Source organism: Schistocerca piceifrons, chromosome 6 (assembly GCF_021461385.2).
Source record: "Schistocerca piceifrons isolate TAMUIC-IGC-003096 chromosome 6, iqSchPice1.1, whole genome shotgun sequence".
In the NCBI taxonomy this organism is placed as follows: Eukaryota; Metazoa; Arthropoda; class Insecta; order Orthoptera; family Acrididae; genus Schistocerca; species Schistocerca piceifrons.
In genome coordinates, this window is record NC_060143.1 from 307,443,143 (window position 1) to 307,587,321 (window position 144,179).

General features: G+C 40.3%; 1 protein-coding gene across 3 annotated transcripts; it reads left to right on the forward strand.

The window, feature by feature from the left end:
* The first annotated feature begins 17,910 nt into the window (after positions 1-17,910).
* On the forward strand, positions 17,911-104,348 carry LOC124802569 (striatin-3). Of its 3 annotated transcripts, none has more exons than XM_047263440.1 (13): positions 17,911-18,391; positions 18,625-18,728; positions 18,826-18,990; positions 35,391-35,616; positions 66,185-66,364; positions 81,114-81,246; positions 82,286-82,434; positions 85,527-85,702; positions 86,382-86,551; positions 89,520-89,687; positions 94,488-94,618; positions 97,174-97,378; positions 101,585-104,348. In XM_047263440.1, exons 1-13 carry the CDS (start codon positions 18,155-18,157, stop codon positions 101,752-101,754), a joined length of 2,214 nt encoding a protein of 737 aa, XP_047119396.1. In that variant the 5' UTR covers positions 17,911-18,154; the 3' UTR covers positions 101,755-104,348. The 3 variants fall into 3 exon arrangements, with proteins under 3 accessions (XP_047119396.1, XP_047119397.1, XP_047119398.1); XM_047263441.1 differs by having other exon boundaries at positions 81,114-81,240; XM_047263442.1 differs by having other exon boundaries at positions 17,912-18,391; positions 35,391-35,589.
* The last annotated feature ends 39,831 nt before the right edge of the window (positions 104,349-144,179 follow it).

A 144,179-nucleotide genomic window follows, 5' to 3' on the forward strand; every position in this document is an offset into this window, starting at 1 on the left:
GTGCCAAGCCATGTTGTATGCCTTATGTAGGTCAAAGAAGATCGTAACAAGGTGCTGACAGTAAAAGGCAGTCAGATTGCAGTTTCGAATCTGAGTAAATGGGTAGTTTCGAATCGAGCAAATGGTCAGTTGGAGATAGTCCTTCCTGGCAGTCACACTGATACAGGATAAAAGGCCCCGAGATTCGAATACCCAACGTAATCAGAAGCTAACCGTCCTCTCAAGCAGTTTACAAAGTATGTTTGTCAGGCTAACTGGGCAGTAGCTGTCGAGAGACGTTGGGTTCTTCTCAGGCTTAAGGACCGGGATGACTACAGTAAAACTTCATTTATACGTTTTTCACTTAAACTTTGTCATGTCCCGGCGAAATATCCACGGTGTGCAGAAGTTATGACGCAGTGCTTCAGAGTGGTTTCCCAGGAAGTGGACTGGTAAGGCTGATGTTACACTATAACAACATTTGATGTTGTAATAACGAAATTTGTCAAAGTTAGGCATTGCTCAATTTTTCTTCAATAAAATCTAGCACCTCGCCCTTAGATTTGATCAAAGGAAGCGTTAGTCTTACGTTTACTGCTAGGAAAAATCAACCGCTTGGAGTGCTAGCATCACTGGAGCTGTCTGAGACACAATGTTTATCAATATGATTGCCAAATTTACATGGTACATTGCATATAAAAGGAAATTGATATTCACGGAAGATGAACCACTGTGTAGCTTATAACATCCCGAATACAAAAACAAAATAAAAAGTGAGAGCTTTCAAAAAAATTGCAGATGCTATTAGCCGTGAAGTATGGCCGGGATATACCCCCAAGAATATAAAGGAGAAAATCTACAACTTCTGTGGAAATAAAGATTTTTCATGACTGCAGTATGTATTAAATTTATTTGCCTTCACGTATTCCTCCTTCAGTGCATTATAAATAGCTTCAAACATTTCTGGTATTATTTTTATCAACGTGCACTGCAGCATTAAATTGCTATACCGGTACTGTAAACTAGAGTAGTTAGAAATCACAGCATTACAGTAAGTTTGTCTTTTGCGGATGTAGCATTTCTGAGGAGAGTGTTCAGCTTCATAATATGAGGAGTCACTTTCTTGAGCACATATTGAAATGTTCTCCTCCATTTCCAAAGGGATTTTCAAGCGTCTTTACGTCCTCGACTCGCAGCTCCCGTAGCAAATTTTGATGTGTATCTTTCGCGTCTCACAGTGAAGTCCACGGCCTCACCCAAGTATGTTTCCTTTTGTTCTGCTTCTCTTGCAAATGCAATGACAATGCAATTGCAGTGCACGCAACTGCAGACCAGGTATAATTTTACTTACGGCATTGGTGGCGTAGTGTGTTGATGTTGTCAACGACCATTCATTGCTGGGAATTCATTTCACCACAAAGTAAATAATTAAATCTGTTCTTGCTCTATTGTTGACAAATTCTTGTATGTACCCTTGTCAACTCACTAAATTAGTCGTACTTGAAAAACGAACAGTTCATAACAAAACATTTGCATTGTATGAAGATGGTATTGCCAACATCAGCACACTACACCACCGAAGCCATAAGTAAAATTGAACTGCAGAGATTAGTATTAAGTCATTGTCGGCCATTATGAAGGAACTTCGATGAAATATTAAATGGCAGTGTAATACTCCCTTTTGTGCCACGTCAAAGATCGCTGTCAAAGAAAATTTGATAGTATAATACCGGCCTAAGCTCCATCTATTAACACAGCACTGCGGTTGCCAACTAGAAAATCACTTTGTTGCGAGCATTCGAATCCAGCAAACACTTACTTTTTAATGTGACACACTTGAGATTGTTTTATAGATTGGCAGATACGCAACAACAATATAAACTGCAATAATAGAGTTGTCACAAAAACCAGATGTTATACAGAGACTGGACAGTATTGGAAAGTACAGTATAACATACGAAATTAACTCTTACGGCAGTGGTGATAGCCATAGGGAAGGTGGGCAGTACTTGTAGCACTCATTTGTTTTCCGGAAATTACACGACTTCTGCCGAACTAGGGCACAACTGGACGAAATGTTGCATGTCACTCGGGAATCCCGAAACCCATCACACCTCATACTGTATAGGCTATACTACCGTATTACTGTATTTCTAATTATTTTGAGAACTGGTAACATGAGTGGAAGAAAACAGAAAAGCATTACTATTGTTGAAAAAGATACGGATTTTTAGAGATGTGAAGGAAAACAGTAATCGAAAGTGAGAGGATATTGCCAAGGAATTAGGAATTTCTGCGTCTACTTTAAATTCTGTAGTAGCAAAGGCAAAGGAAATTGTTGACTCAGTGTGGAAAATTTCAGTGCTTCATCAGGTTGGCTGCACAAATTTAAGGTACGACATGGCATCAGCTGTCAGAATGTATGTGACAAAAGCAAAAGTGTATCCCAAAACAGTGCAAGATTGGATGGCAATCTGTTTGAAAGAACTGACATCTCAATACGCTCCTAAAAACGTTTTCAATGCAGATGATACGGGCTTGTTTTACAATGTAATGCCTGATTGTACAATGGCATTCAAAGGTGAGAACTGCCACGGAGGTAAGCAAAGTAAACAATGAGTAACAATGCTGTTATGTGCTAACAGTGATGGGAGTGAGAAGCTCCCCCCCCCCCCCCCCCCCCCCACGTAACAATCGGGAAATTTGCCAAGCCCCGTTGTTTTAAGAACACTGTCACGTTTCCCACAAAATATACTAGTAACAAGAAATCGTGGATTATTACAAAAGTTTTTGAAAGCTGGCTTCAAACTGTCAATGCGAAAATGGGTGCAGCTGGCCAGATTTTATTGACCGTAGACTTGTTTGCAGCACATCATCCCCTTACTTTATTTGAGAAACGTGACTGTGGAATTCTTTCCAGAGAATTACACGAGTGAGCTCCAGCCACTTGACCTTGGAGTAATACATAATTTCATGATGCATTATCGCAAAATGCTTGTGCTGCATGCCATCAGGTGTGTTAACATCAGAAAGAAGACGAAGGAAAAAACAACAACAACAAAAAAACTTACATGTAAGATTTTTACTTCCATTTATTTCATTTTGTGCTTCCGGAGCCAAAGAACACTTCGAGAAATTATTAATGAATTTGTTTCTTCTGATAGGCAATGCACTACATTGCAGCTTCATGGCACAGAGTTTCAGACGATACCATTCGGAACTGTTTCTGAAAAGCCGGATTTGGAAATGAAGTCCATGATCGTGGTGGAAATGATCATACAATATTTCATCTAATGCTGAAGAATGGAATCGACTTGAAGAACAGGCATCATTTGAGGATTATGTGAACGTTGATGAAAACCTCGTCACTAAAGAACCCATGACTATCGCTGAGATAGCTCAATTTGCATAACGAGACCTGGATGAGGAAGAAACTGACGATGAGGATGATACGGAAAAGCCTCAGTATTCCTCCATGACATTTAACAATGCAATAAATGCGTTAGAAATAATCAAACAATTTGTGACGCACCACACTGTTTCTGACGAAATAATGACAGAATTATCCCATTTTGAGAGTACAGTGTACCCTATTGCTGCCAAAGAAAAAACAAGGTAAAATTACGGATCTTTTTATGAAAAGACGTTTTCTTCTGTGTAGACGTTTACATTTTTCTTTATATCTTTGTTAAGTATGGTACCTAGTAAGCATATATAATTTTTTGCAGAATGTAACTTTTTATTTACTGAATTTTTCATTTGTGTTTACCAATTAATTTGATAGTATGGTGCTATATTTCATATATGCATTTTCACACTTATACTTTTTTTCTGCAGTCCACTGAAAAATGTATAAACAAAGTTTTATTGTATACTGTTTCGCCACTGTGAGGGAAAGGCACCCGTGAGCCAAATGTGGTTGAAGACCCTGAGTAGATATTGTCTCTGTGTAATGTCCAAGTGATGGGTCATTTGGTTGTGGATGGAATCTGGGCCTGGGGCCGTGTCATTTGAAGAGGTAAGAGCCTGCAAGAACTCCCACTCAGTGAAGGGTTCATTATAGGGTTCTGCTTGAAACAGAAGGAGTGGGGGGGGGGGGGGGGGGGGGCTGTTCAACTCTGTGTTTCTGCTGGTAAAAGATGGCAGGATAGGAAGAGGACGTTGATGCTGTTGCAAAGTGTGTCATGAAGAGTTCTGCAAAGACCAATGGATCAGTGGATCAGTAGACAGAGCACCTTGGAGGAAAAGCCCCAGGACAGTTGACTGTAACTGGTGACCCAGAAGGCTACAGAGTTGGACGAAACGTGATGAAGAGCCATACGTCGCCAGGGAGGAAGCACAGCACTCCCAGCATGCCTTTTTAGTCCACCTAATAAGGCAACGAGCCTTAGCATGGAGATGCTTAAAGTGAGGTGGCTGGTCTGTGAAGGGTATTGTTTAAATTGTTGCAGCTCCCATCGGGGGTCCTGCACAGTGACTGCTACGTCCTTGGTCCTCCATGGTACTAGTCGACGACAAGGGGGACCTGTGGATATGGGGACAGCAGTGCCAGCAGCTTGAAGAATAGTGGCAGAAATACCCTCCACAACTGCATCAATGCAGTTAGAGAGAGAGGTATCAACATGCACAGCAGACGTATATAGAGTACAAATTGGCACTGTCGAATGCCCAACATGGGTGTCTGTCTGTCTGGTGGCGGCAGGGGAATGACAGAATCACTGGAAAGTGGGCACTGTCACAAAGATCATCACAGAGTGACCAATGTAGGCAAGCCATGAGAGCAGGGGAGGAGATTGTGAGATCGAGAGCAGTAAAGGTTCTATGAGCATCACTTAAGTGGGTAGGGGAGGAGAGACAAATCAAAGTCTGTAGCAAGTTGGTCAAGTAGAAGACCCCTACCCAATGAAGTGGCACTCTCAAACAGGGGTGGTGTGCACTGCAATCCCCAAGGAGGAGATAAGGAGGCGGGAATTGCTGTATTAAGGCAGGCAGCTCAACATAAGGAAGTGGCCTACCTGAAGGGAAGTAAACACTGCAAAGCCGAAGTCGTCTGCACACTAACTGCTATCGCTTCCAGGTTGGTATGAAAGGGGATCCAGTCACTAATGACGTCAGTGCGAAACCAAAGTGCAGACCCCTCCAGAAGCTATCCCAGGGCTGGCACGGTTCCGACAGAACACTCAATAACACGAAACTTTAGAGATTAGTCATCACAAAAGTGAGTTTCTTGAAGAGCAGGACAGAATGAAGAGTATGAGGAAACAAGGCATTGTATTTCCGGGAGGTGGCGATAATATACGTTGCAATTCCACTGGATTATCACGTGGTGAGAGTCCAGGTGAGACATAAAGAAGCCAAGAAGACGTCAAGTCACTTGGTCGAAGGCCTTCGCCAATGAGGATGGGGTGACATCCATAAAAACTGGGCCTGATTTGGGATGAGGCGCAGGGTCGAAGCCCTCTGAGTAGCCAGGGAAGCCTCATCCTTTGACTTCCGCTGCTTCTTCTTCTCCCTCAGAGGGAGGGAGAAGGTGTTATGAGTAAGAGAATACATGGCAGTGACTGAGTGGCTTTTAGGCCCTCGGAGTGCGCGTCTTTCCTTCGGCCTGAGGGTGCAATCTTCCTGTCCTGAAAATGCCGGGGAGGGGTGTTCTGAGATGGAGCCCCATCCCTAGCAGGAGCAAGAAAAGAGGACTTTTCCCTGGCTGAGGAGGTGGAAGATGAGGAGAAGCAGTTCCTGGAAAGGAAGGGATGGGAGCCACCGAGGGTGAGGAAACGGAAGGGGGCAGGATGTTGGTAAGAGTGAGGGGTGAGGAGTGGAAGGTGTAACTGAGGAATAGGTAGAGGATAAATTTACATGGTGAAGTCTGCCAAACTTGTGGGCTTCAAAGTAACTGAGACAGTCAAGGGTCTTTATTTCCTGAATTCTTTTTTCCTTCATGTACACAGGACACTCCGGTGAGTGGGGAGAATGGAGACCAGATTAGTTTACACAGTTAGGCAGTGGTGTGCAAGGGCTCCCCACATGAAGAGGGCACCTACAGTCACCACAGATGGGAGTGGAATCACATCGCGAGGACATGTGGCCAAACTTGAGGCAATGGAAGCATGGGAGGTGGAATGTACAGTTTCACATAGCATCTGTACACCATTATCCTGACCTTCTCAGGCAGTGTATCCCCCTCAAATGTCACGATGAAAGCGCCAGTGTCTACACAATGGTCCTTAGGGCTTTTCTGGACACGCCGGACGAAATGAACGCCATGTTGTTCCAGACTAGCCACAAGTTCATTGAACTCAAGGAGAAGGTCTCTATGGAAAATTACATCCTGTGTCATACTGAGTGACCTGTGAGGAGCAATAGCCATGGGGTTGCCTCCTGAACAGATGCAGACACAGAGGGAGATTGGATGACTGGTAGAAATTGTCTGTATAGGGAGAGAGCTCGAGCTCATCTTGCTTAATGACTCAACTTCACCTAACTTGTCCTCAGTGTGTTCCACAAAGAAAAGAGGTTTGATGGTGGCAAAAGTCTCCCTGTCTGTCCTGGTACAGACTAGGAGCTGTGGAAAGGGTCTCGCCCCAAGCTGGCACACCTGGCCCTCCTCCCAGGCCATATTCAAGTAGGGTAAGGCTGGAAAGACACAAACATGAACTGAGACAGAACTACATTAAGGAAGAGACGCAGCCGCAGCAGAGTGGCCAGAGAATTTACACATTTCTTCTGCCAAACATCCACCCTGGTACCACTGGTCTGATGCCCTGAAAAGATGGGCAACCACTCCTAGGCCTCCACAAGGCATTCACAGCACAGGTACCAGGTACTGCCTCCAAGAACGAGACACAAAGGAGATCCCCCTTCATCACCCAGTTCCACCCTGGTCTCTAACAACTGAACGGCATCCTTCGCCAGGGCTTTGATTACCTACCATCATGCCCTGAAATGAGGGACATCCCTCCTACCACTCCCAAAGTGATGTTCTGTCACCCACCCAACCTCCATAAAATCCTAGTCCATCCCTATGCCACTCCCAATCCCGTGCCACAAGGATCATATCCCAATGCACGACTTGTCCAATCCCCCCACCAAGCACTTCCTATTCCAGTCATGTCACAAGTATATCCTCCCCATCAGGGGCCAGGCCATCTGTGAAAGCAGCCATGTCATTTACCAGCTCTGCTGCAACCACTGCACAGCTTTTTATATTGGTATGACTATTAACCGCTGTCCACCAGGTTGAACAGCCACCAGCAAAATGTGGCCAAGAGCAAAGTAGACCACACTGTGGCACAACATTCTTGATTTCAATGAGTGCTTCACTACCTGAGCCATCTGGATCCTCCCCTCCACCACCAACTTTTCAGAATTCTGCGGATGGGTGTTATCCTTACAACAAATTCTCCTCTCCCGTAATTATCCCAACCTCAACCTGCAGTAACTTACTGTCCCTCCACCCTATAGTTTCCTCCCCTCTGTCCTATCACCTACTCCTCATTCTAGTCTCTCAGCCTCTTTGTTTGCCACCCTCTGCCAGAGCCCCTGCCAGTCTTTCCACGCTCCTCTCCTTTTTCCGACCACCTCGTTGCCCCACAACCTCCTGATGCTACACCTGCTGCCATTCTACTTCCAGCATCCTCCGTCAGACAGTGTTCTTCTGTCCACCCCCCACCCGTATACCACTACCCCTTCCCCTTCCCCACCCCTTCCAGATCACTGCTGCCTTCCGACATGATAGTTGCATTCTGGCCTGAGCTGCCCGGAGTTGGCAGGCATGTGTGTGAGGTACACTTGCTTGTGTATCTCTTTCGCTGATGAAAGCTGTGGCAGAAAGCTCTGTGTAAGTGTCTTTTTAATTGTGTCTTCCTGGAACTTAAAGTGTCTTCTTTACAGTGAGCAATCTATCTTTTCTTATTTTGTTGTTTGATCGAGTTTCGATATTGACGTGAGCTATTCCATTCTGGAATACTTGGCCTTGACATGGGGAGGGGGATCTGCCAACAAAAGTGGCTGAGGAACGATAATGGCACCATAAACTGGATGCTGGTCTCCAAGTTCTGATCATTAAAAGTCAACAACATTCAGAACACTTTGTGTCAACTATTATATGTTTCAGATTGCTGCTACCCTCGGCAACCCCAATGTTGTGACATAGTAATTGCCTGATGAAGCAATGTTGTATTGTCTATGTGAGTAGTTGACTAATTGATTAGCAGCAGTAGGTGTACATATATTTAAATGCATTACGAGATACAACCACAATGTTTCTAATGTCATTTTTCTGCTACCGTTGAATTATAACAGACTTAATTTGATGTCCCTTGTTACAAATATGTGCTACATTTGAAGATGAGTATTCAGTAACCCATGTTACTTTGATCTGAAACGCTGCTTGGTATGAGCGACACACGCACACGAGTTGCCAACTCTGGAACATAAACGATAAAAAATTACCTCTCTCACATCTACTACTAACCCCGCAGTGGCAGCACTACTTACCCCTCTGCTCATGAGGCAAGCAGCCAACTTTATTTAGCTCATGGCCGCACTACTTACCCGGCTGCTCATGAGGATAGCAGCAACTTTACTTAGCCCACGTCCCAATGTGCCAACTTCAATTAAAATTAAACACATACTACTACGTTACTGGCTTCGCAATTATTTTTGCTTGTTACTAAGTAGGAAAACTACACTCTTAAGAAGTTGGTAACATCAGCTGATGTTTTGGGATTTGGCTCTTAGTTGCTAGATGCATGTTATTATAAAATATTGCTCTGAATGGCAGGCACCATTACTTGATATGGGCCACATGCAACCCTCGGGCTGCAGTTTCACAACCACTCTCCTGGACAATAGTAAACATACGGAAATAAGAAGCTCTATCTATCATGTGTCTATTCCACTAGTTTTTCTTGTCAAGAAAATGTTGCACTGTAGCTCTGTATCATTTCTTTAGGTTAACTTTTAGAAAAGGTAGGTGCACCAGTGTTTGACTGTATATATTTCTTATAGGGTTCTCAACGGACTGCTTATAAATATGTTTTATAACCTAGAGTTCCACTAGAGTTTTATGGCACACCCAGAGTAACTCTTCGCCTAAAACTGTTTGCACTATTAAACGTTTTGTTTTCCTAACACAGTTCAGTAGCACCAGTCTTTGAATGAAAAAATTTCATGTGTACCAGTCACTGAAACTCTGACACTCACGTGTCCCACTCATTGGCAGTTCTCTCAACTGAGATTTAAAGGATTCTAAACCATTAAATGGTAATCAGAAAATGGAAAATTGTATAAAACAGAATATTAGACCACTAGTTTATTAATGTAATAAACTGTTATGAATGTTTTAATTAGGAAGCACGAACAGAAAAAAATAAACATAAAATATAATGGAAATCAGACATCTGCTAAATAAAGCTAGGGTGAAAATTTTTAACAACTAAGCCTATGCCATTATTTCAAGCCTTTTCAAATACTTCCACACGTTTAGGCAACTGATATTTCAGCATTGCTCCTGTGGACAAGAGAGAAGGAGCCGATAACTTGCTAATGATGGAGTCTTGTTTCATCATACTAACATCCACTGGCAGTACAATTTATGTTGTGTTAGCGAACAATGCAATAAGGACTACTCCATTCTCAGAACAGACCTCAGACAAATGTAGTCATGTGACATACATTAGCATCAATGAAAATCATTGTATGCCATTGGATTTCTTATTCCATTACCCAAGGCACGAACACATTTGTAATATATTCACAGAACATGAGACTACACATCAACCACTTTCAGAACGTCCATTCCCCAACATTCTGGGTCTGCTGTTGGTTATTACACCACGGTTTTCTGCGACAACTATCCTGTCTACTACGGGGTCTGTTTTTTCAGAATTTGGCACAATTTATTTCATTATCTACCTTTGCAGCTGGGTGCCCTAACATTCATATAGGTAACCTAAGGGAGAAAAGTGGTGTGCGCCATCAGCACATGAATCGCATAAACATTGCTTTGTGTACAGTCATATTTCAGCTGTTTGTATACTGTAATCTCTGAGGTGGAATTTGGGGACCAGCACATTTGCCTCACATGGATTTGATGCGGCTCTAGCTCATCTTCTTGTTTTGTAAGCTAATGTTCAGCACGTTGTGCTATATGAGAATGTATGCCACGAGTTACTTCATATGGAAAAAACAATCTTAGGAGGTGCATGCATACAAATGGAATTTTCTGTTACAAGTGCTGTCAGATTTTCTTTCTCATCATTTCCAGTACCATATAACACTTTATTTGCCTTACATGGCAGGTTTTCTCTCTCATTAATACCAACACTGTACATAACTTTTCCCCTTACATGTGATCAATTTTCTCCCTGCAGGCTGAAAAAAATACACTTTCACTGGAATTGAAAACTGAAGCAACATGGCATGTTCCTAGCTCGCTAGAAATATGCTGGAGGGCATGCTCTGCTACTGGGTATTGGACATCTCCTAGGCAGACAGTTTGTGTGAGCCCGTTCATGCGCTCAGCCAGTTTAGTTGTCATACAAATGTAAAAGGCAGTGCAGTGCAGGCATGTCAGCTGATAAATGCCATGTGTTGTTTCACATGTGGCCCTGCCTTGAATTGTGTATGTTTTACCAGTAGCGGGGCTGGAGTAGGTGGTTGTGGGGGGATTCATGGGGCAGGTTTTGCAGCGGGGTCGGTTACAGGGGTAGGAACCGTTGGGTTGAGAAGGTGGTCTGGGAATATTGTAGGGTTTGACAAGGATGTTACGGAGGTTAGGGGGGCGATGAAAGGCAACTCTGGGTGGTGTGGGGAGAATATTGTCAAGGGATGATTTCATTTCAAGGCTTGACATGAGAAAGTCATATCCCTGGCGGAGTAATTTGTTGATGTATTCTAGGCCAGGATAATATTGGGTGACAAGGGGGATGCTTCTGTGTGGTCGGGAGGTAGTAACATTGTTGTTGGACGGGGAGGAATGTATTGCTCGGGAGATCTGTTTGTGGACAAGGTCTGCAGGATAGTTGTGGGAGAGGAAAGCACTGGTCAGGTTTTTGGTGTAATTGTTGAGGGATTTGTCACTGGATCAGATACGATTACCACGAATACCTAGGTTGTAGGGAAGGGAGCGTCTGATGTGGAATGGATGGCAGCTACCACCCAGAGTTGCCTTTCATCGCCCCCTTCCCTCTGTAACATCCTTGTCAAACCCTACAATATTCCCAGACCACCTTCTCTACCCAGCGGTTCCTACCCTTGTAACCGACCCCGCTGCAAAACCTGCCCCATGCATTCCCCCCACAGCCACCTACTCCATCCCCGCTACTGGTAAAACATACACAATTCAAGGCAGAGCCACATGTGAAACAACACATGGCATTTATCAGCTGACATGCCTGCACTACACAGCCTTTTACATTTGTATGACAACTAAACTGGCTGAGCGCATACTATATACCTCTTTACTTGTGTATGCATCCTCTTTGGTATGAAGCTGGCACAGTACTTACAGTAGAATATCTTTGGCTTCCCTCTGACACCCATGCCACCATCTTTGCTACCCTCCCTGTTTACCTTTCCCCTGTTGCTTCATAACCTGAGTCATGAGTAACTGAATCCACTTTCCCTTCTTCCCCTTTTTTCCCCCTCTCTCCTCCCTGATGAAGGAACAAAGTTCCGAAAGCTAGGATACGTAAATTTTCTGTTCTGTTTTGTGTATCTATCGGCTGTACTGAGCTGAGGTAAGTACTGGCCAGCCCCTCTATCTCTTTGTTAGTATTTGTTTCGGAACTACTCTTCAACAAACAATACTTAGCAGCCCTCTTCCAGTGCTCACAGGAAACAATGAACAAATGTAGAGAGCAGCTCTGTTGGCAACCCTGTTTTGTTTTCTTCGTCTCTTCAGTTGCACATCAGGTGGGCACAGTGTGTGTGTGTTGTTAAACTCTTTGTTTTGTGCAGTCCTCTGTGTTTTAATTAATGAGACCAAAACGGGTGATAAATGAAAAAACTTGTAGTGACTACGGATCAGAAACTATGTGCTATAATGTGACTAGATTCTGGGATAACAGTTAAATTACTGCTTTGGAGTTAGGTGTGGGAAAAAGTACTTCTGGAGACCGAGAGGGGGGGGGGGGGGGGGGGGGGGGGGAAGAATCAAGCATAAATTGAAAAGTGGTGTGCTTCCTAAGCTAGTGGAAGTGGAATAAAAGTAAATAAGTAATGTTGGAAGGTAAGCATAAAGACATTGAGGAAGCACAAATATTTAAGAGGAAAAGGTTCAAGTTGCTGGGTCGATAATGCAGGGAAAAAACATTGCAGTTTCAGCAGCAAATGGAAGGAGAAGATTCAGAATTTACTGCCAGTGATGGTTGGATCAGTGGAAAAATGAATTGGTCAGTATTTGCCACATTACCATTAGTGGAGAGTGTTTATCCACTGACAAAGAGGCTAAGCCATTGTTTAAAGACTATCTTTCAAAGTTAATTGATGAGGGGGGAATTTCTGGCAAACAGTTGTGATGAGCATGGTTTAAATTACAAGATGTTCCATATAAAAATACTTGCTTAAAAAAACGAAGCTGCGGCACCCAGATACAAGAAAAACAAGGAATGAGTTGTTATAACTAGCAAACACAAGCTTCAGTTTACATTAACATGGAAATCAAGAAAATTGGAGCTTTCAAAAACCTAAAAAAATCAGGAATCACTCCCTTACATTACACTCATCAAAAGAATGAATGGACAGATTTAGAAAACTTTAAAATCTGGTTACAAAATGAATTTTTACCAGCAGCAGAAGACAACAATTTACTGGGAGAGCTCTGGTGCTTTTTGATAATGCGCCTCCACATCCTGCCAGTGATGAACTCACAGATGAGGATATCAAAGCATTATTTTTGCCACAAAAAGTGACGTATTTTTCAGCCAATGGACCAGGGCATACTTGAAATGCTAAAGACGAAGTATTGCTGCCATCTTCCCAGCTTGTTGATATCAGCTATTGACTATAATGAAGGCTATGTAATGATTCTGAAGAGGGTTGACTTGCTTGAAGTCATAAGGTGGTCTGTTGATGTGTGGGAAGAGATTGCGATACATCATTTGTAATGCCTTGGAAAATTCTTTTAGACCATGAAGGAGGACATTTCATAATTGAATCCATGTCTGAAATTGAAGTCAAGGATGGACTGTGAGGATGTTGATGCAGAGGATGGCACAGAATAGATGGCAAATGATGAAGCTGATGAAATAAATGACAACAATATTGTGAAGGAGAAATCTCATCCCACATTCAGGAGGGTTCAAGGCTGAGGCAGCACTGCAGTACATTAATGAGCTTAAGGAAGCGATTAGATTAGACTACATCCAGTTTTTGTTTCACAGATAAAAATGAGGTGATTCTCGTGGATGTGGAACGTGCCAGAAACTACAATATAAGAAATTTAGCACATCTGAATATAATACTCACTTCACTTACTATTTGTCAGGAGATTGTCAAAATACAAATCTATATGTTTCATCTTCTCTCTTAGACCTGTATTTTCATGCACGTAATCATACATCATACTTTACCGTGCACATTGTTGTATGTTTCTTGTAATAATTTTTTTGTGTGAGCAATAGGTACACAACAAACACTTACAGCTGGCATGTATTATGTAAGTCAGAAAAATTAATAAAATTGGGTTTTGGTATATAAAAGTGTGTTCTGAATGGTATGGCTGTGGTCATAAGACAGAATTTATAGACCTCTGGCCTATCTGGCTTGACTTTCCACTATATTACACCTGGTCTTTCATTAATAAACAGGTTTTGTCTTTTTATCTCACTTCAGCAATATTTCTTTTGTCACTGGGCAGCACACTTCTGCATTGTTTTGTTTTAGGAGGCAAGAAACAACTAGGGCCGTAAGTGTACATGTCAGAACATTAGAATGCGAAGACAAAAAAAAAAATGCTAATCAAAATCAGTGGAAGGAAAGACAGCTAAAAACAGGGACTTGAAGACTGGTCCACAAAATATGCTATAGAGACAACAGAGGTAATGAACTAAAGATTAAATGTCCTTCGCCATATTGCTACAGCATATAAAAAGTACCGAGCGGGGTGGCGCAGTGGTTAGACACTGGACTCGCATTCGGGAGGACGACAGTTCAATCCCGCGTTCGGCCATCCTGATTTAGGTTTTCCGTGATTTCCCTAAATCACTCCAGGCAAATGCCGGGATGGTTCCTCTGAAAGGGCACGGCCGACTTCCTTCCCAATCCTTCCCTAATCCGATGAGATCGATGACCACACTGTCTGGTCTCCTTCCCCAAACCAACCAACCAACCATATAAAAAGTAAAATGTGGTTGACAGCCCACGTCATTCGCTAAACCGGCTGATAACTCAGACAGCAAACCTAAATGAAACGTAAGTGGTTAAAAAAGTGTATTCAGCCACGAAATGATGAATCGTCAAAGGTAATGAGCACAAAGTGCTGAAAGTTCACCACTTAACAAATGGTGATGGCTAAAAAGACAGTGCAGAATATGCAAGCTAGCTAAAATGATCTCACAGCGAGAGAGCTGAGAGGAGATTGTCTGAGCCACTGGGAGAGGTCTAATTCCCCGGAGCTTGTTTCCATGAAGGAAAGACCAGTGATGATGCCAAAGTGACACCACCTGCTGACAGGCAACAACACGGATGTCATCGGAGGAAATGGAAGACCTAGTGGTCTGAGGCACGAGGATTGCAGCTTTGGCAGCAGCATCAGCAGCCTCATTTCCTGTTAGACCGAAGTGACCAAGGACCCATGTAAACATCACAGTGGCTCCATCAAGAGTGAGCAAGGGAAATTTTTCCTGGACCCATTGCACTAAGGGGTGGATGATGTATGGTACACAGAGGAACAAAGACATTATTCCTCCTGTGATAGTCCCCAGGAGTCAGGGAATAAAGAGATAACCAGTGCACTATCCGACACCGACACGTGGCATCAGCCTATTCGCCGTCATGCTCTCGAAAATCCGGTAGCTGATGCAGCAGCTCTGCAGAACTCGGGCACTTAAAACCGCCAGCTCTCGGGGTCGGAACCCCAAGTTGATGAGGTCCCTCGCCGACGCAAGAGACCACGCCCCTCTCCAGTTCAACATCGCGGTGGACACTGTCACCTCCTGGATGTCTCGTTGCAGGTTGGAGACTGCACGCCGGATGGACGGCGTGTCATAGTAGGTCATCATCTGTGTATGACACCAGTCGAGCCAGAGATGGTCGCCGACTATCTGGGTGTCTATCACACGGGCGATGCCATCTTTTACCGCCACCGCATCAGGCTTGCATAGTCCCTCTGGCGTTCGAAGGTGGGGCTCCACGGAGACGTTGAAGCCCCTCTGCACGAGACCATGAGCGACATACTGCACGATAGTGTCATGCCGCTTGACTCGGGACCCACGCATTCTGTAGCAAGCCTGTAGGACATGGTTGGCGGTCTTGACGGCCTGGCAGCCCACGTGACACCTGGTGTCCTGGGGACCGAGAGTTAGAGCAAATGACACAACTGAAAAGCCTTGTCGCTGGATGTAATGCATGGTCTGACACAGGGTGAAGAGCTGTAAATACTGCTCTGCTGTAAATACTGAGCAGTGTTCCAGAAGCTGATACTGAAAAATGTTGGTGCCAATGATGAAGGCACACAATGGTCAGTCCAAGAGCCATCAGTGAACACAAAGGTACTATTGCAATGTTCCATGGGAAGGTTGAGAAACATACGATGATGGAGTGAGGCTGGAGTAGTGTCCTTAGGAAGCCAAAGTGGAAATGGTTCATACCCACTGGGAAAGTGGCAGATAGTGTGAAGTTATACCTGTCGGAGCAATAGCTGAAAGCAAACTCCAGGAGGTAATAGAGAAGAGTGACATGCCACATGCTGGTGATCAAATGAGTCATCAAAGATGAAGGCATAGGATGGGTGGTCAGGCATGGCAGGGAAATAGCATGCTTATCTGCTGAGAAGAAAATCAGTCACATGAGAGCAGTAGTTCAGCAGCTTCTGCATACAGGCTCTCATCTGGGCTAGTGTAAAAGGTGCCAGTGGCCTAACGGATGTAATAATGGTGGATTCTATTGAGATGGCATTAAGATGGATGGGCATGCAGCTGCATTAAATGAAACATCAATAGTCTAGTTTCGAATGGACAAGGGGCCAGTACAAACGGAGGAGGGTGGTTCACTCCGCTCCCCTGGAAGTACAGCTGAGAACACACAGGACATTGAGAGAACGCATTCAGCGGGTGGCCATGTAAGACACATGAGAGGACCAAGAGTCAGTCTTTTACGACGATTCCGTACTTATACCCTATTATATGTTTTTAATCATTATACTGTGACCATGTTACAGAATATATACCATTCTTTCTTTTAAATTCTAAAGAAGATACTCCTAGCAGTGTTGAAACCACGTTAATTTGTTAAAAATAGTGACCGAGGGCTGTTTTTCTTTCAATTGTACTTTTAACAAGTTATTTCACTTCCAACAATATCATGAATCAATCCAATATAACACTATTTTTTAAGTTGTAAATACTACATATAATGGACTGCAGAAGTGCCTTAGGCCTACCTTAACAAATGTCATCACGAAAATAGTTAAAATTGCTCTCAGAACATCAACTACTTCACAATTTCTTTTACCTCCAAAAGAACTTAGTCTTCCGGATATGCTAACCTATAATGTTGCCACGTGACACACAAAATTCTCCAGATCCATACCAAAGAGAAAGGTTTTACTTCCATTACTATTTGACAAAACTGAGGAAAGTCTCAGCAACGGAGTAGTGCCAAAGACTGGCGCTTTCTCATTACCCAAATGCATTGATACTTCCTTCTATTTCTAGGACACAATTGTGTACTTTAAAGTATTACCTGTGCACGTTTGTTAATCACAATATACGATAAAAATACATGAACCAAAGAAGGTAACACATTTATAAATAAATTAGGTTGTTCATTCTCAGCCAATACATGTAACATAAAAGAATACGTAGACAATAGTTATTAAAGAGATACTTTCGACAGAACATCTTCGCCAATTTAAATACATAAGCAGGAAGATGCAAATGGTCTCTACTGATTTTTTCCGATGCTGTTTCTCTCTTCTCGTTCCCGTCACTCAGACAGCTAAAGGAAGCCAAGCAAACAAATTGTAAAGAATAGTGGTGGGAAGACTGCGTACAACTTTGCGTTTTTCTTCTGTGTGTACGACATCTCTATATTTCTTTATAAGTTGAAGAGTAAAATGTTTTGTGTAGGGACTCGCGAAAAATACACTACTCACTCACACTGCGCGGGGGAGAGGGGAAGGGGTAAGCAACGAAATGATCAATTGTAACAATACGTAGCTAATTTAAATACTAGCCAAATATATCTATGAATAATAACTTTATGGACAATGAATCTCACATAATTTCCAACTTTTTAAGATGCGGTTGTGTATGTTCTTATGTGACGATTATGGGCAGCTACCCTCGTAAACATGGCCACAACTGTTACCTATACCACGCTTGTTTAAAATTCAGATCTTTGTTATTGTATTGTCGCATAAGTTCTTAGTGAGCGTGATTCTCTTACCACATATACAACAAACAACAACCAGTTGACAATGAAATCACACTTCGTTCACTAATTTCTACTCCGCTGTTTACTCAGTACGATACTCACTCTTTTTGCTAGAATCTTTGACATGACCGCGAGAGGCGCAAAGAGTCAATCACCTCAGAAATAAAATATGAAAAACAAATAAATTTGTAGGGATCCAGACAAACGAGCACTTTTCAGAGATGAACGGTGCAAGTATGAGCTAATTATTCAATTCATATAATTACTTACAGTCACGACCATGTCACAGACACTAGAAGAAAATCTTTGACGTGACCGTGACGGAAAGAGCCGAGTGGAGCAGAAATTCCGAGGGGAGCCGAAAGGCAGTCTGTATTCTCCTCCATGAATGCGGTTGACAGTAGTCAGTTGAGTGTCACAATACGTAATTGTCGTAATAATTTGGAAATACTGACGAAAAGCGTGTGTAAATAATGTGAGAGAATGACATCTTAGCAGTGGATTTTAGTTAAAGTATTAGATTCCATCTGTAAGTATTAATTAGAGCTCATGAAGTTGCTTTAATGGCGGCCATGTCATGAAGATATCCAGCCAGTGCGGTGGATCTACAATGGAAGATAGTTCTCCGTCACAAAACCACAATGGACAGTTGGGACCTTCTGGTGGTGCAGTCAACGTAGGAAACAAACAAAATGAAGAAGGGAGTCAAATAACGCAATATTCTATACCAGGAATACTGCATTTCATTCAACATGAGTGGGCAAGGTTCGAAATGGAGAGATCGCAGTGGGAAGTGGATAGAGCCGAATTGCAGGTAAATGTCTACTTAATAGATGGTTTAGAACATGAAGCTTCAGTTTTTAATCTGCGTACAGCACTGCCATCTCCAGGACATAACATCTTAGTGTCTAGTGTTTTATTCATGACACGTTTGGTTTGGCCTACTATTAGGCAAAACAACTTAGTTGATTCCCAAGTGTCAAGTTTACAATGTACTACTAAAATGACGCACTTGTTTGGTGACTGACTGTATCACTGTTTACACAGGCCAGGATAGCGTTTCTTCAGGGCGAAAGGAAAGGTCAAGAAAATTTGAAAAATGATTTGGTCCGAAGAATAAAAATGTTGGAATATGCTCTCAAACAAGAAAGGTACATTCGTAATTTGTTAGTTGTGTACTTTCGCTCTTATCTTCGTGTAGGATAAATGCTTGAGGTTTTGGTACTAATAGTAAGTCTCTTGTTGCAGGGCAAAGTATCATAAATTAAAATATGGTACAGAATTACAGCAAGGTGATGTTAAACCTCCAATTTTTGATGAACCAGGTGGGCCTGAAGCACCGGTTGATGGAGAGGCCCCTTTCACTACAGTAAGCAATGTTAGTTGGAGGCAAGGCAGGCAGCTTCTAAGACAGTGAGTAGCAGTATCTGTTGCGTTTGTCTTAACACTTAAACAGTGAAGTAGGACTGTAGGTTTAAAAAGTTCTATCCATAAATTGAAAAAATAGGAATATTAGATCTCTCTTCATCTATACATTAAGTAAATATTATCATTTGGCATTACAAATGAATGTGTCAGAAATGAGAATTTGGGATTGTTGTTGTCAAAAAAATTATCTCCATAGATACCAGTTGAAACAATAAAGGGTGCTTCCAATTTAAAAGCACACCATTTTAACAGCACAAGCTGTTTACATAAAAATTTTATTTAAGTTGCCACTTCCAGGTACTGTTGCTGATAAACGAAGTAAATTTGTTGGCTTTTTTAAAGCAAGATAGCTTCTGCCCTCCCCGTCCAAACAATGCTGTTACTTCCATGGTCTGTGTGTTATGTTTGTTTGCCCAATTTTAGCATACACAATAGGTTGTAACAAAAGTGTCATTAGAATTGTCAAAATAACATAATGTTTAGTATAAACCAAATCAGGAAAACAGGGAAACATCATTAAACTATCCTACATGTACATCTTTGCAGATACTCTGCAATCCACTGTGCATAGTTGTTTCAATCTACAGTAGACGAAAAATAGTTCTTGCGCATTTAGAAATTATTGTACAGAATTAAAGCTGGGAATGTGTTTAGTTTTCTCACAAGTACTGGTTCTGGAGCAATTTTTATTTCATCTAATGATGTGTTATTGTATAATGTTATGCTACAGTGGAGTACAGTTTTCTGGTAGGATGATCAGGAAAAAGTTAATGGAGATTTGGTATCCTCTTGTTTACAAGATTTTCTTTTTTTTGTAAAAAAACACACAAATAATTATCGATGCTCGTCTTTTGCATTCTAAACAAGTTCATGATCCAAGTAGTGTAACGTCAGAAAATGATCCCATAGTGAATGGAATTGCGCTTAGAGTTGCTAGTGCCACTGTTTGTTTTCATTTTGTATTTTAGTATCATCAGATCGTATCTTACTGGTGAGTTTTGTGTGACACATGACGTATATGTGTATCCCATTTAAAGTCATACTGAACCTGCAGAACGGACATTTTGTCATCACTGACTTTTTCTGTAATTTTCTCATTTAATCTTGCTTGGCTACTTTTGATTAGATTCAAGACAAGTTTTATCAGTGTTTACAATCTGTGTTGAACAAATCCAAAAGCATTTACATATTTTTCTGCTGTTTATTGCACACCTTTTATGATAGATAGAAATATAGTAGTGTCATTAGGAAATGGATTTCACATGTTAGAGAGCAAACTTATAAAAGTCACATCATATTTGTTTTTAGATATAAAACAATTTTGTTACGTATACATACAATAAATCTAACAATTACCCCTTGCTTGAACTATCATTTCATTCTCTATGAACTCTTCTCTTGAATAGTAGCATTTTTCCCACAGAATTTGCTGTAGCCTCATTTTTAAAATTTGTGGCTTCATATTAAATATGTTTTTGCTCATTAACTTGTTATACATTGTCATCCCCATATAATGCGGAGTCCGTGCACATAATTTCAACTGGTGTGTGGATAGCATAAAATTATTTTTATTTCTTGTGTTATATGTCTGGTTAAAATGATTCTCCTCAAATACTTTTTGTCTGCTGTGTAGGAAGATTATAATTTCATAAATTTATATGGAGGGAACAGTTAGGATTTGAAGTTTCTGAAATAATGGGTGATAAGATTGTTTGCTGTGCAGTACATATGTATCAGACAATTTTCTTTTGCAGTTTCAGTATTTGCGATAGACTGCTTCGACTTCCCCAGAAAATGATCCCATATCTAATGACATTCACAATCAGTATGATAAGCAATTTTTCGTGTACTCAAGTTAGTGGAGTTTGCTAGAATTTGTATTGCAAATGCAAAAGTGCTTAGTTTATGTGATAGGAAGTGAATATGTGTATTCCAGCTTAAGTTCTTGGCCACATTTAGTCCCAGAATTTTAACCTAGTCAACTTCTTTCATAGGTTGATTGTTATGTTGGATTTTAAGTTCCACACATTTTGAATGTTTGGTTCTAAAATGTACCATATGGGTTTTAGCAATGTTCAGTTTCACCCCCCTTAACTTGAACCGGTTTTCTAAGGTATCCAGTGTGCTTGCGATGGCGCTTGGAATTTTTTTTCTTCTTAGTCATCTTCAATTAAAACAGAAGTGTCGTCTGCAAACAGAAATGATGCGGAATTTATATTTTTGGGTAAGTCATGTACATAGAATAGGAACAGGATTGGCCCCAAAATGAAGCCTTGAGGCACACCTTGCAGTACTGTACTCCATTTAGACTAATAATTTACTGCATCTGAGATAGTAGTTACTCTTTCTTTGTTTTCTGTTATGTAAATATAATGTTAGCCAATTTAGAGCATTGTCCTTACTCCCATGTTTATCTAATTTGTATGTCTGCAAATCATGGTTCATGGAATCAAATGCTTTTGTGAGATCACAGAATATACCTGCAACTTTACTTCTCTGATTCAATGATTTGCCCGTCTTTTCAGTAAAGTTATTAACTGCATGCAGAGTGTTTTTTCCTCGTTGAAATCCAAATCTGGTTACTTATAGTATCCTTTTTTACGTTAATGTTTTTTGATCTTGTTTGCAGCTACTTTCTCTACACTCTTGATAGGACTGGAAGAGTAGAAATAGGCTGATAATTTCCCATGTCTTCCCTCGACCTTTTCTTGAACAGGGGTCTGACTTCAGCATACTTCAAAACATTGGGAAAGCATCCCTGTTCAAAACACTATTTGAATGTTTTAGTTAGTAGAGGTGCCATTAAGCCGCATCGTTTTTCACTTTAGTTGATGTCCCATCCCTCCCATCAGAGTTTTAATTTTTTAATGATAGTTACAACATTTTCCAAGTCCTTTATTGTGACTTTTTTAAAATCCATAAGATTGGATTCCAAAGAGATTTACTATACTCTGATAAATCGACATCTGACTTTGCCATACTTATGAAGAATTTAAATGTATTCATTCTGATATTTGAGAGGAGTTTACAATGAAGCTATCATCTATTTTATCCTAGACATTTCAGTACTACTAACTCAGACAGTCAACTCTGATTTGACAACAGACCACACTGCTTTTGTCCTGCTTTCATGTTGTACAACGAACTTCTTGTTTGCCATTTGTTTGGCTGCCTTCACAACTTCTTTAAATGTAGCTTTTTAATGACAAACATACTCAGTAAAATGTCTGTTTTTTTAGTATATTTCTGTTCGTTGTGGAGTTTCCTATTTCTGGCACTAGAAATTTTTGTACACTGGGTTATCCATTTAAGTTTGTTAGTAGTTTTGTTGCATGTGGTTCTAGGTGAAGAAGTTTCATTAAATATTTCAAGAAAGCTACTTTTAAATGGTTAAAGTTACTATTACTCGAAATAACTGTTGTAAGGCCATTCAACCTCTCTTAACGTACTTATAAATGTAATTGACTTATTTTCATTGAAATTACTTTTCATTTGGCTTTTGTTTTATGTGGAATTTCATTCTTAATTTTTGGTTGTTAAATGAATAATACAAAATGGTCAGATTCCTAAATCTATGCAGAATATGAACACCTTCAAACACATAATTTTTAGAATATTATCAATATAGGTAGCAGACTGTGCATTTACCCTAGTGAGTTGCATGGTATTCATTTTGAAGCAAGTGTTTTTTTTTTTATTAATAAGTCTGTGAATTTGGACACATTGTTGTTTTCAACTGTGATATCAGTATTGAAGTTGGCAGCTATTCTTTTCTTTTTTCTTTACTGAATTTTTCAAGCAGGCAATGAAATTTCACCAGAAAAGCTTCAATTTTAGCTTTCTCTGGTACTCTGTAAATAGAAACATCATCATTTAGTTCCCTTAAGTCTGTGCAGCAGCTTTCATATGTACACTGTTCATTTAAATGATTAAAATCATTCCTTATTTAATATTTTATAGCAGAATGAGTAAGTATGCAAGAGCCTCAATGTGATTTCTCTAGTCTACAAAAGCTGTTGGCTAATTCAAAATTTTCCATTTTATTAAGAACTTTAATATGGCCAGGTATAAGCCAATGTCCATTGAGGCAAATAACTTGGATATTCCTACGTTCAGATATAATAATTTGTAATTTGTCCGCTTCGTGAGTTTTGTTTGAAAAGTCATTATGTAGGGACATTCTTTTGTACTTATGGTCTCAAACATATGCTTTCTTGGGAACGAGTTTGTTTTGCTGTTTTCATTACCAAATACTGTTTCTCATACCCATTATTAAAGTGTCCACTATATTACAGAATTTTACATGTATCTGTAAACATTTTACTGAAAATTTTGAATCCTAACCTATTTAAATGTAGACTGTCTTCACCCAAACTTTTATTGCTTTAGCATTTACTCGGATTTATGAACACAGCTCCTAGATTATTACAATTTTTGTTTAAATCGTTCTTTATTCTCTCAGTATATCGATCACTGATAGATCTGCTGTAGATAATACCACTCACCATGATTCTAGACGTTTTGTAGAGGTTACTGGCAGATAGAATTAAATTTCGTGTTTCACTTACCATTTCATCTTCAGTGCTGCTTCTAATAGAATTTGTACCTACTTTGATGAAGACTCCTTTGTAATTCTTCGGAGGTGCCTCTGCTGAACCATCCTGCAAGCTATGTATGTTGCTAACGTGTTTCTTCAACTGGTGGGTCTCGATTCCTGGACGAACATTTATTGTGGAATTCGGTACCAGAAAATTTTTCAGCAGAGACTCATATATAACAAGGAATTCATTTTTTTCACTCTGTCGTTAACTGAGACATATTGAATTCTTTTAACTGTAAGTTATGCTTGTCTACTTCTATTTATTTTCGGTTCTTGAGACTTCTGCACAAATTTCTTCCTTAGGTCCAGCAGCCTTGTTGTTTGAGCCAGTAACTGTATCATTACACCTGTTGTTGAGGTTAATTCAGTCTTTTGACTACTGTTTTGCAAAAAAAAAAAAAAAATTCCGCGTTCCAGGTCAGTGCTCTTGCTTTTGTGATGATAATCCTGCTTTTAAAGTGTCAATGTTGCTACGAAGCATGTTTTCAATTATTTTCCTGTGAATTTGCTGTAGATTCTAGTTTTGTGTTTTCGTCCTGCAAACAGTCAAGGCACGACCAGTGAATATCGTTGTTAATAAGTTTTAGGTGCATTTTTGCACACCTTTCATGCAGCCACATGTTGCATTTCTTACACCGAATTCCTTTTATAACCTGTTTCTAACACTTTTTACATAATGCACTATTTAACTTTTGCCTACTTAAGAGCACTGTGTCACTGTACTTTTCAGTGGGTGCCATCTTCTAAAGATCATCTTTACATAGGCAGATATAAATTCAGTGTATTGTCAACATTGTGACTAGTAACAGTAAATTTTGTTTCAACTGATATCAATATGTCATGGTGAAGCGACTAAAAATCTTTGCATTTAGAGGCATACACTTCCTGAAGCCTGAAGCTATGCTGCTGGATGGTGGGAGGTGAAAGTTCGTTTCATGTTCTGTGTATCATTTGCACAGTACCTTGTAAGGATGCAGAATGAGTGTTTTACACTCATATCACAGATAAATATGGCTACATACTGAGCATTTAAGTTTGTTTCCTTCTGAAAGATATACAGATGCGAGTTAGTAATTCCTATAGACTATCTTTTACCCTTTGCAATAACAGAAATTCTTCTATAGAATACAGGGAGTTCTCAAGAAGCAGCTTTCTCAGTTTGTTTTCAAATTTTACTTTGCTGTCTGTCAGACATTTTATATCACTGGTTAAGTGATCAAAATTTTTGGTTGCAACGTTGTTCACTTCATTTTGTACTAGACAGTCTTAATGTGGAGTAATGAATGCCATTTTTGTTCTGATATTGCAATTATGTAAATCGTATGCTGTGAAACAATAGTCAAAATGCCTAACTCTTTAAACAGATGGCTACAAAATGTTCGTGGGTGAGCACCATATATTATTCTTACAACACATTTTTTAGTAATGAAGCCCTTCTTTGTTGAAGATGAGCTACTGCAGATCATTATTTCATAGGACATTTTTGAATGAAAATATGCAGAATATGTCAACTTATTGATCTCTCTCTCTCTCTCTCTCTCTCTCTCTCTCTCTCTCTCTCTCTCTCGGATTTACTTTGATTCTAAGTGTAAATGTGGTTGAACTAAGTTGTTCTAAGAGTTCCAAACTGTGCGCTTTCCACTTTATTCATCAATATAGTGCGTGTATTTGGTGAGATTTTTATATGATTATGACAGTATATTTTACGAAGAGGAGTGATTGAAGTGATTTAGTTCTGCATGGTGATGGCATCCAGTGGAGCATATCTCGTGGATTAATTGACAAAGAATGAAAGCGTATCAGATGAGGTGGAGAAACGGGGCGGAAAGAGTCAAAGGTTTCTTTGGATCGAATCTTCTTGAAGTGTAGCAAAAGCTGTCAATTTTCGAAGTTTTCTATGTAAAGGAATTCATGATATTTCTGGAAGCAGATTGAAAATTTTTACCATTCTACATTTACATATTTGTTGGTTTGTGCCGAGAAGTATGTGCCGAGAAGTTGACTCAACCAAGCTTATTGTCATCGATTGGAGACAGTTTTGTAGAGCATTTTATGTGGAAGTATGTGTGTAATGGAACAAGAAACTTCGTGGTGAAGGGCTAATTGTTGAGAGCGATGAATTTTAGAGTAGTAGTAGTTTAAGGGAGAGGCCAGAAACCAGGAAGATCGGCTTTTTGGGGGTGTCCAAAGAGGCACAATCAAATTTTTTTTAGCATTGTGACAAAGCATTTGAAAGCTCCTGAAAATTATTAGAGAGAGTATTTTGTCAGAGACAACATTCTTTCTGCTATAAATGTTCCAGAGACGAAGTATTCAAGCATATTGCTGTGATCCAATGAAGAACAACGTGTTTTTCATAGGATAATTTAGTCTACATTACAGAGATTCTCAACAAGCTCCAGTGGCAGCCATTACAAGAGAGGCTTTGTGCATCACGGAGAGGTTTAACATTGAAATTTTGAGACAATGCTTTCTGTGAAGATCCATACAACATATTACTGCCTCCCACATATACTTTGTGAAATGGCCACAGTGAAAAAATTCAAGAAATTACAGCTAATACAGAGGCTTACCAACAGTCATTCTTCTCACATGCCATTAACCGGGGAAGGGGATATCAGTTAGTGGTACCAAAAGTACCCTTCGCCACACAGAAGCCAGGTGGCTTGTGGAGTATTGATGTAGATGCAGACTTTCAAGGATGTGGCAACAGATACCCATACGCATAGTACAGAAGGCACGGTGGCTGCAATTGGATGGTCCCTGCATGGAACAAGATGGTGAAAGACGTTTTTTGACAGGTGACGCTTTGAATATATGTGGAGCAAACAAAATCGAAATGATACATTTTTATGGGCTGCTGGATTGGCGTATAATGCAAGTGAATGAAATTTGTAAATTTAATTTTGCCTCCTCTTCATTGCTGTGAATATTTTTGGTTGCCACAAATATTTGACTATTTTTTCTGATTGTCACTTAGGTTGTTAAGTTTGGTGTGAACATTTACTTGTGAGTTAGTGAAGCCAACACATCTGATAGCTGAAAAACCTTCTTGTGGCGACACTGATCTGTAGCTTGCCCTGAGGTCTACATTATGTTGGACTGTGACACTACTTGCGAACGTGTAACATAAAAAAACCTAGCGACAGTGTGACCTGCAGCTTATCTTGAGGTCTACGCAAGGGATGTGACAGTTTGATTCACAGAAACTTAATATTTCTCCTCAAAACTATTTCAGTTGTTTTTTTTTCCCACTGAACACGTGACAGATTGACAGTTTGCTGAGTTTGGGAGCTAGTAATGCAGCTTGCATAGCTTACTGCTAATAAACAAGGAGAATTACATTAATGTTCATTATAACAATTTTTTTAATTTTTTTTTATTTTAACCATGTTAGGTAGTAGCAAGTTCTACTTAGGTAGGGAGCTAGTAGCACATCTTAATTTGCTGCTAAAGAAACATCAAGCAGTTTCATTAATTACCTTTGTTGTGATGAATAATTTTTTCCAAACATGTCACAAATTATGAAGTTGTGGATAGGTTGCATTATGAAACAAGCAGGAGTTATTTTAATAATATTCATTGTCACAGGTATTTCATTGGGTTTTTTTCTGAGTATGTTACAAATTATGAAATTGATTAATTTTGGGGCTGAAAGCACAGTTTAACCCTTTTAGTGCCAAATATGATCTGATCGTGATCCAGATTTTCGGCGAAAAATGCCAGTAACGATCTGATCATGATGCCTTTCTCATTCGCTAGGAAATACTAACAACTTTGCCTTCAAGTGCGGAAAAAATGAATGAGAAAGGCATCACGATCAGATCGTTACTGGCATTTTTCGCCGAAAATCTGGATCACGATCAGATCGTATTTGGCACTAAAAGGGTTAAATGGCTGCCAGCTAGATGAGCAATTAAATTTATTGTCTTGATCATCAAAAAATTTTCACTCCCCCTCTCTGAGTGTATCATGGATTGCTAGTGTGTCTTTTGGTTACCAGCAGCTAGCACAGTTTAAGTAGCAGTGAATCAGAGAGGGAATAATTAAATTTATAACCCTTATTAACTGCAGTGTTTCACTTTTTCTTTCGGAAAGTATTATTACCTCTGACATTGTGGTACATTAACGTGAGTATGTGATATTTATTTGCATCTTTCTTCGAAATATGTTTACCTGCTGTTCTCTCATTAGTTGCATAGAACAAACAGCTGACACATACTGTTTAATTCCCGTCATGTCTCATGGCAGGCACTGACAATATTCCTGCGTGAAACATGTAAGTATGCCACTGGCCCAACTCGAGACTTGCACCCTAACTGAATGTTTTTTTGACCTGAGTGAGAATGTTCACAGAAAACAAGACAATTACACATAGTTTACTATTTCTTCTTTTGCTGTGTGTATGTATGAATTAATTGGAACATTGTCATACACGGCGAGTACTAATTCTGCTTGTTGGGTATTCGATGGAAGGTCATGTACATTTGGGAGACAGTAGTGCACCCATGATTGAGCCTTAGAGAACTACATAGGTAACTTTCCCCACCCCATGCTACTCTATCCTGTGCAAGCCTCTTCATCATTGAATAACTGCTGCAACCTACATCCTTATGAATCTGCTTACTGTACTCATGTCGTGGTTTCCCTTCAAATTTTTTACTCCCCCACTTCCCTCCAATACTAAATTGGTGATCCCTTGATATCTCAGAGTGTGCCTTATCAAGTGATCCTTTTTTGGTCAAGTTGTGCCACAGACTTCTTGTCTTCTCAGTTCTGTTCAGTACCTTCTCATTATTTAAGTGATCTACCCATCTAATCTTCAGCATACTTCTGTTGTACCACATTTTGAAAGCTCCTATTCTGTTTTTGTCTAAACTTCGTATCGTCCTTGTTTCACTCCCATACGTGGCTACACTTGAGACAAATACCTTAAGAAAGGACTTCCTAACACAAATCTATATTCTATGTTCACAAATTTCTCTTCTTCAGAAACGCTTTTCTTGCATTGTCAGTCTACATTTCATATGCTCTTTACTTTGGCCATCAACAGATATTTTGCTCTCCAAATAGCAAAATCATTTACTACTTTTAGTGTCTCATTTTGTAACCTAATTCCATCAGTATCACTTGATTTAATTTACTAGATTCTGTTATCCTTGTTTTGCATTTGTCGTGCATCTTAAATCATCCTTTCAAGGTGCTGTCCATTCCATTCAACTGCTCTTCCGAGTCTCTTACTGTCTCTGAATCAAAACTTTTCTCTGGTTTCCTTTACTGCTTGCTCAATGTACAGATAGAATAACATTGTGGATAAGTTACAACTCTCTTATTCCCTTCTCAGCCAAGACTTCCCTTTCATGCCCTTCCACCTTTACAAGAGTCGGGAAGCTGTGCTGAAAGCTCCCACTCCAGCACTGCCCACACTTTCTAGTCCAGTAGCCCAGCTACTAAGTTTTTTCAGTTTTCCCTCTTCTCTGTCTCTTCTCTTCCTTTCCCCTCCCCCTCAGGACATCTTCCATAGCAGCACTGCTACCCTTCTCCCTCCCCCCCCCCCCACCCCCCCCACCCATTCACCATCATACGTCAGACACAAGTGCAGCCTGCAGGCAGGCAATAATCTTTTCGTTGTGTGTGTTTGCAGATCAATGCTTCTTTAGCATGGTGTAGCAGTCCATCATTCTCATTTTGTTATCCATTCTAGACTTTCCACTGTTCAATTAATTTTTTTTAATTATTTTTTCCCAGTCTCATACTATTAGACAACTGTGATTGTAAGGGTCAAGTTTAGATCAAATTTGAAATGTATGAGGGTTGGAACTTAAATAGTGGCAACTATTTATTCACAACTGATACAAAAGAGTTGCATGTTTGCACCTGTTACTTTCCTTCAAAGTAGTCACCATCGTTGTTGTGTAGAACCCAATGCCATCTATTTGGAAGGCGTAGTATACCATTAGCAGAGCCTGTTCTGCTGATGGTGCAATTGGAGTTGTCTACTGCCTGTTGAATCTCTGGAACAGTTCTGAAGTGAATTCTACAAAGTGGTTCCTTTATCTTCGGAATCAGATCAGTCACAAGGATTTAAGTCCGGGGTGTATGGTGGATGGTACAGTCCTTCCCAGTCCCATCGACCAAATAGAGCAGCCACAGCTTGCGCTGTATGCGCCCATGCATTGTTGTGCAAAATGATGGGTGGGATGGGCAGAAAGTGTCGCCACTTCTTTTGCAAAGCTGGTCACAGGTGATGCTCAAAAAATGAACAGTAATACTGTGCATTGACGGTCTGCTGTTGAGGAACGTAATGCATGAGGCTAATGCCATCACAGTTGTACATGAGAACCACTATAACTTTAGACAGGATCACCATAACTTTAGACCGCTCCATTTGCACCATCAACAGAACAGGCTCTGCTAGCAGTATACTACACCTTCCACATTGTTGGCAATGTGTTCTACAGAACGCTGGTGACTACTTTCGGAGTACAGTAACTGGTGCAAATATGTAACTCTTTTGTATCAGTTGTGAAGAAATAGTTACCACTATTTAAGTTCCAACCCTTGTAATTTGTTTTTCCATAATGTGTTCAAAAGTATTTTTTTCTTTGATTATTGTAGGATGTGTTAACTTAATGATATTAATGAAAGCTGTTGTCCTAAGACAGTGAGAAGATAACTCAGCACATCACATGGTGTACATGTGCTGTAGCTTATGTTGATATTATAGGCCGATTTCAGGGTGTTTCCTGGCCTGATAACCTACAAGGATCTTACATAAAATAGTACATCACACCCCCTCCCCCCTCTCCTCCCGTGTCACAATAACACATTGTAAGCCGGCCGCAGTGGCTGAACAGTTCTAGGCGCTTCAGTCCGGAACCGCGCGACTGCTACGGTCGCAGGTTCGAATCCTGCCTCGGGCATGGATGTGTGTGATGTCCTTTGGTTAGTTAGGTTTATGTAGTTCTAAGTTCTAGGGGACTGATGACCTTAGATGTTAAGTCCCATAGCGCTCAGAGCCATTTGAACCAACACATTGGAAACAGTTACTATTTACACCTTGTCATGTTGGATTAATGATTCGTGGGCAGAGGACCATAACAATTTCTGAACCTTTGTGAGACTGCACAATAGAAACAATCACACATTCAGGAAATGCAACTCTTTGTAGAGAACCTGTTGTTTTCACTCTGTTAAGGGTTTAGAAAGCAGGTGTTAAGGAGACCACACTGTGGTTCAGGTTGAAAAAAAATTGATTTTCAGTTTTCATATTTCGATAGATTAAGGTTTTATTTAAGTACTCTGAAAAGGATTTACTGGATATTTTTTTTTTTTTTTTTTTTAAGAGCATTTTCCTACCACGTGTGTTTGCGTGCCATGCCCACTTTCGTCGCCCACTTTTCTGCATGTATTTTAGATCTTTATATCCCCTACATTGCACGTTACGGATTTTTTCTTTTTTTTTTTCTCTCCAGAGTGTGTTGGCTATCCTTGGAATGCAACGGTCGGTATTCTTTTGTTTCTGCCGTTTGTAAACAACATGCTTTCAAACACACGGTTAGTTTTGTTCAAGTATGATTGCTGATTGCGAGCAGTTGTTACACTTAAGTTTGCAGTGCTTGTTTACGTGTGTTTTGTTGTGTTTATTGAAAATGATGAAATGTAAAGGCATTTTCAAGAAATGACAATTTGGAGGAAATAAGTTTAGAAAGCTTTCTGTACAAGAGGTTATGTCGCCTGGCAATGATGTTTCTAATTGTAATTCTTCAACACGTGCATCATCAAAGAAGCTCTCACCATTTCAAGAGAGTTACATCGAATTTACTGTAAGTGATGAGGGGTGCAGCAACATTATTGTAAATTTGAGAATATTGTCAGATGTAATTTCTAAATTTGTACAATGTAGACAGTGTGGTGAGTCACAGAGAGTGAAAATTTGTGAGAGTGCCAGTGGGAGAAAAGGCCTAGCAATTTCTTTGGATTTAATTTGCACCAAATGCTCAGCTGTGATTTCATTAATGAGTTCTACAAAACCAGATGCAAGTGGCCCATATGAAATAAATACTAGATTAGTTTATGCCTTATGATCCATTGGCAAGGGCATGGCTGCAAGTAGAACATTTTGTTCAGTGATGAACTTACATCAACCACCAAATAAATTTGAAAAACTGACTGCAAAATTAGAGAAAGCTATATATGAGGTCAGTGAGGAAAGCATGAAACTGGCTGCTAGGGAAGCAGTGGAAGAAAATGATGGATGTTCGGATATTGCAGTTGCACTTGATGGAAGTTTGCAGAAAAGAGGACGTACTTCTCTGAATGGAATAGTGACTGCCATGAGTGTAGACACCAGTAAAGTTTTAGCTGTGGAGATAATGTCTAAATATTGCAAATGTTGTAAAGTCAATGAACATAAAGAACACAACTGTGGGGCTAATTTTAGAGGAACAAGTGGTGGTATGGAAGTTCATGGAGTACAACAAATATTTCATCGCTCCATAGAAACAAGAGGCGTACGGTACACCAAATATTTGGGCGGTGGTCACAGTAAGGCATACAACAATGTGGTGAACTCTAAGCCATATGGAGGTGCAATTATTAGCAAAATAGAATGTGTAGGCCATGTTCAAAAATGTTTGGAAACGAGGCTGAGAAAACTAACTGTTGATATGAGAGGAAAAAAATTAGATGATGGAAAATTGTTGACTGGACAGGATCGGTTAACTAAAACTGAAATAGAAAACTTGCAGGTATTCTATGGGCAGGCAATTAGGAGAAATAAAGAAAATCTGTAGGCAGTGAAGAGAGATGTTTGGGCCATGTTCTTCCATAAGTCCTCTACTGATTATAAGCCATGTCATGGATTGTGTCCATCAGGAGAAAATTCATAGTGCAAATACAATAGGGCTTAGGCAACTGGAGAATCTTATTCTCACCAGCATTCTCTTCCTGCTGCTGTTATTACAGCAATTAAACCTATTTTCAGAGACTTGGCTCATACTGACCTTCTAAGGAAATGTCTGCATGGGCAGACACAGAACGCAAATGAATGTTTCAACAGCATAATTTGGAACCGCCTTCCTAAAACTGTATTTGTAGGCATGCATACAATGAAACAAGGAGTTCATGATGCTGTTGTTATATTAAATTGTGGCAATATTGGAAAGTGTTGGGTACTGAAAAAGCTGGGAATTAATCCTGGTGAAAATATGATCATTGGGCTGCAACATTCCGATGAAATGAGGATAGCCGATGCAGACAGATCTGCATCTAATATGGCCAAGAAAGCAAGACAAACACCCAGGAAGGTGAAAAAGAAGCTGGAAGACCTGCTAGAGGCCAAAGAAGGGCCATCATATGAAGCAGGACAGTTTTAATTCACTGTAATTAACAAATTTCAAAAGTTTTTTCCTTAAATTCAATTTCCTGCAAACTAAAATTTTCAGTACATATGCCCCATTATATAAGAAACTATCATAGATAAATGAGTGAAATTTTCAGAGACTCCGCATAACATAAAAAGCCACCTCTGCTACTACGTTAATTAATATTCCCCCATTAGGAAGTTCACAAAAAATATTTTCCGTAGAAACAACTTAATATTTTTTGTTAATAAATTTAAAAAAGTATTTCTTAAAAACTATAAAATGGATAAGTAGATTTTCGGTTGACTCTCTTAGCATCATGTAACATATAGTAAAAATATTAAGGTCCTGCATCAAATAGTTTTTTCAGAAATGGGTCAAATACTTGCCTAAATGAACATGGGTTAGATAGGCAGGGTGTGGTCCCCTTAATGTCTGCAGCATGACGGCAGTGTGGAAGACTTCACTTTGCAATCTTTGGTGGTAACTGCTGGCAAATCTTTGACCTCTTCCTCTACCTCCTCTAACTTCTTTCACGTCTTGTTAGAAAGTACCAAATGTTTTTAAGACTCTTCTCTGTACGTATGTTTGCACCTTTTGATAATGCACAGCTTAAAGACCACCAAGAATATTAAAGATATTACAGAATTATCTTGGAACACATGCAGTTTCTTGTAGCAAGCAATGTACTGTCTTTTCTGCAAAGAACCGCATAACTGTAAGATACAAATCATTATAAATTTATGAATTGTGTGTAGAAAAGGTAGGTTGCTACTTATCGTAAAGGTGATGACACATTAAGTTGCAGACACACACACACACACACACACACACACACACACACACACACACGAAGCAAGCACATCTTGTGCCTACATGGCCATCATCTCCGGCAGCTCAGGCCACTATGAACGTGTGTGTGTGTGTGTGTGTGTGTGTGTGTGTGTGTGTGTGTGTGTGTTCCCCCCCTCTTTCTTTTTCTGACTAATGCTGTGGCCAAACGTTAATGTGTCTTTTAACTGTGCCTGTCTGCAATGGAATGTCACCTTTATGTTGTTGATATTCCAACCTGGAGTTTCCAGTGTTTGATCATAAATTTACTGGAATAAGTTTATCAACAAATGATGGTGAAGACTCGCACGAGGGTTCCATTGCACCAAACCACCACAACCACGTTTCTGATGGAGAACGGATCACCGAATGAACAAAGAGAATAAGATTGAAGATACTCCGCCATTCCTATGTCTTCTTAATACTGATAATTGAAGTCATTGATAAATTTATGACTTGGTTTGTGACTAATTTGTTACGTGAGTAAGTAGCAAGTATTGTTTCAGAAGAGAGTTGCTAATGTAAAATGAGCTTAATAAATGAAAAGTACCAGTTTGCTTTTGTTCCGCAGTATTACTTTTATTGTTTTAATTGGTTTTCAGCTTCCTAGGCCATCTGCAGACATTTACTGAGTATTGTCACCAAAGAAGCTACAATGTTTGCAAACAACATTGGAAGAGAAGTAACACGTCTTGTAAGCCAAAAACCGGGTAACACAATACAAGTAATACTGTGGAGCAAAAGCAAACTGGTGTTTTTCATTTATTGTAATGTTGTTCTACCAAGAACCAACGGAAGATTCTGTTAACGTGATATAATCAACTTGATGAAAAATTGTTTCTATTGGCATAGTTATTCAGATAACTTTCTGGGTTTTGTGCGTGAACTGCTTGTTCCGTATGAGCAAAAGTAGTTGTTTATTTAACATCTCTATGAAATGTTAGTTTAATTCCTTATATATTTCAAGTAACGGTTTTTTTCCTTTTTGTTTTCTTTATTTTTGTGACCTAAATTTTGGCTTCTTTTGTAGAGCACATTGTGCGCTGTAAACTGTATTTATTAAAAAACAGGATTCTATTGACTGAAATATGAAACAAAAGTGCTACTGTGGATTAAAAGATTCCTTGTACACCTCCCCCCACTATCATCCTAATAAATGAACAGTGAGATTTGTAATTGTAACTTCAATCTGACTACACCAGCTCCTTGAGGAGTTTCTGTGCATATCAACTTCATTGTGTCCATTTGTGATATGGAGTTACAGAATGTTAAACAGTGGCACTATGCAGACAGTGTTTCTCAGTGTACCTCTCAGTGTACCTGTATTGCTATGCTCTTTTCAAAAGCACCGAATCACATTATTTGATTTGTGTATTAATCTAAATGTTAATTGTTTAGACTTTGTGCCTAACTGTATAGTTAATTGGTAAAACGACAGTTGAGACAATTTTGAGTTCTGTTTATTGTAACTATTAATGAAAAATAAAGTGACCATTTTGAAAATTAGATTTTCCCATTATTCATACCAGTTGTTAGGATGCGTGGCATTACTGCAACAATTAATACAGATACTTACTTCTATCTTCCAGGTACCTTCAAGAAATTGGCTATACAGATACTATAATAGATGTAAGATCAAATAGGGTCAGAGCACTACTAGGTATCAATAACAATGCTGAAAATGAAGAAAACCAGAACAATGCTGCAGTTGTTACAAACGTTAATGGGAATGAATCTTCTAACAAACGTGCTAGTGAAAGCCAGGGACGTCGGACTCCAGCGAAGAAGGTAGCTGTGACTTTTTCTTCTCAAAGTGTATGTAGTTTCCTTCTGGATTGCTATTCTTAATGTGACAAATAAAAGCTTGTACTTAAATAAAATTGTTGGAGCAAGATGTGAATTTAATCAGTATTGGAGTGTAATGTAACTAAAACCAGAACTACATCAGTCATTATCAAAATTAAAATGAACTCTTGTTAAAAATTGTCTTCAGGTTATTTTGAATGAGATTATATTAATTGATTTATTATTTTTTTGATCATGCGCGATCCGTTTCGAAGCTGGGAAAGGGGGGGGGGGGAGACAAATGTCTGGTTGTGTTGAATCATAGAGGTAGGGAGTAAAGTATTTCGAATAGCTCTTGACTAGTGACAATTTTGGCTACCAATTGGAAGAGCAGACGGACTGTAGTTATGGGTGCATGAGCCAGTTGCACTAAATGTTCAGCAAATGTCGAACCACGTGTGCAATCTCCAGTTTTAGTCGGAATATGCTCCTTATAACTTTACTAGTAAATTCAAGGTCAGGAGTTAGGTTAGAGTCTTGTCCCAACAAGTACCCATCACACAGTTTATGTGCAGGCACAAGGTATTGTGTCTGTCTAGGCGGTCCTCATGACGCTAGGTCGGTTCCAGTACAGCACTCGTGGCTGCTGCATCCCGGTCGCAAAGTGGGACGAGGCAGTCTCAGATAAGTTTTTACAGTATGACGATAATTCATCAATTTGTAGTTTTAGCTTGACGATGTCCACTATGGACAAACGATAGTTACTTTTATTCTGAAGAAGGTTGGGTTATCCCAACTGAAACCTAGGTAAAGCTAGGTAAACTTGCAACTGAGGTTGTTGGTTTTTAAAATTAATATTTATACAGTTGCTGACAGGGCCGTAAAATGTTGAAAATATTTAAGATCTCGAGGAACCTTGAAACCTTTTTCAGTGTCGTCCGTTACTGAGATCCAGGTTCGAAGTTGCTGTAGTTACGTGAGTAATGTAGGGTTTGAGGTGTAAATGTTGTTTTAATTGACACAGTGAACACATGACACAGGCTCTGGGGTCACGAAACTAAGATTTTAGTCATCATTTTTTCACCAATAAATCTTTGGAACACTCTCTCTGTATAAGGGTCACTTCATGCGTAACAGGTCCTCAAGACCTAGAAATTATTTGATGTTGCTACCTGTTGATGTAAAGACTTTAGCAAAAATTAATCCTACAAAATTTTTTGTACTTACAAATAAAACACTAAAAATGTTGTGAATTATATGTAGAGTAGTGCAAAATAAACTTGCTTTGGATGGGAGACGATTTTGTGTTAACCTTATATTATGCATTCTTATTTTTTGTTTTTTGTGTCAGAGTATATAAGTAAATGGTCAAAACATTACGGACCTTCATAATTCGTTTTATATAAGCAGTATACCCTGCTGTAACATGGGGGGGAAAAAGGGAACCAGCTGAAAAATACTTTTGTCAGAGCAATAAAAAAGGTGAATATGCATTTCTTAAAAAATTTGACAGAAAAGTGGGGAACCAGCTGCCTCAATTCGTATTCTGCCTTCCTTGCCAAGAATTTTTGCGCATGAACATTTGTGCATTTTAGTGCTGAAAGAGTGCAACAGAGACAATGATGATGGAAGAGAGGAGACAATGTTAATGGGTGAGAGACAGTGACAGAGAGAGAGAGAGAGAGAGAGAGAGAGAGAGAGAGAGAGAGAGAGAGAGAGAGAGACAGTGGAAAAGAAAGAGATATGGGTGGACACCGATCTGCAGGCTTCGGGTGTCTGGACATCACAGAGCAGTGAACTTTACTGTGAAAAAATTTGCTGACGTCCCCCATCCATCATACCCACGTGTTAGTTTCCTGTTCTAGGGCTCAAAACCCAAACAAACCATCCTCAGAAAAATGTGTGAAGAGAAGACAATGGTAGGTGAAGAAAAAGGCAGCAGACTGTAAACTATAAAGAAAGAACAGTGGCAGTGGAGGGGGGGGGGGGGGGGGGGGGAGAGAGAATGGAACAAAGACTAAGGCAGTGGGACAGAGGCAGTGAAAGTGGCAGAAAAGGAGACAGTTGTAAGGAATAGTGAGAGAAAGGGATGAAGACAGTGACAGTAGTAGAGACAGACAGGAACCAGTGCCATTGGGAGAAAATGGAGGCAATGGGGAGAGACATTTATAGACCATGGTAGTGAGAGGGAGATGCTGATTGTGAAGGCTTCATTACAAAGAAAGGGCAAAAGAATTTCGAATGTTTTGTGGTAAGAATGCAAATATGTTTGTGCCAGAATGTTTGATGATGATTGAGGCACTAGATCCCCACTTTTGTCAGACCTTTAAACAGGAGCATATTTGCATTTTTTGTGCTCAGACAAAAGCATTTTTCAGTTAGTATGTAGATACACTACTGGTTTAGGATTTTATAGGAAGCATAATGATATCAACTGATGTCAACTTCATAAGTAAACGTGATTCAGCACACAACTGAACTATAATTTTTTACAGTGTTCATTACAGATAAAGTGTCAACATGTCGGAAGTCTGTAACTGATTTGTGAAGATTGACGTACAAAAAGAACTGTAAACGGTCATCATACCACTATGCTTATAAATTATAGTTTTAATTCAACAAACTTATTATGTGTGCGTAATAGCCACATCTCCTTCTCACCATTGCTAAGCTGCAGTGGTCACAACAAAGAAATGGCAATTTCTTAATGAAAGTATTGACCATATTTTTGGTGCTATATTACCCTGAGGATTATGAATCCTCACTTATTTACCTATGTTTGTTTGTTGATGCACATGGAAAGTACAGCTATTTAGTTCCTGTCACAGGCATAAAAAAATTAGCACAGTCCAAATATTGCAGGTATGATGGGGCTACAACTACATGAAAATGTTGCTAAAAGTTGATGTGCTAGTGAACTACTCTAAAGAGTAATGGAAGTGTTGGAGGGGTAGTGTACTCTCCCACTTGCAGCCTCGCCGTAATATTGGACTGCAGAAAACTCAGATCTTTATATTTACACTAGTTTGTGCTGAGCTGAAGGTCTTATTTGCTGAGATGACACTCTAGTACAGCCCATCAGTGGGACACTACCTTTCACATATAAGTAAAGAAAACCCGAAAATTACAGCTATCCAAAACGGACATGAAATAAGAGTACCCAGCCTGCCAATTTTTGTAATAAAAACATTATTGTAGCAATCATAAATCAGTTGTTGAAACATTCAATTTTGTGATATTCTTGTAAGTTTTGAGATACATTACCACATGCTACATTGTTGTTATTGCTAGGGATCAGAAAACAGCATCTACTTTTGGCAAAATTCACATGTTATTTTTATTGTTGTTGTTTGCATTGGATTGCAATTTTATTACAAGTACAAATTTAAAACGCTGTCATGGTACATGCCTGGAGACAAAGCTTTAGTGTGTTGAAATTGACTGTTAAACTTTTTGGTTGGAATGTTAGTTTTGCAAAAGTTTAAACAGTATTTTCCAAAATGGTCTTCCCTTATTTGCTTCTTTTGGCTCAAATAGCTTCCAACACATGGTTGTTGAGAACCAGCAACACTTTCCTACTGAGAACAGTTTGTTTCTCTGATTTAAGGTGTTTCTCAACATTTTTCTTTTCCGACCTAATTCAATAATTACAAAATCAGCAGTATATTGATTTAGATGCTTTGTGACCTTTGATAGCAATCCAATGCATACCTAAAAATACTGCAGGTAGAACTGACAAGGTACTTTATGTAGATGTGGAGCCAAAAATAACTATTCACATATTAAGAGGATACTTTGGACATGGTCGCAATACCTTGACAGTTTTCTTGTCGTTACAGTGGTGAGTGCAGACACTATAAACTGACAGTAGGCCATGATTGTAAATAAACTAAATTAAGACTGCCAGACGGATGGTTATAGGGATTGGTGATACCTTCCGGGATTTTGAGCATCGTCATAAAAAACCCAGCATGGACCACAATTAACTTCTCACTCAGTTCAAAATAAGAAAACCCCCTGCGGGTTTGGGGATAAGAAAAGGCCCGCGGTATTCCTGCCTGTCATAAGAGGCGACTAAAAGGAGTCGCAAATATTTGGGCCGTTATGTGATGGTCCCATCATGGGTTTGACCATCATATTTCAAAATTATTCCGAAGAGCGAGCCAATTGGGAAAGGGCGCCTTACTTGGTGCATTGTGTCTATCGTGCATTGAGACCTTTAGTCAGCTTATTTGTCATTGCAGTGCAGTCCTGCTCACTCTCCATCTCTTGGGCGAGGATACATTCCTGGGTGCGATTTCCGCCATGCACTCTGCAGTGTCGCTTTCTGCGCTGACGACGATCATGGACCACTTGCTACCTAATATCCAGCATGGTAGCCAGTCCGTTGTGGTGGGGCCGCCATGTACTCTGTTGGTTGTAGCCCCCTGACAACACAGGGACTGCTCTACTGATGCCTTCGCCGTTAACTCCTCATATATACCAAGGAGTAGATGCCCATCTCCCTGGGGCATCGGGACTCCCGGCAATGGCCATCCTGCTAGGTGGCCCTTGTTGTGGCTGTGTGGCGCCCGATGGGAGGGCCCTTGGTCGGAGTACGTGGCATCAGGGTGGATGACACGCAATGAAGCATGGCACATCATCTCTTGCTGGTGCCCAACTACCAGCAGTCTTCAAGTGTTCGAGGGATCACTTTAATGCAAACATCTATGACCCCAAATAATTCTCCTCCCTGGCCACACCATGGGAGGAACGGAAGACTATGAATGACAGCGAGACGTATTCGCCCCGCTATCTAGTCTGTACGAGAGCTGATGGGGAATCATTTGTGTCTATGAAGCCTCAGTTCTTCGTAGAGGATTTAGAGGACAAATTTGGGGAGGTGGAGGGCTTATCAAAAATGCGATGAAAATGGCATCCTCTGCCCAGTCACAGGCATTACTCGCTTGTAAGAAGCTGGGGGATGTTTATGTTACTATCATGCCCCATAAAAGCTTAAATATGGTCCAGGGCATTATCTTCCACAGGGACCTTCTTTTACAGTCCGATGACGAGCTGCGCGCCAACTTAGAGCAACGAGGTGTCCATTTCGTCTGGCGTGCCCACCGGGGTCCGAGGGATAACCAGGTTGCCACTGTTGCCTTCATCTTGGCTTTCAAGGGTGCCACATTACCCTAGAAGGTGAAGGTGATGGTCAACCGCTGTGATGTCAAGCCATATATCCCTCCCCCGATGCGGTGCTTAGAGTGTTGGAAGTTCGGCTGTATGTCTTCCTGCTGTGCTTCCAGCCTCATACGTCATGATTATGGTCGTCTATCCCATCCTGATACCCCCCCCAGGGGGTCCACAACTCTTTTGTGGACACGTGCGTAGCGAGCACGGGACCCTGAGCTAATGTGGCCCTCCTTCCTTTCCGGGCTGCATACCTTCCCTTCCCTTTCCGCATCCTTCCCAGTCCCCCATCTTCGCCCCCCCCCCCCCCCCCTCACCTCTGGCTCTTTCCTTCCCTTTCTCCCCCTCTGGGAGTATGGTTTGTGCCTACGTCCGGAGACGGACGCTCGAAACTGTTCCAAATTCCTTGCTTTCTACACTTGCAAGTCCTCGTCCTTCCTCTGTCCTTCTTTTTTCCTTCCCTCTTCTCTTTACCTTTTCTCCGCTGCGGCGTTTCAGACCCCCCTCTTCTTTCCTTTCCCTTTCTCTTTTTTCCTCCCTATGCGTGTCTGAAGGCCGACCCACGCACTTCCATGTGTAGCCGGTGACGGGGTAACGCGTAATTCCCCGCCCCGGGTAGACAGGTAGGACACGTACGTACCCCCTGGTAACGGCCAGGCCCAGGGAGGGGTGATTACCCGAGCTGATACCTTCCGAAAGTGCCGATTGGTCCCTCCATCCGTTTGTCGGGAGGTGTGACCTGAGGTGTGAACAATCGCCTAAGGCAGGTGTGCCCTCAGTGAGGGCCCCCACAAGGGAGGAGCGCGCCATCGGAGACGCCGGTAATCATGGGGGATTCTTCCGCAATGGTTTCCTCACCTTCCACTATGTCTGCTCACAAATGTAAGTTCACTGAGTCTCAGCCACAGTCAGTTCTTCCATCGTTGCCACAGTTCCTTGTTGTTTCTCGGTCTGACGAAGGTCACGACTTCTCCACGGTCAACCCTTTCATTATTCAGAAAGGTGTCGACGCAATTGCAGGTCCTGTAAAGTCTTGTTCCAGATTACGGAATGGCACCCTGTTGTTAGAAACACACAGTGCCCTCCAGGCACAAAAATTGCTGCGTACTTCTCTGCTCCACACCTTCCCTGTCCGGGTGGAACCGCACCGTACCTTAAATTCCTCGCGTGGAGTCGTTTATACACGCTCCCTCGATGGATTGTCTGACGAAGAAATTCAGCACTACCTGTCTGACCAGGGCGTAACGGCTGTTCATAGGGTTACGAAAAGGGTTGACACGAACATCATTCCAACCCGCACTGTCTTCTTGACATTTGACAAAGTTCAACTCCCATCGAAAATCAAAGCAGGCTATGAGATAATTTCCGTTCGCCCTTACGTCCCAAACCCTACGCGGTGCTATCGATGTCAGCGGTTCAATCACACCAGCCAGTCCTGTTCCAATCCGGCCAAATGTGTTAAGTGTGGCAAGGATGCCCATGAGGGTGCTTGTCCACCTCCATCCCCTCGCTGCATCAACTGTATGGGTGACCACGCTGCTTCCTCTCGAGATTGTCCCATTTTTAAGGACGAAAAGCTCGTCCAGGAAATTAGAGTCAAGGAAAAGGTGTCGACCTTTGCTGCTTGAAAATTATTCGCCAGTCGACAGCCCACCGTGCCTCAGAAAGGAACATACAGCACTGTCCTTGCTTCTCCTCGGCCAACGAAGGAGGCGGCCACGCAGACTTGCGACCTCACCTTTAGTGCCACGGTCGTCCGATCGGCCAGCGCAAAGATCGCCCGTTCAACCTCACCACTTTCGCCTGCCCACTCTATGGCTCACCCTTCGTCGGGTTCTGCTAAATCTCGAGCCCAAAAGTCAGACGCCAAGTCTTTGAAAAAAGAGCATACTCGTGAAGAGTTTTTACGTACCGCAACTTCACAACCATCGGTTCCTCCTTCATCTAAACATCATATTTCCAAGAAGGCTAATAAGAAACCCAGTTCATCTCCTTCTTCGCCAAGGCGTGTCCCATCTACAGCACCACCTGGCGGAAATCGCCCTCGGCCGTCTTCTGTGTCGCCGAGGCGCACTGCTGGTGGCCGGTCAACCGGCCGATCGCTGGTGGCAGGAGCTGCTCCTGACCAACCTATGGATCAGGATCTTCTGCCTTCGACTGAATGCCATTCCATGCTGTCGGTCGCAAGCTCTGAGCAGTCGTTGAGTTGACAGCGACCATGGTAATGTTCCTCCATTTTCTGTTCACCCTATGTCCATTATCCACTGGAATATCCGCGGCATTCGAGCCAATCGGGATGAATTGTCGATCCTCTTACGATCCTACTCGCCGGTCCTCTTCTGTCTTCAGGAAACAAAGCTGCGTCCCCATGACCGCTTTGTTCTTCCTCATTTTCAGTCCGTTCGATATGATCTCCCCTCTGTTGAAGGCACTCCAGCACATGGAGGACTCATGATTCTTCTCCATGAAACTCTCCATTATCACCCAATCCATTTAAACACTTCCTTCCAAGCTGTCGCCGTCCGTCTTTCCCTTTCTGGATACACGTTCTCTCTTTGTACGGTATACATTCCATCGTCCACACCAATGGCACGAGCTGATCTCCTTCATCTTCTTGGTCAGCTTCCACCCCCCTATTTGCTGGTTGGGGACTTTAATGCCCACCACCCGCTTTGGGGATCTCCACATCCTTGTCCATGTGGCTCACTATTGCTAGACGTCTTCCACCAAGCGTATCTAGTTTGCCTCAACACTGGGGTCCCCACATTTTTGTCTGCCTCCACGACCAATTTATCTCATTTGGACCTTGCGGTCGGTACTGTTCCGCTAGCTCGGCGCTTCGAATGGTTCGCTCTTGATGATACACACTCGAGTGACCACTTTCCATGTGTCCTTAGACTGCAGCCTCAACTGCCATATATGCGCTCGCGACGCTGGAAGTTTGCCCAAGCCGATTGGACACTTTTTTCGTCTCTAGCGACATTCGATGACCGTCGCTTTCCCAGCGTCGACGATGAGGTCACACATTTTACCAACGTTACTCTTACAGCTGCGGAACGTTCAATACCACGCACCTCCGAATTGCCCCGGCGCCCCCCAGTTCCTTGGTGGAACGAGGCATACCGTGACGCAATACGTGAGCGGCGACGTGCTCTTCGCATTTTCCGTCACCATCCAACTTTGGCCAACTGTATCCGATATAAGCAGCTCCGTGCGCGATGCCGTCGCGTCATCCGCGATAGCAAGAAGGCAAGCTGGAAATTCTTTATTAGCTCATTTAACACCTTCACTCCCTCCTCGGAAGTTTGGAGTCGGCTTCGACGGTTCTCAGGCGCGCCTAGTTTCTCCCCGGTCTCTGGGCTCACTGTCGCGCATGATACCTTAGTGGACCCCGTCGCAATTTCTAACTCATTGGGTCAGCACTTTGCTGAGATTTCGAGCTCTTCAAATTACCCGCCAGCGTTTCTCCCGAAGAAGCGTGCAGCGGAAGTGCGACATCTTGATTTCTCCTCTCAAAATCACGAAAGCTACAATACTGTTTTCTCCATGCGGGAACTCCAACATGCCCTCTCTTCTTCTCGATCCTCCGCCCCAGGACCGGAAGGTATCCATGTCCAAATGTTGCTGCATTTATCAACCCATAGTCTGCGTTACCTCCTTCGCCTTTATAATCGAATTTGGACCGACAGTACCTTTCCCAGACGATGGCGGGAAGCTATTGTCGTTCCCGTTCCGAAACCTGTAAAGGACAAACATCTCCCCTCTAGCTATCGCCCCATTTCTCTCACGAGTAGTGACTGTAAGGTTTTGGAGCGTATGGTGAATTACCGTTTAGCTTGGTGGCTGGAATCCCGCAGTCTTTTAACACCAGCCCAATGCGGATTCCGAAAGCATCGTTCTGCAGTTGACCATCTTGTTGCTCTCTCCACTTACATCATGAACAATTTTCTCCGGAAACGCCAAACGGTAGCAATATTTTTTGATCTGGAGAGAGCATACGATACCTGTCGGAGGACAGGCATCCTCCGCACACTGTTCTGTTGGGGCTTTCGAGGCCGGCTGCCCCTTTTTCTTCGCGAATTTATGGCAGAGCGCATATTTAGGGTGCGGGTGAACACTACTCTCTCCCGTACTTTCTCCCAAGAAAACGGGGTACCCCAGGGCTCCGTGCTGAGTGTTGTACTGTTTGCCATCGCCATAAATCCAATTATGGATTGTCTCCTTCCTGATGTCTCGGGCTCCCTCTTTGTGGACGATTTTGCGATCTACTACAGCTCTCAACGGACCCGCCTTCTTGAAAGACGTCTTCAAGGATGTCTCGATCGCCTCCACTCGTGGAGCATCGAAACCGGTCTCCGTTTCTCACCCAGTAAGACCGTTTGTGTCAATTTTTGGTGACGTAAGGAGTTTCTTCCGCCCTCCTTACATCTAGGTCCTGTCACCCTTCCGTTTTCAGACGTCGCTAAATTCTTGGGTCTTATGTTTGACAGAAAACTGTGCTGGTCCTCTCACGTTTCCTATCTTTCGGCTCGCTGTCTGCGATCCCTTTACACCCTCCGTGTCCTGAATGGTACCTCCTGGGGAGCGGACCGAGTGGTCCTTCTCCGCCTCTATCGCGCCTTAGTGCGCTCGAAATTGGACTATGGAAGCATAGTCTACTCCTCTGCTCGGCCGTCTATTCTTCGGCGTCTCGACTCTATCCACCACCGTGGATTACGTTTAGTGTCTGGAGCTTTTTACACCAGCCCTGTGGAAAGCCTTTATGCTGAGACTGCTGAACCTCCGCTGTCCAATCGGCGTGCAGTCCTTCTGAGTCGTTATGCTAGCCATCTGTCTTCCATGCCTGCTAATCCAGCCCATGACCTTTTTTTCGACGCCTCCTTTGATGTAGGGTATGCAGGCCGCTCCTCCTCCCTACTACCCCCTGGAGTCCGCTTCCGTCAGCTGCTCCATTCTCTTTCCTTCCGCTTTCCTAAAACCTTCTTGACAACTTGGGGTACAGCACCGCCTTGGCTCCGTCCCCGGATCTGCTTGCTCCGTGACCTTTGTCAGTATCTTAAGGATGGTACCCCTACACTTGTTTATCGTCGGCCATTTGCTGCTCTATGTGCACAAATGACGGACGCCACATTTATTTACAAAGACGGCTCGAAAACATCGTTAGGTGTAGGGAGTGCCTATATTGTTGGCGACACCCCAAATCACTTTCGGCTTCCTGACCAGTGTTCGGTTTATACTGCGGAGCTTTACGCTGTTCTCCAGGCTGTCCACTACATCCGCCGCCATCAGCGGATACAGTACGTAATCTGCTCAGATTCTCTCAGCTCTCTCCTCAGTCTCCAAGCTCTTTACCCTGTGCACCCTCTGGTCCACCGGATTCAGGACTGTCTGCGCTTGCTCCACCTGGGGGGCGTCTCGGTGGCGTTCCTCTGGCTCCCGGGACACGCTGGTATCTGTGGGAATGAGGCGGCCGATATAGCGGCCAAGGCTGCAGTCTCTATTCCTCGGCCAGCTATTCAGTCGCTTCCCTTCATCGATCTACGGAGCGGTTTATGTCGCAAAGTTGCTCATTTATGGCATGCGCATTGGTCAACACTTCCCCATAATAAATTGCGGGAAGTGAAAGCCCTTCCTTGCGCTTGGACCTCTTCCTCCCGAACGCGTCGTCGGGAGGAGGTAATTTTAGCTAGACTCCGGATAGGGCACAGTCTTTTTAGCCATTGACATCTTTTAAGCGGCGATCCTCCCCCACTCTGTCCCCACTGCTCTCAGCTGTGGACGGTAAGACACCTTTTAATTGAATGCCCCTATTTTAATCCGTTACGCTCCCGTCTACAGCTATCGCCTGATCTATCGTTGATTTTAGCAGATGACACGCGCTCAGCCGACCGCGTTCTCCAGTTTATTCGTGACAGTGAAATGACGTCAGTCATTTGAAGCTTTTTTTGGGGACAACCAACCCCTTTCTGTAGTAGATTTTTAAGCATTCCTTCTGTTTTTAGTTTCTCCAGTTTTATGACTTTGTTCCCATTGCTGCTGGTTTTCAATTTCGGTTTTTTACTGTTTCCTAAGTCATGGGCTGGGCGCTAATGACCATAGAAGTTTTGCGCCTTAAAACCACAAAAAAAAAAAAAACCATCCTGATACTCCATGTGCATGTGCCCTGCCTCCCATCTATGTCAGCTGCGGAGAGCACCATCCCCCATGCTCGCCAGACTGTAAGATTCTACAGAAGGAACGGAAAATAATGGAATACAAGACCTTAGACCTACTGACGTACTGAGGCTAAATGGAAATTTGAACGGCTTCATCCCATGTGTATGATGTCATCTTATGCCTCCACTGTCACTCCTGTTACAGCTCCATTCGTTGCGCCACATGCAGTGAGCTCTCAGAGCCGAAGAACCACACCTGCCCCATTGATGGTGGGGATTGGGTACTTCCCTCCCTGTTGCTCCCGCACCACCTACCTTGGGAGCAGCACCTCCCCCTCCACCCCACCCCCCCAACCATTGGGGACACCAGTCCCCACTTCTAAGCCGGAGAAGCATAAGTCGTCTTCGGCTTCTCTCATTAGGAAGGAATCCCCTGGGTCACTCTCTTCCCAGGTTCCTACCAGTGGAAAACCAGACACCCGCCAGGGGCTGAAGGAGCCCCAAGTAGCTGGTCGTAGGGCTTCACAGTCCTCTTCAGTCGCGGAGACTGAATCAAAAAAGCCCTCCCAGCAAGGACAACCAAAGGAACAGCGGGAGAAATGGAAATTGAAGACCCCAAAGACCAAGGAAATTGCGGTGGCACCCACTCCACCGTTACCTACAAGCTCTGCGTCTGAGGATGCGGTGGAGACTGTGGCATCCGCCGAGGACCTAGATCTCGCCAGTCCCTCAGACATGATGGATGTCGCTCCCGTCGGTACTCAATTGGTGGCAGCATGCGACCCAGCGGCGTAATCTGCCTCCACTGTCCATTCATGCCTTTCTCGGCCATGGACAATGTTATCCTCCAGTGGAACTGCAGCGGTTTTTTCCACCATCTTGCTGAGTTCCGACAACTTCTCAGCCTTCACCCTTTCCTCTGCATTGCTCTTCAGGAAACGTGGTTTCCGGTGATGCGAACCTCCACCCTCCGTGGCTTTTGGGGTTATTATAAGAACCGGGCAGCCTATGAGAGGGTATCTGGTGGTGTCTACATCTACGTCCTTCACTCTGTTTATAGCAAGTCTGTCCCTTTACAAACACCTTTAGAGGTTGTCGCTGTTCGGGTGTGGATGCCTGAGGCTGTTACTGGCTGCAGTCTCTATCTTCCACCAGATGGTGATGTCCCGTAGCATGTCCTGGCTGCACTAATAACCAATTGCGGCCACCTTTTCTGTTACTAGGCGACTTCAACCCCCATAACCCTCTGTGGGGTGGATCAGTGGCAAGGGGCTGAGGCAGCATCATTGAGCAAGTATTGGCACAGCTCGACCTTTCTCTTTTAAATACTGGTGCCTTCACACATTTCAGTGTGGCGCATGGCATGTACTCAGCCATCGACCTTTCAATCTGCAGCCTTAGCCTATTACCATCTGTCCGATGGAGTGTGCATGACGACTTGGGCGGTAGTGACCACTTTCTGATCTTTCTGTCACTGCCACAGCATCACTCTTTTGGGCACCCCTGCAGATGGGCTATGAATAAGGCTGACTGGGACTTGTTCACCTCCATTGCCACTATTGAGCCTCTTTCCAATGACGCCATTGATGTGGTGATTCACTCGGTCACCACCGGCATCGTTACTGCCGCATAATCTGCCATTCCATGTTCTTCTGGGTCCCCTCGGTGGAGGACTGTGCCTTGGTGGTCGCCCTTTTTCTGGGCTCCTCTGCATACACCCCCATGGTGTGTGCCCCGCCCAAAGGACTCCCTCCCTTCTGAGGCCCTCCGCCGCTGCTTTCTTTCAATCCTTGCTGCATTTCAAGGCTCAGACACTGTTTGTACTGATGGTTTGGTGATTGCTCGTGGCCGAGGTGGTCACCATCTCTCGGGCCGTAGTGTGTATCCGCTCGTGCCCAGGTGAGTCCTTCATTATCTGTAGTGACTCCCTGAGCGGTCTATGAGCTATCGACAGTGTTTCCCTTGCTCTCGTCTGGTGATGGCTATCCAGGAGTCCCACCATACTCTTGTCCGTTGCGGCTGTTCTGTGGTGTTCGTGTGGACCCCAGGTCATGTTGGCATCCCGGGAAATGAACGTGTTGACATGCTAGCCAAACAGGCTGTCGGTGCACCAGCCTTGGAGATTGGCCTTTCGGAGAGTTTGTGGCAGAAGGTACTTTGCACCTGGGATGAAGAATGGCACACCCTTCTTTCACCCATTAAACTTCAGGCCATCAAGGAGGTTACAGGTGCGTGGCGTTCCTCCTTGCAGGTCTCTCGCAAGGACTCTGTAGTCCTCTGCCGGCTCTGCATTGGCCACACCTAGATAACACACAGCTATTTATTGTGCCGCGAGAGCCCACCTTTATGTCACTGCAGGTCAGCTTTGACGGTGGTCTACATCTAGTTGGACTGCCCGCTTTTAACTCCGCTCAGGCAGACGTTTGTGCTGCCTGATATGCTTCCTGCACTTTTATCAGATGACGTTACAATGGCAGATTTAGTTTTGAGTTTTATTTGTGCAGGGGGTTTTTATCACTTGATATAAGTGCTTGTCCTTTTTTAGTGTTGAGTCTGGCCTTTGGCCTACGATTTTAGACTGGGGTTTTTAGTGCGTTTCTTGGTGGTTGGCTTTTCCTTTTGTTTCTATGGTCGGCCAACCACTGTCGCACTCAGTGTGGTTTTAATTCCTTTTTTCTGGTCTTTGTCTGTGTATTTCTTGTCCTGTGTTGTCTCTTGTCATCTCCATTGTTTATTCTTATTCTTTGTGGTTGTATAAAGTTCCTGAAAAAGGGACCGATGGCCCTAGTAGTCTGGTCCCTTTAATCCCACAAACCAACCAACCAAAATAAGAAAAGAAAACAACAGGCAACACACAACATAAATTATTCAGAAACATCTACCACACTGTTGCATGCATAGCTTTGTCATAAATAAGGTGGTTCAGGTCCATCCTTTACTGGTCTCTGATGTGACCACAGTTGAAAACACTAGAATCTGAAACAGCTGTTTTAAAATGTCCACAATCACTGTGTTCATTTGGGGCTCCCAAAGCCAGATTTCTTAAACCAGGTTTCCTAATTCCGCGTTTGGTTGGTCATGTAAACACTTCAGTATTTATTCTGGAACAGCAGTTCCAGATGCTGGATGCAAACTTCCATGACTGATTTTCGGTGCCAAGTACATGCACAACCTGCTTTGGCTGTCAGTTGACCTTTCGCGATCCATTTCAAAGCACTAAGACTTCCTTTTTAAGCACGCAACATGGTAATGCATATTTTACATTTTCGCAAGTGTTTAAGGTTACCATAATGCAGCACCATCTGGTGTGGTTACAGGCAGTTACATCATAGCCATACCAGATGATACTATCTTGTGGTAACCTTATGTACTTGTGAATATACAAAGCTTCTATTACTGTGTTAGTCACTTGAAGATGAAGCCTTACTGCTTCAAAATGGATTGCAGATGGTAAAAAGTAATAAACTGAGCTGACTGGAGATGACGGTGTTTTGTTATTCTTGTGAAAGAATATAAAGTTCTTATTCACCATAGTAAAATGTTAGCATCAGCTGATCAGCACACCTGTGTTAGTTTTCCACTATAAGTAGCGAGCTCCATTTAATTTTACCTTCTCATCCAGAAAAACGTGAAGACAATTCTTAACAAGCACTTGTCTTGGAACAAAGAAAGCATATGTTTGTCTGCTAACCAAAATTTGAAAGTTGGCTTATTAGCTACATACACAGATAACTCCCGAAAGACGAAAAAAAAGTTCATGAATTGTTTTCCACCGTTGTGTTTAAATGTTAAGGGCAGAAGCAATTTTGCTAGAGCGGTCAGATATTGCGTCTGAAAATCAGCTGTTTCTGATATTGTCAGCACAATGGCTGATTCTATTCAGTTTAATGTGAGGTAGACAGCTTCCAGCTGTGAATTGTGGACAGAGAGAAGGAATGGTGTTCAGAAGTATTTGGCAAAAGAAAAGTATCTTTGTCTTCTTCTCAAGAACTATAGGGAGTCTCTGAAAATTCAGTATCAGAGCAACAATATTATGAAAAGAAAATGGGGAAAAATCCAGGGTGGATTATATCAATGTTATGAAAAGGATAGTTGCTACTCACCATATAACGGAGATGCTGAGTTGCAGATAAAAACAACATAAAGACTGTTGGAGAATGAGCTATCGGCCAACAAGGCATTTGTCAAAAATAAGCACGCACGCACACACTCTGTGGCAGCTGTGGGTGGAGGGCAACATTGAGGAAGTTTGCTTGTTGTGTTGAGTGGGACCAGGTGAAGTAAATGTGGAGAAGGTGTTGAGGTTCTGGAGCAATGTGGGTAGGGTGTCCTCACCCTTGATTCGATCAAGAATTTGTCATCAGTGAATCTGAACCAGGTGAGGGGTTTGGGATTCTGGGTATTTAGGAAGGATTCCTCTAGATAGCCCACAAATAGGTTGGCATAAGTTGGTGCCATGCAGGTGCCCATAGTCGTACCCCGGATTTGTTTGTTGGTAATGCCTTCAAAGGAGAACTAATTGTGGGTGAGGATGTAGTTAGTCATGGCGATTGGGAAGGAGGTTGTTGGTTTGGGAAAGGTGAGAAGCAGGGTACTGTTTGTTAAAGAAACAGGAACTGTGGAGAGTTGGAGGAAATGATTGGTATTTTCTATGTAGTAGGGTAGATTGCAGATAATAGGCTGAAGGTGTATCTCTAAAAGAGCAGAGATTCTCAGAGAGAGCACAGTAACTGGCCACAATAGGGTGTCCTGGGTGGTTGGGTTTATAAACTTTAGGAAGGATGTAGAATGTAGGAGTGTGGGGAGAGGTAGGGATTAGGAGAGAGATGGACTCCAGGAAGAGGTTCTGAGATGGGCGTAGGGATTTGAGGAGAGACTAGATTTCTGGAATGGGGTCAGTGTGGCGGGGTTTGTAAGTGGATGAATCTGACAGCTGGCAGAGTCCTTCTCTCAGGTAATCCTTGTGGTTCAGTGCAACAGCTGTGGAGTCTTTGTCAGCAGGTAGGATTATAAGGTCAGGATCAGGTTTTAGATGGTGAATTGTGGTTCTTTCTGTGGATGTAAGGTTAGTTTGCATGTCGAGGGATTTGGGGAATGATGGTGAGGCAGCGTTTGAGGTTAAGAAATTCTGGAAAGTTAACGCAGGGTGATTTGGGGACACTGGGGTGGATCACGGTTTGATGGAGGAGTAAACTGTCTGGTAGGGTTCAACATTAGTCTGTGGCTGAGCCTGATTGGTAGTGCTGGTGGCAAAAAAGTGAAATTACACTGTAGGGAATGGGAGAAGGAGAGAAGTTGTTTAAAAAGTTCTGCATGATTGAATTCGGAGTGGAGCAAAAGGTGAGACCTTTGGAAAGGACTGATACTTCTGAGGCTAAAGCTTTTGGAGGAAAGGTTCATGACTTTTGGTCTGTTTAGGTTCTGTATTGTGTGTGGAGTGGTGTGTGGGAGTTTTGGAGGGGGGGGGGGGGGGGGAATGTAGTAGGTCTGCAAGACAGGATTTTTCAGCTATGAGCGGACTTGAGAAGGTTTCGAGGTTGTTGTAGAGGTGGTGGACAGTGGTAGTCCAAGGTGGGAGTAGGAAGTGAGCAGGTGGAGAGTTTTTCGGGGTGTTGTGCATGTTGCTTTAGTTCCTGGAGGACAATTTCATTGTGTGTGTTGTGGGGGCCAGGAATGTGGGATTACATAGCAGGAGAATTTTACAGATGGAGAGAAGGTGCTGCAAGGTGGTTTGGGTGTGATTGATATGATTTTGCAGGATTGTGTTGACGAGGGCTAAGGATTGGTGGAAATTGAACAGGTGGAGGTCATTGTGGAACGAAGGGTGGCAGCCGGAGGTGGGTAATTTGATGGTATGGCCATTTGGGGGAATTCCTTGTGCTAAGCAACAAGGCAGGAACAGTATGTGGGAGTCGGTTCTGGCTAGGAATAAAGACACTTTTCTGTATTGATGCAGATGGAAGGAGCAAGGATCCATGGTGGTAAAAAAAAGTGTAAAAATATGTCAATAATGTAGAATTATGTCTGAAAATTTTTTCAGAAACACACCCAAACACCTGGGAAAAATCATGAATCATGGAAAGAATGAGATGGATGAAATAAGGGGAAATAAGATAATATCTGAGGGAGTAGGCTAATACTGAAAGGCGAAACCCAAATGAAATTGACGTGAAGTCGTAATGAGATAAAAAATAAGATAATACATTACTGTACTCAGTTTCTGACCTTCTTTCTCTTTCCTGCATTTCCCTGAATGCTCTCACTAGCAGCAATTTACCGTCCCCCAACCCCACCCCCATCCTTACCCTGCTATATCTCCCTCTCTCCCACTCCAGCCCCTCCTTACCCCACTCAGTTGCCTCTCCCATCTAATGCTGCAGTCTGGCTCCAGCTGCCAGAGACTATGATTGTGTGTGTGTGTGTGTGTGTGTGTGTGTGTGTGTGTGTGTGTGTGTGTGTGTGGTCTATTTTTGACAAATGCTTTGTTGGCCGAAGGCTCACTCTCAAACAGTTTTTTTTTATTGTGCCTATCTGCAACTCAGCGTGTCTGCTATATGATAACTATCCGTTTCATAATGTTGTATTATTATGAAAAGGATAGATTGCTGCTCACAATACAGATGACACATTGAGTTGCAGACAGGCAAAACAAAAAGACTGGTACACACTGAGCTTTCACCCAAAGCCTTCCTCAGAAAATGTGTCTAAGGTCATCAGCTTTAAGCTTCATCTGAACTATTTCTGAGTCAAACATATGTCAATATCCTACAGTCAGCTCTTAACATGGACCGATTTAACAGTCAATCACAAGTGAGCGTGGAAGCCTACGTAAATGCCTACAGAACAGTATCTTTTATTAACACTATGCTCACTGTACTCTGTACCTGATGTGGCGGTATTAATTATTATGCAGACCCCAATGAAAGTACAACCTGCATGAGGTATGCATCATCGCATTGTCCTGCACAGATGCCAAACACCAGGAGCATTAGTGACCATGCTAATAGTATAGGTGCTGAGGCTACTGTTTTGTGATGCTGTGCATTTTGTCATACAGAATAAAACAGTAATGTGATGGGGTATATAATGCAACGTGTTGAGAATCTGATGTGTACAAAAGGTGGATATGACAATGATGAATGAAGAATGTTGTTGTTTTGGTCTTCAGTCCTGAGACTAGTTTGATGCAGCTCTCCATGATACTCTATCCTGTGCAAGCTCCTTCATCTCCCAGTACCTACTGAAACCTACATCCTTCTGAATCTTCTTAGTGTATTCATCTCTTGGTCTCCCTCTACAATTTTTACCCTCCACGCTGCCCTCCAATTCTAAATTTGTGATCCCTTGATGCCTCAGAACATGCCCTACCAACCAGTCCCTTCTTCTTGTCAAGCTGTGCCACAAACTCCTCCTCTATTCTATTCAACACCTCCTCATTAGTTACGTGATCTACCCATCTAATCTTCAGCACTCTTCTGTAGCACCACATTTCGAAAGTTTCTATTCTCTTCTTGTCCAAACTATTTATCGTCCATGTTCCACTTCCATACATTGCTACACTCCATACAAATACTTTCAGAAACGACTTACTGACACTTAAATCTATACTCGATGTTAACAAATTTCTCTTCTTCAGAAACGCTTTCCTTGCTGTGCCAGTCTACATTTTATATCCTCTCTACTTCGACCATCATCAGTTATTTTGCTCCCCAAATAGCGAAACTCCTTTACTACTTTAAGTGTCTCATTTCCTAATCTAATTCCCTCAGCATCACCTGACTTAATTCGACTACATTCCATTATCCTTGTTTTGCTTTTGTTAATGTTCATCTTATATCCTCCTTTCAAGACACTGTCCATTCCATTCGACTGCTCTTTCAAGCCCTTTGCTGTCTCTGACAGAATTACAATGTCGTTGGCGAACCTCAAAGTTTTTATTTCTTCTCCATGGATTTTAATACCTACTCTGAATTTATCTTTTGTTTCCTTTATTGCTTGCTCAATATACAGATTGAATAACCCTGTCTCATTCCCTTCCCCACCGCTGCTTCCCTTTCATGCCCCTCGACTCTTATAACTGCCATCTGGTTTCTGTACAACTTGTAAATAGCCTTTCGCTCCCTGTATTTTATCCCTGCCACCTTTAGAATTTGAAAGAGAGTATTCCAGTCAACATTGTCAAAAGCTTTCTCTAAGTATACAAATGCTTGAAACGTGGGTTTGCCTTTTCTTAATCTTTCTTCTAAGATAAGGGGTAAGGTCAATAGTGCCTCACGTGTTCCAACATTTCAATGGAATGCAAACTGATCTTCCCCCGAGGTCGGCTTCTACCAGTCTTTCCATTTGTCTGTAAAGAATTCGCGTTAGTATTTTGCAGCTGTGACTTATTAAACTGATAGTTCGGTAATTTTCACATTTGTCAACATCTGCTTCCTTTGGGATTGGAATTGTTATATTCTTCTTGAAGTCTGAGGGTATTTCTCCTGTCTCATACATCTTGCTCACCAGATGGTAGAGTTTCGTATGACTGGCTCTCCCAAGGCCATCAGTAGTTCTAATGGAATGTTGACTACTCCCGGGCCCTTGTTTCGACTCAGGTCTTTCAGTGCTCTGTCAAACTCCCATTTCATCTTCATCTACAACCTCTTCCATTTCCATAATATTGTCCTCAAGTACATTGCCCTTGTATAGACCCTCTATATACTCCTTCCACTTTTCTGCTTTCTCTTCTTTGCTTAGAACTGGGTTTCCATCTGAGCTCTTGATATTCATACAAGTGGTTCTCTTTTCTCCAAAGGTCTCTATAATTTTCCTGTAGGTAGTATCTATCTTACCCCTCGTGGGATAAGCCTCTACATCCTTACATTTGTCCTCTAGCCATCCCTGCTTAGCCATTTTGCACTTCCTGTCGATCTCATTTTGAGAAGTTTGTATTCCTTTTTGCCTGCGTCATTTACTGCATTTTTATATTTTCTCCTTTCATCTGTTAAATTCAATATTTCTTCTGTTACCCAAGGATTTCTATTAGCCCTCGTATTTTTACGTACTTGATCGGCTGCTGCCTTCACTACTTCATCCCTCAGCTACCCATTCTTCTTCTTCTGTACTTCTTTCCCCCACTGCTGTCAATTGTTCCCTTATGCTCTCCCTCAAACTCTCTACAACCTCTGGTTTAGTCAGTTTATCAAGGTCCCATCTCCTTAATTTCCCACCTTTTTGCAGTTTCTACAGTTCATAACCAATAGATTGTGGTCAGTCCACATCTGCCCCTGGAAATGTTTTACAATTTAAAACCTGGTTCCTAAATCTCTGTCTTACTATTATATAATCTATCTGACACCTTTTAGTATCTCCAGGGCTCTTCCATGTATACAACCTTCTTTCATGATTCTTGAACCAAGTGTTAGCTATGATTAATTTATGCTCTGTGGAAAATTCTACCAGACGGCTTCCCCAATCCATATTCACCTACTAAGTTTCCTTCTCTCCCTTTTCCTACTCTCGAATTCCAGTCACCCATGACTATTAAATGTTAATTAAGGGGAATGTACAGATTATTTGTTAATAACATCATTGTACAGTATCGTGTACAACCACTTCAGCATTGACTTACAGTGAGGGGTCCAAACTGAGGGACAATTTTGGCTCCCTCATATTCTTCCAAATTTTGTTCTCAAGAGCCACGTACTACATGAATTAAATGTCTTATGCAGAAGGGCATGCCATCTTATGGGGACTGGAACAAATTAAACAATTAAAGTTAAGAAAATCACTTGTTCTGTATCAGAGGGTTATCAGCAATAATTCTTCCCATGAATCATCACAACTGGAACAGAAAAGGCGAAGTGACGGTGGCTCACAAAGTGCCCTCCACCACGCATGGCGAGGTGGCTTGCAGAGTGTAGATGTAGATGAAGATGAAAGTAATTTTGTGCAGGTTTCCAGCAGAAATACTTAACTAGGGGTAGGACACCTCCATTCACCTATAACAATTTAGTAAGGTGGTGTTCTGCATGGTACCCAAGTATTCAGGAATTACAGCCAATGGATGAAGCAGCACAAAGGAATGCAGCGAACAGTACTTATTGTACCTCAGTTTGTCATAAGTGTGTGGTTGATGTCAGGAGGAGGAAGAGGAGGGCAAGTAAGTGATAGACTAAAAGCTGTAGGTCACTGAAACAGTAGACTGTTGTGTTGTAGCTCCTACCAGATACTGATAGTCTCCGCATAGTACACAGCAGGGTGACCCACCAGTGTGCAATTCTTGTAGTATACAAATGTCTCATAGCTGCATTTTGGAAGGTTGAACTCGATTTATCAGGAAGAAGGTATAATTCTTGTTAAAATTGTTTCTACTCTCTGCTTTTATACAGTGTGTTGGGTAGGAATATTCATATGTGTGTAAACTGATTTTAACCAACAGAAACTTGGCATTTCATAAATGTGGACCACTCCTTCCTTTTGCAGTTTTACCAAATTTTTCTTGTTCTTTATGATGATTTTTTACTTTCTTAGGATCATAAATTTAACTAGCTTTGAACATTAATGACCAAATTTGGTCACTCAGTTTCCATCGACATTATAAAGCAGCAATAGTTTTTTAAGGCTCTATCCTTCAGCAGTGATAAATTGCTGAATCACCAACTTCAGTTGCTGCTTTCATTATTGGCAATTTTCACTGTCAGTCTTCTGTGTAGTGTAATCTTTGGTGCTGACACTGTACAGTCGTAGGTTGAGTATTGAGTGTTTGAGTAATCAATAATCATTGTTGTAGCTGAAGGTAAGCACTAAAACAATATGTTCTTATGGCCTGATTTGTATAGTTTATGTACAAGCAAGACTGGATCTTCTGTGCTTCAAACCTGAATATTCACGAGCTTCCAAAATTGATTGTTATAGGTTAATAAATTATTGTATAAAATGAACCAAAATATCCCTTCACCCAGCTATTGCAGTGGATCAGATGGAGCCGATTGTCATAAGTCATCACCATTCTATTATGACAAAAGTCAACTACAATCAGTTAAGGAAATGTCATGAATGGACAAGGAGCTTCTGCGATGTAGGTCTGGGCTTGATTTTACTCAAGATGCCCAAATTTGTTCATACCATAATGCCATATTGATGACAAAATTTCAGTTCCTGCAGAAGACTTGCTGCAACCCATTTGGGAAAGAGAAACATGTAACCAAGAAGGCTTCAACAGCAGTAACCATTGCAGAGTCTGAAAAATTTCTACCAAACGTAGACACGAAGTGGCCCAAAAAGAATCATCCTGCCAGGATAAGCAAGAATCACCATCCACGAAAGACATTGATGTTGTTGATGGTTGCTTTACTGCTACTACTTAATCACAATCACAATCATTTGAAGAGTCACCATTAAATCAACGGATCAGCAAAAGGGATTCAATGAAATACATAAAGTGCAAAGTTCTGAAAGCCCGAGGCAGCATTACTAAGGTAATTGCCACAGCTGCTGGAGTGAGCCAAGTAGATACTGCTAAAATATGAATGGGAGAGTACCAAAAATTTAAAGATATGGATACCTTAATTAAAGAACTTAATCTTAAGCTCCAGGCTTCAGGAAATTGCAGTAAAGTTCAAATTTTGTCCCTGGTCCCAAGTTTCAGGACTATTGGGAGGGAAAAAAAAGTAAAGAATTTGCTGTTTCGACTAAAATGGAGAAGTAATCTGGGAAACTAAAGATGGAAGGTGGGATTTTGGCAACACCTACTAACCGAACAGGGAAAAATCTCTATGACAAAGTAAAACAAGAAGGCCTTACTTTCTTTTTGGAGATGAGTTTTCTTGTTTATGCTCAGGCTAAAAGGATTGTGTTGCAGTAAGAATAAATGGGGAAAAAGATTCACAAGCAGAACTTTGTAACAACACTGAAGTTTATACCTTAAGCAGTTAAAAAGAAATATTTCAGAAAATGAATTAATTGTATTGATGGATTTTGCTGAGAATTATTCATTTGTTGTTACATGTGCTGCACAAGATTTCAGTGGGAGAATAGTCAGTTTATCTATTTTGGTGGCAAAGAATGTTAGAGAATTAGCATTTGTATGATCAGTGACTATCCATCATGATACCATTGCTGTCCGTGCATTTCAAATAAAGTTAATAGCACATTTGAAGACAGATTGAACACATTAAGGATATTTATTTCTTTATTGATGGTTCAGCTGCTCAAGCAAGAATTTAAAAAAAAAAAAAAAAAAAAAAAAAAAAATTCATCAATTCATGTCTGCATGAAAAGGATTTTGGCATCACTGCCGAATGGAATTTTTTTGGAACAAGCCCGGGTAAATCGCCTTGTTGTGACATTGGGAGAACACGAAAAAGACTAGCAGCCCGTGCTAGTTTGCAGAGGCCCTTACATAACCAGATATTGACTCCATATGATTTGTTCAAATTGTGTGATGATTGTATTCCAAGCATAAAGAGTTTTTATGTAAAAAAAGATTTTGAAAAAAATTAACTTGATCAAGAAACAAGGTTTCCCATAGGATTTACAATATCTGGAAGAATAGGAAAAACATCAGTTTAAGCCAATTAATTGTAATTGGCTCAGAGTGAGCAGAGTGAGCATCGCTCAGAAGGCTGCAACTTGCCGGTGACATAAGAGAGCTTCAAGATAGCATCAATTCATGTTAGACAGTGTTAGCTTAGTGACCCTTCACCATTTAATAGAGTGTGACGTAGGAAAGATTGCCATTCCTTCTATCAGTAATTTGTTTGATCCAACAAACATAATGAAAGGTGATTTACACAGTTTTGAAGTCTCTCAGCTAATGAAGTGAATTCCCATTTTACTAGAACCTTCAGCATCAGAATTTCCTGAACCAGGAATTTAGTTGGGGATTTAGTTGCTATTTCTTATAGGGAAGGTGAAGATGTTGATGTGATTGCTATTCTTCTTTCCCTGAAATCAGAGTATGGGCATTTTGTGGAAGCTGCAGTGAAGGCTTTTTGGATCCCAGTCAGTAATGCTGATGAGGAGAGGTCATTTTCAACATATTGTAATATCGACAGGAGAACTGCTGTAATTGCGGTAATATGGAATTTATAGTATCTCTTTCAGACTGATTTGTAGATTATGTACATAGGCTAGGTCCTACTTTTTAAAGTGGAAGGATAAATATTTTTAAGCATTTATAGTTTAATGTAAATATTCTCACTGGACACATGATTTTCATGCTTCTTGAATTTACGTAAATTTTCCTGTAGCTTTCTTTGGTGAAAAGTGGAAATAAAGTTTAGTGAAATAATTGATAAAATGATATTAAAACAGCAAAAAATATACTGAAATAGCTTTTAAAAACCTAGAAATCGGGCAAAAGCTTTCGCCATGACAGTGCTCTACTTACTCTGAGGTGACGAGTCATGGGATAGCGATATGCTCATATACAGATGGTGATAGTACCACATACACAAGGTGTAAAAGTCCAGTGCATTGACCAAGCTACCTTTTGTACTCGGGTGATTCATGGGACAAGTTTCCTGATGTGATTATTGGTACATGACGAGAATTAACAGACATTGAACATGGAATGGTAGTTGGAGCTAGAAGCATGGGACAGTCCTTTTCAGGAATCGTTAGGGAAATCAATATTTCAAGATCCGCAGTGTCAAGTGTGTCCTAATAATACCAGATTTCAGGCATTACCTCTGACTAACCACGGACGAAGCAAGGGCCGATGGCTTTCACTTAACGAGGTTGTCGTCGGCAATGGACAAGCAACCGTGAAATAATAGCAGAAATCAATTCAGGATATACGACGAATGTATCCATTAGGACAGTGTGGCGAAATTCGACGTTAATGGGCTGTGGCAGCAGATGATTGACGCGAGTTCCTCCGCTGATAGCATCACATCACCAGCAGTGCCTCTCCAGGAGTCATGACCATATCAGTTGAACCCTAGATGACTGGAAAACTGTGGCATGATCAGATGAGGCCCAATTTCAGTAGGTAAGAACTTTGGTGCAGGCCACATGAAGCCATGGACCCAGGTTGTCAACAAGGCACTGTGCAATTTGGTAGTGGCTGCATAATGGTGTGGGCTGGTTTTGCCTGGAGTGGACTGGATCATCTGGTCCAAGTGAACCAAACATTGACTGGAAATGGTTGTGTTCACCTACTTGGAGACCATTTGCAGCCATTCATAGACTTCATGTGCCCAGGCAACGATGGAATCTTTGTGGATGACAATGTGCGATATTCCTGGGCTACAGTTGTTTGTAATTGATTTGAAGATCTTTCTGGACAATTTGAGTTAACAATTTGGCCACTCGGGTCACCCATCATGAATCACATCATACATTTATGGGACATATTCGAGAGGTCAGTTCGTTTATAAAATCCTACCCAGCAACACTTTAATAATTATGGATGGCTATAGAGGCAGCTTGGCTCAATATTTAGTGCAACGTCTTGTTGAGCCCAACCCAAGATGATTTGCTGCACTATGCCGAGCAAGAGGAGGTCCAACACAATGTTAAGAGGTATCCCATGACTTCTGTCAGCTCATCGTATAACCCAATATATTTTCGTTAATGAACGATTCATATTGAAACTGGTCAGAGGGTATTATTCTTACATTCCGATTATCTGAGAAATATGAAAACAGTAATACATAGTATACTGTCTCTTCATTACTATCCCTGTACAGAGTGAAGAATTGTACTTTTTGAAAAACATTTTTTAGTTTGTAAGAGAGATTGATAATCTCTGTACGCCTTAACTGGTACCTGACAGAGTTCTGCAAATTGAAATGTTTTCATATTTTTTCTGTGGCTAGTTCAGTACCAGTCATTCATTATTAAAAATACACTGAATACAGGATTCTGCTGAAATTTCAACGGATGTAGTGATTTATGTTTCCCAGGCTTCTTATTCCGTTCCTTTTTTCTTCAGAGATAAGTTATTAGTGAAGAGTTTTTGGTAATACGTGACTTCACATGTCACCGTGTTAAAATTGCTTCTTTTGCCAAAACACAGTGAAGTTTACAAATATTCATCTCATTAACATTCTAAAGCAGTTAAAATTGTGGTACACACTTCAAACAGTATATTATTAAACTAGCAACTAAGGGAAAGACAGGTCAATAGCTTATGAGAAAAGCCCATTCTTGGTATAAAAATAGATGTGCCACTTTTCCAGCGATATTGTTGCAAAATCCAGAGCAGTTTTTGTTTGACCATCTATCGATGGCCCATAAAAATTACATTATTTCATTGAAAAACATCTGTAGTTTCTGGAATGTTGTTGTAGATAGTGAAGTTAGCATATTAATCAAATGGCAAAATACCCTCCTCTTTGGGTTCTATCATTTGCCAAAATCTTGTGTAGATATCTCACTGTTTGAGGTAAGAGGAATGTATTAATATTTGGCTTTTTCGCTAGTGTGGGCATTTGGGGGCAGAGTGCTTCACATAAAATCCAGTTTCTCGATCAGAAACAGATGACAATATCCTTTAAACTTTGGAGAATGATTCAGTATGTTAGCTACATTTCATAAGCAGCAACACAAGACCTAAAATGCATCAAACACAAATTCATAGTGATCCCTATTTTTCGTAGCAAATCTGTAGAAATTCTTCCAGTAGTTCACTTAATTTTGAAATATCGCAGTAACTTTGACAATTGATGAAATGGTAGTCAGTTCTATTGTGAAGCTGATGAATGAAGTTATAAGATATGTGAGAATTAAATTTTTTCACCAAACAGTTTCTTTAAAATTGATTGAGAAAGATTACAGATCAACCGGCTTGTGTGTGTTGCTGTTCTTGCAGTCGAGCATGCCTGCTAGCTTCTGTGCCAAATCTTACACTGTGTGAGAGGTTCAGAATGTGAGCTAGCTGCCACCCCTCCCGGCAGTCAGTTTTGACATCTAGCAAACTTAAGGTAGACCTTACTGTGTTAGATAGGCTTTAGAGATAAAAAATATGATTTGAAAACTTTTAACAGTAATTTCTTTATCCCTTCTTCTCAACTTCTATTTGCCCGAAGTAAAATCAGTAATTTTGTAGTGTTATTGGGTTGTGAAGTTGCTACTGTAATTTTGATGGGCAAAGCTGATCCTTGTTCATAGTGAAATACTCTGAGATCGACATTTATACATAGCAGATTTTCATATCTTGTGCTGATCTAAGATGAACTGCTTCACACAATTGGCCGTAATAGGTTAAAACACAGAACTAGGGTGACTGCCGTATCTCCCCCACAAGGGTAGTGACATTACATTCTGCAGACTTGAGAATGTGATGGACAGAAAGAAACTTTTGAGCAGGTCTGTTTAGCTCTTAGAGGAATGTACTTATCCCAGGGAAGTCATCATAGCAGACTGAAGATTTTGGCATGTTTGACTACCCTGTTCAGAACCCCAAGGTTGGTCCTCCCATCACTTGCCACATCACTATCAAGATTTGTGAAATTCACATTCTTGGTCTTCATCCTCCTTTCTGTGTGTCAAATGGAGTGAGTGTTCTGTTGATTCACTTTGCCACAATCTTGTCCCTGCTCCTGTTAACCAACTAGTGACTAGGTCCTACTTTTTGAGTATTCCACTGGTAATGCAGTGACACAAATGACCTACATTATCTCATATGGTAAATGTCTCGTTCGGCTCCAGTTGGAGGGAATAGACTGAAAAAAAAAGTGATTTGAGCTAGATGGCACCACTTGCAAGTTAATCATGCTCATTGTAGCAGGAGAAATTTAAGGGTCATGGGTCATATCGCCTATCTTGGAGACCAGAATTGGCCACAAAGATCTTGCTACAGGCTGCCATGCGACTGTTTTGTGTGAGGTTACATGAAGTCAAGTGGTTATTGAAAAAAGGAAATCAGATTCCCCAGTTAAAGAACTAAATGGAGTGTGTGATTGCAGAAATTGATCCAGACTAATGCAAAAAAAGTCATTCAAATTTTTACAGAAATTTTATACTTTCATTGATTGCTGCCATGTGGGGGCTGCATATTCAATAATGCCTTTACAATGTAACACAATCAAAGATATTTTATTAAAGATAATTCATTTACATCAGTGTTGTGAAATTATAGACTTGTGCACTAAACATTAAATGCAATGCAGTGTTGTTTCTGGCAGTCTCTTTGACAAGTGCTAGAGTATAGGGCTTTTTCCATTGAGGCTGATGCTCTGCAATGTATCAGGCAGCATCTCCTGGTGTGATGCTTGGCTTGTTCTTGTGCAGTGATCTTATGCCAGAAATCACTGGTTAAAATATTAGTGGTGGAAGACATATCTATCACCAGTATTTGATTAATAGTGAGAAGTGGTGACATACATACTCTGTACCAATATCTGTGATTAAATTTCAGACAGCTCATGAAGTGAGGTATCTGACACTGTTGCTGGTGATTCATCTGTCAAAAATGGATATAAGCTTCGTGAGGCTCCATATTGCTATTAAAAGACGGGTAATCTACAGCATCAATCATAGCATACACAGCCACCGAAATAAAAATGTCACCCAAAAACTGTTTTTTGACACTGCGACTGAAACAGAAAGAAATCAGTTATAGGACCAGCTCTAGTGGAATACTTTATTTCCAGTGAGAAATGAATTAAAAGGCTAATCTGGAAAGTAAGGTTACAAGAATTTTTTGAAGTACAAAAAAAAGTAAAATAAAATTTACATGCATTGTAGTGAAGGTCTTGTATTATTTTTCCTCATAATCACTATTTACCTCACCACATTTTGTCATCCGTGGGACAAGATTTTTGATTCATGTGTCATAGACATCTCCTGCTGCCGTCTTCAGCCCGTTCTTGACTTCAATTTTCACCTTGCTATCGTCGGAAAGGTGTTTTCCACGAAAAAGTTCCTTCAATTTAGTGAACAGATTACAGTTGCTAGGTGTGAGATCGGGACTGTGAGAGGGGTGGCTTAACACTTTCCAACCAAATGAAGTCAACAACTGCTGTGTTGCATGAGTGGTGTGCAAACTTGCATTGTCATGAAGGAGACAGACTCCCATTGTGACCATCCTGCGATGTTTGTTTTATATGGCTCTGCGAAGTTTCTTCGTGATCTCACAGTATCTTGCAGCATTTGTTGTTTCACCTCTTTCCAAAAAAGTCAATGAGCAGAATCTCTTTTCTCTCCCAAAACACTGACACCATGATTTTCCTCACTATTTGTCGAGTTGAATTTTTTGGCTGAAGGGGAGAGAGTATGGCGCCAGCACATTGTTGTTTGCTCTCTGGAGTGTGGTGATCAGCCCAAGTTTCATCTCCTGTCACTATAGGTTTGGGAAAAGCATCACCGTTTCAGTCTTAAAATGATGGAGAAATTTGTAAGTGGCAATAACTCTGTTCATTTTGTGTGCTCTGGTAAACATCCAGGGCACTCATCACGCACACAACTTGCGATAATTTTGTCGATTTAAGATTTCACGAACAATAATTCCTGAAATGTTCGGACAGACTGCATACAGGTCATAAATAGCCGAATGGCGATCAGATAGATGATTATCTTCAATTTTCTGCACCACATCATCGGTCACAACAGATGGCCTTCTGCTTCCATCTTTGTTGTGAATTTCTGTCCTTCCAAAAATTGAAATTCCGTACCCATTTCGTCACGTGCTGCCTTGACATTACGTCATCTCCTTAAACTGAAACAATTTCATGATGAATCACAGTGGCATCCATGGCTTCAGCATTTAGTTAGCAAATTACAGTCCGCGCTTCACAGTTGGTGGGATTAGGAATGAGAACACTCATTTCTAACAGTCACCACAACGCTAATCGATGAGCTACAATTTGTTGGGAAAGCTCATTCCTTCCGTTGGCTTCCCACTACGCGGCAGTGGTACCAGCTTCCCCCCTAGATATTTCGACATTTAATGTTAGTTTAAGGATAATCCTTGTAACTGTATGGCTTTGGAAGCTGTGACTTGTCAGTTTGTATGGAAATATTGTGTAGCATAGCAGAACCTCGAATACCGAGAATACATAAAACTGCCTGCCATTCTGACTGCATTGTTTGATCTTGACTGAGCCTGTAGAGATAATGGGAAATGTACCTAAACAACCACATCAAAACTGTTTCATGTTGCTGTAATAAAATTGAATATAAAAGATTATAGTGATGAATTATTTTACAGGTACTGTTGTGAGCCAACAGTATTTTGGAGACTAATTGATTTAGTGATATTCCTTTGTATCATATTTCATCTTCATTTTGTAATTTCCGGTGATTGTGGCATGACACTGTACAAAATTATTCTTTTGTAGGCTCCTCCGTCTTTGACAGAAGCAATGATTCTTGATACGGAAGCTGCAGTTATGTCAAGTTTTGAATTCTTGGCTCAGGAAGAGGTTGATATGGATGACGATGACGACATGAGTGATGACTTGGATGAAGCACCAGATGATGAACAGGATGATGTTAAGACAGCTAAGCGCAAAGGGAAGGTAATTGTTTCCTTCTTATGTACACACATTTTTGGTGTTAAAGAATTTTGACTCGGTTGGACTTTGTCATAACAAGCCCTGGTCCTCCCCCCCCTCCTCCACGAAGGTGGTGGGGAATTATTCTGGCTATTAAAACACACACACACACACACACACACACACACACACACACACACACACACACAAAAAAAAATCCTGCACTGGTACTAAATCGGGAGTTCTGTACTGCAAACATGATATAAGCATATTTACATGCATGTCTGAAAGAACAGACACTGTAGATGATCCACAGCTGTACAAAATATTTTGAAATTCATTGACAGCAAATTGCTTGACATCAGCGGTATTAGATATAGACGAACTACCTAATAGCATCGTGAAAATTTGTGCCAGACCTGGGAAATCAGTTAGTCCCAGTCTGATGCTAAACAGGTTGTAAATCTATACCTAATACAGCTGATTTCAAAGAATTTGCAGTCAGAGAATTAATTTAGATGACAATATGCAGTTAAGTTATTAGTCAATAAAATAACTCCTTGAATAAGGTTTCTCGTATTTTATATGGACATAACAAGTTATGTCCACAAACTGTAAAATATACATAGTATTACATCAGTGTGTGTAACCCAACAGTAGGTCATTTTTAAAATTATTATCAGTTGGTTATCACATGTGAAAAACTCATAAATTTATTGAATGAATACTTTGTTTGTGGAGGATGTGGTGGCTATGGTCCACTTTAGGTCCTGAAGAAGGCTTAGTTTAGCTGTCCTTATCCTGGAAGCATTTATGGAAGTCATTCACAAAAATGGCCCTTAAGGAGTTAAATGTTCCATTATCCTAACGTTGACTTTCAAACAAGTACTGTACAATCCCATTTTTAAGATTGATCAGAAATTGTAAGAAATGCATGGAAGTTACAAAAACTCCTGATACTTAACCAAAAAGTTACAGAAGTCAGGTATGTGAACCAAGTTACTTTATGATACAGCACCGATCTTTTTGAATTTAACTGGATTATTGTCACTATAGTTGCAACCACCTCAGTGGTGTAGGAAGTTTCATATCTGAATTTCTCATTTAAAAATAGTCCTTTCTCTGTGTTTATGCTCTTTAACATTGATGCACAAAGCATACAACTACCACCATCATACTTTAGTGAAAGATCTTGCCGAGAACATGAGAAAATGCTGGTTGTATGTAAAATCAGTATGTGGGTCAAAGGCTTCTACCCAGTCACTTATTGACTAGTCTGATGTGGCAGTAGTAAAGGTAGTAAAAGGAAAGATGAAGTATAAATTTCATGTTCAATAAATTATTCACACAGACATTGTTGTTTGACCCTTGCACAGACTTCAGAAAAGGATATAGTAATAGGCATCCCTGGAGTATAGGAGCAACTGAAAGAGATGAAAACAAATAAGTCACCAGGTCTGAATGGCATTGCAATTTGGCTTTACATAGAGTACCCCATTGCATTGGCCTCTTACATTGGTTGCATTTAACACAAATCTCTCACCCATTGCAAAGTCCCAAGAGACTGGGTAAACACAGGTAACAACTGAATATAATGAGGGTAAAAGAGTGGACATGCAAAATTAGACCACTATTGTTAACATTGGTTTGCAGCAGAATGTTTGAAGTTCAAATATGATAAATTTCCTTCCTCATATGATATTCTGCGAAGCATGAATGAAGGGCAACAGGCAGGTTACATATTTGTGGATTTCCGGAAAGTTTTCTACTGCAGACTGTTAACATGGTCCAGGCATCTAGAATAGCTTGTCAGATATGAAATTGGCTCGAAGACTTTGTAAATAATAGAATCCAGTTCATTGTCCTTGATGGCCATGGTTCATCAGACAATGGTATTGTCAGAAGAGCACCAGGGACTTAAGATAGAACTGCTCTTGTTCTCCTAAACAGGTAAGGTGAACAGCAATACATGACCATTTGTTGATTGTGCTATAGCTTATGGGAAAGAATTGTTGAGTGACTAGAAGGATACAGGAAGGCTTAAATAATTTTTGTCTTGTGTGATGAATGGCAGCTTGTTTCAAATATAGAAAAACGTAAGTCAATGTAGATGAATAGGAAAAACAATCGTGTAACTAAAGTACAGTGTTATAGTGGTTTGCTGCTTGACACAGTCACGTCAATTAAATATCAAGGCATAACACTACAATGTTCTAGGAAATGAAAAGAGCATTTAACATTGGTTGTAGGGGCTGCAGATAGTCGCCTTAAGAGGAAGGCACCGTCCCCAGGGGTGGGACTGATTCCCCCCCCCCCCCCTCCCTCTCTCCCCCCCTCCTCCTCCTCCTCCTCCTCCTTCTCCTTTTTCTCCTTTTTCTTCTTCTTCTTTTAAAAATGTTCTGTTCAGAGATGTAGCTTTATGTTCCATGTATCTCGCCCTGCTGGGCCCTTATTTGTGGGTAATTTATGAAAAAACTCTGATTTTGCATATTGCTCTAGAGCTTTAGAATTGTGTATTGTACAGGCCAATGGCATAGCGTAATGGTTAAGGTACATCCCTCGTACAGAAAGTTGTCGGTTCGCATCTCATCGGGTATGTTGAAATTTTTCATTTTTAAATATTAATAAAAACACTCGTCTGAATTTAATTATTTTTTATTTGTATATCATAATATTTAAACATTTGAAAAAAAAAACCAAATCTATTTGTTGCAAGATGTAAATTTTTTTTGGGTGGTAACACTTGTACAAACATTTTAGACATAAATTTCTTCTTGCACATAATAATAAAATTACATGAACAATGATACCAAATGAAAGAAGAATAGGAAAGGAACAAACAATGAGAGCAAATCAAGAAGTTAGTATGGAGATTAAAATGATATGAATAAGGATTAGAAATAAAAAAAATTACATTTAAACCAATCAGTTGAATAACAATAATGATAAAAGCCATTTCAATAAAGATGGAAAATTACAAAACACTTGAAGAGATCCGAATGCACAACCTTCTTAATGTGGGGAATCCACAGTAATGCTTATGCTGCACTATCAATCTGTGTATTTGTATTACTTTAAAGGCTCTAGACCAACACACGAAATTTTGAGGTGTCCCCCCTCTGTCCATTACTCATAAACAAAAGCCCATGAGAGTGAATGACTGCTGAGCATGATACTTGACCGTAACCTACACAATCGCACAGATGGTTAAAAAAGTCAAACCCACCACTGGGGACATCTCTTATAATCTACCAAGGACATATAGACAACTGCAGCTCTCATATAAAGGACACCACACACGGAACACTAGTGGAGTCCATTCTTGAGTACTGCTTAGTGTTCGGGAGGAGGAGGGAATTAGTGTTTAATGTCATGTCGACATCAAAGCACAAGCTCAGAGTAGGGAAGGATGGGGAAGGAAATCAGCTGTGCCCTTTGAAAGGAACCATCCTGGTGTTTACCTGAAACGATTTAGGGAAATCACAGAAAACCTAAATCAGGATGGCTGGAGACGGGTTTGAATCGTCGTCCGCCTGAAAGCGAGTTCAGTGTGCTAACCATAGCGCCACCTCGCTTGGTAGTGTTTGGGATCTCACCAGGTCAGATTAAAGGAAGACATCAAAGCAGTTAAAGAGGCATTGTGCTAGATTTGTTACCAGTAATGTCAATCATCATGCGAATATTACGGAAAAGCACTCTGAACCCAGTGGGAATTCTTGGGCAGAAAGATTATGACCTTTATGAAGGCAAACACCAGGCTCCCTTGTATCGGACATTGTGCAGGGATTTTTCAGTTTTGTAGTATTGGCACAGGTGCTGTTCAAAAATATCTTTGATAAAAAAGAAGTCTGTGGTTGATGTTGCAGTTATTGAATCTGTGTGTGTGTGTGTTTTTTTTTTTTTTTTACTAAGGCTGTGGCGGTGGGGAGGGGTGGAGGTTATGTGTGTGCCCTGTTATGCGTAAGGCTCATATCGCACTTGCAGATTATCTGGCAAAATTCAGCCAGTCATTGGATAGAAATGTACAGGTGACAATGGTATGATAGGGAAATGGAAGCTTCATAATGATTGACTTTGCTGATCTGTATTTGACAACAGGTTTGGTTATTTTGTCCCTTACTGACATCTGCAGATTTATAATGAACTGGTGTTCACCGAGCGAGGTGGCGCAGTGGTAAGACACTGGACTCGCATTCGGGAGGACGACGGTTCAATCCCGCGTCCGACCATCCTGATTTAGGTTTTCCGTGATTTCCCTAAATCACTCCAGGCAAATGCCGGGATGGTTCCTCTGAAAGGGCACGGCCGACTTCCTTTCCCATCCTTCCCCAATCCGATGAGACCGATGACCACGCTGTCTGGTCTCCTTCCCCAAAACCAACCAACCAACTGGTGTTCCTTTGAAATTGGTCACATTTATGATAGCATTGGGAAATTAAATAACTCAATGCAGTTAATTCAGAGAACTTGCAGTGAAAGTTGTGCCCAATAGTTTCTTGTTTGTGTGCGCTTTGGATCATAAGCTAATGTAAATTGTCTATTGAAGTGGATGTATATTGCACTGAACTGAAACTCTCAGAAAACAAAGCATTGTATATTGTTTTCATTCTGTACATGGTCACAATCAAAGTTTACACTATGTTAAGTTGTCACTTTGAATTAAAGTCCAATAAAGATGATCTACTGTTACTCTACTGTCATCTGTGTGTATGCCAGTAGATTCACCTTGGCCATAGTAAAAATCCTTGCTTTTAATGCTGTGGTAACACATTCAGTATATAAATGGCATAGGCCAGTACATGTTCAATCCACAAACTTTTTTCAGCCTAAACCTCTTAAGATTTATTTGAAATTAAGTATGCTTGTAGTATTCATAAACAGTAACACAAAACATTTATTCACATATTTCTGGCGAAAGGTTACTGAGTAATGGGTGTTCAGCTCTAAACACCTTCAGAAATTAATTTAAGTATTAGGCCTGCTTATCAGCTGTGTGTTACTGTATGACATCAAAGTAAAGTAGTTTGTAATAGATATTAAAAAAAGGTTACCTAATCAGTGTCTAAGTAAAAAGACAAGGTTACAAACCTGGAAAAAGTGAATACCAGAGGCTTAAAATCAGTTACTAGTTATTGCTACTGAGATGAGTCATATGTCAAATTCATCACGCGTCTAGCCAATCAGTTTTTTTGCCCATCACCATTTCTGTATGGGATAATGTATGTGTTTGCCCTGTAGACATTTAAGGGTTCAATATTGCCTTTACTTATCTGCTACTTACTGACAGAACATCCACATGACAGCGAAATGTGAAAGATATGGACGGCGCGCGCGCCCACCCACCCACACACACACACACACACACACACACACACACACACACACACTCTCTATGTGTATCACTGTTCCTAGCTAAAATGCAATTTTTGGGGCAATTAAATTTCTATCAAATTACGTGAAAGTAACCTTTTTGCACTTGATTTTCCCCTCCACCAATTTTTATAAGCACAAAATCTTTTCTACCAGGTACTGACCTGCTTGCATTTGTAAGAACAATGTTTTTTTACAGAATCAACAGTCATCTGATTAAGAGTCTTGCCAGGTTTTGGATTGGGAGAAGGTAAAATACTCTTGGCCTTCACCAAATCGTTTACTTTTCTAGCCTTGTAATTAGTAACATTAAATTCCTCTTGAAGCTTCTTAACATTCCATCTTTTTGGTAAAAATAAGAAATTTCACCTCTCTTACTTAGAGATTAGCAACTACTAAATGTCTCTTTCAGCTGAAAGATCATCTCCGATTCTGAATGATCATGTAATAGTTCACCAGAAGGCAGTAACAATGCTTTTCTTTGTATTGTTGAAGTTAGTTTTTGTTTTTTAGTATACTGCACCTCACATAGTTTCTCTATCTTAACACAATTCCGCAACAGACTGCAAACAAGTTTTCATAGTTTTTAGGGTTGAACTTGCTTGTACGTCACTACACCTTAACATTTTTTCACTTTGTTGTTTGACCTCAGAACACACTAGGTTGTCATAGTCTTCTGTGCTAGATGTATCAGAAACTTCTACTGGGGAAGTATTTTCTGGCACTTGTCACAGCAAAAATTTTAGGCATGTTATGCCATTCTGAAATGAATCGTCAAATTTGATTTAGCAGTACGTAACATTACTTCTCCGTCTTTCCATATCCTGGAAGAAAATTTATGGTTACGTTAATAGTTTGCAGATACTAACTGGTTGGAGGCATATAAACTTCTGCACTTCTGCAAGAATTGTACTAAAGTATCTTTAAGCTAATTTCATCACCAATTTAGTATTGGAGGGTAGCGTGGAGGGTAAAAATCGTAGAGGGAGACCAAGAGATGAATACACCAAGCAGATTCAGAAGGATGTAGGTTGCAGTAAGTACTGGGAGATGAAGAAGCTTGCACAGGCTAGAGGAGCACGGAGAGCTGCATCAAACCAGTCTCAGGACTGAAGACCACAACAACAACAAGCTAATTTCAAAACACATTTCAGAATTAGTCACATTATTTTACTTTACTATGCCACGTTGTACCAAAAGAAAATGTACAGGTCACTTTTCTACAGTAGCTGAATGAATATTCTCCAGTGACAAAATGCCTAACAAATGGGAGATAATAACACCAACTGGTCATCCTGTATACAGTCTGTACTGTGAAGTTTATTGCTTGTTTTAAGATGCGTATTTTAGATATGTTGAGGAGTTTATTAATTTAGCTAGTGCTATGCTTTAAAACACAGTTATAAGTATGAAAAGTAAAATTTTGCTGGAAAAGTAATAAATCCAACTACAGTTCTGTGAAATTGTCATGGGTAACAAAATAAAAATAACAATTGATGGTCTGAATGATATTTAACAGAGTTGTGATACACACAAAATTATTTTTGATAGTGATATCATGCTCATTGTAAATTTTAACTTTCAGATTACACAGAGGAAAGCACTATTGTTGGCATAAATCTTTTTTTTTTACAATTTTAAAAAACATGGTTTTTCAAAACTCATTAAATTCAGTCATGGTTTCATTGTGTAGTTTAATCAGAACAAAAATTGTGAACAAATTGATGACGTGCTGTGAGGCAAAAATTAGATTTGTTTTTATATTTTTTAGGACCAGTCACTAGATAACCACTCAACAGAAAATGTGAAAAAAGTTTTGTTCTACTATTTATCAATATTACACGCATATTTAATTTCACATAAATCTAAGAGGGTCAGGTTGTAGCACTTCTTGATTTGGCATGGAATAAAAACCCACATCCATCCATTGGCAGTATAAAATATGTTCTGATCTTAACAAAATTTCTCATGTTAATTAAATACTTACAAAGTAAGTTAGCAGTGTTTATTGTTTGCCACTGAACAGACCTCTTGTTTTCCCTCCTGTAGTTGGTTCTGGGACAATTTACAGTTTGTAACCACGTTTCTGTGTGTCTTGACTGTGATTGCTTTGTATGTTGTTAAATGTACAATTATGCACTCTTTGTCTGACTGGGGTGGGCTTTTGATTTGATAAATGTAAAAAAGGGTAGCTTTTGTTTACTTAAATCGAATTTTTCCTGGAATTCGCAATTCGTGTCACTTAAGATAGTGCAATTTTGATGACTGTTTTACAACTTAATGTTCCCCACAAGGAAGGAGCGCACCATCGGAGACTCCGGTAATCATGGAGGTACTACTGCAATGGCTTCCTCTACGTCTACAATTTATGCTCACAAGCGGAAGTTAAATGAGTTTCAGCCATGGACAATTCTTCTATCAGTGCCACAGTTCCTTGTTGTTTCTCGGTCGGACGAAGGTCAAGACTTCTCCACAGTCAACCCCTTCATTATTCAGAAAGGTGTTGATGCAATTGCAGGTCCTGTAAAGTCTTGTTCCCGATTACGAAATGGCACCTTGTTTGTTAGAAACAGTCATTGCCCTCCAGGCACAAAAATTGCTGCAAACTTCAGTACTGCACACCTTCCCTGTCTGGGTGGAAGCGCACCACACTTTAAATTCATCACACGGGGTGGTTTATACACGTTCACTCGACAGATTGTCCAACGAGGAAATTCAAAACTACCTGTCTGAACAGGGCGTAACAGCTGTACATAGTCGTGAAAAGGGTTGACAAGGACTTGGTTCCAACCCATACTATCTTCTTGACATTTGACGGAGTTCAACTTCCATCGAACATTAAAGCGGGCTATGAGATAATTTCAGTTTGCCCTTACATCCCCAACCCTATGCATTGCTATAGGTGTCAGCGGTTTAGTCATACCAGCCAGTCATGTTCCAATCTGGCCAAATGCATTACGTGTGGCAAGGATGCCCATGAGGGTGCTTTTCCACCTCCATCCCCTCATTGCATCAACTGTATGGATGACCACGCTGCTTCCTCTAGAGATTGCCTCATTTTCAAAGATGAACGGCTTATTCAGGAAATCAGAGTGAAGGAAAAGGTGTCTTCATTTGCTGCTCGTAAGTTATTCGCCAGTCGAAAGCCCACTGTGCCTCCAGCAGGTAAATACAGCACTGTCCTTGCATCTCCTTGGCGTACTAAGGAGGCAGCCACACAGACTTGTGATCTCACCTTTAGTGCCATGGTTGTCAGATCGGCCAGCACAAAGGTCGCCCGTTCAACCTCCCCACTATCACCTGCTCACTCTACGGCTCACCCTTCATCAGCTTCTGCTAAATCACGAGCCCCAAAATCAGACACTCGGACTTCCAAAAAAGAGCCTACTTGCGAAGATTTTTTTACGTACCCCGACTTCCAAACCATCGATTCCTCCCTCATCTCAATGTCCTGTTTCCAAGAAGGCTCATAGGAAACCAAGTTCCTCTCCTTCTCTGCCACGGTGTGCCTCATATACAGCGCCACCTGGCAGTAACCGCCCTCGGCTGTCTTCTGTGTCGCCAAGGCGCACAGCTGGCAGCCGATCAACCGGCCAATCACTGGTGGCAGGAGCTGCCCCTGAATATCCAATGGATCAGGATCTTCTGGCTTTGGCCGAATGCCTTTCCGTGCTGTCAGCTGCTGGCTCTCAGCAGTCGTTGAGTTTAGAGCAACCGTGGTAAGATTCTTCCCTTTTCTGTCCACCCTATGTCAATTATCCATTGGAATATCCACGGCATTAGAGCCAATCGGAATGAATTGTCAATCCTCTTACGATCCTACTTGCCGGTCATCTTCTGTCTTCAGGAAACAAAGCTGCGTCCCCATGATCGCTTTGTTTTCCCTCATTTCCAGTCAGTCCAGTTTGATCTCCCATCTGTTGATAGCACTCAAGCACGTGGGGACTTAAGATTCTTCTCCATGATACTGTCCATTATCACCCAATCCCCTTAAAACAGTTCCTTCCAAGCTGTTGCTGTATGTCTTTCCCTTTCTGGATACACCTTCTCTCTTTGTACCATATACATTCCATCATCCACACCAATGGCAAGAGCTGATCTCCTTCATCTCCTAGGTCAGCTCTCACCCCCCCTATTTGCTGGTTGGGGCCTTCAATGCCCACCACCCACTTTAGGGATTTCCGTGTCCTTGTCCGCGTGGCTCCCTAATCATTGATGTCTTCCACCAAGCGGATCTTGTTTGCCTCAACACTGGGGGAACCTACATTTTCATCTGCCTCCACGACAAATTTCTCTCATTTGGACCTTTCGGTCAGTACTGTTCAGCTAGCTCGGCGCATTGAATGGTTCACTCGAGTGACCGTTTTCCACGAGTCCTTCGATTGCAGCCACCTATGCGCCCGAGACGCTGGAAGTTTGCCCGATCCGATTGGACACTTTTTTCGTCTGTAGCTACATTTGATGACAGTCACTTTCCTAGTGTCAACGATCAGGTCACTCATGTTACAGAAGTTATTGTTACAGCTGCGGAGCATTCAATACCTCGCAACTCCGATTTGCCCTGGCGTCCCCCAGTTCCTTGGTGAAATGAGGCGTGCTGTGACACAATGCGTGATCGACGACATGCTCTTCGTGTTTTCCGCCACCATCCTACTTCGGCCAACTGTATCTGCTATAAGCAGTTATGTGCGCAGTGCCGTCATGTCATCTGCGATAGCAAGGAGGCAAGCTGGGCCTTCTCTACTAGCTCTTTTAACACCTTCACTCCCTCCTCAGAAATTTGGAGTTGCATTCGACGGTTATCTGGCGTGCCTAGTTTCTCCCCGGTCTCTGGGCTCACTGTCGCGCATGATACCTTAGTGGACCATGTCGCAATTTCTAATTCATTGGGTCAACACTTTAGAGAGATTTCGAGCTCTTCAAATTATCCACCAGCCTTTCTCCTGAAGAAACTTGCAGCGGAAGTGTGACCTCTTGCTTTCTCCTCTCAAAATAGCAAAAGCTATAATGCTGTTTCTCTATGCGGGAACTCCCAACACGCACTCTCTTCTTCTCGCTCTTCTGCCCCAGGACCGGATATACCGAGCGAGGTGGCGCAGTGGTTAGCGCACTGGACTCGCATTCGGGAGTATGACGGTTCAATCCCGCGTCCGGCCATCCTGATTTAGGTTTTCCGTGATTTCCCTAAATCGCTCCAGGCAAATGCCGGGATGGTTCCTTTGAAAGGGCACGGCCGACTTCCTTCCTTGCCTTCCCTAATCCGATGAGACCGATGACCTCGCTGTTTGGTCTCTTCCCCCGAAACCAACCAACCAACCAACCAACCGACCCAGGACCGTATGGTATCAACATCCAAATGTTGCTGCATTTATCATACCATAGTTTGTGTTAACTCCTTCACCTTTATAATCTAATTTGGACTGACAGTACTTTTTCTAGAAGATAGCAGGAAGCTATTGTCGTACCTGTTCCGAAACCTGGAAAGGACAAACATCTCCCCTCTAGCTGTCGCCCCATTTCTCTCAAGAGTAGTGTATGTAAGGTTTTGGAGCATATGGTGGATTGCCGTTTAGCCTGGTGGCTGTAGTCCCGAAGCCTTTAACACCTGCCCAATGCTGTTTCCGAAAGCATCATTCTGCAGTTGACCATCTTGTTGCTCTCTCCACTTATATCATTAACAATTTTCTCTGGAAACACCTAACTGGTAGCAATATTTTTTTGATCTGGAAAGAGCATACGTACCTGTTGGAGGACAGGCATCCTTCGCATACTGTTCTTTTGGGGCTCTAGAGGTCGGCTGCCCCTATTTATTCGTGATTTTATGGCAGAGTGCACATTTAAAGTGTGGGTGAACACTACCCTCTCCTGTACTTTCTCCCAAGAAAACGGGGTACCCCAGGGCTCCATGCTAAGTGTTGTACTGTTTGCCATCGCCATAAATCCAATTATGGATTGTCTCCTTCCTGATGTCTTGGGCGCCCTCTTTGTGAACGATTTTGCGATGTGCTACAGCTCTCAACGGGCCAGCCTTCTTGAACGTCGTATTCAAGGATGTCTTGATCGCTTCCACTCTTGGAGCATCGAAACCGGCTTCCGCTTTTCTCCCAGTAAGACCGTTTGTGTCCATTTTTGGCGTCATACGGAGTTTCTTCCGCTTTCCCTACATCTAGGCCCTGTCGACCTTCCGTTCGTAGACGTCTCTAAATTCTTAGGTCTTATGTTTGACAGAAAACTGCGCTGGTCCTCCCACGTTTCCTATCTTTCAGCTCGCTGTCTCTCGAAATTGAACTATGGAAGCATAGTTTACTCCTCTGCTCGGCCATCTATTCTTCGCTGTCTCGACTCTGTCCACCACCGTGGATTGCTTTTTACACCAGCCCTGTGGAAATCCTTTATGCTGAGACTGCTGAACCTCCGCTGTCCAATCGGTGAGTTGTCCTTTTGAGTAGTTATGCTAGCGATCTGTCTTCCATGCCTGCTAAACCGGCCCATGACTTTTTCTTCGACTCCTCCTTGGATTTAGGGTATGCAGGCTGCCCTTCCTCTCTCCTACCACTGGGAATCCAGTTCAGTCAACTGCTACATTCTCTTTTCTTCCACTTTCCTAAAACTTTCTTGACAACTGGGGGTACAACACTGCCTTGGCTCCACCCCCGGACCTACCTGCTCCGTGACCTTTGTTAGCTTCCCAAGGATGGTACACCTTCTCTCGTTTATCATCAGGCATTTGCTGCTCTATGCGCACAAATGAAGGGTGCCACATTTATTTATACTGATGGCTCTAAAACATCATTTGGTGTTGGGAGTGTCTATATTGTTGGCGACACCCCTAATCGATTTCGGCTTTCCGACCAGTGTTCGGTTTTTGCTGCGGAACTTTACGATGTTCTCCATGCTGTCCAATACATCCGTCGCCATCAGTGGATACAGTATATTATATGCTCAGCTCTCTCCTCAGTCTCCAAGCTCTTTACCCTGTCCATCCCCTGGTCCACCTGATTCAGGACTGCCTCCACTTGCTCCACTTGGGGGCGTCTCTGTGGCATTCCTGTGGATCCCAGGACATATTGGTATCCGTGGAAACGAGGCGGCCGATATAGTGGCCAAGGCTGCAGTCTCTCATTTTCAGCCTGCTGTTCGCATGGTTCCCTTCGCCAATCTACGGAGTGTTTTATGTCGTCGTGTTGCTCTTTTATGGCACGCACATTGGTCTATGCTTCCCAATAATAAATTGCAGGACGTGAAAGCTCTTCCCTGTGCTTGGACCTCTTCCTCCCAAACTCGTCGTCGGGAGGAGGTAATTGTAACTAGACTATGGATAGGGCACCACTGTCTTTTTAGCCATCGTCATCTTTTAAGTGATGATCCTCCCCCGGTTTTTCCCCACTGCTCTCAACTGTGGACTGAGACACACCTTTTACTTGACTGCCGCTATTTTACTCTGCTACGCACCAGTCTACAGCTGTAGCCTGATATATCTTCCATTTTAGCAGATGACACGTGCTCAGCCGATCACATCCTTAAGTTTATTAGTGTCAGTGAGATGACGTCGGTCATTTGAAGCTCTTTTTGGGGAAAACAACCCCCTGAGGAGCATTATAGTGAACTCATGTTGACGTCTCTGTGCCCAAATTCACCGGATGTAAAACCTATGGAACACATATGGGTCGCTATCGTTCATTACTACCTTGCCAACAAATCTGCAGCCCATTATTCACACGTATTTCATGACGTTTGTGTAGACATCTAATGCCACATACCTCCAAAAACTTACCAAAAAACTGTCTCATCCCTGACATGCAGAATCAGTGAGGTACTTCATTCCAAAGATGGACAAGCAAGCTATTAATTGGATGGTCGTAGTGTTTTGACTCATCAGTGTATTTAGGTAAATTGAAGATGTGTGTATATAGCGTTTGGGACTCAACTGCAGGATTGTAATGATTGTCTGCTCATGTTTATTTTAAGAGTGCCATTTACTGACACATGCATTTCTCTTGCTGTGTAGTTGTTCCTTTTCTTTCCATTTGTTAACTGTGTTCTACAAGGCTTCACCATTTGCAGTGATGTCACTTTTTTTAAAATAAAATCGAAATGTGTGATAGATATAAAATGGTAACAAAATCGGACAACATCCAATTTGAAACATAACAACAAAATCTGTGTTCGTAAGAACAACTTTTGGGCTTGTAAATGTTTGAAAGGTGCTTTATTTCAGATGCTGTTTCCTCACATAAGATGGTGTTGTAGCAATATTTCAGTTGAATTTCTTCAGATTTTTCACTTTAATTTTAAATCAATAATTGTAATCTCATTTTGAACATGGATAACTACTACATATGACTGCCCCTAAAACATAATGGGGTTTTATTCTGTGTGTTAAAGAAGCAAGTAATTTACTCTGTTGTGTACCTGCTGATGAGAAATATCGGATAAGGTACAGTATGCAAGACCAATTAAATATATTGAAAGAACATTAGTTAAGGCTCTGTGCCCGAGAGTATTACCTGGAAAGAAATGGTAATCACATTAAGTAATTTAAAAATTCACATAATGTTAATACAATTGTGGACTTGGATTTTAAGCAGTTGCACATTATTCCAACTTACTTAATTAATTTGTTACTGATGTATGTTACTGAAATCGTGTGAAAGGCATGTACGAAGGTTTTTAATAGTATCTTTAGCAGGAAACGACTTGTAATGTTTTTTTTTTTTTTTTTTTTTTTTTTTTTTTTTTTTTTTTACTGGGCTTGTAGGATTAGGTGAAAAATAAATTGGTGAATGACTCTTAACATAAACTTGACAGTGGAAAATACAGGACGGAATGTAACAATATTATGAAGGAAAGTCGTTACTCACCATGTAGCGGAGATGTTAAGTTGCAGAAAGGCACAACAAAAAGACTGTCACAAATAAAGCTTTTGGCCAGTAAGGCCTTCATCGAAAACACACACACACACACACACACACACACACACACACACAGAAATTGCTGCTTGTTCTCACAAGTGCCCCAGTCTGAGACTCAAACTATGTTGTGTGTGTGTGTGTGTGTGTGTGTGTGTGTGTGTTTGTGTGTGTGTGTGTGTATTTTTGATGAAGGCTTACTGGCTGAAAGCTTTATTTGTCACAGTTGTTCCTATCTGCGACTCAGCGTCTCCACTTTTCTTTTCATAATACTGTTACCATAAATTTGGTATTCTACAGAAGAACTGATGTAATAGTGTGGTGAATATTTTATTGAAAATAATTGTTTTGATTTGGACTTCAGTAACACTAAACATATTTGCATTACTTTGAAATTACATGAGATTGAATGCTAACTACTTTTTTTTTTTTTTTTTTTTTTTTTTTTTAAGTGGATGATAAATTATATAGAGTTTGTACTGATGTTGTTCCAGAGTCTAATGCTGAATGAAAGTCTTACAGATGATGTTGATGCTGAAGCAGAAGAAGTTTTAAATGAACTCAATATGCTGACTGAAGTAGAAGATTCAGGAGGGGATATACATTCTCAAAATGATCCAGGTTGGAGTAAGTGAGAGAACTACTTTGTTTTGGGGGCAATGAGCACTTTCGGGGAAGGTTGGGGGAGGGGTAATGTAAAAGTTATTAGATATACATAAAACAATTATTTCTATTAAGATTTCATAGTTACCATTTCAGACACTTGCACAGTCGATGGAATTAGAGAAGAGATTAGTGCTGTTTCATTATTTTGCTACTGTTCTTTGTTTCATTAAGCACAGTTTTTCTTTCCATTATTTGATTCAAATTTTTAAACAAGTAATTTGTTGTACATAAAAACTTTTTGTAAAACGAGGACAGGCCAGCAGTTACTTTGTGGGAAGGGGGAGGGGGTGGGATCTGTTTAGGCCAAAGGCAGAAAAGAGCTGTTTAAGCAAATCACACAATTCACCTGTGAGGTGACAGGTTGTCTGTTTTCATTTCTTGCCTATTTTTTCCATCTTGAAATTTAAGCTATGATGAAACTGAGTAGTGACAATATGTTTTGTTGTGGGATTCCTAATATAAGGCTATAGCTAATGTTTCTTTTTGCTGTATGTGGTAAGTAGCATCACTGTCTCAGATTGGGCCACATGTGAGAACAAGCAGCAGTTTGTCTGGTTTTATGCTGTGTGCATAGTGAGATTGCAGATAATATTGTGCCCATTTTCTTTGAGACATTGTGATAAAATTGAAAAGTACTAGAAATAAGGTAATTAAATGTAGCTTACTCATGTCGCGTATGTACAGTAACATAGCACACTGAAACTAGACTGGTTTTTAAGTTTAGGAAAGAAACCACTCTGTTATAAATACTGATGTCTGGCAGTGTTTGTGAGTAGTCACCTTAGAACCTGAAACCCTTTCTTTGGTATAATAAATAGATGATACAGAGTAAGTAGCAGTTCTTTCAACTTTAATGATGTAGTTAATTCATGCTGTATGCATTTGGATCGTGGTTCCACAAAAAGAAAGGCTGATATAATAATATTTCATTACTGTTGTTAATATTTTCAATGCACTTTGCCTGGCTCACTAAAACTTAGTATATTTCATTATTTTGCAGGGGGTAGAGGGTTGGGCTTCCAGGTAGGCAGTGGTCATCGCAGGCAGCTAGGTCCAGGTCTGGGAGACGACGAGGTCCTGGATTCAACACTTGGTTTGGGAGATCTGGCACAACTCACAGTAAATAATGAGGCGGAGGCTGCATATGATGTGAGCATGAGAAGTTTGTTTAAACATTCTAATTCTGTAATGTTCATAACATGATGTTAAACTGCTTGTAGTGAAGTAAACACTGGGTCAGGGTACTACATTTATGCTATTTGATCACATCCCAAATGTGCATGGAGCTCCTCTTACTGCTAAGTTCTTCAATAATATCGCTCAGGATGTTTACGGTGAGGATTAGAAATACTGTACGTTCTTTTTTCAATGCCTGCAGAAGTAGTGTTAACCTACAGAAGAAATGTTAATACAGATGTAACTCTGAAAACCCTTCCAATTTGGGTTTTTGATCAACAATCCTCTTAAGAGGTCCTAGAGTCAGAAACTCAAAACTTTTTGTATAAAATCTGGAATGTTGTTCTAGTAAATAGATCTTGTTAGACAAGTTGGAGAAAAAGACACGTAGAACAACATACTTTTTTAAATTCACAGAAGCTCTCGTGCATAAATTTCATAGAAGCTCTCTTGCATACCTTGCTGGATTAGCACTCCTGGAATAAAGGATATTAAGGAGAAATGTTATAGACACAGCTTAGAGGATCATTTCATACTGTGACATAGAGAAGCAAAGTACATAGTGGTAACAGGTCACAAAAATTGAATCTGAAATTTCAGTTGCCATCCCGTTTACTGTGGTAACAGTACCTGAAGGAATGGCGACAAGATGTTGACGAAAAGGTGTGATGTAACTCATTCATTGATGATTGATGTGGTGGCTTTCCTGTATAGAACTAGGTGCTTTCTTCACTATTCTGTTCAAGATAATTTATTAAACACGACATTACTTAACATCACATTTGGTGAATTGGAGATTTCATTGTAGAAAATAAAGGGATTGTATCCCACACAGTTTGACGACGTTCACATGCCAGTGTGAAGTTTTTAGATTAGCACTTCTGTGATTTATACCTAGGCTGCTGAAATTTTGCAGTTGTAGTATGCATTTAAAGTTGGCAACATGACAGTTTAACAAGTGAAGAATGAGAATCATGAGGTGCTTTGCGAGGGGCAAGAACCATTTCCAGCACAGTAGTTGCTTCCAGTTGTGACATTGAAGCTCCCGCATTGCCTGCTTTGTTTTGTATGAACATAAACAGTGCTTATTTCCTGTATTTCTTTGTTCTGTCATTGAAAGTGTGTGCCTTGTTACACATATATCTACATTATTACTTGGTTGTTTATCTGCTGTCAGTATGGTAGCAACTCAGAAATGATTGGTATATACATTGAAATTGCTCAATAGCTTACATTTATTCTGTGAAACGGAAATCGGTGTTGTCTGCTATGTATATATACACTGCCGTTGCAGCATTGCTGTGGCACTCTAGCCGATCTAACTTGACATAATGCAAATTGTCAATTATAATGTTTCTCCGGTGCAAGAATAGAATGTTTAGTGACAGATTTATCATGTTTTGGTTGTTTTTTCACGAGTTACTTCTGGTAACATTATCTAGAATAGTATGTAGAAACTGAAAACCACTTTGTATTTTGGACATAGGGCAAAGTTACAGAGTAATTTGAAGTCGTAAGTAATTGTACAGTAAATTTGTATGACTAAAAAAAATGACATTTATATAATCAGGACAGTTCTGCCAAAATGTAAATAATTCAGGAATGAAGGAGACAACACTCTGAACAGAATCTTGCTCTCTCGCTGTACGTGTGCTGCAGCTCATGATGGGATTCATCCAAAAGCTAGTGAAGTCTTAAATCTTTTTTTATGACCAAATGCTTCTATTATTCCACGAGTTGTCTCCTTTACTTCTAAATTGTTCATAAATTATGGCTTTTAATTTTATCATATGAAGCTACTCATATAACTTTCTGATAGTTTAATATTTTACTCTTCACAACTTGCTATAGACAGCAGTATTACCTGAAGACGAGAAATACAGTGTGTCCATAAATTATCTTTACAAGTTAAGACTTTAATACCTTTCAAACTATACTGGATATTAACAGATGATTTTCAATATGTGGTAAGTTTTGTTTCTTCGTTCATACACATCAACGTGTACAGTGTTAGTGGCATGGATAATGTATGGTAGGAACTCTCTTTCTCTCCAGGAACAATTAAAGATTTTCATGGCGGTGTGTTCAAGTGCATTGTGAATGTGTGCTTTCAAGTTCTGTAGGTCTCAAACCTTTGTTTGGTACACCAGATCCTTCACAAAACTGTGTTTGAAAGTTTCGTTGCATTTAGGTACTTTGTTTTCCGTACATTGTCTTCTGTATGAATGAGGCGACACACTGAGCTTTCTCCTGTGATGTCCACATTTTATGAGGTTTTCAAGTACAATTTTGCATTAAAAAACTTCGAGATTTCTTATTACGTATTGAAGACATTCAGTTATTATCTAGCACAGTTTAAAGTTATTTAAGTCTTAAATTGTGGAGATAAATTATGTACACCATGTAATATCAGATAATAAAATTAAACAAATAGTTGTTTATTGGATACAATCATAAAATTAATAATCCAGAATTTAAAGTAAGTTTTAAATAACTCTACAGTTCAATGTAAAATTGCCTGGCATCTTGAAATGCTTGGCAATAAAAGGACTGTGACTTGCAACAAAACTTCAGGTATGTATGTGTTGAAACGCTCAAGAAATTTGACTCTTTATGTAAAGAGTACAAGCTGAAAATCTCCTGGGCTCAACGGTACGATGCTCATTACTTAAGTATAGTTAATTTGGCGGATTCATATGTTGGTGCTCTGTTAGATACTATGATGTATGCGACCAGGTGGTGAAGGGTTGTCATTGTATTGCCTGTATTTTGCATTGTATTACCTACATTTTGGGTGCAAGTGAAAGTCATCCGCTGCTCTTATTTATTGCCCAATTGATATTAAACTTAATTGTCCTTCCCGTTTCCACTAACAAATCGTGAAAAGTGTACCATTTTGGTGAAGCATCAAGAACTAGTCATTGAACTGGATGATGTTTAACAGCAGATAATTCTAAGACAAATATTTGGATTGCTAATTAGTATTGTTAACATTGGTTTCATTAATTATTATAAAATTGGATGGTCATGACAATAATATATATATTTTTTTCTTTTCATTGTAGATTGCTGCAACTAAAGAGTCATATAGGAAGACATGGACTGCTAAATACACTTTACGCAGTCACTTTGATGGGGTGCGTGCGCTGGCGTTCCACCCTGTGGAGCCTGTTCTTATTACAGCGAGTGAAGACCATACGTTAAAGCTGTGGAACTTGCTGAAAACTGCACCTGCCAAGAAGTGAGTGAGAAACTGTAAATACAGTGTTGTGTAGACCAAACTGTTCGGTATACAGGCTAAACTAAAAACAAGATCAAACACATATTGACTGCCATTGTGTTGGGGTTTTAAATTTAATGGAAGTATTTTAGACAGTGGCAATTCACTGTACACAATGCTATCCAAGGCAAACTATCCAGATTTGTCTATTGAAAGGTCCAGGATGTCTTTTACTTCGATCAGCTCACCCCCCCCCCCCCCCCTCCCAATAAAAGCATAGTCTGCCAGCTGCCCAATGCAGCTCAGTATTGTCAAGGAGCAGGTGATAGTCACCATAGAATCCTCACAATAAAAACAAATTAAAATGAACATCACATAGGTCTGTTTCAGAATGCATACATATAGAGCTCTCAAGCTGCACCAAAGCAGGGGGGTCTCCCATGTTGAAATAGCAAAATAGTTGATTATTTCCAAAGATTTCTCTTGAAATACCAGGTGCTTTAAAACAGTAAACATACAAATGTTTTGTGCCCATATTGTATAACCAATTTGTAGCAGGGATGCCAGAGGTAATGACGAATAGTTAGTGTTGCATTCAGAGCCAAATATAAATAAATATATAGAGCATTTATATCTGTGTAATATGTAGTGTCTTCACCTCAACATACTTAAATATTAACCTGATTCCCTGCATTAATAGGTCTGCGTCTCTGGATGTGGAACCTCTGTATACGTTCCGGGGACATACGGGTCCTGTCTTGTGTCTTGCCATGACTGCTACAGGAGAGCAGTGCTACAGTGGTGGTCTCGATGGTAACATTCATTGTTGGAACCTGCCATGTACAAATATAGATCCTTACGATTCATTTGGTGAGCAATATTAGCTTATTTATTTTAATTTCTACATGTAAATTAAATGTATTGAACAGAGACCTTCGATTGTTATGTAATGTTTAATGTTAAATGTGAATGGGGGAATTGGTAAGGGGATGCAATTGTTGGTTAACATCAGATTTCTGATTTAGTGATAAAATGTAAAGTTTTTATTTTGCTAGTGGGTGAGCTACAAAATCAGATGAACTTTAAAAATAAGGTGAATGAAAAGTGCAACAATTTATAAACTCTAGCTTTCTTGAATCATTATATAGCATTTGAGGGTGTGAGGAGAATATATTGACTACAATAAAGGTGGCTGTCTTTGATTAAACAATGAAGTAAGTGGAATTTGATCGCATTACCAGTCATAGATCGAAATTCTTAAGAAGTGTTATCAGTCTGTTAGATATATGGCAGTTTTATAGATGATGTTGGTTTTTGTGTTCTTGTATTTTAATCATAACATTTTTGATGTTGGACAATGGAAACTCCAGGTCAGAATATCAACAGTGTAGGAAAAGATAGATTGCTACTTATCGGAAAGAAGACATGTTAAGTTGCAGACAGGCACAGTTGAGAAACTTACATAAAGCTTTCGATCAGTCTTCAGCAGCAAAAGAGAAAACACACACCATTCATACACAAAAGCAAGGACATGTCAGGCACACATGACTGCCAACTCTGGCAGGTCGGGCCAGAATGCTTTTTCTGATGAAGGCTTTGAGCAAGTGTCTTTTAATGGTAACTGTCTGACATTAGACATGTCTCCTTTATAGTAAGTAGCAGTCTCCTCAACATACTTAAATATTAACATGATGCCCCTCAGTAATAGGGCAGTATCTCTGGATGTGGAACCTTTGTACGCATTCCAGGGACATACAGGTCCTACATTGTTCATTTTTAATGTTGATTTGTTTTCGTGCTTTTGTGCAGTTAGCATCTATGATGTGTGTGATAAAAATTAATCCATGCGCAACTTGAGCTTTGTGGCTCCTGTGATGAAACAGTTATCTAAAGAGAGTGAACATTGTGACTTTTTCTCACATCATATACTTGGCCATTAAAAAAAGAAATTTTGTTCTTGAATCATCCCATAAACTGTGATAAAAGTATTCATTTCCATCATGATTTTCCCTCTTGGGTGTCGGTCCTCCACATTTTTTGTATTTCGGTTGGGAGACCTGTTTCTGACGACTTGAAAAAGCATTCCCAGTTAATGTTATGGGTTACTAGTGAGAAGATTCTACTTTGCATATTTACTGATCATTTGATCATGTACATACTGCTGTAATATAATTTGAAAGGCCTAACGTCACTGAAATGGGATAAAACTTACCATATGATTACTTGCGAGTATTGTACAGTAGGAAGATACGTGATTCATGTTCAGATAAATTAGATTCAAAGCTACAGCTAGCCATGCAGGTGACATTTTTTCATGGTTTCCCCTAAATATGTACTGACAAATGCTGGAATGATTCTTTTGGAGTCAGTTCCCACGTCTCCAAACCTTGGCCAGTGAGCTAGTGATGTGTTTGGGACTAATTAATAACTTTCTCCTTTTTTTTCTGTCAATGAAATAAATGTACCAGTGCCATTAATCCAGATTCCGTACATAAATTAGTCTGTATTTCTGAAATTGACTGCATTTGTTTAGTCAATCATCCTTTGCGCAATGTTGCACTTGCAAAGCAGGAAATTTGAACATTTGCTATGTCTTGTGCCATCTTCTTGTTCATCACTTTTAAAATGGTTTTGGTGTGTGTGTGTGTGTGTGTGTGTGTGTGTGTGTGTGTGTGTGTGTGTGTGTGTGGTGCCACTTGTTTTGTTAAAACTACTGCCAAGTCCTGTTAGTGGTTTCCCAAAAATTTTCTGTAGACCGTGTGTGTGTGTGTGTGTGTGTGTGTGTGTGTGTGTGTGGTGCCACTTGTTTTGTTAAAACTACTGCCAAGTCCTGTTAGTGGTTTCCCAAAAATTTTCTGTAGACCTTCATACAAAGGCTAGCACTGCTATGAATATTTGGTGACAATGCAATGTTTGTATACCTGCTGTACGTTTCACCTTATGTCATGTTATCTGTATGGCTGCAGTAAGTTATATCACATGTAGTGTTTTTCAAATGTTGTGGTTGTTTCCGAGCCTTCAGCCGACGTTAGAACAGTTGCCAAGGTGAAAAAAGAAAAGTGGACAAAATGCTGCATGATGAAACATGTATGGCCTTGAATTTTGTGGATTTCCAACAACAGTTTATTTTTTCTTTACTCACCTGTGTGTACTACTGACACTTAAATGTATCACTTTTCAGTAAAATCTGCTTTGGATGACCCTTACATATTGTTAATTGTCCTTCACTGAACATTTCCAGATTGGGGATTGTGTTGGAGTAAAATAAGTGATGCAACAGCCTGAGTAACCGCAATTCACTGTCTGTATCTTTTTGTATTTGACAATACTTTTGTGCTACTCAAAGAAGTATAGTTTTTATGGTTGAAAGTTCTATATTTACTTTTGTGCTAATAACAACTCTTCATGCTGTCATACTTTCAGTAAATTTTGTGTTGTCTTTTCCTTTATGAGTGTTAGTTAATGTGATGAAACTTACTGATTTTCTGTAGCACGTGAAGGTTTTTAACTGACTGTATCTGTATGTGTGTTAAACTTGAAATTGGGCAAAATTAATTAACATTGCAGACATAGTGTTTACAGGACTGCATGGGGATAGAGCAATTTAAATCTTAGTCCTAATAATATGTGTAGTTGTGGCCCTTACATTTGTGAGGACAGATACTGTGCAGAGTGTAGTGAGTTGTGTATTCTAGCTAAGACTTTCCTTTTTTAACTGTGATGACAGGATGCAAAATGATTGGTAGTCCACATTTATATTCTATGTCCTCTTTCTCAGCATATATAGTAAGAGTGCACGAACAAGAAATACTGATCTTGTTAATGTGTGTGTTGACAGATCCAGGTGTTCTGACAGGCAGCATGGAGGGACATACAGATGCGGTTTGGGGTCTCAGTATACAAAGCCAGCAGCTGCAGCTGCTTTCATGTTCTGCTGATGGAACGGTGAAGCTGTGGTCTCCAACTAGTAAAATGCCTCTTCTGTCTACATACACTTCAGAACAAGGTATGTGATGTAGTAATAGTATCTGGTAGTTATCCAGAAGTGCTCTTTTTCTCCCCTTATTTGCAGCTTTCTAAAATAAAATTAAATTTTTTTTTTTCAGTTTGATTTTTATGTTAATTGTTGTACTACCAGTGTTAATGTGCACACAATCTATTGGCTTCATTCAGACCAATGAGTATCATTCCCAAAGTTTTTACTTTGGCCTGTGCATGATTGATGTGGAAGGTCTCATTTTATTTTTTGTTTCGAAGTTAAGTAACAAACTGTTTGAGTACCAAATAATCTGTAAATTTGTGGTGTTAAGTGTAGCTGATACAGGTGATGCTGCTGCTGCTGTTTTTTCGAAACTACTACCAGGTTTTCTCAGTTTATTGGAGACAGAGCCTGAAACTGGTTCATCAGACAAACTGGAGAGGCCTTCAGTTCAGCCTTCCGGAATGTCTTTCGCCCCCTGCCACACCTCGAGATGACCTCCCACTCTACCACGGGTGAGGTGTCAGCCTCAATGCGGGCAGAATCCCGGTTAGCCACAGCCGTAATCCAATTGGGGGATGCATGGGACGAGCTGGCCGTCCCTGACAAACCCCCATTCGGACCCCCTCAGTGATGCCCATTGGCAACAGCCTCAAGCTGTGTGACCGAAGCTGGGAGCGAAGGGATGCCAACTCAGCCCGCATCCAAACACAGCAGTTGCAGTCCCTATCCATGCTAAATACTGTTGTGCAAAGAAAGTCTGAACTAATCTATAGAGAGCACAAACAGACACAAAATTTAACTAGTTATTATAATAAGACTGCCTAGTAAATGCAGTAATGCTGCTACTTGCGCACTGCTGACACTGCTCAGCGCATTGCTGACACACCGCTCGGCGGCAGAAGGCTAACTGTGACGTGTTTAGCCGAGAAAATTGTGCATTCGCAACAGATATGACACTACAATCAGATGCTGGTCAGACAGGTCCTACCTGCGGAAACTGTGAAGTACTATTCAGAACAAGAGGCATGGAATGCTTACTGCAGGTGTTACGCCCCTCCATGACAATGCTCGTCCCCATATGACTCGGCACATAGCAACTGTTTTACAGAAGTTTGACTGGGAGCTGTTTGATCATTCAGCATACAGTTGTGATCTCGCTGCCCGTGATTTCCTTCTTCTCTTGCACCTCAAGAATTTCTTGTCCTCTGGCCACCATTCTGATGACAACACAGGCCTGAAGACGACTGTCACACAATGCTTCCATTCACAGGTGGCAGACTTCTATGAGGCAGGAATACAAAAGTTGATCCCACAACATGACAAGTGTCTCAATTCTTTTGATGACTGTCGAAGAACAGCTCAAACATTGCTGTACTTGTTGCCAATAAAGGTTTTCATGTAACTATGTATTCTTTGTTTTTAAAAAAATGGGGAAATCTACTTTTTGGATGCACCTCATACTTGTATTTAAAACATAATCTTGCAATGGCTGAATAATAAAGAAATAATGTGGTAGTTGCTCCCAAGAAAATGAATGTATTGCTTGCTTCAAATTTTGGTAGTCTCAAAATAGACAGAACCCTTTGTGAATGTAAAACGGGTTTGCTCTTATCATAATGTATTTTACAATTCCTTATTACTGACTGGAAAAAATTTTTCGCAGGAGTAACAGTTTGTGGATAAGACCTATAAATGTGAAATTTTGCAAGTGTATTTTAGATTAATCTTTTTTTCTGTAGCTCACTGCATGTAGAGTAGTATGTTAATAAGTTCAGGGTGTATACGCCCCAGGACAACAGGGAGTTCCGGGAAAAACCTGGGAGCTTTTTGGAATTCTGGGAATTTTTCATTGTTTTAGTTTCCAGTAAAATTTTTTTTAATTTTGACCAGCAAGAACTGATACTCTGCGAGCAGCAGAATGTGTCAAAGGCCTTAGAACGAAGACTATGCAATACTGTGTAACAACAAACTGCTTCTGATGAGCATGACATCACAATTATTTACATCAGGTTCATTTGAGCCATTGCCACCTGTCTCGTGCACATGTGCAGTTGAGTCGTGAATGGACAGTACCTTCCCCGGCTCCTTGCTGCTTGAAGTGGGGCTGTTAACTGTTTCAGCAGTAGGAACAATCTGTAGATGCTACCCGGAAAAATTTTTCTTCTGCACGTAAGCTTCTCAATGTGACCCATGTTTACATTTTGTGATTTTGCTGTTTCTTTTTTGTTTAGAGCTCTCACGTCAAAAGAAAGTATAACGGCTTTCTGTGGCCGGGACCTATCAAGTGGATTAAAATACATTGACATAATTATGGAGGGCTAAAGTATGTTGTTATTTGCAGTTTTCTGATTTTTATCTTATGTCCATGTTTCTGGTAGTCAAGCAAAATTGCCTTGTGGAACAATGAAGTTGTATTTGTCGGTTTGCTAAAGAAATTTGGCCTTCATTAATCTTTCCCACAGACACAGTCAATTTATTTGAAATGGAGTGCTTCGTTCCACAGCATTGGCTAGTTTCAACTGTTCGCTGATTTTCAAGTGCATGTTTTCATCTTGTGGCACATACGGCATTATGCCATAATGAAGAACAGAAAATGAGATAATACAGTACTGGTACACCAAGAAAATTTGCATCCTGAAAATCACACTGAAAAAGCTTAATGTCAGGTTGGGGCTTCGTTTGGCTAAAACCACCAACACTCGCTTATGTACTTAATAGTGGCCCGAATAAATGGAGGGCTTCTAGTAATCCAGAAGTTATTGCCATGCACATAGGGCCAGAGGAGTCCAAAGCAAACAGAAGTTGTGTGGTGAACAATGTCGGGGCTGTTCTGCACTTTTTTGAAATCTTATTAAAGAAAAACATTAAGATAAACTTGAATAAATTTATTTTGGTGTTTTGTTTACCTCTGTTTACCTCCTTTTTATCAAACCTGATTTTTTTCTGAAAAAGGAAACGTAAGAAAACATACATACTCATTTTCCCCCTAATTTTTTGCGTATTTTGTATTAAAATTTTAGGCAAATGTGAATTACTGTAATTATGCGAATTTACTGTAATGATTTACCTCTGATTACTTTTTAATTTTCTCTTAATTTTATAACGAAATTTATAGTTTTTGATTTTTATATGAAAAAAGTGAGCTAGAAATTAAAATTTGGAATAGTGGAAGGAAATTGTAGGTACTTGCTAACTTTTTAAAACTAAGCTCTATGAATCTGGACATGTGAACCTGCATTTTAAACCGAATTATGCATTTTAGTATAGTTTATGAAATTCCGATGCTCTTGGAGTATCCTCTGATATCCTGTTTTTTGTATGGCGTAATGTAAGATCTCTTAATGCTATACATGGTCAAACATATGGGCTTCCTGTGTTATTGTAGCGACGCATGCGCAGTAACGCCTGTTTTCTGGCACTCCCTGGCAACTGCTGAAACGAACCTATTTCTAATAGGTTGCTGGAAAATATTGCGAATGATGGTATGAAAAGTTACTTTCAAAGTAAATTTTCTTTTACGCAATATGAATTATGTTACATGTTTGAATGTGTAATCAATTTCTTAAATCAGAGCGTTTGACCCTCATTTATAACTTTACACTTAGAGAACCAGCCACTTAAAACTTTGTGCCCAGCAGACCAGACATTTGTGTCATTATTTAAAATTTTACTGGCGCATATGTGTGATGTATCTTTAAGTGTAACACATGCAAAGAGGAAAAAAAAAGTGTGAAAGCTCAGCTTTTCTTGTAGCTACAATATGTATATTAATTTAAACCATTAACTTCCCTGTTTGTGTGTTTATGCTACTTAACAGTAGTGTTGCTGTGGGCTGGCGACATGACGTGTCCTATGCGCTCAATATCTGCTGCTATCAGCTGACTAGATCATGTGACAGGAGCTGTGATTGGCTTACAAAACGCATCACAATCTCGATTTCAGTGCGTCTAAAACTAACGTGGTGAGTTTGGTTGGAGTCGACTTTATAGTTTCGTTATACGAAGATGCGCAACATATCACAATATAAAATTGTGCACTGTACATGTTTCTGCACATCAAAGATCTTTTCCAAAGTGCTGGGAAGCTCTACGCTCGTGTATAAAGCTTTTAACCATTGAAAGGTTTGACATGTTTTACAGTTCCAAGGGAAAGTATACTGTCACTTAACATGGTAAAATGTGTTAGTCCGGGAAAAGTGTATTTTTAATCAGGAAATCTGGGAATCTTTTTTCCTTGTGCGCATATACACCCTGAAGTTGCCCTCTAATATTCTTCCTGAAGTAGGTATTCCATCTCTTCATGAAATGACAATTTGTAACATGGGTTTTTTCTTTTATGTGCTGTTATTGAATTATTATATTGTCTTGTTTCTTTAAAATATAAATAATATTTCACAGACAGTAGGCACGAACCCACACCATACCATTTCTCAGCAGCAGCTTCTTTCTCAGGTGGAGGGCTGCAGTCATTGCAGACCACAATAGTAAATTGATAATATTTAAAGGCAGTGATTTTTTTCCTTGTAGTTGCCATGGCTGGAAGTGGTGCAGATAGTACTAATTCTAATCACTACCTGCTATACAAATTTTGATAGGTATGGGAGCATAAGTGTAGATTTAGAAACAACTGGATAAACACTAATACAAACAAGGTTGGTTTGTGGTATGAAAGCTGTAAAACTGTTACTGTATTTGATTGTGATACAGAGCTTATGATGGAACGTGAGTGGTGTTTTGAACATCACGTGTGTATTTGCATTTACATGCATGTATCAGTACACTAACACTGTTTGCTAATAACTTGTATAATAATATTTTGTTGCAGATGGTGCTCCAACATCAGTTGATTTTATTAGAGATGAGCAGAATCGAATGGTGGCAGCATACAATTCAGCACATTGTGTCATTTTTGATATAGAAACAGGAAAACAGCTTCTACGTCTTGAGACAAGTCCAGTATGTATTTTTCCTTAGATTTCAGTATAATTTAATATTGTACATTCTGATGGGGTTTGCCGGTCGGTGTGGCTGTGTGGTTCTAGGTGCTTCAGTCTGGAACCGCGTGACCGCTACGGTCGCAGGTTCTAATCCTGCCTCGGGCATGGATGTGTTTGATGTCCTTTGGTTAGTTAGGTTTAAGTAGTTCTAAGTTCTAGGGGACTGGTGACAACAGATGTTAAGTCCCATAGTGCTCAGAGCCATTTGAACAATTTTTTTCTGGTGGGGTTTGACAATCATCTGAAGTGTATATTTAAAACTGCTCAGAATTTTATGTTCACCGTAATAAGTAAACTTTTGAGTACTGAGGCTGCCATGTGACCTTGCCAATGGCAGGCTATTGCTGGTGTTGGATATAGTATTGATAGTAGCAGTAGAATGGGATTAACACCCCCCCCCCCCCCCCTCCTTTTTCTTTGTCTTCCATTGTCATATTGTGATTTAGTGCTTCAGTGGGTAAGTGCCAGATTACAGATCTAAAGGTCTGGTCTGTTCTAAGATTTTTGTCATTTACCACATTTCCATCTCTAACAATAAAACAATGTTAGAATGCTTCCCTACTGCAAATGCTATTTTCAGACAGGAAAAAGATTAGTCGGCTACATGTTAGTAGTTGTAAGCTGATAAACAGCTGTCAGCTAAGTTTAAAATTGGTCAGTTTAAGAAAAGACAGCTTAACAATGCTGCTTCACATATCTCAAGTACATCATTGTGCAGATGTAGCTCCCTCTTCAGGAAGACTGCCTGCAAAAGACTTTAATAAATGTGAAGGAGAACTTCGTTCCTTGTCTGTGAAGGCATTGTTAAGTTTTAAGTATCCCTCTCTGGCCAGTATTTTCCAGGGCATTGATACAATCCCTGAAGTGAGATGTATGGTCTGAAATAAGGGTGCCATGAATTTTCATTAATATCAAAATGTTTTGTGTTAATAAATTTCTTTGTATTTATGAATATTTAGAGGTTGGAGGGTACCATGTCTGAAAAGGGTGGCTGTTCCACAAGTTGTGCATCACAGGCCATAACCTTTCCAGTAGATGAAATAAATTTCACCTTATGTGATTCAGGGCCACTGGCTTTCACCCTGTGCTTGTCATGTTTCATTTCCAGTGTGAAGTGATGGACTTAAATCTGATTGACAATTACAAATTGGCATGCATTCTCATAGTTAATTCATTTGTTTGGTACACCTATGACATGAGCTGTGAAATACCCCTTTAATTGCCACTCATAAAACTGTATTATGTTATGATTGCATCTGTGTTGCAGTTTTTGGATGTTCAATATGATCAGCCTTGAGAGGTATGGTATGTTTGATTTCAGTTACCCATTTGGTTATTGTAAAAGAAGGAGCAACTTTAATCAGCCTACTCAAACACTGGATGAATTTCTTTGGTGGTACACCAGCGAAAAGAAATATAAACTGCAAATGTGGCAGTGTGAAACCACAGTTTGATTTAAAGGAGTTACAGAAACAAAATTTCATTAACTTAAGCACCATCTTTGAGTCAGGCTGAGAATATTTTCTCTCCTTGTATTGTATGACAACCCTCTTTGTTTCTTTTTTGTTTCTCCTTTGTTTCTCCTTTCCCCCAGAAGGGAAGGTAGCATTTTACTACCTCAAGTATTGGTGTTTAATCTTACTTAAAGGTAAGGTTGATACTCATACATTGTGTTATGGGACAGAATAGCTGGCCATTACTTATGTTCAGAAAATGAAATTTTCAATACTGGCAGTACACAAACATCAAAGTACATAGTTTTCCTTTTGATAGATTCTGAAAGAGTCTCTCTCTTTATTTCAGTTGTCTCACATGTTAAGAATTATTCTAATTGTAATGTATCTTGTACTATACTGTTAAATGATCTGCAGATATATAGACATATTACATTTTATTAACTGTTTCAGTAGGTACCTGACCATTTTAATTATTTTGGTATGTGGTGAATTTACCTTGAGCAATTTTCCGTGGTACAGATGCGTAGATGCAAATAGTAATTGTTGCTGGCATGGTCTCTCCCTTCCTATTTTCTGACACAAGTTTAAAATAATTTAATTTCTGTGAACTTAATTTGTGTTTTGATGAGCAGTTCAGAGCAAAAAATTTGTGAGGTATATCAATTACACCTTTTACAATTGTCTGTGTATGTATTTCAATTTCATTGTAGCCCATCAGCAAGTTTTAGTTGTATGTGAACCTTGCCCATTTAAACTAATTTGATAGTTCAATCAGATAAGCAGTTTTATACCATTTTGGACAAGAAACAAGTGAGACTTTTTCAAATGCTTGAACTTACTGAAACCTATCAAAAAAGCTTTTAGTAATTCTATGGTAAACTTACTTTCGTGCAATTCTGATCGTAAGTTTAACACATTCATGCATTACAGATTTTGAGGTATGTACCAATAGTGCTGTTTGTTTCTGTAACCAAATTGATTAGTGGCAAACAAAAATATTCATGTTGCTTCCTTATTTGCTACTAATTTTTCTGATTGTTGTGCTTTTATTTTTAAGGAAGTTGACAATAATGTAATGGGTCGCCAAATAAATTGTGTGGTGGCTCATCCTCTTCTTCCATTGACAATCACTGCCCATGAGGATCGACATATTCGATTCTTTGACAACACGACTGGCAAGCTGGTTCATTCAATGGTTGCTCATTTAGACTCTGTTACAAGTCTAGCTGTTGATCCGAATGGCCTGTATCTTCTCTCAGGAAGTGAGTAAAATACATTTGTACTTTGACTTTAATTTTGTATGTGGAGGATGATATGAGTGTACATTTTCATGTAATGGAACTTTGCAGACTATCTGTTCGAAATTAGGATGATGACTATGCAAATCAGTGCAGAAGTAGTCAGTATTTAATGTATATTTGGCAGCCATTTCAGAATTTAGATGCACATTATTTTGAGAATGAAGGCTGTGTCCTGACATATTACTCTTCTCCTCCTCTGTCACTAAACAGACAAATGGGGTAGGGGGGCAGGGGGGGGGGGGGAGAGTGAGAGAGAGAGAGAGAGAGAGAGAGAGAGAGAGAGAGAGAGAGAGAGAGAGAGAGAGAGAGAGAGACTGTTACTTTGTAACTACTACTTCAATTTTTGTGGTTCATGTTCGGTTGACTCCACAAATAAGTTGTTCCATAACCCATCTTCTCACTCATCTTTTCTTTCACGTTGTGTGTGGTAGGTCCATTGAGAGAGCTCCTTTGTTTTATGTATAATTAAGGTTTCATTCATTGTTCTTAACATTTTAGATGCACACTCAAGTGATTTTTCATTTTTTGTTGCTCTTTTATTTTTACCCTCTGCCCCTCCCCCACTGCCTCTCTCTCTTCTCCCTTTACACTGTGGCTAACACTTCCCAGGAGTACTTTCTCTCAATGTACACTCATACAGTAGATTTATTCCATATGGGATGTGCAACGGGCAAAACGATTGTCACATTAACATACATGTGATGTTGAAGGCAGCGTCCTGTCTTAGTATGTGAAATCATTTGTGGATGAGGGGCTGGTGATATCTCAGCATAGAATTTTGCATTCCAGTACATTGCGAAGTGGGAAAGGAAGAATCTGCAATGTCTGAATATTGCCATGTGGAGAGGAGTGTGGCCAATGAGATGCAACATCAGTTGTATGCCACAAACCGAAAATTGTATGGAGCTTCTCTCTGTTTCTTTAGTGGATCATAACAAGCATGTTTCACATAGCAACCCACGTCTGCATCCGTAGCATATTGTCCTAGGTGTTATTGAACAGCTTCAAGGCCCCCAAGAGGGTAGGCACACAAGAAGTCATCCGAGCTGTCATGGTAGCAGGACAATAGGGCAACATTTTCGATGTATTTATGGCATCAAGGTAAATGAGATGTCAGGGTGAAGTTTTATAACCTTTATTTGAAAACATTTACATAAAGCGCTTGAAATTAGGCCTTCCTGCTTGAATGCATGCCTTGCAATGATGCTAGAGTTACCGTCACAGTCGTTTAAACACACCTGGCAAAGTGGAAATTGCATCAGAGGCTGCCATAATGTGCGCTATCAGATAATCAGTCCTAATTGGCGTTTCATAGACAACAGGTTTCAGGTGGTCCCAGAAGAAAAAAATCATTGGGCACAAAGTTGGGTGAAAGTTTGGGCCATGCCACTGGTCCACCATGCCCTATCCAATTCTCACCTTACGTTTCGTCCACATGTATTCGCACTGCAAGTATGAAGTGCGCAAGTGCATCATAGTGTTGGTACTATATTCACTGTAGAGCATTGAGTGGAACATGTTCCTACAACTTGGGCAGAGTTTCTCATAAAAAGATAAAGTATGTGTTTGCATTCAGTCAATGGGGGAACATGTATGGACAGACTAACTGGCCCAAATCTTGATAGCGAAGTGATCTTGGTAACCAAGAACAAAAGTGGCGTGCAGATTTTCCTGTGCCCACGTGTGTTGGTTGTGGCTGTTGAACATACCCTCTCATGCAAAGGATGCCTAATAAGTAAAAAGTATGTGGTTCAGAATGTCTGGTTGAATGGCACGCCTTTGCAAAAACCACTGGCAGAAGTCAGTTTGATATGGAAGGTCATCTGGATTAAGGGCATGAACGCTCTGAACCTTCCGAAGGGGTGCAAATCATATTCGTGCCACACACGCCAAATTGTGGAATGGTCTACACCCATTTCCCAGGCAACATGCCGCAAGCTTCTTGAGCGTGTGTTTTCCAGCAGTGCTAACACCTCATCTTCAAGGCTTGGTGTATGCACTGTGCATTGGCAACCATGTCCCAAAGGCCTTTGCATCTGTAACACAAAATGACTACATCAGTTTTCAAAGTAGGCCTTGAATGCACATGTGCCAGTGGAAAATTTACATTCTGTGAACCTGCTCTCATAGGGACTTGTGGGTGGCAGTAAATGAGTGTGGATCTGGTGCTCAAAGATTTAGAAACCGCCAAACGTACAAACATTGGGCAATGTGAGCCTTTCTATCTGCTGCCCCATAAGCATAGTGCATATCTGCCCTTTCCTCCCACGAATAATGCCCCATTTCCTGTCCACTCTACACAATAACAAACAAATGTCTCCCCATTTGATGACAAACTGATGCAGGGTGAAAGACTCCACAATGTGCACAGATGCTGCCCTCTATGCAACACCTATTAAACAGCCATTTGCACAGCCAGAAGGAAAGCATTCACGTTCCAATAAGAGGTGGAAAACCCGTAGTGTTGTCACATGTGGAATATCCACAACTGTGTCAAATAGAGAGTTTACAAATAAAGGTCATGAAACTTCAAACCTAACATCTCTTTTACCTTAATGTCACATACATTGAAATCGTTGCCCTGCAGACCTGCTACCATGATGTCTTGTACGGCATATTCTGTGTCTACCCTCTTGGCGGCGCGTGACACTGTTTCACAACGCCTACCGCCATACACGTGTGTGTGTGTGTGTGTGTGTGTGTGTGTGTGTGTGTGTGTGTTTTTCCACTCACTGTGTTATGGCTTCTGAGCTAGAAAGTAGAAAGTTGTAGCACACAACACAACAATGGTTTAGTGTTTTTGTTGCAGTTTGTCACAGTTAAGTAATGACATTTGTAGTTACAGCTTTTAGACATTGTAAAATATGTGACTTGGATACTTCTGTCATGTGAAAGCCATAGGATAGGAGATAGTGATGTGAGATATAAAGAGAAGGGTAGCAGGTTTGTATCTAGCTACATCCAAACTTTTGCCATTCAAATGAAATTATGAAACAAATCTCTATCTCGAAACTTGTGTGATGCAGTAAGTTATTTCAGTGAGACAGTAGTCAACACAACGTAGAGAATATGGCTGTTATGCATGCAGAAACTTGACATTGGACACTATACTGTAATTGTATTCATTTTAAAACTGAAAATGTGGTGGAGATTCAATTGAGTTAACAAACTAGAATCTTATCTCCAATTGTTGTGCAGTGTATGTAGTGTTCCTCAACCAGCAATCCACAGTTCAAACTGTTAGTGAATACGGAATGTTCTTCATGGTTTTTTTCTGACCTCCTTTGATGATAGCTAATAGTTTAACTATTTTGTGTGTGTTATTTTACGTAAATGGACTGTGAGATTAGCACCCTAACTGCAGCCGATAACTGCTGCTAGAGAGTGCTATGGTTGCAAATCACAATGAAGATTATGTTACGTGAGATGTAGCAGGTCATTGCTGAGCACGTAGCAACAATGATGGATACAAAGTCAGCAAGATTCACAATGAAAAACGTGTTGCATGTCAGTACGGCTTTCGTCATGTCACTAGACAGCTACTGAAATCAATTTCTTGTGTAATATTAAGCTACTTGAACAAATTCTATATTAGCTACCAAGCATCATTCAGCATCTTCCTTCTCCTTCGCACGTTTTGGAACATATGATTTTCTTTAAAATGCTGTTAACTGTCTCTAAAGGACACACACAGTTCCTTACCTTAGGGTAGAGTAGAGTATTCATCTCTGTAGAATACTGTACAGTTCATAGAAGAAAACATTTTATTTTCTGCAGATTAGTTCAGAGTAGCACGCTGTTCTTAGGAGTTCTTGCATTACAGGATGTGGAATGTGTAACAATTCAAAATAAATCTTAATAATATTTTGGAAAAAAAACCTTGTTGCCAGCCACCAAAACAGTGATAAGTGTAGAAGGACTCAGACTTTTTTTAAAAAAAATTAATAAATAAAATTGAATAGCTGAGATTCAGTAATATCTTTCTGCTATGATTATAGCTGGCGCAGAGGGTGGTTTGTAGGTTCTCCTCAGTATTGTTTGTTCTTAATTGTATCTTTTATGTACTGTTGCTATATGTGCAGCGACCTGAGTATTCTACACAAATTCATTAATAGTTATAATGTGGCATAGTGCTCATTTGTTTAACATGCAGTTTTTTCAAAACAGGTCATGACTGCAGTATCCGTCTGTGGAACCTGGAAAATAAGACGTGTGTACAAGAAATTACAGCTCACCGCAAGAAATTCGACGAGAGTATATTTGATGTGGCTTTCCACCCATCCAGGCCCTACATTGCCAGTGCAGGCGCTGATGCACTTGCAAAGGTGTTTGTGTGAAGTTATTGGTAAGGAACATGATGTACGACCAGAAAAGTGCAAGACTTTTTAGAGTGCAACACGCGTTTATTGTTTTTAATTTTATTTTTTTGTTCTCGAATCTGGTGAGTTATTCTAATAGGAGGGAAGATGGACAAAGGGAGCAGATAAGTTTTTTATGTTCTCAGTATAATTTCCCTCTTCGTACCAGTACATCCTTGTGAGTGGGACGGACAAGCGGTTAAAATTGAAGTGTGTTCAGAAGACTAGAACAATATTGTGTTTGTGTACAGTAGATTTCTAAACTGAAATTACTTTGCATTGATCTGCCACATCGTGCTTCTTCATTTTTGCTCAGTCTGTGCAGAACGGATTTTCTCCCTTTACTTACTTTTTTGTGTTGAGCCCACACTCTTCTGACCAGAATCATGAATATATTTGATAACAGTGATTCTTCAGCTGAAGATTATGCTGAATGTACAATATAACTTTACATCATAAACTGTTAAGAATGCTTTTATTGACAGTCTCTTGATTTTATACACCCAGACTGACAGTAGCTAGCGCAGAGTTTTTGCATCCCTCCCCATTCTCACCTGCTCTATGTGAAGAAATTGAGGAGACATTTTCATTGTAATTGTTATGAAAATTGTGGTATTTCAATTTTGTGATGTTTTTTTTTTCTTTTTTAAAAAGAAAGAAGACTGCACATTGTGTGCAATTGGTACCTATACCCAATTAGCACAGTATTAAATTAAAAAGAATCATAAAATGTGTGTTTAATTGTAAACTACTGTATCTAAAGTAGAACTACTTTGTAGCTTCAGAATTAATATATGGTCATTTCATTTTTAATCTACTTTGTATATTATATGTCAGTAATCTAGAATCAAACATTTTCTATTTACGGACTGTAAATTTATGTTAAACACACAATTTCTCCTTATTGATAAATATTAAATATTTCATATAAATTATTTATGTGTGAAGATTTTTTAACGACCTGAAGCCACATTGGTTGTTGATGACATAATTTGAAATTTATTCTTAATAGAACAACGCCTGTACACTAATGTGAAAAAGGCAATTTTAGTCTTAATTTTTTTTATATTTAGGGCTCCAGGGCTTTGTCCACTACATATATCTGCTCATGGAACAGGTGGAATGTTATTGCGGAGAAAAAAATAAAGTATATGCAAGACTAGGACAAAACATGACACTCATGAATGCATGCAAGTTTTATGCATGCTAGATAAATAAATGATTAAACAAATGATGTAGATGTAGGACCGCTAACTTATTTCGTTAACTGTGTACAAATTGTAAATTATCGATCCATAGAAAATAATGCACCAGTTAGTTACAGAAAAGTGTCAGGCAGAGTTGTGTAATTTATCACTGCACAACTTTGTACTTTTATTTAGCCAATAGTTTCTTGTAGGAAACCTTTGTTTCATTGTGCAGCATTTATTACTATACAATTTTTGATAAGTTACCAACAAAATTAATCTATTCTTCCTTTTATCTATAGTTCCTTTGTAATGATATTTATTTTATAAAATATTTTAAAAGTTGTTTATTATTTATGTATTTATAATGTAAATATCAGACGTAATAATACTCATTTTAGAAAATTGTTAAATTTATTTCTTACAAGCATGTAAACATGTAGATGTGTATTTAATACTCGACCCCCTTTCTTTCTTTCGGTTGGTTGGTTCGTCAAAATGATGACGAATACTTAAAGTATATGTAACTGCTGTTTAAAAGCTGTTGCCCAACATCATATAATTGTTATTTATTAGTTCTACTTGTATTTGAATGTTCATAGCATCGTGCTCCAATTCAAATGGCATAAAATCTGCTGTTTACACATTGTTTTAAAATTTTTATTTAAATGAATAGGCAGATTACTGTTTCTGTGAAATATGTGCTGTTGTAACTGTTCAGTTATCTATTTTTTTTTTTTTTTTTTTTTTTTTTTTCCACGAGTTTGTTCTGCACCTGATGACTTTTCCCTGGAAAATTGAAGTGTTTCGTCATTTGCTTGATAATACATATATTTCTTCAAATATTTGATCTGTTTTATAACTTCGTTGGTGGACATTTATTGATGGGGGGAGCAAAGCATTAAAATCTTTGTTTGTTGGTTTATTAATATTTAATTAATGAATTCATTCAATTTACCAAACCATACCAGAAGTGATGATGTAGAACACACACACTCTGTGACTTTTGCCATCCGAAATGAACAGTGCTTAGTTACACTTGTTAATTCGTGTGGTTGATTATGAAAATTTTAATTTGACATGTATTTTGGATAATCATTGGAACTTTGAATAATTTCTCAGTAGACATCAGTGAAAGTCTCTGAAACAAACTATCGGAGGACCATATTTCCCCACAGAGATTCTTGTAACAATTTACTCTTTTTGTTGGGGAATTTGTATATGTACATGTAAAGCATCCCAGGTTGAAAAATTCTTCGATATTAGGAAATCTGGCCGACATAATTTTTAAAATGCTTTAAAGACTTGCTTGTAAAATGATCTTAATTTTAATGAGATGTCAGATGTGAACTGGTAATAAATGCAGATACAAATGTGTATTAGAAATTGTTGCTCTGTTTACTTGCCATCAAACATAGTCCTAAAAATTGACATATTCATCTGTGATACATAACTGATTAATATGGAAGTGTCAGATTATCATTGGGTGCTCTGCCTCAATCCTGGAAAAGCGACTTTTCTTTTGGTCATTGTCCGAAAGGATGCAAAATAACTCTGCAACACTCCACATTTGTAAGCGTAACAGATCATAGTTAGAGGATTCTGAGCTTCCCATATTGATCATGTTATGCCAGTCATATTTGGTACGCAAGTCATCTTAAGTGAGTGCCAAATTTATATTAAGTTTTATGTTTAGTTTTGTCACAGATGATTCAGTGGTTAAATGCCAGCCTAAAAATTCGAAGATTAAATCATAAGATTCCTTCTTCCATTTGCCACTACTTTTACCTCGGGCAGTAATTTTTTTTTACTGTGAAAAGTGCCAAGTTACACAACACTTAGAAGTTCACGTTGAACTGTAGATCCACTTGGAGCTTAATGGGTAAGTCTCCTCAAAGGACAGGAGGAGAAAGGGTTGTACCGTGTACAATAAAGCTCTGCAGTGTTCAAACCAACCTTCAGGTTTCTGATTATTTTACAGACACAGAAGTTGACTGGGTGCGTCTTTTGTGTTTAGGAGATAAAATCTCACTGCTGATTCGGATACGGTGCAACTTATTATTTCACTTTATTTCAAACTGACAAAATTGTTATCAAAGAGTTGGTGGAAGAAGTCACAATCTAATGAGGAACTGTCAGTGTTAGAAACATTTGTTGTATTCTGTTATTTCATTGTTATTGGTAAACTTTTTATCAAGGAAAGTAGTTGGGAACAGCAGCTTCAGTTTTTTATGGTCTGTATTATTTGTTTGGGGAGAGGTACCTGCCCAGCTGGAACACAGGATGATTGATGGTCGTGGTATGGTACAATAGTTACTGAACAGGTCCTATCTGCAGTCAACCAAATGTAGTCCACTTAGGTACCAAATCTGGTGTTGTACACTGTATGATGGTATAACATCCACTATATCATTTGACAAACCATAATGCGAGTACACAGGAGGACTACCAAGAAGAGAAAACATATACTGATTGTGAAACGTTTTACGTGAACAGCAGCAACTACAGTGCTGCATTGAGAGAGTATCGCTGATGATTTCATTAAATGGTTTGAAGAAGGTGGTGATGAAATTTAAAAACATGGGTGAGCTTGGCGTGGCACCTGGAAGAGGAAGGCTTACTAACCTGCCGGAAGTAAGTTATTGATGAGGTTGCTGTTGCTGTAACTATCATGCAGCACATGCTCTAGGTATTGTTAGTGCTCATGCAATGTCATGAGAATTGTCCATATCGTGGAAAATTTTGTATTTCATTTTACACTAGCAGCCGTATGAGATCCAGATGGTGCTGCAACTGAAACCTGATAATCTACAGCAACATTCTGAATTTGCTCTTGTTTCTTGCACAGAGCAAAGTTGATGACATGTGGCAGGACGATGTTCTGTAGAGTGTTGAGGCACATGTTACACTACAGGATGCAGTGAATACACAGAACTGCCAAATTTGGGGTACTTTTAAACTGAATGTGGTACACAATGAGCCATTGCACTCACTGTATGTGCCTGTGTGGTGTGGATTCAGAAGCATCTTCATTCTTGGTCCTTTCTTCTTTGAGGAGAACACACCCAAAGGACTAGTCAGGTGTACTATGGCGTCTGCATGGTTTTGAGACCACCTTGTACAGCATGTGATTCCTGCTTTGGAAGAGTGCAATTGTGTGGAAACCACTGTTTATATAGAAGATGGTGCAACTCCTCATGTTGCATGCCCAGTAATAATCTACTTAATGCAACTTAGCAAGTTAATCACATTCTGCATCAAGTGTGTCTACAGATGATCGTACCTGGGATCTTGTATAGATGGTTGTCCCTCCGTCACAGAAGGTAGTGCAGGCTGCAACCTCATGGTGCTGGTGATGCTGCTAGTTGTGAAATCATACCAAGAGGAGTCTGACAAGGAAAGGACTATTCACTGTTAAATAACATCTCAAATCAATTTAGGGATGCCACATGTTTATTGCTGGTACTAATCCAGATGTACTCCAGACCTCACTGTACATAGATGTTGCTCCATTTGCCACAATCCAACACCTAAATTAAATGGTGCATTAAGATTGTACAATCATTAATGCACATTTGCAACCAATTCTCGTGACATTATCAAGATTCGACTGCAATTTCCTGTGTCGTCTCTTAATATTTAACTGTTCTTTGGAAGTTTGTGATGACCGTTTTTGGCATGTGTTCATTAGCATTGGGCACCAACCCCACTTTGCTTCCATATGTGGTACGGCTCCTACAGCCACTTGGAACGAACGCTCAGTTCCATATCACCTGCTGCCACATGTACGATTCCATGTCACTGAAAAATACATCAGTCCCTTGGGCAGTAACCCAAGTTGGGTACCGCTGTGCAACATTATGGAATCGTACACATAGAATAGTGTATGTTGTATGTCGTGGGACGTGTGTATAAGGCGCTACCCAAAATATCTAAGAATTTCATTTTAAAAATCAGAAAAATATTCTTACGTCCTAATAGCCTCCCTTCAAAGTAGTCACCCCGGGCATGTTTGTAACAATCCCAGTTTTGTTCCCATTTTTGGAAGCACACCTGAAAATCGGCAGGGTGAAGTTCATTCAGGACCTCTTGAGATGCCACTTGCATGTCTTCAGTACAGTCAAAACATCAGCCTTTCAACGCCATTTTTATATTCGTGAACAGTTAGGTAGGCTAGGTATGGCGTGTAGGGAGGTCTGGGGACCATTGCCATGCCGATTTTTGTAAGGAACTCATTCACGGGTGAGGTGTGCACGGGTGCTTCGTCATGGTGCACCCACCAGTCGTTCTTTTTCCACAACTCTGGCTGTTTGCACCAAACATTTTCCCCCAGTCACCTCAAAAGTTTCTGATGACAGTCCAACCAGCTGGAACTGACATCTTACTTACTATTCTGTCATTGACAAAAAAAAAAAATTAACATTGACTTCATGTTGCTGTGAGCTTGTCAAGCTCCTATCAGCCTCGTAGAAGATGGTGTTTTCCATTGTGATGATTGCTGCTTCATTACAGAGTCATAACTGTAGACTTAAGATTCATCACATTACAGCTCGGGATAAGAATTTTGGACACACTCGAACTCTTTGTTGCAGCTTGGTGCAGTCTGAATCCCGAGGTTTCATTGATCGATGCTAAGAAGACAAAGGATAAATTTTGCTGCAATTAGTTTCATGTTCAGTTAGACTAGAATTTGTTGATATGTAACGTGTGACATCCCAGGTCTTTTACAAACATTGTGAATTGTCTGCCTTTGTTCTTCATGAATCACATCGCGCACGTTCATGATCATTTCTGGTGTTGTACATGTTGACGGTCGACCAGAACATTTGTCATCTTCCTCAGTGTCTTTACCTTCCTGGAGGTGCTCGAACCATTCAGATTTTCTTGTGTGACTCGATGCACTCTCAGCAAATGCCTCTGTCAGCGTTAAACTTGAAACAGAATTTGATACAAATCTGTTGCTCCCTCATGTCATCCATTTTACAATTTACAGAAGCACTGAAACACATCCTGACACACATTACATCTCACAAATGCGTGTGCCAAAGCTGGCCCAAGTTTGTGGTGCAGTAGCAAAGATGGGTACCCAAAGACATCTAGTGGCAGAATGTCGCATTGCTACTGGTTTGACCGGTATAATGACGTTCTTGAATATTTTGGGTAGCACCTCACCAACACGTTATCTCCAGAGGTTTTCCAGATGCATGGCCTGCGACATCACCTGACCTGAATCTCTGCAACTTTTGGCCCAGCGGATATTTAAAAAAACAAGTGTACCAAGGACGTGATCAGTCTCTACACTATCTGAAGGCCAGTATACGGGAACATGTTACTCAGATTCCACTGGAAGTGCTGCAAGCAACTGTTGATCACGTCATTTGATGGATGCAGCATCTTGTGTCTCCAGTGCTCATATTGAACAATGCGTAAACTGTAGTTAATAATAAAATCAACATTATGCCTTTCTCACTTGTTTGACCTCCTTTGCCAATGTCCTGTTCACAATCCATTACATATGGGACCTTCTGTGTGCCCTTCTTGCATTCACAGTGCCAGCTTTGCACCTGGTGGATAAAATTTGAATTAATTTGTTTACAGCACACATAGGTTCCACATTAATGCATTAAAATATCTACAAAGTTTCACTTCCATACAGTAATTATGGCCCACACTGGACCTCTGCGAGTAAAAACAAACACTGTCTGAACAGAACTTGAAGGCTCAGTGGTACCGACCAGTTTCCGTGTCTTTGTCAGCCCTTAGGTGTCACCAGGTGTGGATACAGAGAGGCTTGTGGTGAGCGTACTGCTCTCCCAGCTGTTGTCAGTTTTTTTGTGACCGGTGCAGCTTCTTCTCACACAAGTAGCTCCACAATGGGCCTCATACGGGTTGAGTGCACCTCGCTTGCCAGCAGCACTCAGCACGCTAGGACGGTGACCCATCCACGTGATAGCCTAGCCCGACAGTGCTTAATTTGATGATCCGGTGGGAACTGGTGCTACCACTGTGGCAAGGCCATTGGTTAGTTGCACTTCAATTATAACCATCTAGTGTATTAGTACTGCAGACATGTTAAATTTGGAAGAGAGCATACATTTTCATGAAACTACTTGTGGTGATACACTCAATTTGAATAACTTATTTGTTGTTCCCCCCCCCCCCCCCCCCCCCCCCCCCCCCCCCCCCATGAACCATGGACCTTGCCGTTGGTGGGGAGGCTTGCGTGCCTCAGCGATACAGATGGCAGTACCGTAGGTGCAACCACAATGGAGCGGTATCTGTTGAGAGGCCAGACAAACATGTGGTTCCTGAAGAGGGGCAGCAGCCTTTTCAGTAGTTGCAGGGGCAACAGTCTGGATGATTGACTGATCTGGCCTTGTAACATTAACCAAAACGGCCTCGCTGTGCTGGTACTGCGAATGGCTGAAAGCAAGGGGGAAACTACAGCCGTAAGTTTTCCCGAGGACATGCAGCTTTACTGTATGGTGAAATGATGATGGCGTCCTCTTGGGTTAAATATTCCGAAGGTAAAATAGTCCCCCATTCGGATCTCCGGGCGGGGACTACTCAAGAAGACGTCGTTATCAGGAGAAAGAAAACTGGCATTCTACGGATCGGAGTGTGGAATGTCAGATCCCTTAATCGGGCAGGTAGGTTAGAAAATTTAAAAAGGGAAATGGATAGGTTAAAGTTAGATATAGTGGGAATTAGTGAAGTTCGGTGGCAGGAGGAACAAGACTTTTGGTCAGGTGATTACAGGGTTATAAATACAAAATCAAATAGGGGTAATGCAGGAGTAGGTTTAATAATGAATAAAAAAATAGGAGTGCGGGTTAGCTACTACAAACAGTATAGTGAACGCATTATTGTGGCCAAGATAGACACAAAGCCCATGCCTACTACAGTAGTAAAAGTTTATATGCCAACTAGCTCTGCAGATGATGAAGAAATTGATGAAATGTATGACGAGATAAAAGAAATTATTCAGGTAGTGAAGGGAGACGAAGATTTAATAGTCATGGGTGACTGGAATTCGTCAGTAGGAAAAGGGAGAGAAGGAAACATAGTAGGTGAATATGGATTGGGGGGAAGAAATGAAAGAGGAAGCCGCCTTGTAGAATTTTGCACAGAGCATAACTTAATCATAGCTAACACTTGGTTCAAGAATCATGAAAGAAAGTTGTATACCTGGAAGAAACCTGGAGATACTAAAAGGTATCAGATAGATTACATAATGGTACGACAGAGATTTAGCATCCAGGTTTTAAATTGTAAGACATTTCCAGGGGCAGATGTGGATTCTGACCACAATCTATTGGTTATGAACTGCAGATTGAAACTGAAGAAACTGCAAAAAAGGCGGGAATTTAAGGAGATGGGACCTGGATAAACTGAAAGAACCAGAGGTTGTAGAGAGTTTCAGGGAGAGCATAAGGGAGCAATTGACAGGAATGGGGGAAAGAAATACAGTAGAAGAAGAATGGGTAGCTCTGAGGGATGAAGTAGTGAAGGCAGCAGAGGATCAAGTAGGTAAAAAGACGAGGGCTAATAGAAATCCTTGGGTAACAGAAGAAATATTGAATTTAATTGATGAAAGGAGAAAATAAAAAAATGCAGTAAATGAAGCAGGCAAAAAGGAATACAAACGTCTCAAAAATGAGATCGACAGGAAGTGCAAACTGGCTAAGCAGGGATGGCTAGAGGACAAATGTTAAGCATGTAGAGGCTTGTCTCACTAGGGGTAAGATAGATACTGCCTACAGGAAAATTAAAGAGACCTTTGGAGAGAAGAGAACGACTTGTATGAATATCAAGAGCTCAGATGGCAACCCAGTTCTAAGCAAAGAAGGGAAGGCAGAAAGGTGGAAGGAGTATATAGAGGGTTTATACAAGGGCGATGTACTTGAGAACAATATTATGGAAATGGAAGAGGATGTAGATGAAGACGAAATGGGAGATAAGATACTGCGTGAAGAGTTTGACAGAGCACTGAAAGACCTGAGTCGAAACAAGGCCCCGGGAGTAGACAACATTCCATTAGAACTACTGATGGCCTTCGGAGAGCCAGTCATGACAAAACTCTACCATCTGGTGAGCAAGATGTATGATACAGGCGAAATACCCACAGACTTCAAGAAGAATATACTAATTCCAATCCCAAAGAAAGTAGGTGTTGACAGATGTGAAAATTACCGAACTATCAGTTTAATAAGTCACAGCTGCAAAATACTAACGCGAATTCTTTACAGACAGATGGAAAAACTGGTAGAAGCGGACCTCGGGGAAGATCTGTTTGGATTCCGTAGAAATGTTGGAACACGTGAGGCAATACTGACCCTTCGACTTATCTTAGAAGCTAGATTAAGGAAAGGCAAACCTACGTTTCTAGCATTTGTAGACTTAGAGAAAGCTTTTGACAATGTTGACTGGAATACTCTCTTTCAAATTCTGAAGGTGGCAGGGGTAAAATACAGGGAGCGAAAGGCTATTTACAATTTGTACAGAAACCAGATGGCAGTTATAAGAGTCGAGGTGCATGAAAGGGAAGCAGTGGTTGGGAAAGGAGTGAGACAGGGTTGTAGCCTCTCCCCGATGTTATTCAATCTGTATATTGAGCAAGCAGTAAAGGAAACAAAAGAAAAATTTGGAGTAGGTATTAAAATCCATGGAGAAGAAATAAAAACTTTGAGGTTCGCGGATGACATTGTAATTCTGTCAGAGGCAGCAAAGGACTTGGAAGAGCAGTTGAACGGAATAGACAGTGTCTTGAAAGGAGGATATAAGATGAACATCAACAAAAGAAAAACGAGGATAATGGAATGTAGTCAAATTAAATCGGGTGATGCTGAGGGGATTAGATTAGGAAATGAGACACTTAAAGCAGTAAAGGAGTTTTGCTATTTGGGAAGCAAAATAAATGATGATGGTCAAAGTAGAGAGGATATAAAATGTAGACTGGCAATGGCAAGGAAATCGTTTCTGAAGAAGAGAAATTTGTTAACATCGAGTATAGATTTAAGTGTCAGGAAGTCGTTTCTGGAAGTATTTGTATGGAGTGTAGCCATGTATGGAAGTGAAACATGGACGATAACCAGTTTGGACAAGAAGAGAATAGAAGCTTTCGAAATGTGGTGCTACAGAAGAATGCTGAAGATAAGGTGGGTAGATCACGTAACTAATGAGGAGGTATTGAATAAGATTGGGGAGAAGAGAAGTTTGTTGCACAACTTGACTAGAAGAAGGGATCAGTTGATAGGACATGTTTTGAGGCATCAAGGGATCACAAATTTAGCATTGGAGGGCAGCGTGGAGGGTAAAAATCGTAGAGGGAGACCAAGAGATCAATACACTAAGCAGATTCAGAAGGATGTAGGTTGCAGTAGGTACTGGGAGATGAAGAAGCTTGCACAGGATAGAGTAGCATGGAGAGCTGCATCAAACCAGTCTCAGGACTGAAGACCACAACAACAACATTTGTTGTTCTTCAGACTGCTCTAGTGGTATCCTCTTTTATTGTTTGATAGTGTTTGTGATGTTGGTTTTGCTGAAATTCAGATTAAGTATTTTTTTGAGAAGAATTTATGCCAGTCAGATATGAAGGCCTGATGGTTATGGGCATTCATCTATGCATGGGTCCATGAGCAGCTAAACATACACAGTAGAATGGCGACTCACTGTTGTTCCCAGTTTGACATTCCTGCCAACACTGTCATTACCTGCTCTACTTTGTAATGTTGGAAAGGTCTACAGCTTTTGCTTCTCGACCCTTTCTGCTTAAGTCAGCCATTAGACCTGTCCTGTACCTGTTTTTGGTTAGATGACAGTGTTTGCATGTATTGCGGGTTGCAATGTCGGGATGTAATTCTTAGACAAGGAAATTGTGGAAATCCTCATGAATGGTAGTGATGAAGATTATGCTACTTTGGACCTTCCATTGGGTGGAGATCTGGATGTGTGTCGACCTACTGCTGGGTCTTCAATTCACTAGGAACTTTTTCAGAAGATTCTTCTTCTGAAGAGGGAAAAGAAGATGGAATGGTAACCACAACTTTGTCATGAAAAAGAATGTATGATTGGTCGGAGTGTCTGTCTATGATGAAATGCTACAATTGCATAAAGGTTCAGAAAGTTATTTACATCTTTTTGTACTTTGCCCTTCAAATTTGTTTCTGCCAGTTGTGCAGAGATGAATAGTTACTGTGTATTTATTATAAAAAGAATGACAGTGCACAGTAGATCACCATGGTGCAAGTGTATAGAGCCTGCAGAATTTCATTGCTTCTTGGGATGTTCCCCACTTGTGACAAGACATAGTAAGTTAGAAGTGAATATTGGTTTATAGATTCTTTGCCTCAAACCCCGGTATTAGCTCATATAATGGCCAGGGCCCAGCACAGACTGAGTCTGCATTTATTGCATATTAGTGACAATTCAGCTGCATCTCAATATATTCTCGGGAAAATGTCTCATTATAAAACACACAGGGAAAACAACCGGAGAAGCCATACACACATTTGAAAACATTGTGATAGGTAAAACTCTGCTACTTTCCAAAGGAAGGCTCCAATTTGCAGAAGTATATACCAAAGAAATGTAGTAATCTTATCATTAAAATTTATCTTTTGTTTTGTACAAAGCCATTATATCCTAGGTTAAATTGTCTGCACTTGTGCTGCCACAGAAGTAGATGCTGATGGAGGAAAATCGGGTGATGAGAGTTTATTGCCCTACTTCAACAAAGCTCATACCTTTTATTTAGACAATTGATGTTTGGGCCCTGAATTACTTCTGTGGCCCCATGAGAAAGGTATCAATGCCATCAGAACAATACGCAAAAATGGGAAACATTTACCACCGTTGCCTAAGAGGAACACTTGGCACTAAGATGGATGGACAAACGAAAGTCTGGAGCCTCTGCACTGTAAATGGACTAGATTTTGTTCAGACAGAGAAAAAGGAACATAAAACGGGCCAAAATAAATTAAAAATCTCTTCTGGAATTAGTTAATAAGTCAATGGGTGCCGTTGATAAGACAGACAGGATATTAAGTTACGTATGTTGCTATTGAAAGACAATTAAGTGCCACAAAAAGTATTCTTTCATTTGAGTGACTTCTTTGTGCAGAATAAAAAGAAATAGAAAAGCAACGGAAGAAATCAATTTGAAATTCCACTTGAAACTAATCCAGCAGTTGCTGAATAAATTTCATGAACCAACATGTAAAACTGAGTTCCCACAGGCACCATAAAAAGAAAGACCATTTAGTTTGCAAAATAAAGAACATTCATTATCCAGGTTTCCTTGGAAGAACAGAGAAAAAGGAGATTACAAGAGATGCTTTGCAGCCTATGCTATTAATTCACAATGAAAAATGACACACATTTTGCAAAAAGTATGATGGTCCATGTTTTGAAAAACATCATACTGTAAGAAAGTATTAGGTTGTTTCAGTAACTAATATGTTCCAAGAAAAGGAATGTAGGGAAAAAAAGAGACTCTGCCAGCTGCAGTCCTAAGCCTGATTCGAAATGACGACAGGAAACTGCTAAACTGGATCATACTGAACGTGAGTTGAGAGGAAACAAGTAGTAGGAAGCATGTAAACTCCCTACTGTCAGACTTTTTATTATGGAGAATAGAGTGTAGGCTTTAATTACAGATGAACCAATAGGCCTATCACAAAAAGTTATATCAATATCTTTGGTGTTTAATTCTGCATCAGGCTGGGTGTGAGACAATGTTGTTTTAAAGTTCAGCAATTAGTTTTTATTGATGGTAAGAACTGCCAGTTTTTTTTTTTTTTTTTTTTTCCCCTGCAAAGTCACTGGGTTCTGCTCATTTTAGAATTATGTGAAAAATATTTGTCTGATGTTAATGAAATTTTAATAAGTTACAGGCACATGTATTGTTGATGTAGACCTCCAGTTACAGAATTTTTCAATCACAAAAAAAATTGCTTTAATTTTTCTTAAGTGTTTTGTTCAGCCCCGGATACACTTATAACAGAAAGTGTGGGTTAGTTTTAAAGCTCTCTTTCATGGTTAGCTGAAACCACTGTGAATGTGTAGTGTGATACTGATTTTGTAGAAGGTGTTACTGAATATTGGTTCTCTGCTCAGTGGAACATGCCATTAACCTAGAATGGCCATAACCTGAAGAGGTTGTCGGGCAGTAAAGTCACTCACCGGCCAGGTGCACAATACTTTCGTCCCTGTTAGCTGGATGGGCAGACAGTATGCTTGGCCCTCATAATTGCAGAAAAGTTAATCCACAGAAGTAAAAAACTGACAGTTCTTACATGAGAAATGCTTTTAAAATGTACATACAAAAAAAGGAGTATTTTGGCTGAAAGAAACTATAAATGGAGAGGGGTCTTGCTGACTGTTCGGAAAAAAATTAATGGGTTAACACATCACGAGCTATGCTTGCCCAAACGGCAGACAATGAGGGCATCTGATGTTATCACATGACAGTGAATGCATTAACTTTTAAATGCTGACAAATTTTGCTGAACAAATTAATAATAATAGGTAATTTAGTATTTCAAATTACTGAGAATGAGTGTGCATTTAAGAAACGGTGTGTTACTGAGCGTTACCATGATCTTAATCTTGGGAAGTTCAAGGGACCTCTGTGGCTGGGAACATATCTCAAAAGCAATTTTGTATGCGATGATATCACCTTAATGTCCATATTGCTGCAGTTTACAACAATGCTAATTTCTTTTTGCAATGGTGAGTGGAATGATTTTGTGTGTTACATGCTGTGATGTGTTGGGATGGCAGAGTACATGCTGGGCAAGAGACAAAATTTAATGAAATTTGATTTGGCAGAACACTGCTTCCTAATGTCTAGAAATTCAATCTCCAAGGTCATGCTGGCAATAGGCATTTAATGTGTTGGATTGTCAAGGGTACATACATCAGTTCAGGAAAAAACAGCTGCCATTGTCCAACTACCATAGCAACAACATTTTGACAACTTGGGTAACTGGTGACTGTTGTGCCTTATGGCAGTGGGTGGAAGGCACGTATAGCAGCAAGTCACTTCCCCATGCAGTACTGGATTGCGATTATTATTATTATTATTATTATTATTATTATTATTATGGTATCTTCACCACACACATTTTTAAGGGCAAAGGGATTAGCATTAGTGTAGGAATGTTAAAACTTTATGCCCAGAGCATAGAAAAAAATGGTACTTAGGGGCATTGCCTGATCATGTGGTACTAGGACATCAAAAAACCACATGGGACAATGCAGTTTTCCATGGGGCCCCTGATGAGTCTACCATCATTACAGGTTAGCAATATGGAAACTTCCTGTCCCATGTGAATTAATTTGTTCACCTACAACATCCTGCAAACTATGTGTAACTACAGCATGAAAAATGCTCCATTGTTTCGAGAAACACTCCATCGATGCAAGTAAACTAGTCTGGTGTTATCTGATGAAAATCCTATTTGAAAACTTTTTAAAATTGAAAACATCTTGAAAACTTTTTAAGGGAGATGCATATTTTGTGGACTTACCTACGATCAATGTACTTGGGTTATGGATGAGTGCTGAATGGTCGTAGATCATGGCTCCTTAACGCTCTCTGGATTTACTGCATTTTGTGCAGGGATGGACTACTGGCATCATAGTGAACGGGGATGCAGCATGCTTCTAGGTAGAGATGGGAAGTTTTTCATCCCATAGTCCAGAGAAAAGGAGCCATACTCATGAGAGTATTGTAAAGCCTCACAAAAATCTCGTAAAGTATCTTGAGAAATGTTAATCTGCGCTACCCTCCACTGACTAGTGTGCAAATTGGTGTAATAGTTTTGTACTACTCTCTAGGAGTGTAGCTATCAGGTTAAGCTGTGTATCGACTTGCTGCATAACAAACAGTTCAGAGATCTTGGTCTCAGACACAGTTGTTATACATGAACTTGTTTGCAGCAGTTTATATTTGGAGTGAAAATAGTGGTGCATGATTTATCCTCTGCCATGTACTGTATGATGTTCTCAGATTAAAGATTTAGCTGAAAAAATTGTCTTCCAACAGTACAGTGATACTGGGCATAGCACCAAAAAGACTGTGGTTCCTGTAATGCAATAAAGAGCAGCAATCCAGTCTGCTGATTCACATATTTCGAAAATTCATGACTTAACCTTATAATCCTGCACAAAAAGCCATCAATTTGCAAATAAAAACTTTTTCAAGAAGCCGGGGAGGGAGGTGAGGGGGAGGGCAGTGTAATTGGATGATGAAGGGGGTGCTCCTTTGTAGTTGGTTCTTAGGGATTAATGGGGACATGGCACCGGAAATCTGTTTCTGGACTATGTCTGGGGAGTAGTACTTATCTGGAAGATTTTTGGGAGACCTTCAGCATACTGGGAGACAAACTTCTTGTCACTGCAGATAGACTGTGCCAGTACGGCCAGGCTGTATGGAGGGATTTTTGTAGTGTGGAAGAGATGGCAGCTATCGAAGTGCAGGTCCAGTTGGTGGGTTTAATGTGGACAGATATGTGCATGTAGCCACCACAGGAGAGGTGGTGTTGAGATTGTGGAGAAATCGGGATAGGGTTTCTTGGCCCTGAGCCTGGATCATGAAGCTGTCACCAGTGAACCTGAACCAGACCAGGAGACTGGGGTTTTGAGATGCTGGAAGGTTTCCTCTAGATGGCCTGTAAACAGGTTGGCATAAGAAAGTACCCATAGCTGTGCTACTAGTGATAGTAGCTACTGCTAGTGGTAGTATAGCCACTTTAATGGAGCAAGACTCACAATTGTTAGAGGAGAATGCTCAACAGAAGTTACGCTGTTGTGATCTCGTGGCTCAATTAGAATCTTTGCTGGCTGTGCAAAAGCGTCAGTCTGGTGCGAGTGAATCTGAGTCACGAGTAGCAGTGTCCCACTTTTCAGTAGCTAACCTAATCACACCTTTCTCTGGCAACATGACAGAGAACGACATAGTTTTCATTAATGATGTATTGGCTACAGCCGGAATGAGTAATTGGTCAAGTGAAACTATTTTAGAGATGGCCAATTTATGCCTTATGGGTGAAGCCAAGACATCGTGATGTATCACGAAATGCTGAACAAAGCAAGTACTTCTTAACAATTAGTGGAAGGTTTGCATCAGAGATACTGCAAGCAGAGAAGTGCCAGGTTATTGTAGAGAAAAGTTGAGTGGGTTGACGGAGAAGGCAAATGAGAATGTAGAAACTTATTCAGACAGAATCTGTAAAGTCAATGCATAAACATACAAGTTGAGAAGAGATCCAGAAGCGGATCATGTCGTACTCAGGGTGGCAGAAAAAAGTTTTTTTCTTTGCAAGGAATCCTGGTGCAGTTTTCATGAAGAGGATGAATGGAAAATCCAGAGGATTTTGCTGCAACACTTTGTTATCTCGTATCTGCTACACAATATGCAATGATAAATGAATTTTTGCTTCTGAAAAGAATTGTTATCATTGTGGGAAGGAAGGGCATTTGAAGGCACAATGCAATTGACCGTGATGTTATAGATGTGGGTGTTTTGGTCCGAAGGCAAACGAGTGTGGAAACAGAAAGCAGGATAAAGGAAATAAGCAATGGAAAACGTTAAAAACAAACAGGGGTGTTTTTTTCCATTGGAAACATTCCCAGTGAGCCAGAGTACTGCAGACATTAATACAGAGATGGATTGCTGTTTGATGGGCTTTGTGAATGGTAAAGAATGTAAATTTTTAGTTGATCCCAGAGCACATGGATTGCGATTAGTCTAGACCTCGTGGGTAAGAGAAGACTAGGGACTCCAAGGTATAAATTATGTTGGGTGGGAAATAATGATTTGATATCACTTAGGACAATGCAGCTCATTCTTAGGGTTGGAGCTATAGAGTTTCATGAGCATATCGAAGTGTTGCTGTCAGTTGATAAGGGTATCCTGCAATCTTCAGAGTTGACTTCCTGGATACACATCATGCAAGAATTAATCTTGCACAGGGCACAGCCATGCTTGACGGAAGGTTGTTTCCATTTGAGCTAAACAGCTGCAAATGTTTCAATATCAACAGTATACCAATTACTAAGGTGTCACCAACTGAACTGCGTACATGTACATTAAAGATAATTATGTTTGACAAAGTGCCTGTTGGTATAGGGGGCTGGTTCGGCTAACTGTAGATGCCGATGTGCCAAAGCAGGCATTTTGTGTGGTTGAGCAGTTGTGGAACAATGAAGCAGTAGATGAAAGTGCGCAAAACCAACATTAATGGGGAACTAATGATTCTGGAAAGAATGAGATTTTCACTCTGCAGCGGCTAAGCCATGTCTCCGCAATATCCTTTCTTTCAGGTGTGCAAGGTTCGCAGGAGAGCTTCTGTAAAGTTTGGAAGGTAGGAGACAAGATACTGGCAGAAGTAAAGCTGTGAGTACCGGGCGTGAGTCGTGCTTCGGTAGCTCAGATGGTAGAGCACTTGCCCGCGAAAGGCAAAGGTCCCGAGATCGAGTCTCGGTCGGGCACACAGTTTTAATCTGCCAGGAAGTAACGATTCTGGAAAGCTTTGAAAACTTGGGGACAGATAATTAATTATAGCGAGTTTAGAAATACTAGAGGATGAGGATGGCAATGGATCATGAGGTGACAGAAGCATCAAACAAACTGTCTATTAACTTTTCATAACTGGGATTCACAGTCATTTGAAATTTCTTGAAAGACATCATGTTTACGCCAGTGACTGTTAAGCTTTTTATTCCCACCATTGCAATTTCGGCCTTAGGCCATTATCAAGTGCAGCTGAAATACAAAATGTTTATAAAATATTTTACAAAAATTGTTGTGTGTTTTGACATTCGGCCGATTACACAAAATGAAAAATGCAGCTATGTAACAATGTTTACTTACATGTTTTGGCTTTAGCCATGTCTACTTTATACAAGCTGACACATTTATATGTCATTGTTGTTTGCTGTTATATACATTCATAACACTGCTAAGTAGTGCGAGCACACATGTCCATATATCGTAAAGTCTGTACATACATATGTTCGTTCCACCATCACTAGTAACTTTCGCACTAAACCACAGCAGCGAACTACTGTTTACAGACTACCGGTAGCTGTTTTGGTGCATAAATGGATTACAGATATTATTTTTGTTCTGAGCACAGCGCCGTTGCAGTCCAGCGACTGTACTAGCAAGCATGGAGTTATGCACTCATTTTACAATTATGGAACATAATTTCTTACAAAACCTACTCTTAATGTTGGATGGGTGTAGGAACACGACATAATTTATTTCGTCATAGGTATTTTAAAAACTTCATAGTTAAAATATGTGAAGGTTTACATCGTTTAATTAAAACACAGTTGGCATGACATTCTGCCAACTTCACACATATTTTAAGCACACAGATTGATCATCGACATATAGGCATAAATTCAGGTACATATGAGATGTAGTATTAAAGGCAATTGTTACATAACTAAATTAATCATACAAGTAGTGCACATTTTTGTTAAGATGAGATTTTGTCATTTTATGATAATCGTAATATAATGTTTTTATTATGTTAGCCTAATCAGTAGATATTGGCTGTGTTCATCTGTAGAATAGCGTTTTTTTGGGTTCAGAAATGGGTGCATAACATTGGGAACTTAGTGCCATATGTCTACAGATGTCAATAGTGTTTGATGATTACATACCTTCTGAATACTGCTTTTTAACCTGAGCTACTATTTGTGGGTACACTGTAAGATCGAGTAAAAAATTATCTAGGCATTGTTAGTGTCTCAAGTCGATTTGGTCATTTAAAAGGTTATCAGGATCATTTTTGAGAGTCATGAGTGTCCTTCAAGACATGGAAATATACAATCACTTCAAAAGTACCAAGAGCCAGAGAATACCAAATTTCAGGCATTACCTCATGCCACGCAGTAGCTGAGGGCCTTCACTTAATGACTGAGAGCAGTGGCAGTGTGTAAGTTGTCACTGCTAACAGAAGACGAGCAAAACAGCTTTAAATAACTGCAGAAATCAATGTGTGATGTACTATGAACTTATGTGTGAGAACAGTGTGCCAAAATTTGATGTTAATGGGCTATGGTAGCAGACAACTGATGCGAGTGCCTTTGCTAACAGCAAAACACCTCTTCTGGGCTCATGGGCTATTGGTTTGGCCCTAGATGATTGGAACACGGTGGCCTGGTCAGACATGTCCCAGTTTCAGGTGGCAAGAGCTGATGGTAGGGTTTAAGTGTGGTGCAGACCCCATGAAGCCACAGAGCCAAGTTGTTAACAAACCAATGTTCAAGCTGGTGGTGGCTATGTAATAGTGTAGGCTGTGTTTACATGGAATGGACTGAGTCCTGCTTTAGTTCAGCTGCTTGGAGATCATTTGCAGCCATTCATGGACTTCACGTTCCCAAACAATGATGGGATTTTTAGCAAAGAAAATGTGCCCTGTCACTGGGCCATAGTTGTTTACAATCTGTTTGAAGAACATTCTGGATAGTTCAGGTGGATTATTTGGCCACCCAGGTTACTCGATATGAATCCCATCAAACATTTTTGGGGCATAATCAAGAGGTCAGTTCGCGCATGAAGTCTGCACCAGCAACACCTTTACAATTATTGATAGCTACAAAGGCAGCATGGCTCAATACATCTGCAGACGCTTCCAGTGACTTGTAGAGTCCATGCCACATCGAGTTGTTGCACTACGTCAGGCAATAGGAGGTCTGACACAATATTAGGAGGTATCCCTTGACTTTCGTCACCTCAGTGTATCTTGACTATATTATTGTCCACTCGAGAACTATAGATCATCATGTTAAACATCTGGACGAAGTATTTAGTACATGAAATGTATTTGTAGTTGCAAAGATGGACAGCCATCAGTTGTAAAATGGAATGATGACAATGAAAATTTGTGCCAGACTGGGAACAGAATCTGGATTTCCTACTTATCACAAGCAGTCGCCTTACCATTTGGCTATTCGAGCACAACTCATGGCCAGACCCAAACTTCCATGTGTATTTAGTAGATTGTCGACAGCACATCTTACACCTAGTGTGTAGAAATGCCATGTTGCTCAAATGAAAATAAGTTATCTTCGGCATGTTATCAGTCAAGATGGGGGTGGACAGACCCTTGACTTGACTCCGCCCGAACAGGCCATGAAGGCCCAACAGTACCAACTAGCTACCATATCCTCCTCAGCCCACAGGCATCACGGGGCATGTGGTCAGCGCATCACTCTTCCGGCCATATGTCTGTTTACAAGATTAGAGCCACTGCTTCTCCATCAAGTAGCTCCTCAGTTTGCCTCAAGGGCTGAGCTAACCCAGCCCAACGGCGCTCAACTTCGGTGATATGACAGGAACCGGTGTTATCACTGCGGCAATTCCATTGGCCTTTCTTGACTTACATCTGTCAATGTATTTTCTGACACCATGAACTACTATGCAATTACATTTGTTTGTTGGATTATGTAATTATTATCGTAAGCCCATGAAGTGATTTGCTGAAACTATATAGTAATTAACTAAGTTACTATGAAATGGTTTTAGTTTTCACTGGACAGCACAGTGTCAAGAAGCATCCGAGAAGCTCAAGGAAATATTAATATAAGATCCAATGTTAATATTCCCTGATTTTGAACAGCAATTTATACTTTCATGTGATGCCTCCAACAATACTTTTGGCTATATTTTAAGACAGAATGTTGGTGAGAAAGGATATCTGGTGGCATATGCCGCAGACAACTGAATAAGGACGAAACTGATTATTTGACAACCGAAAAAGAAATGTTCTCTCTTATTTTCATTGCTGTGTGTATGGTCAGGAGTTCAAAGTGATTACAACCATATGTCTGTAAAATCATTATTGGGGTTGAAAGATCCATATAAGGATGAAACTAATTATGAGTTCGATTACGAAGTAATTCATGAACCAGGAGTGAGGCCTGCAAATGCTGATATTCTAAGTTGGAAGATAGCAGTTTTACAAGTAGTAGATGGAAGCCAAGAATATTGGATAAAGGCACAATCAGCTGACAGTGAGTGTCAATTGTTTCAAACACAATATTAGTTTGAAATGCAAGGAGGCTTGCTATGCAGATCTAAAAAGTGCAAACCTTGTTTTGTAGTTCCTGCAGCAGTGAGCATGGGAGTACTATGTCAAGTGCAGGACCATATGCTATCGGTCATGGAGGGAAAAGAACACCAGATAGACGTGTAGTGGAAAATGCATTGCTGTGATCCCATGTGTACAAAGAGTAGATTGGAGTCGTCAGAAAATTCAGTTACAGAGACTACCTGAAGCTAACAAACCATTTTATACACTAGAAATGGATGTCTTAGAACTTTTTAATAGAACACAAGCAGGTAATAAATATGTTCTTGTGATGTTAGACCATTTTTCAAGATATTTAGTTGTGTTAGCCAACACAGGTAAGACAGCAATTATGGTAGTATAGGTAATGGTAAACAAATGGTTACTGAAATTTGGCATGCTAGGAACCATTATTATGGACCAGGGAACTAACTTTGTATCCAAACCAATGAAACAGTTATGTCACTTAATTGTCTATTATTCCAATCTTGCATAGCGCGGAAAGAACGAACACTTATATCTTTCCGTACGAGCTCTGATTTCCCTTATTTTATCGTGGTGATCATTTCTCCCTATGTAGGTCGGTGTCAACAAAATATTTTTGCATTCGGAGGAGAAAGTTGGTGATTGTAATTTTGTGAGAAGATTCCGTCGCAACAAAAAACGCCTTTGTTTTAATGATGTCCAGCCCAAATCCTGTATCATATCTATGACACTCTCTCCCATATTTCCTGATAATAAAAAACGTGCTAGCCTTCTTTGAACTTTTTCGATGTACTCCGTCAGTCCTATCTGGTAAGGATCCCACACCGCGCAGCAGTATTCTAAAAGCAGATGGGAAAGTGTAGTGTAGGCAGTCTCCTTAGTACATCTGTTACATTTTCTTAGTGTTCTGCCAATAAAACACAGTCTTTGGTTAGCCTTCCCCACAACGTTTTCTGTGTGTTTCTTCCAATTTAAGTTGATCGTAATAGTAATACCTAGGTATTTAGTTGAATTTATGGCTTTTAGATTAGATTGATTTATCGTGTAACCGAAGTTTAGCGAATTCCTTTTAGCACTCATGTGGATGACCTCACACTATTCGTTATTTAGGGTCAACTGCCAATTTTTGCACCATTCAGATATCTTTTCTAAATCCTTTTTGCAGTTTGTTTTGATTTTCTGATGACTTTATTAGCCGATTATGACAGCATCATCTGCAAACAACCTAAGATGGCTGCTCAGATTGTCTCCCAAATCGTTTATATAGATAAGGAACAGCAAAGGGCCTATAATACTAGCTTGGGGAACGCCAGAAATCATTTCTGTTTTACTTGATGACTTTCTGTCAATTACAATGTACTGTGACCTCTCTGACAGGAAATTACAAATCCAGTCACATAACTGAGACGATATTCGATAAACACGCAATTTCGCTACAAGCCGCTTGTGTGGTACAGTGTCAAAAGCCTTCTAGCAATCCAAAAATACGGAATCGATCTGGAATCCCTTGTCAATAGCACTAAAGAGCTAGTTGTGTTTCACAGGAACAATATTTTTTAAACCCATATTGACTGTGTCCCCCCCCCCCCCCCCCCCCCCCCCAAGAACCACAGACCTTGCTGTTGGTGGGGAGGCTTGGGTGCCTCAGCGATACAGATAGCTGTACCATAGGTGCAACTACAACGGAGGGATATCTGTTGAGAGGCCAGACAAACGTGTGGTTTCTGAAGAAGGGCAGCAGCCTTTTCAGTAGTTGCAGGGGCAACACTCTGGATGATTGACTGATCTGGCCTTGTAACACTAACCAAAACGGGCTTGCCGTGCTGGAACTGCGAACGGCTGAAAGCAAGGGGAAACTATGGCCGTAATTTTTCCCGAGGTCATGCAGCTTTACTGTATGGTGAAATGATGATGGCGTCCTCTTGGGTAAAATATTCTGGAGGTAAAATAGTCCTCCATTCGGATCTCCGGGCGGGGACTACTCAGGAGGACGTCGTTATCAGGAGAAAGAAAACTGGTGTTCTACAGATCTGAGCATGGAATGTCAGATCCCTTAATCGAGCAGGTAGGTTAGATAATTTAAAAAGGGAAATGGATAGGTTAAAGTTAGATATAGTAGGAATTAGTGAAGCTCGCTGGCAGGAGGAACAAGACTTTTGGTCAGGCGAATACGGGGTTATAAATACAAAATCAAATAGGGGTAAAGCAGGAGTCGGTTTAATAATGAATAAAAAAATAGGAGTGGGGGTAAGCTACTACAAACAGCATAGTGAACGCATTATTGTGGCCAAGATAGACACGAAGCCCACGCCTACTACAGTAGTAGAAGTTTATATGCCAACTAGCTCTGCAGATGACGAAGAAATTGAAGAAATGTGTGATGAAATAAAAGAAATTAATTAGATAGTGAAGGGAGACAAAAATTTAATATTCATGGGAGACTGGAATTACCGTATTTACTCGAATCTAAGCCACACTTTTTTCCGGTTTTTGTAATCCAAAAAACCGCCTGCGGCTTAGAATCGAGTGCAAAGTAAGCGGAAGTGCTGAAAAATGTTGGTAGGTGCCGCCACAACTAACTTCTGTCGTCGAATATATGTAGCGCTACGCAGGCATGATTCACAGGCACAAAGACAAATACTGGCACCAAAACCTCTGCGTCAGTAAATAAATAATAAAAAGGTGGAAGACGAGCTTTTTTTTCTCCGCCCCGAGTTTCGACCACTGCATTTTCATACATTATCCAACGAAGTAAATACAAATTCCGTATTGTTCCTCTTCGAACGTAGCAGCATTTCAATGTACTAAGAAAATCCTACTGGCAAGACTGTTTGGGATATTTGTCAATATGGCCAACTCTGCTTTCTGAATTTTTTCCTAACTGTGAGAAGAAATGGTTGCTAATAGGAACTTTTATGAATTGTGAATCACATGCAGTATTCTCTTCACCATAAGAATAATACGAATATAAACATTTTGCCATGTATTCTTTCGTGTTTGCTGCTATCTCATTTAAATCCTGTCCGCCTAATAAACTACGAAACTAGAGTGAGACAACAGCAGACGCGGAAGAATATATATACCATGTCATGTTTATATTCGTATTATTCTTATGTCTAATAGTGATACAGTCAGAAATGAAGCACGGCAATTGACTAGATTTTTAAATCTAAGATGACTCTAATTTCTGTGCACAATGTAATGTACTAAAGAGGCGTCTGCAAAGATTTTCAAACGGAAAAAATTTTCGCTAAATTCTCGTTCAGAACATCTTCTATCATACGCAGTTTATTATTTGATTCTTGTTGATCATTATCAAAGAAAGCAGCAGTGTAAGTAGCAACGAATAGCAGTCTCATGCCATTGTTTCGCTAATGAGACGATTCCTCTCTTTGTTTTTTTGTTTTTTTTAATTGTAAGCGGCGGTAGCATGCACAAAAGCAAGCCATGCCGCGAGCGGCGACAGGCCGTAAACCCTCATTTTCAGAATGCGACAAACAATGCATGACACAGTACAGTAATGCATTTTCAGCTTTGAGTTACGGAAACACCTATAACAAAGAGAACTGCATTTTCAGGTCAAAGAAAAATAAGCAATCAATTCAAACCAGACAAAGCACGTGAAAAAGGAAGGGTACCCGTATAAATACGGATGGAGCGCCTGACGCATAACAACGGCTACCTGGTAAAGCTTAACTGCTAAGCTTACGACTCGAACCAAACTACTGTAGCTGTATCGTCATTCATTCAACCTAAATTGTGTCTCATATTACAATGGACCAAGTTTGTTTCAATTTGGAAGTGCGGCCTAAAACTTTTCTCTCCCCTTGAATTTCGAGCCTCAGATTTCAGGTGCGGCTTAGATTCGGGAAAAATTTTTTTCCTCGGTTTCGAGTCTCATTTTTAAGGTGCGGCTTAGATTCGAGTGCGGCTTAAATTCGAGTAAATACGGTAGGTAGTAGGAAAAGGGAGAGAAGGAAATGTAGTAGGTGAATATGGATTGGGGCTAAGAAATGAAAGAGGAAGGCGCCTAATAGAATTTTGTACAGAGCACAACTTAATCATAGCTAACACTTGGTTCAAGAATCATAAAAGAAGGTTGTATACATGTAAGAAGCCTGGAGATACTGACAGGTTTCAGATAGATTACATAATTGTAAGGCAGAGATTTAGGAACCAGGTTTTATAGGTTATGAACTGTAGATTAAAACTGAAGAAACTGCAAAAAGATTGGAATTTAAGGAGATGGGACCTGGATAAACTGAAAGAACCAGTTTTAGAGAGTTTCAGAGATAGCATTAGGGAACAATGGACAAATACAGGGGAAAGAAATACAGTGGAAGAAGAATGGGCAGCTTTGAGAGATGGAATAGTGAAGGCAGCAGAGGATCAAGTAGGTAAAAAGACAATGGCTAGTAGAAATCCTTGGGTAACAGAAGAGATATTGAATTTAATTGATGAAAGGAGAAAATATAAAAATGCAGTAAATGATGCAGGCAAAAAGGAATACAAACATCTAAAAAATGAGATTGATAGAAAATGCAAAATGGCTAAGCAGGAATGGCTAGAGGACAAATGTAAGCATGTAGAGGCATATATCACTAGGGGTAAGATAGATACTGCCTACAGGAAAATTAAAGAGACCTTTGGAGAAAAGAGAGCCACTTCTATGAATATCAAGAGCTCAGATGGAAACCCAGTTCTAAGTAAAGAAGGGAAAGCAGAAAGGTGGAGGGAGTATTTAGAGGGTCTATACAAGAGCAATGTACTTGAGGACAATATTATGGAAATGGCAGAGGATGTAGATGAAGATGAAATGGGAGATACGATACTGCGTGAAGAGTTTGACAGAGCACTGAAAGACCTGAGTCGAAACAAGGTCCCGGGAGTAGACAATATTTCGTTAGAACTACTGACAGGCTTGGGAGAGCCAGTCTTGACAAAACTCTACCATCTGGTGAGCAAGATGTACGAGACTGGTGAAATACCCTCAGACTTCAAGAAGAATATAATAATTCCAATCCCAAAGAAAGCAGGTGGTGACAGATGTGAAAATTACTGAACAATCAGTTTAATAAGTCACGGATGCAAAATACTAACGTGTGTTCTCTACAGACGAATGGAAAAACTGGTAGAAGCTGACCTTGGGGAAGATCAGTTTGGATTCCGTAGAAATATTGGAACACGTGAGGCAATACTGACCCTACGACTTATCTTAGAAGCTAGATTAAGGAAAGGCAAACCTACGTTTCTAGCATTTGTAGACTTAGAGAAAGCTTTTGACAATGTTGACTGGAATACTCTCTTTTAAATTCTGAAGGTGGCAGGGGTAAAATACAGGGAGCGAAAGGCTATTTACAATTTGTACAGAAACCAGATGGCAGTTATAAGAGTCGAGGGACATGAAAGGGAAGCAGTGGTTGGGAAGGGAATGAGACAGGGTTGTAGCCTATCCCCGATGTTATTCAATCTGTATATTGAGCAAGCAGTGAAAGAAACAAAAGATAAATTCGGAGTAGGTGTTAAAATCCATGGAGAAGAAATAAAAACTTTGAGGTTCGTCAATGACATTGTAATTCTGTCAGAGACAGCAAAGGACTTGGAAGAGCAGTTGAACGGAATGGACAGTGTCATGAAAGGAGGGTATAAGATGAACATCAACAAAAGCAAAACGAGGATAATGGAATGTAGTCGAATTAAGTCGGGTGATGCTGAGGGAATTAGATTAGGAAACGAGACACTTAAAGCAGTAAAGGAGTTTTGCTATTTGGGAAGCAAAATAAATGATGATGGTCAAAGTAGAGAGGATATAAAATGTAGACTGGCAATGGCAAGGAAAGAATTTCTGAAGAAGAGAAATTTGTTAACATCGAGTATAGATATAAGTGTCAGGAAGTCGTTTCTGAAAGTATTTGTATGGACTGTAGCCATGTATGGAAGTGAAACATGGACAATAACTAGTTCGGACAAGAAGAGAATAGAAGCTTTCGAAATGTGGGTGCTACAGAAGAATGCTGAAGATTAGATGGGTAGATCATATAACTAATGAGGAGGTATTGAATAGGATTGGGGAGAAGAGAAGTTTGTGGCACAACTTGACCAGAAGAAGGGATCGGTTGGTAGGACATGTTGTGAGGTATCAAGGGATCACCAATTTAGTATTGGGCAGCTGCGTGGAGGGTAGAAATCATACAGGGAGATCAAGAGATGAATACACTAAACAGATTCAGAAGGATGTAGGTTGCAGTAGGTACTGGGAGATGAAGAAGCTTGCACAGGACAGAGTAGTGTGGAGAGCTGCATCAAACCAGTCTCAGGACTGAAGACCACAACAACAACGACAACATTGACTGTGTGTCAATAGACTGTTCTCTTCGAGGTAATTCATAATGTTTGAACACAATATATGTTCCAAAATCCTGCTGCGTATCAATGTTAACACTAAGGGCCTGTAATTTAGTGGATTACTCCTACTACCTTTCTTGAATGTTGGTGTGACCTGTGCAATTTTCCAGTATTTGGGTACAGTTTTTTTGTCGAGCGAACGGTTGTGTATGATTGTCAAGTACAGAGCTAATGCAGCAGCATACTCTGAAAGGAACCTAATTGGGATACAGTCTGGAACAGAAGACTTGCTGTTATTAACTGATTTAAGTTGCTTCACAACTCCGAGGATATTTACTTCTACGTTACTCATGTTGGCAGCTGTTCTAGATTCGAATTCTGGAATGTTTACTTAGTCTTCTTTTGTGGAGGCATTTCCGAAAGCTGTGCTTAGTAACTCTGCTTTGGCAGTACTGTCTTCGATAGTATCTCCAGTGCTATAGCGCAGAGAAAGCATTGATCGTTTCTTGCCACTAACATACTTCACATACGACCAGAATCTCTTTGGATTTTCTGCCAGGTTTCGAGACAAAGTTTCGTTGTGGAAACTGTTATAAGCATCTTGCATTGAAGTCCATGCTAAATTTCGAGGTTCTGTAAAAGATCGCCAATTTTGGAGATTTTGTGTCTGTTTAAATTTGGCATGTTTGACTCTGCAACAGTGTTCTAACCCATTTAGGAGTATCAGCTCCATCATTTGTTAATTTATTTGGTATAAATCTCTCAATTTCTGCCTATACTATTTCTTTGAATTCAAATTACATCTGGTCTACACTTATATTATTAATTTGGAATGAGTGGAGATTGCCTCTCAGGAAGGCGAAAGTGAATTTTTATCTGCTTTTTTGAATAGGTATATTTTTCACATAATTTTTGGAGGGTTTGGGGATTACAATATTCAATCTCGCTATGACAACCCTGTGTTCACTAATCCCTGTATCAGTTTTGATGCTCGTTATTAACTCAGGATTATTTGTTGCTAAGAGGTCAAGTGTGTTTTCACAACCGTTTACTATTCGCATGGACTCATGCACTAACTGCTCGAAATAATTTCCAGAGAATGCGTTTAGCATGATTTTGGATGATATTTTATGCATACCTCCAGAATTAAACATGTATTTTTGCCAACATATTGAGGGTACATTAAAGTCACCACCAACTGTTATCGTATGAGTCGGGTACGTGTTTGAAATCAAACTCAAGTTTTCTTTGAGCCTTTCAGCAACTGTATCATCTGAACTGAGAGGTCAGTAAAAGGATCCTACTGTTATTTTATTCCGGTTGCCAACAATGACCTCTGCCCATACTAACTCACAGGAAGTATCTACTTCAATTTTGTGAGAAGTTAAACTACTTAACTACTTCTAACAGCAACTGTGTTTAGCCTATCCTTTTGGAGCACCGTTAGGTTCTTCGCAAAAATTTTGGCTGAGCGTATATCCGGCTTCAGCCAACTTTCAGTGCCTATAACAATTTGAGCATCAGTGCTTTCTATTAGCGCTTGGAGCTCTGGTACTTTCCCAACACAGCTACGACAATTTACAACTGTTACACCAACGATTCCTGTATCTATGTTCTTCCTGTGTTCGGCCTGCACCCTTTGTGACTGAAGCCCTTCTTGTGTTTTCCCGGGACCCTCTAACCCAAAAAACTGCCCAGTTCACACCACACAGCCCCTGCTACGCGTGTAGCCACCTCCTGCGTATAGTGGACACCTGACCTATTCAGCGGAACACGAAACCCTATCACCCCATTATCCAATCTGTTAAGTCATGACACAAATGCACAGATTCAGATTGAGATGTATATTTAAGATTTATTGCCAGTGCATGTAATTCAAAAGTTCATACTGGAACTGACCTCTCACCATACAAAATAATATAGAGGCAGAAAATGCTGTCACCTTTTGATGTAATTCAATCTAAATTGGGTCCACAGGGTGAACCAATGAAGAATTTTGTGAAGAAATTTGGCAGAATGTAAAGTGTGCCAACACAAAAGTTTTAGAGGTGCAAGAATGTATTGGGCAATGGACGAGCAAACTGACACATTACAGAATAGGACAGTGGGTATTGCTGGTATTGCTAGTTATTTCCATACACCCCAAAGTGCAAACAAGAAAAAGGAAAGTTTTTAATGAAATATTGTGGACCTTACGAAGTTATCAAAATGACTTTGCTAGTCAACGTAAAAGAGCTTAAGTGCAGGAGTGAAACAGTTAAAAACTGCCTTTGGAACAATATGTAGTGAGGATATTAAGAATTTAAACAGTTCATGTACAAGAGTTATTGGAGGAAACAAAAAAAAGTAGATTGGTACACATCGTGGATAGGAAGACGGAAGCTTAGAGTGAGAGAAAAAAGTCTTAGCTTCTGAACCATAATTCCAGAAAATTGGAGATCACTGGATTTACTCCATATTTACACCCGAAACAGTAATTATCACTTGCTATAAAAGTGATAAACCAATGAGGGCAATGAAACTAGAATTATAGGGCAATGGATTGTTAATTAATGGAACTAGATGTGAAATAGCAGAAAGACAATTCACCTTCCAGCTGCTGTCATGGGCACAACAATGATCAATGTGTGCCCACCTATGTTGTACCGACGATACCTATGATTCCGTTTTGTTACAACAAATTAATAACTTCAGAAAAAGAATAAAGTCAATTGAATATTGCAGCATGTGAAATACTATCACAAGAAATGTAGACAAGATACAGTTATTTTCAGTGTATCAATGACAAGCATAATCTTAGTTCTAGTGTATATTTGAGCATCTTACTTTTGTATAAAGTGTAAGGTGCCTCATTGAAATGAGGCAGTCTTCCACCAGGTAAACAGATACAAGCTAGTAATAAGTAATGTAAATGGAAAGTGTAAATAGTGTATGCAACCAGGACAGAATGACAAACTAGATTAATCATGCTAATTGCAAGATTCAAGACAGACTGAAAGCAACCCAGAAAAGTTATAGTGTAATATAGACTAGGTATAGACTAGTTAGTAACAAGTGAAAGAAAGAGGAAATTTGGCCCAAATTTTTGTAAAAAGGAAGGATGCATTAAGGCATAGAACAGTAAAGGGTGGGCAATTAGAAATTTTTATTGAAACTTATTTACACTGCCGTAGGTAAAATCAAGTCATGCCAAGCAGGAAGCAAGCCGCTGTGTCCAAGTGGGTCAGGCCCTCGACACATTGTGACACTGCCTGCCGAGTGCGAGTCCGCATTCAGAAGAAAGAAGACTGCAACAGGAAAGCAAAGGAAGCATGACAACACATTTGTTAGCTTGTAAGACATGGTGCAAGGAACTCGGTCTTGTACACAAGAGCTTGTAGCAAGGATTGACACAGTAGTTAACAGCCTGTTAAGTGAATATAACAGGAAAAAGAGGACACATTCAGTCATTACAGAGCCTCTTGCTATGTCCCTCTAAATACTCCAGATTCCAGCTCTAATCATGAATTCATCATTGGGGTCGGTGGCATTCACAGTAATAGCACTCGCTTTCATGGTTACGATATTGTAGTGAATTTATGTCCTAGATGTTCCAGCACAATCTATGAATTAATTGAAGGTGTACACAAGATGATGATCTTCACCTTATGAAATTCCTGCTGCTTGCTGCCTATCATCTCCTGATGGAGAAATTGACTGTCTTGTGACAACCCCACACCACAAGGTGCTGCCAACACTGATATTCAATGAGGAAGCCAGCAACAGATCCTCTTGGTGTCCACATCCCCGTTCAACATCCAGGTGCCTCCAGATGCTGAAACCTACCAGTCTCATAGAGAGAAGATCAACAAACCACATCACTACGGTCACCAGGTACACCATTCATGGGTGGGGGTGACTGACTCTCCTGTATTTCTTGGGATTTCCCGCATTATAACAATATTTTTAAAATCCTTCTAGCTCCCTTATGGTATGCCTTTCTCTCCTGTATATTTTGACAGTGATAACTGTTGTAAATATTGATCGCTAAGTACTATCAGTAGTTCAAGCTTCATGACTGACATATCGCAAAGTTTTAGTATAATATTCGATACTATTGTCAACATATGGTCTGTTTTCTGTCTGTGCTTCTACAGAAGGAAGGCTGTTTTGCTCAAGGCAATGTGAGGAACATGGGAAGAATGACATATCCTACATGTCCATAAGGTTCTTCAGAGGGCAATGTTTAATTGTTTCTCGGTCAGTAACGGCAGCCAGTGAATGCGCTTGCCTCGTACTAGTCAGCAGTCGAAGTACAAATAACACACAGTAATTACATGGAATCCTGAAAGAGGAATCATGAAAGAGGATTACAGAGATGTTCATGTTTAAACACTCTTGTTATGTTATTTATTTCTTAATCGACTCGTACAACACAACAAGATTTTGCAATGGTTCAAAAGAATTTTTTCTCTTGCTAACAATAAGTGGACTGATCAAAGAAACAGTAGCAGCAGCTTGAAACTGATTAATTCAGAGATTATGACTGAAATCAATTTTCATTATAACTGCAAAGATTTTTTAAAATTTGCCCAGTAAGAAATTAAAAATGCAGAATTCTACAGCTTCTGTTTCTGTTTGATGAACGATTTCTGTGTGCTGAGAACATCTGAGATATTTTATTCAACTGTCAGCTCCTAGAAACGTGGGCTCTAAAAATTAATATCGTAAGAGCTATTAGCTCCTCAGTTTAATAAATATCAAATAATAGTGTCCATTTTGCCTAAATGTGTGTGACAAATTATAATTTTCAGTGGCCTTTCTAGCTTCTACTTGAAATTAGAAAAGTGATTGAAACTGTAATTTTTTACTTAATCAAAAAGAAATGAAGTCCCTCAAAATAATGAACCAACTGAAAACAAGATTGCAACATCCCTGTAAATGAAACCAATGAAATAATTAAAAACTATCTTGTCTTTCAGTAAACATTATCACAGGATGCACAAATTATTAACAATAGTACCTTATTATAACTACTGTGTTAAATCAATAAAACTTTTATACAGACAGGACTGCGTGTAAGCTCTCCACTTGTTGACATTACTACCAATATATTAATTATTCTGAAAACCTCCTTTTTTATGGATGTCTGCAAGGGGGCACAGAAATTAATTTATCGTGAAAGACATATGGATGATATTCTGTTACAGCAAGGATTTAAGGGTGATGTTGATCTGTTAGCTTGTAAGATGAATGTACTTCATCATAATTTTAATTTTACTGTAGAACATCAGCAAAATATACCGATTAAGCATTTGAAGCTCTTTATTACTAATGTCAATCAGAGTAATTTTTTGGTATTTATCATAAGCCTACTACTATAGATGTCATACGTTGCCAGAATTCATGGCGTCCACTACAACATGAAGAAACCTTTAGGGGAATGATTAGCAGAATATTAATAATATGCCTAAATACTAATGAAACCACCAAAGGATAAGTTGCACCATATTGCATCCAAAATGGCTTTCACTGCTCCATAAAATCTTGGCCTTCCTTAGAATACAGCCAACAAACACAAGATGCCGCTGGAGGAATGGTCAGTATTCAGGGATATGACAGGATAGGTCATTCAAAGCAAAAAAGCCTAGTAAACGTGGGCTTTAAAATGTGTATCTTAAGAGTTATGAACACATATTCACCTTTGCTACTGTGAAACACATCACTTCTTCTGAACAAGTGCTTGTGCGTCTTAAGGTATCCATTTTAGAGCCCATGTTTACTGAACATTTTTCTATTGTTGGCCCATAGAATAATTTCTCAAAATATGGAAAGCAAAGAGCTTGTGGTAGAAGAGTTTGTTTCCCAGTATCAGAGATGATGACATGCTTATAGCTCTTAAGGTATGTATTTTAGAGTCCATGTTTACTAGACCTTTTTGCTTTGAATGATCGTTCCTATCACATCCCTGAATATTGACTGTTTCTCCTAGGACATGCTGTATGATAATGATTCTGCAGAATGTTTAAAATTTGTCATGTTTCACTTTTATGCTAAAGTTTCATGTAAGTTCACCACGTTCTTCCACAGGTTTAATGCTAGAATTGCTTTCAAGGCCACTAATACATTATCGTAGGTCAGCTGCTTACACATAATTTTAAAACCAACAACTAGTTTGCAACTGCTGGTATGCATCGAATCTGTTGGACTCATTGTGAAGCTTTTTATATTAGCAAAACAAGCAGAATCCTCAAAATCATATACAAGGAACATAAAGAAAAAGGGGAAAAAACAGAGAATATAAATTCACCTTTGTTTCCCCACTAATGTTTACAATGTATATAAATGATCTAGTAGAATGTGTTGGAAGCTCTTTATGGTTGTTTGTAAATGATGTGGTTGCTTGTCAGAAGATAGCAATATCATAAGTCTAATGATTTGCAGAAGCATCTACAGAGGATTGATGGATGGTGCAGGGACTGGCAATTGACCTTGAATGTAAATAAATGTAACATATTGCACATACATAGTAAAAGAAATCCACTACTTTACAATTACACCATTGATGACAAATTACTGGAAACAGTTAACTACTGTAAAATATCTAAGAATATTTACCTGGAGTGACCTTAAGTGAAATGATCCCATAAAACAATGTAGCAAAAGCAGATGCCAGGCAAATTCATAGGAAGAATCTTAGGGAAATGTAATTCAATCACTAAAGAAATGGCTTACAGTGTGCTTGTTTGACCAGTTCTTGAGTATGGCTCAGCCATCTGGGACCCATACCAAGTAGGACTAATAGAACTGATAAAGAAGATCCAATGAAGTGAGTCCCATTTCATCAAAATGGTTCAAATGGCTCTGAGCACTATGGGACTTAACAGCTGTGGACATCAGTCCCACAGAACTTAGAACCACTTAAACCTACCCAACCTAAGGACAACACACACATCCATGCCCGAGGCAAGATTCGAACCTGCGACCATAGCGGTCGCGCGGTTCCATACTGAAGGGCCTAGAACCGCTCGGCCACCCCGGCCGGCAGTCCCATTTCATCACTGGTTCATTTAGTCCATGTGAGCGTGTTACAGAGATGTTCAACGAAACCCAGTGGCAGATGCGACAAGATGTATTGTGCATCGTGGAGAGAAATACTATTGAAATGTGGCAAGAGTGCTTTCCAGGAAGAATTGGACAACATACTGCTTCCTCCAACGTACGTCTTTTGAAGTGACCACACTGAGGAAATTTGAGAAATTGGAGCTATGAGGTTTACCAACAATCATTCTTCTCAGGTACCATTCATGGATGAAACAGAGAAGGGAAAGCTCAGTTCGTGTTACCAGAAGAAACATCAGCCACACAGTCAGGTAGCTTGTGGAGTATTGATGTAGACATAATCACAGAAGGACACAGCATTACTAATATTAGTAATAATCTTACGATTTTGCTTAAAGTGGAGAAGGTGCCCTATATGGACATTCAGGAAGAGAGAGAAGCTTATAACCATGTGCACAACAATAAGAACAACATTTATAATGTACATAAAAATTAAAAAAAAAAAACATCATTTTTCTTGACACATCTCAGAATATGTTCAATATTTTGCAACGTATAAAAATCTAGTGCTGTCACTTGTCATTACACAGGATGTGTGCCTCACTTAACGGTGAACAACAGGCCATGCTCTGTACCTCAAACTTGCTGTTGCGAAAACATCTCATTTGTGTACAGGGATGCATGCGCTGATTCCACTTGTTTGCCATTGCAGTAAAAGTTTTGTAGTGGACTCCCTTCAGTTTTTCATAGTTTACATATGATATTATGTAAATAGATGATACACAAATGTGCTCCGTGGAGCCTTGAGGCTCCACAAGGTATCTGTCAGAGCTCCACCAAAATAATATCTACCAAAAGAACAAAGCACACCAAGTCTTGTCACACAATGAGATAAACAACTCTTATAAATATCATACAAATGTTGGTTTTTAAAATGTTATCTTTTCTCTGTGTATAATAGCTGAAATGAGGTGACAAGCAGCATAATAAATATACAATAATGCTATGATAAAAAAACAGCAAACAAAAGAATTTAGCTTTCGCAAGTAGGTATCTGGCAATTCCATACTTATCACTATCCACTCATGTCTTATCTACACACAGACCCTAGCAGTTTGGTCCCTTACGAATTCACACACATTATCTACACTTGCCATGAACATTCTACTGTGCTCTCTCCTTTCTCTCTAACCCACAAAAGCCTCAAATGATCTTGCTTCTTTACTATCTATGTTTTACCTCCTGGGGCTATATAAATACATGCCATGGAGCAGAGAGTTCAGTTCCTTCTCAAGTATGACATTGTGGTGCACAGACCAATTCGGCACAGCGAATCCGTGCCCCTCTCTTGAGCCACAGTTTATTCTGTTTGTGTTAGCACCTCTCTTGGACCACAGTATATTCTATTTGTCTTTGTTACTGTCTACAGAAATTCAGTATGTTGTTGTGATTTTATTCTCTGTTGTCTAATTGTAAAATTAAATTGTTGATTTTAAAAGACAGCACGGAGCATTGGCTTAAATATGTTGCAACAAAATCTTGCATTGAAAGTTTAAAGTTTTTGCAGTATCAACCTCAAAGATTTTCGATCAAGACTAGGAGATTCAAGAAAGTGATGGCAAGACTTCAAGCTCCATGGTTTCAATCAATAAGATATCATAATGACTCACTAAAGCTGAAAAAGTAAGTATGTTGAATTTTACATCTATCTCGGATTTGTTGATTCTAGCAACTCTCTGAATGTTATGTACCAAGCTACTCCTTAATAGTGCCGTGTAATGTAATAGGGGGGGTTATTCAGAAAGTCAGGAACATTTCCGTCTGATGCCACTAGGTGTGCGCCGATCGGATAGATTCTGATATGAACTTGCTTGGCAACTCAGTCTTCATCCATTCGTGATGTCTCTGCGCATCTGGTTTTTTCGATATTCGAATTTGAAATGTGCACTGCAATCAAAAATCCCACCAGTTGTGTGGTGCAGTCTGTGATACGGTTTTTGTTGGCAAAAAAACCTAAAACCCATAGAAATTTATAATGAATTATGCGAAATGTACAGAAACAATGTTGTTCTGTCCGCAAATGGTACATTCAGTTTAAAAATGGCCGAACCAACGTTCATGATGAAGAGAACAGGGGACGCCCGAGCATTGTGACACAATCTTGTCGCTAAAGTTGATGGAACGATTTGTGAAAACTGTCACTCCACAATAACGGAGCTTGCACTTTCTTTTCCACAAGTTTCACAGCCTTTGTTATTTGAAACTGTCACTCAAAAGCGGAACTCCAGATGGGCGCGACTCACTGGCTAACGTCTCAGGTGGCAGAATTTTACAACGAAGGTCTTTCAAAGCTTGTCCACTGCTATAATAAAGTGCCTCAATGTGTTTGGTGACTATGTGAAAAAGTAGTATGTCAGTCGCTCTTTCAGATGTATATAATAAAACGTATTTCTTGTACTTACTTTTTTTTAATGCCAAAATGTTCTGAATGACTAGAGACAGGATGTTCATGCCCACAGGACATGTACGTTAATATTTTCTGCAGAAATGATAAGCATTTCAGTCACCTCGGTTCAGCATGTGCCCTGCTGCCTAATAGCAGATGGTAAGCCATGGGTGATGTTATTGTTCCATGCACATTGGTGTCTATGCATATAAGGCACGTATGGCATTCTGTGGTATAGCCATCCATGCTGCATTCACCTGATTCCAAAGTCCGTCTGTTGTGGTTGGCATTGGGTCACAGCACTGAACCTGTCATTTCATGATATCCCACACATTTTAGGTTGATGACAAGTCTGGTGATCTGATGGGCCAGGGCAAAAGGCTGACATCCTGTGACACCAAAAAGGCACATGGTCATGCATTGCCTGGCTGAAAAATGGCGTCTGGGGTGTTGTGCAGAAAAGGTATGGCTACAGGTCGCATGATGTCATTCACATAGGTCATACTGGTCACAGGGTCCTGGACACACAGCGGCTATGATTTGTGGTCGTACCCAATAGCAGTCCACATTATAAGGTCTTGAGCTGGCACTGTATGTCTTGTGTGAATGCAGTCACTGTGATGCCACTCCCCCTGTCTGCGGTAAACCAAACTGCAGTCAAACGAATGGAACCTGGATTTGTCCATAAACACTATCTGATGCTATTTGTATCCCCAGTGACTTAATTCCATACACCATTGCCACCTGGCATGTTTCTGCACATTTGTCAAAGGTAGCTGGAGAAGTGGATGGCATGCATGTAATCCATGCTGTAACAAACAGTGACAGACTGTCACCCTTGTTATATGTTCCACTGTTGTGCCAGAGACGAAGAGGATGCAGGACTGTCCTACATTGCCATTAGGATTAGCTGTCAATATTCTCAGGGGCTGGTCTGGGTGGTACGACCTGACCCATCTCATCATGTTTTACAGCCTTTCGTGAATCATTCTGCACATGCCTGTGCACTGCCAAAACACTTTGTCCCACACTAGCAGCAATTTTGTGGATGGACGTATCATATTCCCTCATACCAATAATGTGCTCTCTTTCAAAATCACTGATTTGATGGTATGGTTCACACATACATCTGCGAGGCATCCTGCACATCTGCCCAAGTCGCACTTATCCATTACCTCTGGGTTATAGCAACACTGAGAGCTGCAGGCACATTTTACCTGTAGTTTCTGTTGCTCTGTGATGTTGATGTTGAAGCCGAGGGCTGACATTGTTCAAATGCTAAACTTTTCAGCAGATCATACTACTGTTCATGCCCTGTGATATGATTGTCCTATCTCTATCCGTTCAAGGTGTTTTGCTTTTTCTGCACATGATTGTATATGTAGATGTTTAAATTGTAAAATTGCCAGCTTACTGTATCTATGAAAACTGGTTGACTCATGATCATATTAATCAGTAATATTCAATTCTGACATATTTATAAAAAGATTATCTTCCAAACTAAAAATACATCAAACATAATGTAAACATAGGCCAAAATAATTAATGTACTGAAGAGTAACAGTAATCACAACAGAGCCTACTGTGAAGACACAGGATTTATGTTAAGTTCAAAAGTTATGCTGTAGTTGTAAAGTAATTAACATAAATAGTTAAATTATTGTTATGGATGTATATTTCATGAAATTTTATTATGAAAACAGAAATATTTCAGCATGCTAATCATGTCATAGATATTGTCATGATTTGCTAAACTAATATTTAAAACCAGTTTTACGAAAGCATATAAATTTCAATTATAGGTTTTTAACTATGTCCAGTTAAAAAAAAAAAAAAAAAAAAAAAAAAAATACACATTAAGTTGTGTTGTACGAGGCTTGTCTCAGAAGGAGTCAACAAATTAGAACAGCATTGGACGAAGTGTATAAGTCTAAAAGGAGACTATGTCAAAAAATAAGAGTTTTTCCCCAAACATGTAAGTAGTTTTTATTTTTGGATGGACTTTTCAAACACCCCTCGTACTGTATCCTGAAATTATTTATCTGTATTTATCATCCAACAGTTTCCAGAAGAAATTGACAGTGTGTTCAGCATGCCTGCCAGTATCTTTTACGATATTTTTGTTATGAATTCCATGGTAGAGAACCTGGGATGGAATGGGAAACAAAGTTGAAAATATTTTTAAAAAATATGAGATGGTTAATTAAAAGAGCTACAAGTTTTTCAGTGAACTCATTATCGTTTAATAATCACAAAACTACAATAATATCATAGGAAAATAAAATAACATAACTTTTTAAATTCCAAAACAGGAAACTATGTCCTCTGTCCCATTCTGCCCCAGGCATGAGGCAGAATGGAGCAGTAAGGACAAGCAGCTATAAAAACATACAAAACTAGTGGAAATACAGATTTTTTGTGCTACATTTATTTTGTTTTAAGAGATTATAAAGTTTTAATTACAGTATTCAGCGCCTGTGTCCTTTTCTTAAGCCTGTTGGTGTAATACACACACTAGGACAGCCTCGTCATTTTCGCTGTCTAGTCCCACACATGCGTGTGTACCCACTTTTTGTACATGGAACAAACGACCCTGCCTCTGACTGACTTTGAATAAAGATCACCACAGCATAAATATTCAGCCAGAACAATCTAATTAGCTTTGGATCCTCTCTTCTTTTCTTTTTTTTTAATTTATCATCAGGCTCATACCTTTGCTTTTAACATTCCTCATTTTGTTGTTGTTGTTATTAAATAGTTTCTTCCTCATTCTTTCATCTTTGACAAATTTCTTTTCCTCTTTTTCCTTAGGAATAGCTTTTAACTCTTTTTTTTTTTTTGATTTGTCTGTTTGGTGTTTTCACTAACTTTTGGCAAAGGCATTACAATTTCAGGAGAAATATAAAATGAAGGAGCCCTTTTGTCAATTGTCATCCAAAAGCAACCTGGAGGAGAACAATTAGCCTCATTAAAGTACACGTCCTTAGCTAGCGCGCAATCATTACAATCACCTGAAACCTCGCCAGCTTTAACCTCGCAGGCACATCTCTCCTAACTGGTGTACACCTCCCACAAAGGAAATTCCAATTGATCAGCTCCAGAAATGATTACTTCTTTACTTAGAGGCCTTCTAGATGAAATATCAATTGTGTCTGCTGGGAGAAAATCTGAATATAGAAGGGTCAGTTGGCCACATTCTGGTAGCTTTAATAGCAGTTTTCATTGTTGCACTTTTGATAAAAGCTGATTCAAATGGATCGCAATCTGAAAGAGAGTTATGACTTTCCCTGGGTTGCTTCATAGCCATTTTTGAAGCTCATTGCTGTAATGAAGACTTAAAAGCATCATTAACGAAACATCAAGCGGCTGAAGTCTGTGAGAGCAATGCGGTGGTAGACATAGCAACGAAACACCACTCTTCATGCTTCTTGGTGTCGAGTTGCCACCTGATATGAGAAGAACTGGGAAGTCTTTATGTATTTGCAGTTATCCATTCAGTGCTGTATACTTCAGTCCATCCTCCTGATGGCAATCCTAACTGAGGTCCTTTCTCTTTCTTCTTTCAAGGAAAAATGAGCATCGGGAACATGTAAGCTCCAATTGCCGATATACGAATAAAGCAGATTACAGTTTCCCCACTTTGGTTGATTTGGGGGAGGGGACCAAACAGCGAGGTCATCGCTCCTTTTGGATGAGAGAAGGATGGGGAAGGAAGTTGGCTGTGTCCTTTCGAAGTAACTATCCCGGAACTGCCTGAAGCGATTTAGGGAAATCACGGAAAACCTAAACCAGGATAACCGGACGCGGGTTTGAACCATCATCCTCCTGAATGCAAGTCCAGTGTGTTAACCAATGCACCACATCACTAGGTTTTTGCCGTTTTCTGCGGATCATAACGATACGACTTGAAGTTTCACCTTACAAACTATGTTTTTTAATTTGGTTTTTAGGGTTCACTGAAATGCCTGTTACATCGTAATTAACAAAGCTCCAGGCCTAGATGACCTACTAGTAGAACAAATAAAGAAATTCGGACCAGGTACTAAAAAGTGGATTTTCAGTCTAATTAACAACTGCATTTGGAAGTTACAGATACCTAAAATCTGGCGTAAAGCTAAAGTGGTAGCCATATTGAAACCTGGGAAAGATCGGATAGACCCCAAGAATTTCCGATCAGTCTCGCTTCTCTGTCACATACACAAACTGTTGGAAAGAGCAATTCTGAATCGCATATCTAGAAAAGTAGACCAGATCCATATAAAACAATAGGCAGGATTCCACCCAGGAAAATCATGGTGTGACCAGATCCTCAACCTAAACCATCGTACTGAGAACGGATACGAGAGAGGGCAGATCACAGGCATGGCATTCGTGAACCTACCAGTGTGTATGGCACAGTAAATAATAACAAACTCGCAAGGAAGATTTCTACAATCACCAAGGACTACCGATTGACTCAGTTCATCCAACTCTTAATACAAAACAGGCAGTTTGTTGTCACCCTGAACCATAAGAAAAGCTGATGGAGAGTCCAGAAGAACGGTCTTCCTCAAGACAGTGTGCTGGCACTGCTGCTGTACAATATCTGTATGAACGACGAACCTGGTGGAAGAGACGCAAGATCTTTCATACATGCCGATGACCCAGCAGTAGCAGCCCAAGGAAGGACATTCGAGAAAGTAGAAATGAAACTGATTGCAGCCCTCTAAAATCTGACAGAATACTATACAATAACCATTTAAAGCCTAATCCATAAAGAACACAGGTCTGTGGGTTTCACTTGAGAAACAGGCAAGCTAGGAGTAAACTGGAAGTAATTTAGAAGGGAAAGTATCTACTACACTGGGTCATCCGTACGCACCTCGGTGTAAAGTATGACCACACACTTACTCTCAAAGACAATTCCGAGAACACAAAGCTCGAAGTCTGCCACAGAAACAGCATTATACGCAAGCACACTAACAGCACATGGGGACTCAATCAAATGTTTTATGTACTTCTGCTCTGTGTCTATGTTTCTCTGTGGCAGAATATGCTGGTCAAGTCAAAATCTATCATCTTATAGGCATAGCACCTCTGGATATCAGACGAAGAAGATTGACAGAGGTTGAGAAGAAGAAACAGGAAAATGATTCCAGGCATCTCATGTTTGAAATCAAAACGTCACGTCCTAGGGTAAGTCGAGAAGAGTTTTCTCCGAACAGCTGAAGCCATTACATGGAAGACTCTGCAGGAGAGACGCTCAGTAGCTCGGTACGGGCTTTTGTCAAAGTTTCGAGAACATACCTTCACCGAAGAGTCAAGCAG

Excerpts from the sequence above, each read along its gene's own strand:
- LOC124802569 (XM_047263440.1), top strand. The coding sequence starts at position 18,155 with ATGAAGATATCCAGCCAGTGCGGTGGATCTACAATGGAAGATAGTTCT. Across the intron at positions 66,365-81,113 it reads CAGCTAAGCGCAAAGGGAAG|AGTCTAATGCTGAATGAAAG; the intron begins GTAATTGTTTCC and ends ATGTTGTTCCAG. Across the intron at positions 82,435-85,526 it reads AGGCGGAGGCTGCATATGAT|ATTGCTGCAACTAAAGAGTC; the intron begins GTGAGCATGAGA and ends TTTTCATTGTAG.